Here is a 144,179-nt window from a genome sequence, read left to right as displayed (position 1 = left end):
CCTTGCATGTCTCATCCCGACCTTTACTTGTCTGTTTCCGAAATTTGGCTGTCTGTTGCTGGCGCTCAATCTTCTTTTCCTGACACTTACCTATCTGTTATCAACTCTTAAGTGCCTGTTTCTGACAATTTTGCGAGTGTTCACATCGCAGTGTTGCCGAAGCTCTTCGAGTCTGATAGGGACCAATTTTTTTCTATTCCTGTCGATCTGTTCCCGAACATTGCCTTTTCGTTCCTGACAATTTCTGTTCTGTTCACGATGTCTGTTCCCGACAATTTTCGGTGTATTCTCAACAATTAATTTTTCATTCCCAATTATGTGTTCCAAGTCCTTTTGCACCTGCTGCCAAACATCTTTTCACAAACCTTTCGCGTCTGTTCTGATTATCTTTTCCTCAAACTTTAGGGTCTGTTCTCGAATTCTGCTCTGTTTCCGCGCCTTTACCATGTGTTGCTGACCGTTCCCAGTGTGTTTGGTGGGTTTTGTGCCTGTTTGCGAGCAATATGTGTCTGATTCAGTCACTTCCGGGTCTGTTACCGACGCTAACTGGTCTGGTACTGACAGTTTTGCATGTTTCCAGTCTCACGTGTTTGTTTCTGACCCTTACGGGTCTGGCTACTCTCCCTTAACAGTCTGCTGGTGACCCTTGATGTTTTTATCCTGACATCTACCTGTCTGTTATCTATTCTTATGTGCCTGTACCGATATTTTCCTTGGTTCCCGACATTTGTACTTTATTAGCGACGCTCTTTTTCAGTCACCTACGGGTCTGTTAGCAAGAAACAGGTCTGATCAGTTCCTTACAGCCTGTTCCCAACTATTTACTTCCTTTTCCCGACACTCTCTCATATGTTTACAATAGTCTGTTCCTTAAACTTTCTTGTTAGTTCCCGACAATTTCAGGTCTGTTCCTGATGATGTGCTCCCAGCCATTTCAGGTCTGTTCCCTACGATCATTTGCCACACTTTCTGGTCTGTTCTCAACACTTTACATCTATTTCCGTTCCTTACATATGAATCTTCTTGGACAATGTTTGTCTGTTCCCGACCACTTTGCGTCTCATTATGACCATTGTGGATATGTTCTCGGCTCGTGTGTTGTGTTCTAGACCTTCCTAATTCAATTCCCCACACTTTCGGGTCTCTTCCCGACCTTTTATGACGTCTTCTTTTCATTTTCATGATAGTTTACGATCCTTTCTAACCTATTTGTGTCTGTTGCGGTCACTTGTGGATCTGTTTCTGAATCTTTCATTCTATTCCCGAATTATTCGTATGTGTAACCTTCAATTTCGAATCCTCTCCCGAAGCTTTCGAATCTTTCCTTAACAATCTGTCTCCCAACTTTTTCAGTCTGTTTTTGATCGTGTCTTCCCTCCATTTTATGGAAACTTCCAGAATTCTTTGGTCTATTCAGCACGATCTGTTCGTTATACTTTTGGGACTGTATTTGCTCTTCTCTTGACTACTCTTCCTAGCCTGTCCTCGACCCAGTTGTATCTATTCAGCACCTTCTGTTCCCCACGTTTTCCAGTCTCTCCCTTCTACGTTAGAACCTTTCTGATACTCTCCCAACACATTCGTATGTGTTGTCTACATTGGCGGTCCTATACCCAAACTTATTTCGTCTTTTCTCGATCTCTATACTCATCTGATCACGACCCTATGCTGTATTTTCGCATTTTTTACAACTCTGTCCCATCAGTCTGTTCCTTACCCTTTGGGGTCTGTTGTTGATGCTCTCATCCCGACACTTGCGGTCTTGTTTCCGATACCTTTGTGTCTTTCCCCGACACATTACAATGTGTTTCCGTCTGTTACTGATAAGTTGATGACCCATTCTGGTCTGTATCCCATCCTTTCGGAAACTTTTGGGTCTATTCCCAATTTCTGAATCCGTTTCCAACAGCTTTTTTCTATTCCGGATTGTTTAGTATATCCAACCATTTTCTGTCAATTCCCGACCATTTCAGGTCTGTTTCCAACAATTTGTTTCTGACCCTTTTGTATCCATCTAACTCCGACTGCTCCCACACTATTATGTCTATTCCTGACTATTTAGGTTATTTTTCATGATTTTCCTTCAAACTTAAATGTGTTCCCGACTATTTTTGGACTGTTCCGGCCCATTTCGTGTCTGATGTAATTCATTACAGGTATGATCACAACGTTATGGGGTATGTTCACAACCTTTACTGTATTTTCACAAATTTATCTGATGTGTTTACGACACTTTCTGAGGAGTTCTCTATCATTTCTGGTCTGTTCCCAAACTTTTCAGATATTTTCATGGCCCTTTTGTGTCTGTTACCGAGCTTCTCAGGTGTGTTCATGACGCTATCGTCCCTTTATCCGATCCTTTGTACTCTGTTTCCAACGATCTTTTTTCTGACCCTTCTGGTCGCTTCAAACCCATTTTATAGTCTTTCCAATATTTTATCAAGACTTTTCAAGTTATTTTCATCCGATTCTTGTCTGTGGCCGTCCATGACAGATCTGTTTCCGAACCTTCCATGTCTCATACTGACCCTTAAACGTCTGTTTCCGAAATTTGGCTGTCAGTTGCTGGCGCTCAATCTTCTTTTCCTGACACTAACCTATGTGCTATCTACTCTTAAGTGCCTGTTTCTGACAATTTTTCGAGTGTTCACATCGCAGTGTTGCCGAAGGTCTTCGTGTCTAATCGGGACCATTTTTTTATTCATGTCGATCTGTTCCCGAACATTGACTTTTCATTCCTGACAATTTCTGTTCTGTTCACGATGTCTGTTCCCGACAATTTTCGGTCTATTCTCAACAATTAATTTTTAATTCCCAATTATGTGTTCCACGTCCTTTCGGACCTGTTGCCAAACATCTGTTCCCAAACCTTTCGCATCTGTTCTGATTATCTATTCTTCAAACTTTAGGGTCTGTTCTCGAATTCTGCTCTGTTTCTGCACCTTTACCATGTGTTGCTGACCCTTTCCGGTGTGTTTGGTGGGTTTTGTGCCTGTTTGCGAGCATTATTTGTCTGATTCTGACACTTTCGAGTCTGTTACCGACCTAACTGGTCTGGTACTGACCCTTTTGCATGTTTCTAGACTCACGTGTGTGTTTCTGACCCTTACGGGTCTGCCTACTCTCCCTTACCTGTCTGCTGGTGACCCTCGATGTTTTTATCCTGACACCTACCTGTCTGTTATCGATTTTTACGTGCCTGTACCAATATTTTCCTTGGTTCCCGACATTTGTACTTTTTTAGCGACGCTCTTTTTCAGTCACCTACTGTTCTGTTAGCAAGAAACTGGTCTGATCTGTTCCTTACAGCCTGTTCCCAACTATTTACTTCCTTTTCCCGACACTCTCTCATATGTTTACAATAGTCTGTTCCTTAAACTTTCTTGCTAGTTCCCGACAATTTCAGGTCTGTTCCTGATGATGTGCTCCCAGCCATTTCAGGTCTGTTCCCTACGATCAGTTGCCGCACTTTCTGCTCTGTTCTCGACACTTTACATTTATTTCCGTTGCTTACATATGACTCTTCTTGGACAATGTTTGTCTGTTCCCGAACACTTTGCGTCTCATTATGACCCTTGTGGATATGTTCTCCGCTCGTCTGTTGTATTCTAGACCTTCCTAATTCAATTCCGCACGCTTTCGGGTCCCTTCCCGACCTTTTATGACGTGTTCTTGTCATTTTCATGACAGTTTACGATCCTTTCTGACCTATTTGCATCTGTTGCGATCACTTGTGGATCTGTTTCTGAATCTTTCATTCTATTCCCGAATTATTCGTATGTGTAACCTTCAATTTCGAATCCTCTCCCGAAACTTTCGAATCTTTCCTTAACAATCTGTCCCCCGATTGTTTCAGTCAGTTTTTGATCGTGTCTTCCCTCCATTTTATGGAACCTTCCAGAAATCTTTGGTCTATTCAGCACGATCTGTTCGTTATACTTTTGGGACTGTATTTGCTCTTCTCTTGACTTCTCTTTCTAGCCTGTCCTCGACCCAGTTGTATCTATTCAGCACCTTCTATTCCCCACGATTTCCAGTGTCTTCCTTCTACGTTAGAACTTTTCTGATACTCTCCCAACACATTCGGATGTGTTGTCTACATTTGCGGTTCTATACCCATCCTTATTTCGTCTTTTCTCCATCTCTATACTCATCTGATCACGACCCTATGCTGTATTTTCGCATTTTTTACAACTCTGTCCCATCAGTCTGTTCCTTACCCTTTGGGGTCTGTTGTTGATGCTCTCATCCCGACACTTGCGGTCCTGTTTCCGATACCTTTGTGTCTTTCCCCGACACATTACAATGTGTTTCCGTCTGTTACTGATAAGTTGATGACCCATTCTGGTCTGTATCCCATCCTTTCGGAAACTTTTGGGTCTATTCCCAATTTCTGAATCCGTTTCCAACAGCTTTTTTCTATTCCGGATTGTTTAGTATATCCAACCATTTTCTGTCAATTCCCGACCATTTCAGGTCTGTTTCCAACAATTTGTTTCTGACCCTTTTGTATCCATCTAACTCCGACTGCTCCCACACTATTATGTCTATTCCTGACTATTTAGGTTATTTTTCATGATTTTCCTTCAAACTTAAATGTGTTCCCGACTATTTTTGGACTGTTCCGGCCCATTTCGTGTCTGATGTAATTCATTACAGGTATGATCACAACGTTATGGGGTATGTTCACAACCTTTACTGTATTTTCCCAAATTTATCTGATGTGTTTACGACACTTTCTGAGGAGTTCTCTATCATTTCTGGTCTGTTCCCAAACTTTTCAGATATTTTCATGGCCCTTTTGTGTCTGTTACCGAGCTTCTCAGGTGTGTTCATGACGCTATCGTCCCTTTATCCGATCCTTTGTACTCTGTTTCCAACGATCTTTTTTCTGACCCTTCTGGTCGCTTCAAACCCATTTTATAGTCTTTCCAATATTTTATCAAGACCTTTCAAGTTATTTTCATCCGATTCTTGTCTGTGGCCGTCCATGACAGATCTGTTTCCGAACCTTCCATGTCTCATACTGACCCTTAAACGTCTGTTTCCGAAATTTGGCTGTCAGTTGCTGGCGCTCAATCTTCTTTTCCTGACACTAACCTATGTGCTATCTACTCTTAAGTGCCTGTTTCTGACAATTTTTCGAGTGTTCACATCGCAGTGTTGCCGATGCTCTTCGTGTCTAATCGGGACCATTTTTTTATTCATGTCGATCTGTTCCCGAACATTGCCTTTTCATTTCTGACAATTTCTGTTCTGTTCACGATGTCTGTTCCCGACAATTTTCGGTCTATTCTCAACAATTAATTTTTAATTCCCAATTATGTGTTCCACGTCCTTTCGGACCTGTTGCCAAACATCTGTTCCCAAACCTTTCGCATCTGTTCTGATTATCTATTCTTCAAACTTTAGGGTCTGTTCTCGAATTCTGCTCTGTTTCTGCACCTTTACCATGTGTTGCTGACCCTTTCCGGTGTGTTTGGTGGGTTTTGTGCCTGTTTGCGAGCATTATTTGTCTGATTCTGACACTTCCGAGTCTGTTACCGACCTAACTGGTCTGGTACTGACCCTTTTGCATGTTTCTAGACTCACGTGTGTGTTTCTGACCCTTACGGGTCTGCTTACTCTCCCTTACCTGTCTGCTGGTGACCCTCGATGTTTTTATCCTGACACCTACCTGTCTGTTATCGATTTTTACGTGCCTGTACCAATATTTTCCTTGGTTCCCGACATTTGTACTTTTTTAGCGACGCTCTTTTTCAGTCACCTACTGTTCTGTTAGCAAGAAACTGGTCTGATCTGTTCCTTACAGTCTGTTCCCAACTATTTACTTCCTTTTCCCGACACTCTCTCATATGTTTACAATAGTCTGTTCCTTAAACTTTCTTGCTAGTTCCCGACAATTTCATGTCTGTTCCTGATGATGTGCTCCCAGCCATTTCAGGTCTGTTCCCTACGATCAGTTGCCGCACTTTCTGCTCTGTTCTCGACACTTTACATTTATTTCCGTTGCTTACATATGACTCTTCTTGGACAATGTTTGTCTGTTCCCGAACACTTTGCGTCTCATTATGACCCTTGTGGATATGTTCTCCGCTCGTCTGTTGTGTTCTAGACCTTCCTAATTCAATTCCGCACGCTTTCGGGTCCCTTCCCGACCTTTTATGACGTGTTCTTGTCATTTTCATGACAGTTTACGATCCTTTCTGACCTATTTGCGTCTGTTGCGGTCACTTGTGGATCTGTTTCTGAATCTTTCATTCTATTCCCGAATTATTCGTATGTGTAACCTTCAATTTCGAATCCTCTCCCGAAACTTTCGAATCTTTCCTTAACAATCTGTCCCCCGATTGTTTCAGTCAGTTTTTGATCGTGTCTTCCCTCCATTTTATGGAACCTTCCAGAATTCTTTGGTCTATTCAGCACTGTCTGTTCCTTATCCTTTTGGGACTGTATTTGCTCTTCTCTTGACTACTCTTTCTAGCCTGTCCTCGACCCAGTTGTATCTATTCAGCACCTTCTATTCCCCACGTTTTCCAGTGTCTTCCTTCTACGTTAGAACTTTTCTGATACTCTCCCAACACATTCGGATGTGTTGTCTACATTTGCGGTTCTATACCCATCCTTATTTCGTCTTTTCTCCATCTCTATACTCATCTGATCACGACCCTATGCTGTATTTTCGCATTTTTTACAACTCTGTCCCATCAGTCTGTTCCTTATCCATTGTGGTCTGTTGTTGATGCTCTCATCCCGACTCTTGAGGTCCTGTTTCCGATACCTTTGTGTCTTTCCGACACATTACAATGTGTTTCCGTCTGTTACTGATAAGTTGTTGACCCATTCTGGTCTGTATCCCATCCATTCGGAAAATTTTGGGTCTATTCCCAATTTCTGAATCCGTTTCCAACACTTTTTTCTATTCCGGATTGTTTAGTATATCCAACCATTTTCTCTCAATTCCCGACCATCTCTGGTCTGTTTCCAACAATTTGTTTCTGACCCTTTTGTATCCATCTAACTCCGACTGCTCCCACACTATTATGTCAATTCCTGACTATTTAGGTTATTTTTCATGATTTTCCTTCAAACTTAAATGTGTTCCCGACTATTTTCGGACTGTTCCGGCCCATTTCGTGTCTGATGTAATTCATTACAGGTATGATCACAACGATATGGGGTATGTTCACAAACTTTACTGTATTTTCCCAAATTTATCTGATGTGTTTACGACACTTTCTGAGGAGTTCTCTATGTTTTCTGGTCTGTTCCCAGACTTTTCAGATATTTTCTTGGCCCTTTTATGTCTATTACCGTGCTTCTCAGGTGTGTTCATGACGCTATCGTCCCTGTATCCGATCCTTTGTACTCTGTTTCCAACGATCTTATTCTGACCCTCAGGTCGCTTCAAACCCATTTTGTAGTCTTTCCAATGTTTTATCAACACTTTTCATGTTGTTTTCATCCGATTCTTGTCTGTGGCCGTCCATGACAGATCTGTTTCCGAACCTTCCATGTCTCATACTGACCCTTAAGCGTCTGTTTCCGAAATTTGGCTGTCAGTTGCTGGCGCTCAATCTTCTTTTCCTGACACTTACCTATCTGCTATCTACTCTTAAGTGCCTGTTTCTGACAATTTTGCGAGTGTTCACATCGCAGTGTTGCCGAACCTCTTCGTGTCTGATCGGGACCATTTTTTTCTATTTATGTAGATCTGTTCCCGATCATTGCCGTTTCATTCCTGACAATTTCTGTTCTGTTCACGATGTCTGTTCCCGACACTTTTCGGTCTATTCTCAACAATTAATTTTTAATTCCCAATTATGTGTTCCAAGTCATTTTGGACCTGTTGCCAAACATCTGTTCCCAAACCTTTCGCGTCTGTTCTGATTATCTATTCCTCAAACTTTAGGGTCTGTTCTCGAATTCTGCTCTGTTTCTGCACCTTTACTATGTGTTGCTGACCCTTTCCGGTGTGTTTGGTGGGTTTTGTGCCTGTTTGCGAGCATTATGTGTCTGATTCTGACACTTCCGAGTCTGTTACCGACGCTAACTGGTCTGGTACTGACCCTTTTGCATGTTTCCAGACTCACGTGTTTGTTTCTGACCCTTATGGTCTGCCTACTCTCCCTTACCTGTATGCTGGTGACCCTCGATGTTTTTATCCTGACACCTACCTGTGTGTTATCGATTCATACGTGCCTGTACCGATATTTTCCTTGGTTCCCGACATTTGTACTTTTTTAGCAACGCTCTTTTTCAGTCACCTACGTTCTGTTAGCAAGAAACTGGTCTGATTTGTACCTTACAGCCTTTTCCCGACTATTTACTTCCTTTTCCCGACACTGTCTCATATGTTTACAAAAGTCTGTTCCTTAAACTTTCTTGTTAGTTCCCGACAATTTCAGGTCAGTTCCTGATGACGTGCTCCCAGCCATTTCAGGTCTGTTCCCCACGATCAGTTGCCACACTTTCTGCTCTGTTTTCGACACTTTACATCTATTTCCGTTCCTTACATATGACTCTTCTTGGACAATGTTTGTCTGTTCCCGACCACTTTGCGTCTCGTTATCACCATGTGGATATGTTCTCCGCTCGTGTGTTGTGTTCTAGACCTCCCTAATTCAATTCCCCGCGCTTTCGGGTCTCTTCCCGACCTTTTATGACGTGTTCTTGTCATTTTCATGACAGTTTACGATCCTTTCTGACCTATTTGCGTCTGTTGCGGTCACTTGTGGATCTGATTCTGAATCTTTCATTTTATTCCCGAATTATTCGTATGTGTAACCTTCAATTTCGAAGCCTCTCCCGAAACTTTCGAATCTTTCCTTAACAATCTGTCCCCCGACTTTTTCAGTCTGTTTTTGATCGTGTCTTCCCTCCATTTTATGGAACCTTCAGGACTTTATTGGTCTATTCAGCACGGTCTGTTCCTTATCCTTTTGGGACTGTATTTGCTCTTCTCTTGACTACTCTTTAGAGCCTGTCCTCAACCCAGTTGTATCTATTCAGCACGTTCTGTTCCCCATGTTTTCCAGTCTCTCCCTTCTACGTTAGAACCTTTCTGATGCTCTCCCAACACATTCGTATGTGTTGTCTACATTGGCGGTTCTACACCCAACCTTATTTCGTCTTTCCTTGATCTCTATACACGTCTGATCACGACCCTATGCTGTATTTTCGCATTTTTTACAACTCTGTCCCATCAGTCTGTTCCTTACCCATTGGGGTCTGTTGTTGATGGTCTCATGCCGACTCTTGCGGTCCTGATTCTGATACCTTTGTGTCTTTCCCCGACACTTTACAATGAGTTTCCATCTGTTACTGATAAGTTGATGCCCCATTCTGGTCTGTATCCCATCCTTTCGGAAACTTTTGGGTCTATTCCCAATTTCTGAATCTGTTTCCAACACTTTTTTTCTATTCCGGATTGTTTAGTATATCCAACCATTTTCTGTCAATTTCCGACCATTTCAGGTCTGTTTCAAACAATTTGTTTCTGACCCTTTAGTATCCATCTAACTCCGACTGCTCCCAAACTATTATGTCTATTACTGACTATTTAGGTTATTTTTCATGATTTTCCTTCAAACTTAAATGTGTTCCCGACTATTGTTGGACTGTTCCTGCCCATTTCGTGTCTGATGTAAATGATTACATTTATGATCACAATGTTATTGTGTATGTACAGAAACTTTACGGTATTTTCCCCAATTTATCTGATGTGTTTACGATGCTTTCTGAGGAGTTCTCTTTCATTCCTCGTCTGTTCCCTGACTTTTCAGTTATATTCATGGACCTTTTGTATGCATTCTCGACCATTTCGTGTCTATTGCCGAGATTTGCAGGTGTGTTCATGACCCTATCGTCCCTGTATCCGATCCTTTGTACTCTGTTTCCAACGATCTTTTTCTGACCCTCAGGTCGCTTCAAACCCATTTTGTAGTCTTTCCAATTTTTTATCAACACTTTTCGTGTTGTTTTCATCCCGTACTTGTCTGTTGCCGTCCATGACAGATCTGTTTCCGAACCTTTCATGTCTCATCCCGACCCTTACGCGTCTGATTCTGACATTTGGCTGTCTGTTGCTGGCGCACAATCTTCTTTTCCTGACACTTACCTATCTGTTATCAACTTTTAAGTGCCTGTTTCTGACAATTTTGCGAGTATTCACATCGCAGTGTTGCCGAAGCTCTTAGAGTCTGATAGGCATCAATTTTTTTCTATTCCTGACGATCTGTTCCCGAACATTGCCTTTTCGATCCTGACAGATTCTGTTCTGTTCATGATGTCTGTTCCCGACACTTTTTGGTCTATTCTCAACAATTATTTTTTCATTCCCAATTATGTTTTCCAAGTCCTTTTGGACCTGTTGCCAAACATCTGTTCCAAACATTTCGCCTCTGTTCTGATTATCTATTCCTCAAACTTTACGGTCTGTTCTCGAATTCTGCTCTGTTTCCGTATCTTTATCATGTGTTACTGACTTTTTCCGGTGTATTTGGTGAGTTTTGTGCCTGTTTGTGAGCATTTTGTGTCTGATTCTGACACTTCCGGGTCTGTTACCGACGCTACCTGGTCTGGTACTGACCCTTTTGCATGTTTCCACACTCACGTGTTGGTTTCTGACTCTTACGGGTCTGGCTACTCTCCCTTACCTGTCTGCTGGTGACCCTCGATTTTTTTATCCTGTCACTTACCTGTCTGTTATCTATTCTTACGTGCGTGTACCGATATTTTGCTTGTTTCCCGACATTTGTACTGTTTTCTCGACGCTCTTTTTCAGTGTCCTACGGGTCTGTTAGCAAGACACTGGTCTGATCTGTTCCTTACAGCCTGTTCCCAGCTATTTACTTCCTTTTCCCGACACTTTCGCATATGTTTACAATAGATTGTTCCATAAACTTTCTGGTCAGTTTCCGACAATTTCAGGTTTGTTCCTGATGTTGTGCTCCCAACCATTTCGGGTCTGTTCCTTACGATCTGTTGCCACAATTTTTGGTCTGTTCTCGACACTTTACATCTATTTCCTTCCTTACATATGACTCTTTCTGGTCCTCTTGGACAATGTTTGTCTGTTCCCGACCACTTTGCGTCTCATTATGACCCTTGTGGATATGTTGTCCGCTCGTGTGTTGTGTTCTAGACCTTTCTATTTCAATTCTCCACGCTTTCAGGTCTCTTCGCGACCTTCTCTGAGGTGTTCTTGTCATTTTCATGACAGTTTACGATCCTTTCTGACCTATTTGCGCCTGTTGCGGTCACTTGTGGATCTGTTTCTGAATCTTTCATTCTATTCCCGAATTATTCGTATGTGTAACCTTCAATTTCGTGTCCTCTCCCGAAACTTTCGACTCTTTCCTTAACAAACTGTCCTCCAACTGTTTCAGTCTGTTTTTGATCGTGTCTTCCCTCCATTTTATGGAACCTTCTGGAATTCTTTGCTCTATTCAGCATGGTCTGTTCCTTATCCTTTGGGACAGTATTTGCTCTTCTCTTGACCACTCTTTAAAGCCTGTCCTCGACCCAGTTGTATCTATACAGCACCTTCTGTTCCCCACGCTTTCCAGTCTCTCCCTTTTACGTTAGAGCCATTTTGATATTCTCCCAACACATTTGGATGTGTTGTCTTCATTGGAGTTTCTATACCCAACCTTATTTCATCTTTTCTCGAAATCTATACACGTCTGATGAAGACCCTATTGTGTATTTTCGCATTTATTAAAACTCTGTCCCATCAGTCTGTTCCTGACCCATTGGTGTCTGTTGTTGATGGTCTCACCTCGACTCTTGCGGTCCTGTTTCCGATACATTTGTGTCTATCCCCGACACTTTAGAATGTGTTTCCGTCTATTGCTGATAAGTTGATGACCCATTCTGGTCTCTATCCCATCCTTTCATAAACTTTTGGGTCTATTCCCAATTTCTGAATCCGTTTCCAACACTTTTTTCAATTTCCGAATGTTCAGTATATCCAACCACTTTCTGTCAATTCCCAACCATTTCAGGTCTGTTTCTAACAATCTGTTTCTGACACTTTAGTATCCATCTACCTCCGACTGCTCCCACACTATTATGTCTATTCCTTACTATTTAGGTTATTTTTCATGATTTTTCAACAAACTTTAATGTGTTGCCGACAATTTTTGGACTGTTCTGGCCCATTTCGTGTCTGATGTAAATCATTACATTTATGATCACAACAATATGGGGTATGTACACAAACTGTACGGTATTTTCCCAAATTTATCTAATGTGTTTACGATGCTTTCTGAGGAGTTCTCTTTCAATCCTCCTCTGTTCCCTGACTTTTCATTTATTTACATGGACCTTTTGTGTGCATTCTCGACCATGTCGTGTCTATTGCCGAGCTTTTCAGGTGTGTTCATGACCCTATCATCCCTGTATCCGATCCTGTGTACTCTGTTTCCAACTATCTTTTTCAGACCATTCAGGTCGCTTCAAACCCATTTTGTAGTCTTTCCTATGTTTTATCAACACATTCCAACTTGTTTTCATCCCATTCTTTTCTGTTGCCGTCGAACCTTTCATGTCTCGTCCCAACCCTCACGCGTCTGTAACCGAAATTTTGCTGTCTGTTGCTTGTGCTCAATCTTCTTTGCCTGACACTTACCTATCTGTTTTCTACTCTTAAGTGCCTTTTCTGACAATTTTGCGAGTGTTCATATCACAGTGTAGCCGAAGCTCTTCGGGTCTGATAGGGATCAATTTTTTTCTATTCATGTCGATCGTTCTTGAACATTGCATTTTCGTTTCTGAAAATTTCTGTTCTTTCACGATGTCTGTTCCCGAGACTTTTCGCTCTATTCACAACAATTATTTTTTCATTCCCAATTATGTGTTCCAAATCCTTTTGGACCTGTTGCCAAACATCTGTTCCCAAACCTTTCACATCTGTTCTGATTATCTATTCCTAAAACTTTAGGGTCTTTTCTCGAATTCTGCTCTGTTTCCGCACCTTTACCATGTGTTACTGACCCTTTCCGGAGTGTTTAGTGAGTTTTGTGCCTGTTTGCGAGCATTTTGCGTCTGATTCTGACACTTCCGAGTCTGTTACCGATGCTAAATGGTCTGGTACTGACCCTTTTGCATGTTTCCAGACTCACGTGTTTGTTTCTGAGCCTTACGGGCCTGGCTACTCTCCCTTACCTGTCTGCAGGTGACCCTTGATGTTTTTATCCTGACACTTACCTGCCTGTTATCTATTCTTACGTGCCTGTACCGATATTTTGCATTGTTCCCGACATTTGTACTGCGTTCCCCACGCTCTTTTTCAGTCACCTACGTTTCTGTTTGCAGGACACTGGTCTAATCTGTTCCTTACAACCTGTTCCGAACTATTTACTTCTTTTTCCCGACACTTTCGCATATGTTTACAATAGTCTGTTCCTTAAACTTTCTGATCAGTTCCCGACAAATTCAGATCTGCTCAGTACGATCAGTTGCCACATTTTCTGGTCTGTCCTCGACAGTTTACATCTATTTCCGTTCCTTACATATGACTCTTTCTAGTCCTCTTGGACAATGTTTGTCTGTTCCCGACCATTTTGCGTCTAATCATGACCCTTATGGATATGTTCTCCGCTCGTTTGTGGTGTTATAGACCTTTCAGTTTTAATTCCCCACCCTTTCGGGTCTCATCCCGACCTTTGCAGACGTGTTCTTGTCATTTACATGTCACTTTACGATCCTTTCTGTCCTATTTGCGCCTGTTGCGGTCACTTGTGGATCTGTTTCTGAATCTTTCATTCTATTCCCGAATTATTCGTATGTGTAACCTTCAATTTCGTGTCCTCTCCCGAAACTTTCGACTCTTTCCTTAACAAACTGTCCCCCTACTGTTTCAGTCTGTTTTTGATCGTGTGTTCCCTACATTTTATGGAACCTTCTGGACTTCTTTGGTCTATTCAGCATGGTCTGTTCCTTATCCTTTGGGACAGTATTTGCTCTTCTCTTGACTACTCTTTAGAGCCTGTCCTCGACCCAGTTGTATCTATTCAGCACCTTCTGTTCCCCACGCATTCCAGTCTCTCCCTTCTGCGTTAGAGCCATTTTGATATTCTCCCAACACATTTGGATGTGTTGTCTTCATTGGCGGTTCTATACCCAACCTTATTTCATCTTTTCTCGAACTCTATACACGTCTGATGACGACCCTATTGTATATTTTCGCATTTATTAAAACTCTGTCCCATCAGTCTGTTCCTGAACCATTGGTGTCTGTTGTTGATGGTCTCACCTCGACTCTTGCGGTCCTGTTTCCGATACATTTGTGTCTTTCCCCGACACTTTAGAATGTGTTTCCGTCTATTTCTGATAAGTTGATGACCTTTTCTGGTCTGTATACCATCCTTTCATAAACTTTTGGGTCTATTCCCAATTCCTGAATCTGTTTCCAACACTTTTTTTCAATTTCTGAATGTTCAGTATATCCAACCACTTTCTATCAATTCCCAACCATTTCAGGTCTGTTTCCAACAATCTGTTTCTGACGCTTTAGTATCCATCTACCTCCGACTGAAAAACCTCACAAAGATAAGCGTAGACAGAGCCGTTGTCATACCCACACTCCTGTTCGGCTCCGAATCATGGGTCATCTACCGGCACCATCTACAGCTCCTAGAACGCTTCCACCAGCATTGTCTCCGCTCCATCCTTAACATCCATTGGAGCGCTTACACCACTAACGTCGAAGTACTCGAGATGGCAGAGGTCGACAGCATCGAGTTCACGCTGCTGAAGATCCAGCTGCGCTGGATGGCTCACGTCTCCAGAATGGAGGACCATCGCCTTCCCAAGATCCTGTTATATGGCGAGCTCTCCACTGGCCACCGTGACAGAGGTGCACCAAAGAAAAGGTAGAAGGACTGCCTAAAGAAATCTCTTGGTGCCTGCCACATTGACCACCGCCAGTGGGCTGATAACGCCTCAAACCATGCATCTTGGCGCCTCACAGTTTGGCGGGCAGCAACCTCCTTTGAAGAAGACCGCAGAGCCCACCTGACTGACAAAAGTCAAAGGAGGAAAAACCCAACACCCAACCCCAACCAACCAATTTTCCCTTGCAACCGCTGCAATCGTGTCTGCCTGTCCCGCATCGAACTTGTCAGCCACAAACGAGCCTGCAGCTGACGTGGACTTTTTACCCCCTCCATAAATCTTCGTCCGCGAAGCCAAGCCAAAGATCTCCGACTGCTCCCACACTATTATGTCTATTCCTGACTATTTAGGTTATTTTTCATGATTTTCCAACAAACTTAAATGTGTTCCCAACAATTTTGGACTGTTCTGACCCATTTCGTGTCTGATGTAAATCATTACATTTATGATCACAACGTTATGGGGTATGTACACTATTTTCCCAAATTTATCTAATATGTTTACGATGCATTCTGAGGAGTTCTCTTCAATCCTCCTCTGTTCCCTGACTTTTCAGTTATTTACATGGACCTTTTGTGTGCATTCTCGACCATGTCGTGTCCATTGCCGAGCTTTTCAGGTGTGATCATGACCCTATCGTCCCTGTATCCGATCCTTTGTAATCTGTTTCCAACTATCTTTTTCTGACCATTCTGGTCGCTTCAAACCCATTTTGTAGTCTTTCCTATGTTTTATCAACACTTTCCAACTTGTTTGCATCCCATTCTTTTCTGTTGCCGTCGAACCTTTCATGTCTCGTCCCGACCCTCACGCGTCTGTAACTGAAATTTTGCTGTCTGTTGCTTGTGCTCAATGTTCTTTGCCTGACACTTACCTATCTGTTTTCTACTCTTAAGTGCCTTTTCTGACAATTTTTCGAGTGTTCATATCACAGTGTAGCCGAAGCTCTTCGGGTCTGATAGGGATCAATTTTTTTCTCTTCATGTCGATCGTTCTTGAACATTGCATTTTCGTTTCTGAAAATTTCTGTTCTTTCACGATGTCTGTTCCCGAGACGTTTCGCTCTATTCACAACAATTATTTTATCATTCCCAATTATGTGTTCCAAATCCTTTTGGACCTGTTGCCAAACATCTGTTCCCAAACCTTTCACATCTGTTCTGATTATCTGTTCCTAAATCTTTAGGGTCTTTTCTCGAATTCTGCTCTGTTTCCGCACCTTTACCATGTGTTACTGAGCCTTTCCGGAGTGTTTAGTGAGTTTTGTGCCTTTTGCGAGCATTTTGCGTCTGATTCTGACACTTCCGAGTCTGTTACCGATGCTAAATTGTTTGGTACTGACCCTTTTGCGTGTTTCCAGACTCACGTGTTTGTTTCTGAGCCTTACGTGTCTGGCTACTCACCCTTACCTGTCTGCAGGTGACCCTCGATGTTTTTATCCTGACACTTACCTGCCTGTTATCTATTCTTACGGTCGTGTACCGATATTTTGCTTGTTTCCCGACGTTTGTACTGGTTTCCCCACGCTCTTTTTCAGTCACCTACGTTGCTGTTTGCAAGACACTGGTCTAATCTGTTCCTTACAGCCTGTTCCCAACTATTTACTTCTTTTTCCCGACACTTTCGCATATGTTTACAATAGTCCGTTCCTTAAAGTTTCTGGTCAGTTCCCGACAAATTCAGATCTGTTCAGTACGATCAGTTGCCACATTTTCTGGTCTGTTCTCGACACTTTAAATCTATTTCCGTTCCGTACATATGACTCTTTCTAGTCCTCTTGGACGATGTTTGTCTGTTCCCGACCATTTTGCGTCTAATCATGACCCTTATGGATATGTTCTCCGCTCGTGTGTGGTGTTCTAGACCTTTCAGTTTTAATTCCCCACCCTTTCGGGTCTCATCCCGACCTTTTCTGACGTGTTCTTGTCATTTACATGTCAGTTTGTGATCCTTTCTGACCCATTTGCGCCTGTTGCGGTCACTTGTGGATCTGTTTCTGAATCTTTCATTCTATTCCCGAATTATTCGTATGTGTAACCTTCAATTTCGTGTCCTCTCCCGAAACTTTCGACTCTTTCCTTAACAAACTGTCCCCCAACCGTTTCAGTCTGTTTTTGATCGTGTGTTCCCTACATTTTATGGAACCTTCTGGACTTCTTTGGTCTATTCAACATGGTCTGTTTCCTATCCTTTTGGACAGTATTTGCTCTTCTCTTGACTACTCTTTAGAGCCTGTCCTCGACCCAGTTGTATCTATTCAGCACCTTCTGTTCCCCACTCTTTCCAGTCTCTCCCTTCTACGTTAGAGCCATTTTGATATTCTCCCAACACATTTGGATGTGTTGTCTTCATTGGCGGTTCTATACCCAACCTTATTTCATCTTTTCTCGAACTCTATACACGTCTGATGACGACCCTATTGTGTATTTTCGCATTATTAAAACTCTGTCCCATCAGACTGTTCCTGACCTATTGGTGTCTGTTGTTGATTGTCTCACCTCGACTCTCGCGGTCCTGATTCCGATGACTTTGTGTCTTACCCCGACACTTTAGAATGTTTTTCCGTCTATTGCTTAGAAGTTGACGACCCTTTCTGGTCTGTATCCCATCCTTTCAGAAACTTTTGGGTCTATTCCCAATTCCCGAATCCGTTTCCAAAACTTTTTTTCTATTCCCGAATGTTCAGTATATCCAACCACTTTCTGTCAATTCCCGAAAATTTCCGGACTGTTTTCAACAATCTGTTTCTGACGCTTTAGTATCCATCTACCTCCGACTGCTCCCACAATATTATGTCTATCCTGACTATTTAGGTTATTTTTCATGATTTTGCAACAAAGTTAAATTGGTTCTCGACTAATTTTGGACTGTACCGGCCCATTTCATGTCTGATGTAATTCATTACAGGTATGATCACAACGTTTTGGGGTATGTACACATAGTTTACTGTATTTTCCCAAATTTATCTGATGTGTTTACGACACTTTCTGAGGAGTTCTATATCATTTCTGGTCTGTTCCAAGTCTTTTCAGATATATTCATGGCCCTTTTGTGTCTATTACCGAGCTTCTCAGTTGTGTTCATGACGCTATCGTCCCTGTATCCGAACCTATGTTCTCTGTTTCCAACGATCTTTGTCTGACCCTTCTGGTCGCTTCAAATCCATTTTATAGTCTTTCCAATGTTTTATCAACACTTTTCAAGTTGTTTTCATCCCATTCTTGTCTGTTGCCGTCCATGACATATCTGTTTCCAAACCTTGCATGTCTCATCCCAACCTTTACTTGTCTGTTTCCGAAATTTGGCTGTCTGTTGCTGGCGCTCAATCTTCATTTCCTGACACTTACCTATCTGTTATCAACTCTTAAGTGCCTGTTTCTGACAATTTTGCGAGTGTTCACATCGCAGTGTTGCCGAAGCTCTTCGAGTCTGATAGGGACCAATTTTTTTCTATTCCTGTCGATCTGTTCCCGAACATTGCCTTTTCGTTCGTGAAAATTTCTGTTCTGTTCACGATGTCTGTTCCCGACAATTTTCGGTGTATTCTCAACAATTAATTTTTCATTCCCAATTATGTGTTCCAAGTCCTTTTGCACCTGCTGCCAAACATCTTTTCCCAAACCTTTCGCGTCTGTTCTGATTATCTATTCCTCAAACTTTAGGGTCTGTTCTCGAATTCTGCTCTGTTTCCGCACATTTACCATGTTTGCTGACCCTTCCCGGTGTGTTTGGTGGGTTTTGTGCCTGTTTGCGAGTAATATGTGAATGATTCTGTCACTTCCGGGTCAGTTACCGACGCTAACTGGTCTGGTACTGACTCTTTTGCATGTTTCCAGACTCACGTGTTTGTTTCTGACCCTTACGGGTCTGGCTACTCTCCCTTACCTGTCTGCTGGTGACCCTCGATGTTTTTATCCTGACATCTACCTGTCTGTTATCTATTCTTATGTGCCTGTACCGATATTTTCCTTGGTTCCCGACATTTGTACTTTATTAGCGACGCTCTTTTTCAGTCACCTACAGGTCTGTTAGCAAGAAACTGGTCTGATCAGTTCCTTACAGCCTGTTCCCAACTATTTATTTCCTTTTCCCGACACTCTCTCATATGTTTACAATAGTCTGTTGCTTAAACTTTCTTGTTAGTTCCCGACAATTTCAGGTTTGTTCCTGATGATGTACTCCCAGCCATTTCAGGTCTGTTCCCTACGATCAGTTGCCACACTTTCTGGTCTGTTCTCAACACTTTACATCTATTTCCGTTCCTTACATATGAATCTTCTTGGACAATTTTTGTCTGTTTCCGAGCACTTTGCGTCTCATTATGACCCTTGTGGATATGTTCTCCGCTCGTGTGTTGTGTTCTAGACCTTCCTAATTCAATTCCCCACGCTTTCGTGTCTCTTCCCGACCTTTTATGACGTCTTCTTTTCATTTTCATGATAGTTTACGATCCTTTCTGACCTATTTGTGTCTGTTGCTGTCACTTGTGGATCTGTTTCTCAATCTTTCATTCTATTCCCGAAATATTCGTATGTGTAACCTTCAATTTCGAATCCTCTCCCGAAACTTTCGAATCTTTCCTTAACAATCTGTCCCCCAACTTTTTCAGTCTGTTTTTGATCGTGTCTTCCATTTTAAGGAACCTTCCAGGATTCTTTGGTCTATTCAGCACGATCTGTTCGTTAACCTTTTGGGACTGTATTTGCTCTTCTCTTGACTACTCTTTCTAGCCTGTCCTCGACCCAGTTGTATCTATTCAGACCTTCTGTTCCCCACGTTTTCCAGTCTCTCCCTTCTACGTCAGAACCTTTCTGATACTCTCCCAACACATTCGTATTTGTTGTCTACATTGGCGGTTCTATACCCAACCTTATTTCGTCTTTTCTCGATCTCTATACTCATCTGATCATGACCCTATGCTGTATTTTCGCATTTTTTAAAAACTCTGTCCCATCAGTCTGTTCCTTACCCATTGGGGTCTGTTGTTGATGGTATCATCCCGACTCTTGGGGTCCTGTTTCCGATACCTTTGTGTCTTTCCCCGACAATTTACAATGTGTTTCCGTCTGTTACTGATAAGTTGATGACCCATTCTGGTCTGTATCCCATCCTTTCATAAACTTTTGGGTCTATTCCCAATTCCTGAATCTGTTTCCAACACTTTTTTTCTATTTCCGAATGTTCAGTATATCCAACCACTTTCTGTCAATTCCCGACCATTTCAGGTCTGTTTCCAACAATCTGTTTCTTTAGTATCCATCTACCTCCGACTGCTCCCACACTATTATGTCTATTCCTGACTATTTAGGTTATTTTTCATGATTTTCCAACAAACTTAAATGTGTTCCCGACAATTTTTGGACTGTTCTGGCCCATTTCGTGTCTGATGTAAATCATTACATTTATGATCACAACGTTATGGGTTATGTACACAAACTTTATGGTATTTTCCCAAATTTATCTAATGTGTTTACGATGCTTTCTCAGGAGTTCTCCTTCAATCCTCCTCTGTTCCCTGACTTTTCAGTTATTTACATGGACCTTTTGTGTGCATTCTCGACCATGTCGTGTCAATTGCCGAGCTTTTCAGGTGTGTTCATGACCCTATCGTCCCTGTATCCGATCCTTTGTACTCTGTTTCCAACTATCTTTTTCTGACCATTCAGGTAGCTTCAAACCCATTTTGTAGTCTTTCCTATGTTTTATCAACACTTTCCAACTTGTTTTCATCCCATTCTTTTCTGTTGCCGTCGAACCTTTCATGTCTCGTCCCGACCCTCACGCGTCTGTAACCGAAATTTTGCTGTCTGTTGCTTGTGCTCAATCTTCTTTTCCTGACACTTACCTATCTGTTATCTACTCTTAAGGGCCTTTTCTGACAATTTTGCGAGTGTTCATATCACAGTGTAGCCGAAGCTCTTCGAGTCTGATAGGCATCAATTTTTTTCTATTCATGTCGATCGTTCTTGAACATTGCATTTTCGTTCCTGAAAATTTCTGTTCTTTCACGATGTCTGTTCCCGAGACTTTTCGCTCTATTCACAACAATTATGTTTTCATTCCCAATTATGTGTTCCAAATCCCTTTGGACCTGTTGCCAAACATCTGTTCCCTAACCTTTCACATCTGTTCTGATTATCTATTCCTAAAACTTTAGGGTCTGTTCTCGAATTCTGCTCTGTTTCCGCACCTTTACCATGTGTTACTGACCCTTTCCGGAGTGTTTAGTGAGTTTTGTGCCTGTTTGCGAGCATTTTGCGTCTGATTCTGACACTTCCGAGTCTGTTACCATTGCTAAATGGTCTGGTACTGACCCTTTTGCATGTTTCCAGACTCACGTGTTTGTTTCTGACACTTACGGATCTGGTTACTCTCCCTTACCTGTCTGCAGGTGACCCTCGATGTTTTTATCCTGACACTTACCTGCCTGTTATCTATTCTTACGTGCCTGTACCGATATTTTGCTTGGTTCCCGACATTTGTACTGTTTTCCCCACGCTCTTTTTCAGTCACCTACGTTTCTGTTTGCAAGACACTGGTCTAATCTGTTCCTTAAAGCCTGTTCCCAACTATTTACTTCTTTTTCCCGACACTTTCGCATATGTTTACAATAGTCTGTTCCTTCAAGTTTCTGGTCAGTTCCCGACAAATTCAGGTCTGTTCAGTACGATCAGTTGCCACATTTTCTGGTCTGTTCTCGACACTTACATCTATTTCCGTTCCTTACATACGACTCTTTCTAGTCCTCTTGGTCAATGTTTGTTTGTTCACGACCATTTTGCGTCTAATCATGACCCTTATGGAAATGTTCTCCGCTCGTGTGTGGTGTTCCAGACCTTTCTGTTTTAATTCCCCACCCTTTCGGGTCTCATCCCGACCTTTTCTGACGTGTTCTTGACATTTACATGTCAGTTTACGATCCTTTCTGACCTATTTGCGCCAGTTGCGGTCACTTGTGGATCTGTTTCTGAATCTTTCATTCAATTCCCGAATTATTCGTATGTGTAACCTTCAATATCGTGTCCTCTCCCGAAACTTTCGACTCTTTCCTTAACAAACTGTCCCTCAACCGTTTCAGTCTGTTTTTGATCGTGTCTTTCCTCCATTTTATGGAACCTTCTGGACTCTTTGGTCTATTCAGCATGGTCTGTTCCTTATCCTTTTGGACAGTATTTGCTCTTCTCTTGACTACTCTTTAGAGCCTGTCCTCGACCCAGTTGTATCTATTCAGCACCTTCTGTTCCCCACGCTTTCCAGTCTCTCCCTTCTACGTTAGAGCCATTTTGATATTCTCCCAACACATTTGGATGTGTTGTCTTCATTGGCGGTTCTATACCCAACCTTATTTCATCTTTTCTCGAACTCTATACACGTCTGATGACGACCCTATTGTGTATTTTCGCATTTATTAAAACTCTGTCCCATCAGTCTGTTCCTGACCCATTGGTGTCTGTTGTTGATTGTCTCACCTCGACTCTTGCGGTCCTGTTTCCGATACCTTTGTGTCTTTCCCCGACACTTTAGAATGTGTTTCCGTCTATTGCTGTTAGGTTGATGACCCATTCTGGTCTGTATCCCATCCTTTCATAAACTTTTGGGTCTATTCCCAATTCCTGAATCTGTTTCCAACACTTTTTTTCAATTTCTGAATGTTCAGTATATCCAAATACTTTCTGTCAATTCCCGACCATTTCAGGTCTGTTTCCAACAATCTGTTTCTGACGCTTTAGTATCCATCTATCTCCGACTGAAAAACCTCACAAAGATAAGCGTATACAGAGCCATTGTCGTACCCACACTCCTGTTCGGCTCCGAATCATGGGTCATCTACCGGCACCATCTACGGCTCCTAGAACGCTTCCACCAGCGTTGTCTCCGCTCCATCCTCAACATCCATTTGAGCGCTTACACCCCTAACATCGAAGTACTCGAGATGGCAGAGGTCGACAGCATCGAGGCCACGCTGCTGAAGATCCAGCTGCGCTGGATGGCTCACGTCTCCAGAATGGAGGACCATCGCCTTCCCAAGATCCTGTTATATGGCGAGCTATCCACTGGGCACCGTGACAGAGGTGCACCAAAGAAAAGGTAGAAGGACTGCCTAAAGAAATCTCTTGGTGCCTGCCACATTGACCACCGCCAGTGGGCTGATAACACCTCAAACCATGCATCTTGGCGCCTCACAGTTTGGCGGGCAGCAACCTCCTTTGAAGAAGACCACAGAGACCACCTCACTGACAAAAGGCAAAGGAGGAAAAACCCAACACCCAACCCCAACCAACCAATTTTCCCTTGCAACCGCTGCAATCGTGTCTGCCTGTCCCGCATCGAACTTGTCAGCCACAAACGAGCCTGCAGCTGACGTGGACTTTTTACCCCCTCCATAAATCTTCGTCCGCGAAGCCAAGCCAAAGACCCCCTACTGCTCCCACACTATTATGTCTATTCCTGTCTATTTAGGTTATTTTTCATGATTTTCCAACAAACTTAAATGTGTTCCCAACAATTTTGGACTGTTCTGACCCATTTCGTGTCTGATGTAAATCATCACATTTATGATCACAACGTTATGGGGTATGTACACAAACTTTACACTATTTTCCCAAATTTATCTAATGTGTTTACGATGCATTCTGAGGAGTTCTCTTCAATCCTCCTCTGTTCCCTGACTTTTCAGTTATTTACATGGAACTTTTGTGTGCATTCTCGACCATGTCCTGTCTATTGCCGAGCTTTTCAGGTGTGTTCATGACCCTATCGTCCCTGTATCCGATCCTTTGTACTCTGTTTCCAACTATCTTTTTCTGACCATTCAGGTCGCTTCAAACCCATTTTGTAGTCTTTCCTATGTTTTATCAACACTTTCCAACTTGTTTTCATCCCATTCTTTTCTGTTGCCGTCGAACCTTTCATGTCTCGTCCCGACCCTCACGCGACTGTAACTGAAATTTTGCTGTCTGTTTCTTGTGCTCAATCTTCTTTGCCTGACACTTACCTATCTGTTATCTACTCTTAAGTGCCTTTTCTGACAATTTTGCGAGTGTTCATATCACAGTGTAGCCGAAGCTCTTCGGGTCTGATAGGGATCAATTTTTTTCTATTCATGTCGATCGTTCTTGAACATTGCATTTTCGTTTCTGAAAATGTCTGTTCTTTCACGATGTCTGTTCCCGAGACGTTTCGCTCTATTCACAACAATTATTTTTTCATTCCCAATTATGTGTTCCAAATCCTTTTGGACCTGTTGCCAAACATCTGTTCCCAAACCTTTCACATCTGTTCTGATTATCTATTCCTAAAACTTTAGGGTCTTTTCTCGATTTCTGCTCTGTTTCCGCACCTTTACCATGTGTTACTGACCCTTTCCGGAGCGTTTAGTGAGTTTTGTGCCTGTTTGCGAGCATTTTGCGTCTGATTCTGACACTTCCGAGTCTGTTACCGATGCTAAATGGTCTGGTACTGACCCTTTTGCATGTTTCCAGACTCACGTGTTTGTTTCTGACCCTTACGGGTCTGGTTACTCTCCCTTACCTGTCTGCAGGTGACCCTCGATGTTTTTATCCTGACACTTACCTGCCTGTTATCTATTCTTACGGTCGTGTACCGATATTTTGCTTGGTTCCCGACGTTTGTACTGGTTTCCCCACGCTCTTTTTCAGTCACCTATGTTGCTGTTTGAAAGACACTGGTCTAATCTGTTCCTTACAGCCTGTTCCCAACTATTTACTTCTTTTTCCCGACACTTTCGCATATGTTTACAATAGTCTGTTCCTTAAAGTTTCTGGTCAGTTCCAGACAAATTCAGATCTGTTCAGTACGATCAGTTGCCACATTTTCTGGTCTGTTCTCGACACTTTACATCTATTTCCGTTCCTTACATATGACTCTTTCTAGTCCTCTTGGACGATGTTTGTCTGTTCCCGACCATTTTGCGTCTAATCATGACCCTTATGGATATGTTCTCCGCTCGTGTGTGGTGTTCTAGACCTTTCTGTTTTAATTCACCACCCTTTCGGGTCTCATCCCGACCTTTTCTGACGTGTTCTTGTCATTTACATGTCAGTTTGTGATCCTTTCTGACGTATTTGCGCCTGTTGCGGTCACTTGTGGATCTGTTTCTGAATCTTTCATTCTATTCTCGAATTATTCGTATGTGTAACCTTCAATTTCGTGACCTCTCCCGAAACTTTCGACTCTTTCCTTAACAAACTGTCCCCCAACTGTTTCAGTCTGTTTTTGATCGTGTCTTCTCTCCATTTTATGGAACCTTCTGGACTTCTTTGATCTATTCAGCATGGTCTGTTCCTTATCCTTTTGGACTGTATTTGCTCTTCTCTTGACTACTCTTTAGAGCCTGTCCTCGACCCAGTTGTATCTATTCAGCACCTTCTGTTCCCCACGCTTTCCAGTCTCTCCCTTCTACGTTAGAGGCATTTTGATATTCTCCCAACACATTTGGATGTGTTGTCTTCATTGGCGGTTCTATACCCAACCTTATTTCATCTTTTCTCGAACTCTATACACGTCTGATGACGACCCTATTGTGTATTTTCGCATTTATTAAAACTCTGTCCCATCAGACTGTTCCTGACCTATTGGTGTCTGTTGTTGATGGTCTCACCTCGACTCTCGCGGTCCTGATTCCGATGACTTTGTGGCTTACCCCGACACTTTAGAATGTGTTTCCGTCTATTGCTGATATGTTGACGACCCATTCTGGTCTGTATGCCATCCTTTCAGAAACGTTTGGGTCTATTCCCAATTCCTGAATCCGTTTCCAAAACTTTTTTTCTATTCCCGAATGTTGAGTATATCCAACCACTTTCTATCAATTCCCGACCATTTCCGGACAGTTTTCATCAATCTGTTTCTGACGCTTTAGTATCCATCTACCTCCGACTGCTCCCACACTATTATGTCTATCCTGACTATTTAGGTTATTTTTCATGATTTTGCAACAAAGTTAAATTGGTTCTCGACTAATTTTGGACTGTTCCGGCCCATTTCATGTCTGATGTAATTCATTACAGGTATGATCACAACGTTTTGGGGTATGTACACATAGTTTACTGTATTTTCCCAAATTTATCTGATGTGTTTACGACACTTTCTGAGGAGTTCTATATCATTTCTGGTCTGTTGCAAGTCTTTTCAGATATATTCATGGCCCTTTTGTGTCTATTACCGAGCTTCTCAGTTGTGTTCATGACGCTATCGTCCCTGTATCCGATCCTATGTTCTCAGTTTCCAACGATCTTTTTCTGACTCTACTGGTCGCTTCAAATCCATTTTATAGTCTTTCCAATGTTTTATCAACACTTTTCAAGTTGTTTTCATCCCATTCTTGTCTCTTGCCATCCATGACATTTCTGTTTCCGAACCTTGCATGTCTCATCCCGACCTTTACTTGTCTGTTCCCGAAATTTGGCTGTCTGTTGCTGGCGCTCAATCTTCTTTTCCTGACACTAACCTATCTGTTATCAACTCTTAAGTGCCTGTTTCTGACAATTTTGCGAGTGTTCAAATCGCAGTGTTGCCGAAGCTCTTCGAGCTTGATAGGGACCAATTTTTTTCTATTCCTGTCTGTCTGTTCCCGAACATTGCCTTTTCGTTCGTGAAAATTTCTGTTCTGTTCACGATGTCTGTTCCCGAAAATTTTCGGTGTATTCTCAACAATTAATTTTTCATTCCCAATTATGTGTTCCAAGTCCTTTTGCACCTGCTGCCAAACATCTTTTCCCAAACCTTTCGCGTCTGTTCTGATTATCTATTCCTCAAACTTTAGGGTCTGTTCTCGAATTCTGCTCTGTTTACGCACCTTTACCATGTTTGCTGACCCTTCCCGGTGTGTTTGGTGGGGTTTGTGCCTGTTTGCGACTAATATGTGAATGACTCTGTCACTTCCGGGTCAGTTACCGACGCTAACAGGTCTGGTACTGACACTTTTGCATGTTTCCAGACTCACGTGTTTGTTTCTGACCCCTACGGGTCTGGCTACTCTGCCTTACCTGTCTGCTGGTGACCCTCGATGTTTTTATCCTGACATCTACCTGTCTGTTATCTATTCTTATGTGCCTGTACCGATATTTTCCTTGGTTCCCGACATTTGTACTTTATTAGCGACGCTCTTTTTCAGTCACCTACGGGTCTGTTAGCAAGAAACTGGTCTGATCAGTTCCTTACAGCCTGTTCCCAACTATTTACTTCCTTTTCCCGACACTCTCTCATATGTTTACAATAGTCTGTTGCTTAAACTTTCTTGTTAGTTCCCGACAATTCCAGGTTTGTTCCTGATGATGTGCTCCCAGCCATTTCATGTCTGTTCCCTACGATCAGTTGCCACATTTTCTGGTCTGTTCTCAACACTTTACATCTATTTCCGTTCCTTACATATGAATCTTCTTGGACAATTTTTGTCTGTTCCCGACCACTTTGCGTCTCATTATGACCCTTGTGGATATGTTCTCCGCTCGTGTGTTGTGTTCTAGACCTTCCTACTTCAATTCCCCACGCTTTCGGGTCTCTTCCCGACCTTTTATGACGTCTTCTTTTCATTTTCATGATAGTTTACGATCCTTTCTGACATATTTGTGTCTGTTGCGGTCACTTGTGGATCTGTTTCTCAATCTTTCTTTCTATTCCCGAAATATTCGTATGTGTAACCTTCAATTTCGAATCCTCTCCCGAAACTTTCGAATCTTTCCTTAACAATCTGTCCCCCAACTTTTTCAGTCTGTTTTTGATCGTGTCTTCCCTCCATTTTAAGGAACCTTCCAGAATTCTTTGGTCTATTCAGCACGATCTGTTCGTTATCCTTTTGGGACTGTATTTGCTCTTCTCTTGACTACTCTTTCTAGCCTGTCCTCGACCCAGTTGTATCTATTCAGCACCTTCTGTTCCCCACGTTTTCCAGTCTCTCCCTTCTACGTCAGAACCTTTCTGATACTCTCCCAACACATTCGTATTTGTTGCCTACATTGGCGGTTCTATACCCAACCTTATTTCATCTTTTCTCGATCTCTATACTCATCTGATCATGACCCTATGCTGTATTTTCGCATTTTTTAAAAACTCTGTCCCATCAGTCTGTTCCTTACCCATTGGGGTCTGTTGTTGATGGTATTATCCCGACTCTTGGGGTCCTGTTTCCGATACCTTTGTGTCTTTCCCCGACACTTTACAATGTGTTTCCGTCTGTTACTGATAAGTTGATGACCCATTCTGGTCTGTATCCCATCCTTTCATAAACTTTTGGGTCTATTCCCAATTCCTGAATCTGTTTCCAACACTTTTATTCTATTTCCGAATGTTCAGTATATCCAACCACTTTCTGTCAATTCCCGACCATTTCAGGTCTGTTTCCAACAATCTGTTTCTTTAGTATCCATCTACCACCGACTGCTCCCACACTATTATGTCTATTCCTGACTATTTAGGTTATTTTTCATGATTTTCCAACAAACTTAAATGTGTTCCCGACAATTTTTGGACTGTTTTGGCCCATTTCGTGTCTGATGTAAATCATTACATTTATGATCACAACGTTATGGGGTATGTACACAAACTTTACACTATTTTCCCAAATTTATCTAATTTGTTTACGATGCATTCTGAGGAGTTCTCTTCAATCCTCCTCTGTTCCCTGACTTTTCAGTTATTTACATGTACCTTTTGTGTGCATTCTCGACCATGTCCTGTCTATTGCCGAGCTTTTCAGGTGTGTTCATGACCCTATCGTCCCTGTATCCGATCCTTTGTACTCTGTTTCCAACTATCTTTTTCTGACCATTCAGGTCGCTTCGAACCCATTTTGTAGTCTTTCCTATGTTTTATCAATACTTTCCAACTTGTTTTCATCCCATTCTTTTCTGTTGCCGTCGAACCTTTCATGTCTCGTCCCGACCCTCACGCGTCTGTAACCGAAATTTTGCTGTCTGTTGCTTGTGCTCAATCTTCTTTGCCTGACACTTACCTATCTGTTTTCTACTCTTAAGTGCCTTTTCTGACAATTTTGCGAGTGTTCATATCACAGTGTGGCCGAAGCTCTTCGGGTCTGATAGGGATCAATTTTTTTCTATTCATGTCGATCGTTCTTGAACATTGCATTTTCGTTTCTGAAAATTTCTGTTCTTTCACGATGTCTGTTCCCGAGACGTTTCGCTCTATTCACAACAATTATTTTTTCATTCCCAATTATGTGTTCCAAATCCTTTTGGACCTGTTGCCAAACATCTGTTCCCAAACCTTTCACATCTGTTCTGATTATCTATTCCTAAAACTTTAGGGTCTTTTCTCGAATTCTGCTCTGTTTCCGCACCTTTACCATGTGTTACTGACCCTTTCCGGAGTGTTTAGTGAGTTTTGTGCCTGTTTGCGAGCATTTTGCGTCTGATTCTGACACTTCCGAGTCTGTTACCGATGCTAAATGGTCTGGTACTGACCCTTTTGCATGTTTCCAGACTCACGTGTTTGTTTCTGAGCCTTACGGGCCTGGCTACTCTCCCTTACCTGTCTGCAGGTGACCCTTGATGTTTTTATCCTGACACTTACCTGCCTGTTATCTATTCTTACGTGCCTGTACCGATATTTTGCTTTGTTCCCGACATTTGTACTGCGTTCCCCACGCTCTTTTTCAGTCACCTACGTTTCTGTTTGCAGGACACTGGTCTAATCTGTTCCTTACAACCTGTTCCGAACTATTTACTTCTTTTTCCCGACACTTTCGCATATGTTTACAATAGTCTGTTCCTTAAACTTTCTGATCAGTTCCCGACAAATTCAGATCTGCTCAGTACGATCAGTTGCCACATTTTCTGGTCTGTCCTCGACAGTTTACATCTATTTCCGTTCCTTACATATGACTCTTTCTAGTCCTCTTGGACAATGTTTGTCTGTTCCCGACCATTTTGCGTCTAATCATGACCCTTATGGATATGTTCTCCGCTCGTTTGTGGTGTTATAGACCTTTCAGTTTTAATTCCCCACCCTTTCGGGTCTCATCCCGACCTTTTCCGACGTGTTCTTGTCATTTACATGTCACTTTACGATCCTTTCTGTCCTATTTGCGCCTGTTGCGGTCACTTGTGGATCTGTTTCTGAATCTTTCATTCTATTCCCGAATTATTCGTATGTGTAACCTTCAATTTCGTGTCCTCTCCCGAAACTTTCGACTCTTTCCTTAACAAACTGTCCCCCAACTGTTTCAGTCTGTTTTTGATCGTGTGTTCCCTACATTTTATGGAACCTTCTGGACTTCTTTGGTCTATTCAGCATGGTCTGTTCCTTATCCTTTGGGACAGTATTTGCTCTTCTCTTGACTACTCTTTAGAGCCTGTCCTCGACCCAGTTGTATCTATTCAGCACCTTCTGTTCCCCACGCATTCCAGTCTCTCCCTTCTGCGTTAGAGCCATTTTGATATTCTCCCAACACATTTGGATGTGTTGTCTTCATTGGCGGTTCTATACCCAACCTTATTTCATCTTTTCTCGAACTCTATACACGTCTGATGACGACCCTATTGTATATTTTCGCATTTATTAAAACTCTGTCCCATCAGTCTGTTCCTGAACCATTGGTGTCTGTTGTTGATGGTCTCACCTCGACTCTTGCGGTCCTGTTTCCGATACATTTGTGTCTTTCCCCGACACTTTAGAATGTGTTTCCGTCAATTTCTGATAAGTTGATGACCTTTTCTGGTCTGTATACCATCCTTTCATAAACTTTTGGGTCTATTCCCAATTCCTGAATCTGTTTCCAACACTTTTTTTCAATTTCTGAATGTTCAGTATATCCAACCACTTTCTATCAATTCCCAACCATTTCAGGTCTGTTTCCAACAATCTGTTTCTGACGCTTTAGTATCCATCTACCTCCGACTGAAAAACCTCACAAAGATAAGCGTAGACAGAGCCGTTGTCATACCCACACTCCTGTTCGGCTCCGAATCATGGGTCATCTACCGGCACCATCTACAGCTCCTAGAACGCTTCCACCAGCATTGTCTCCGCTCCATCCTCAACATCCATTGGAGCGCTTACACCCCTAACGTCGAAGTACTCGAGATGGCAGAGGTCGACAGCATCGAGTTCACGCTGCTGAATATCCAGCTGCGCTGGATGGCTCACGTCTCCAGAATGGAGGACCATCGCCTTCCCAAGATCCTGTTATATGGCGAGCTCTCCACTGGCCACCGTGACAGAGGTGCACCAAAGAAAAGGTAGAAGGACTGCCTAAAGAAATCTCTTGGTGCCTGCCACATTGACCACCGCCAGTGGGCTGATAACGCCTCAAACCATGCATCTTGGCGCCTCACAGTTTGGCGGGCAGCAACCTCCTTTGAAGAAGACCGCAGAGCCCACCTGACTGACAAAAGGCAAAGGAGGAAAAACCCAACACCCAACCCCAACCAACCAATTTTCCCTTGCAACCGCTGCAATCGTGTCTGCCTGTCCCGCATCGAACTTGTCAGCCACAAACGAGCCTGCAGCTGACGTGGACTTTTTACCCCCTCCATAAATCTTCGTCCGCGAAGCCAAGCCAAAGATCTCCGACTGCTCCCACACTATTATGTCTATTCCTGACTATTTAGGTTATTTTTCATGATTTTCCAACAAACTTAAATGTGTTCCCAACAATTTTGGACTGTTCTGACCCATTTCGTGTCTGATGTAAATCATTACATTTATGATCACAACGTTATGGGGTATGTACACTATTTTCCCAAATTTATCTAATATGTTTACGATGCATTCTGAGGAGTTCTCTTCAATCCTCCTCTGTTCCCTGACTTTTCAGTTATTTACATGGACCTTTTGTGTGCATTCTCGACCATGTCGTGTCCATTGCCGAGCTTTTCAGGTGTGATCATGACCCTATCGTCCCTGTATCCGATCCTTTGTAATCTGTTTCCAACTATCTTTTTCTGACCATTCTGGTCGCTTCAAACCCATTTTGTAGTCTTTCCTATGTTTTATCAACACTTTCCAACTTGTTTTCATCCCATTCTTTTCTGTTGCCGTCTAACCTTTCATGTCTCGTCCCGACCCTCACGCGTCTGTAACTGAAATTTTGCTGTCTGTTGCTTGTGCTCAATGTTCTTTGCCTGACACTTACCTATCTGTTTTCTACTCTTAAGTGCCTTTTCTGACAATTTTGCGAGTGTTCATATCACAGTGTAGCCGAAGCTCTTCGGGTATGATAGGGATCAATTTTTTTCTCTTCATGTCGATCGTTCTTGAACATTGCATTTTCGTTTCTGAAAATTTCTGTTCTTTCACGATGTCTGTTCCCGAGACGTTTCGCTCTATTCACAACAATTATTTTATCATTCCCAATTATGTGTTCCAAATCCTTTTGGACCTGTTGCCAAACATCTGTTCCCAAACCTTTCACATCTGTTCTGATTATCTGTTCCTAAAACTTTAGGGTCTTTTCTCGAATTCTGCTCTGTTTCCGCACCTTTACCATGTGTTACTGAGCCTTTCCGGAGTGTTTAGTGAGTTTTGTGCCTGTTTGCGAGCATTTTGCGTCTGATTCTGACACTTCCGAGTCTGTTACCGATGCTAAATTGTTTGGTACTGACCCTTTTGCGTGTTTCCAGACTCACGTGTTTGTTTCTGAGCCTTACGTGTCTGGCTACTCACCCTTACCTGTCTGCAGGTGACCCTCGATGTTTTTATCCTGACACTTACCTGCCTGTTATCTATTCTTACGGTCGTGTACCGATATTTTGCTTGTTTCCCGACGTTTGTACTGGTTTCCCCACGCTCTTTTTCAGTCACCTACGTTGCTGTTTGCAAGACACTGGTCTAATCTGTTCCTTACAGCCTGTTCCCAACTATTTACTTCTTTTTCCCGACACTTTCGCATATGTTTACAATAGTCTGTTCCTTAAAGTTTCTGGTCAGTTCCCGACAAATTCAGATCTGTTCAGTACGATCAGTTGCCACATTTTCTGGTCTGTTCTCGACACTTTAAATCTATTTCCGTTCCTTACATATGACTCTTTCTAGTCCTCTTGGACGATGTTTGTCTGTTCCCGACCATTTTGCGTCTAATCATGACCCTTATGGATATGTTCTCCGCTCGTGTGTGGTGTTCTAGACCTTTCAGTTTTAATTCCCCACCCTTTCGGGTCTCATCCCGACCTTTTCTGACGTGTTCTTGTCATTTACATGTCAGTTTGTGATCCTTTCTGACCCATTTGCGCCTGTTGCGGTCACTTGTGGATCTGTTTCTGAATCTTTCATTCTATTCCCGAATTATTCGTATGTGTAACCTTCAATTTCGTGTCCTCTCCCGAAACTTTCGACTCTTTCCTTAACAAACTGTCCCCCAACCGTTTCATTCTGTTTTTGATCGTGTGTTCCCTACATTTTATGGAACCTTCTGGACTTCTTTGGTCTATTCAACATGGTCTGTTTCCTATCCTTTTGGACAGTATTTGCTCTTCTCTTGACTACTCTTTAGAGCCTGTCCTCGACCCAGTTGTATCTATTCAGCACCTTCTGTTCCCCACGCTTTCCAGTCTCTCCCTTCTACCTTAGAGCCATTTTGATATTCTCCCAACACATTTGGATGTGTTGTCTTCATTGGCGGTTCTATACCCAACCTTATTTCATCTTTTCTCGAACTCTATACACGTCTGATGACGACCCTATTGTGTATTTTCGCATTATTAAAACTCTGTCCCATCAGACTGTTCCTGACCTATTGGTGTCTGTTGTTGATTGTCTCACCTCGACTCTCGCGGTCCTGATTCCGATGACTTTGTGTCTTACCCCGACACTTTAGAATGTTTTTCCGTCTATTGCTTAGAAGTTGACGACCCTTTCTGGTCTGTATCCCATCCTTTCAGAAACTTTTGGGTCTATTCCCAATTCCCGAATCCGTTTCCAAAACTTTTTTTCTATTCCCGAATGTTCAGTATATCCAACCACTTTCTTTCAATTCCCGAAAATTTCCGGACTGTTTTCAACAATCTGTTTCTGACGCTTTAGTATCCATCTACCTCCGACTGCTCCCACAATATTATGTCTATCCTGACTATTTAGGTTATTTTTCATGATTTTGCAACAAAGTTAAATTGGTTCTCGACTAATTTTGGACTGTACCGGCCCATTTCATGTCTGATGTAATTCATTACAGGTATGATCACAACGTTTTGGGGTATGTACACATAGTTTACTGTATTTTCCCAAATTTATCTGATGTGTTTACGACACTTTCTGAGGAGTTCTATATCATTTCTGGTCTGTTGCAAGTCTTTTCAGATATATTCATGGCCCTTTTGTGTCTATTACCGAGCTTCTCAGTTGTGTTCATGACGCTATCGTCCCTGTATCAGAACCTATGTTCTCTGTTTCCAACGATCTTTGTCTGACCCTTCTGGTCGCTTCAAATCCATTTTATAGTCTTTCCAATGTTTTATCAACACTTTTCAAGTTGTTTTCATCCCATTCTTGTCTGTTGCCGTCCATGACATATCTGTTTCGAAACCTTGCATGTCTCATCCCAACCTTTACTTGTCTGTTTCCGAAATTTGGCTGTCTGTTGCTGGCGCTAAATCTTCATTTCCTGACACTTACCTATCTGTTATCAACTCTTAAGTGCCTGTTTCTGACAATTTTGCGAGTGTTCACATCGCAGTGTTGCCGAAGCTCTTCGAGTCTGATAGGGACCAATTTTTTTCTATTCCTGTCGATCTGTTCCCGAACATTGCCTTTTCGTTCGTGAAAATTTCTGTTCTGTTCACGATGTCTGTTCCCGACAATTTTCGGTGTATTCTCAACAATTAATTTTTCATTCCCAATTATGTGTTCCAAGTCCTTTTGCACCTGCTGCCAAACATCTTTTCCCAAACCTTTCGCGTCTGTTCTGATTATCTATTCCTCAAACTTTAGGGTCTGTTCTCGAATTCTGCTCTGTTTCCGCACATTTACCATGTTTGCTGACCCTTCCCGGTGTGTTTGGTGGGTTTTGTGCCTGTTTGCGAGTAATATGTGAATGATTCTGTCACTTCCGGGTCAGTTACCGACGCTAACTGGTCTGGTACTGACTCTTTTGCATGTTTCCAGACTCACGTGTTTGTTTCTGACCCTTACGGGTCTGGCTACTCTCCCTTACCTGTCTGCTGGTGACCCTCGATGTTTTTATCCTGACATCTACCTGTCTGTTATCTATTCTTATGTGCCTGTACCGATATTTTCCTTGGTTCCCGACATTTGTACTTTATTAGCGACGCGCTTTTTCAGTCACCTACAGGTCTGTTAGCAAGAAACTGGTCTGATCAGTTCCTTACAGCCTGTTCCCAACTATTTATTTCCTTTTCCCGACACTCTCTCATATGTTTACAATAGTCTGTTGCTTAAACTTTCTTGTTAGTTCCCGACAATTTCAGGTTTGTTCCTGATGATGTACTCCCAGCCATTTCAGGTCTGTTCCCTACGATCAGTTGCCACACTTTCTGGTCTGTTCTCAACACTTTACATCTATTTCCGTTCCTTACATATGAATCTTCTTGGACAATTTTTGTCTGTTTCCGAGCACTTTGCGTCTCATTATGACCCTTGTGGATATGTTCTCCGCTCGTGTGTTGTGTTCTAGACCTTCCTAATTCAATTCCCCACGCTTTCGTGTCTCTTCCCGACCTTTTATGACGTCTTCTTTTCATTTTCATGATAGTTTACGATCCTTTCTGACCTATTTGTGTCTGTTGCTGTCACTTGTGGATCTGTTTCTCAATCTTTCATTCTATTCCCGAAATATTCGTATGTGTAACCTTCAATTTCGAATCCTCTCCCGAAACTTTCGAATCTTTCCTTAACAATCTGTCCCCCAACTTTTTCAGTCTGTTTTTGATCGTGTCTTCCATTTTAAGGAACCTTCCAGGATTCTTTGGTCTATTCAGCACGATATGTTCGTTAACCTTTTGGGACTGTATTTGCTCTTCTCTTGACTACTCTTTCTAGCCTGTACTCGACCCAGTTGTATCTATTCAGACCTTCTGTTCCCCACGTTTTCCAGTCTCTCCCTTCTACGTCAGAACCTTTCTGATACTCTCCCAACACATTCGTATTTGTTGTCTACATTGGCGGTTCTATACCCAACCTTATTTCGTCTTTTCTCGATCTCTATACTCATCTGATCATGACCCTATGCTGTATTTTCGCATTTTTTAAAAACTCTGTCCCATCAGTCTGTTCCTTGCCCATTGGGGTCTGTTGTTGATGGTATCATCCCGACTCTTGGGGTCCTGTTTCCGATACCTTTGTGTCTTTCCCCGACAATTTACAATGTGTTTCCGTCTGTTACTGATAAGTTGATGACCCATTCTGGTCTGTATCCCATCCTTTCATAAACTTTTGGGTCTATTCCCAATTCCTGAATCTGTTTCCAACACTTTTTTTCTATTTCCGAATGTTCAGTATATCCAACCACTTTCTGTCAATTCCCGACCATTTCAGGTCTGTTTCCAACAATCTGTTTCTTTAGTATCCATCTACCTCCGACTGCTCCCACACTATTATGTCTATTCCTGACTATTTAGGTTATTTTTCATGATTTTCCAACAAACTTAAATGTGTTCCCGACAATTTTTGGACTGTTCTGGCCCATTTCGTGTCTGATGTAAATCATTACATTTATGATCACAACGTTATGGGTTATGCACACAAACTTTATGGTATTTTCCCAAATTTATCTAATGTGTTTACGATTCTTTCTCAGGAGTTCTCCTTCAATCCTCCTCTGTTCCCTGACTTTTCAGTTATTTACATGGACCTTTTGTGTGCATTCTCGACCATGTCGTGTCAATTGCCGAGCTTTTCAGGTGTGTTCATGACCCTATCGTCCCTGTATCCGATCCTTTGTACTCTGTTTCCAACTATCTTTTTCTGACCATTCAGGTCGCTTCAAACCCATTTTGTAGTCTTTCCTATGTTTTATCAACACTTTCCAACTTGTTTTCATCCCATTCTTTTCTGTTGCCGTCGAACCTTTCATGTCTCGTCCCGACCCTCACGCGTCTGTAACCGAAATTTTGCTGTCTGTTGCTTGTGCTCAATCTTCTTTTCCTGACACTTACCTATCTGTTATCTACTCTTAAGGGCCTTTTCTGACAATTTTGCGAGTGTTCATATCACAGTGTAGCCGAAGCTCTTCGAGTCTGATAGGCATCAATTTTTTTCTATTCATGTCGATCGTTCTTGAACATTGCATTTTCGTTCCTGAAAATTTCTGTTCTTTCACGATGTCTGTTCCCGAGACTTTTCGCTCTATTCACAACAATTATGTTTTCATTCCCAATTATGTGTTCCAAATCCCTTTGGACCTGTTGCCAAACATCTGTTCCCTAACCTTTCACATCTGTTCTGATTATCTATTCCTAAAACTTTAGGGTCTGTTCTCGAATTCTGCTCTGTTTCCGCACCTTTACCATGTGTTACTGACCCTTTCCGGAGTGTTTAGTGAGTTTTGTGCCTGTTTGCGAGCATTTTGCGTCTGATTCTGACACTTCCGAGTCTGTTACCGTTGCTAAATGGTCTGGTACTGACCCTTTTGCATGTTTCCAGACTCACGTGTTTGTTTCTGACACTTACGGATCTGGTTACTCTCCCTTACCTGTCTGCAGGTGACCCTCGATGTTTTTATCCTGACACTTACCTGCCTGTTATCTATTCTTACGTGCCTGTACCGATATTTTGCTTGGTTCCCGACATTTGTACTGTTTTCCCCACGCTCTTTTTCAGTCACCTACGTTTCTGTTTGCAAGACACTGGTCTAATCTGTTCCTTAAAGCCTGTTCCCAACTATTTACTTCTTTTTCCCGACACTTTCGCATATGTTTACAATAGTCTGTTCCTTAAAGTTTCTGGTCAGTTCCCGACAAATTCAGGTCTGTTCAGTACGATCAGTTGCCACATTTTCTGGTCTGTTCTCGACACTTACATCTATTTCCGTTCCTTACATACGACTCTTTCTAGTCCTCTTGGTCAATGTTTGTTTGTTCACGACCATTTTGCGTCTAATCATGACCCTTATGGAAATGTTCTCCGCTCGTGTGTGGTGTTCCAGACCTTTCTGTTTTAATTCCCCACCCTTTCGGGTCTCATCCCGACCTTTTCTGACGTGTTCTTGACATTTACATGTCAGTTTACGATCCTTTCTGACCTATTTGCGCCTGTTGCGGTCACTTGTGGATCTGTTTCTGAATCTTTCATTCAATTCCCGAATTATTCGTATGTGTAACCTTCAATATCGTGTCCTCTCCCGAAACTTTCGACTCTTTCCTTAACAAACTGTCCCTCAACCGTTTCAGTCTGTTTTTGATCGTGTCTTTCCTCCATTTTATGGAACCTTCTGGACTCTTTGGTCTATTCAGCATGGTCTGTTCCTTATCCTTTTGGACAGTATTTGCTCTTCTCTTGACTACTCTTTAGAGCCTGTCCTCGACCCAGTTGTATCTATTCATCACCTTCTGTTCCCCACGCTTTCCAGTCTCTCCCTTCTACGTTAGAGCCATTTTGATATTCTCCCAACACATTTGGATGTGTTGTCTTCATTGGCGGTTCTATACCCAACCTTATTTCATCTTTTCTCGAACTCTATACACGTCTGATGACGACCCTATTGTGTATTTTCGCATTTATTAAAACTCTGTCCCATCAGTCTGTTCCTGACCCATTGGTGTCTGTTGTTGATGGTCTCACCTCGACTCTTGCGGTCCTGTTTCCGATACCTTTGTGTCTTTCCCCGACACTTTAGAATGTGTTTCCGTCTATTGCTGTTAGGTTGATGACCCATTCTGGTCTGTATCCCATCCTTTCATAAACTTTTGTGTCTATTCCCAATTCCTGAATCTGTTTCCAACACTTTTTTTCAATTTCTGAATGTTCAGTATATCCAACCACTTTCTGTCAATTCCCGACCATTTCAGGTCTGTTTCCAACAATCTGTTTCTGACGCTTTAGTATCCATCTATCTCCGACTGAAAAACCTCACAAAGATAAGCGTATACAGAGCCGTTGTCATACCCACACTCCTGTTCGGCTCCGAATCATGGGTCATCTACCGGCACCATCTACGGCTCCTAGAACGCTTCCACCAGCGTTGTCTCCGCTCCATCCTCAACATCCATTTGAGCGCTTACACCCCTAACATCGAAGTACTCGAGATGGCAGAGGTCGACAGCATCGAGGCCACGCTGCTGAAGATCCAGCTGCGCTGGATGGCTCACGTCTCCAGAATGGAGGACCATCGCCTTCCCAAGATCCTGTTATATGGCGAGCTATCCACTGGGCACCGTGACAGAGGTGCACCAAAGAAAAGGTAGAAGGACTGCCTAAAGAAATCTCTTGGTGCCTGCCACATTGACCACCGCCAGTGGGCTGATAACACCTCAAACCATGCATCTTGGCGCCTCACAGTTTGGCGGGCAGCAACCTCCTTTGAAGAAGACCACAGAGACCACCTCACTGACAAAAGGCAAAGGAGGAAAACCCAACACCCAACCCCAACCAACCAATTTTCCCTTGCAACCGCTGCAATCGTGTCTGCCTGTCCCGCATCGAACTTGTCAGCCACAAACGAGCCTGCAGCTGACGTGGACTTTTTACCCCCTCCATAAATCTTCGTCCGCGAAGCCAAGCCAAAGACCCCCGACTGCTCCCACACTATTATGTCTATTCCTGTCTATTTAGGTTATTTTTCATGATTTTCCAACAAACTTAAATGTGTTCCCAACAATTTTGGACTGTTCTGACCCATTTCGTGTCTGATGTAAATCATCACATTTATGATCACAACGTTATGGGGTATGTACACAAACTTTACACTATTTTCCCAAATTTATCTAATGTGTTTACGATGCATTCTGAGGAGTTCTCTTCAATCCTCCTCTGTTCCCTGACTTTTCAGTTATTTACATGGAACTTTTGTGTGCATTCTCGACCATGTCCTGTCTATTGCCGAGCTTTTCAGGTGTGTTCATGACCCTATCGTCCCTGTATCCGATCCTTTGTACTCTGTTTCCAACTATCTTTTTCTGACCATTCAGGTCGCTTCAAACCCATTTTGTAGTCTTTCCTATGTTTTATCAACACTTTCCAACTTGTTTTCATCCCATTCTTTTCTGTTGCCGTCGAACTTTTCATGTCTCGTCCCGACCCTCACGCGTCTGTAACTGAAATTTTGCTGTCTGTTTCTTGTGCTCAATCTTCTTTGCCTGACACTTACCTATCTGTTTTCTACTCTTAAGTGCCTTTTCTGACAATTTTGCGAGTGTTCATATCACAGTGTAGCCGAAGCTCTTCGGGTCTGATAGGGATCAATTTTTTTCTATTCATGTCGATCGTTCTTGAACATTGCATTTTCGTTTCTGAAAATTTCTGTTCTTTCACGATGTCTGTTCCCGAGACGTTTCGCTCTATTCACAACAATTATTTTTTCATTCCCAATTATGTGTTCCAAATCCTTTTGGACCTGTTGCCAAACATCTGTTCCCAAACCTTTCACATCTGTTCTGATTATCTATTCCTAAAACTTTAGGGTCTTTTCTCGATTTCTGCTCTGTTTCCGCACCTTTACCATGTGTTACTGACCCTTTCCGGAGTGTTTAGTGAGTTTTGTGCCTGTTTGCGAGCATTTTGCGTCTGATTCTGACACTTCCGAGTCTGTTACCGATGCTAAATGGTCTGGTACTGACCCTTTTGCATGTTTCCAGACTCACGTGTTTGTTTCTGACCCTTACGGGTCTGGTTACTCTCCCTTACCTGTCTGCAGGTGACCCTCGATGTTTTTATCCTGACACTTACCTGCCTGTTATCTATTCTTACGGTCGTGTACCGATATTTTGCTTGGTTCCCGACGTTTGTACTGGTTTCCCCACGCTCTTTTTCAGTCACCTATGTTGCTGTTTGCAAGACACTGGTCTAATCTGTTCCTTACAGCCTGTTCCCAACTATTTACTTCTTTTTCCCGACACTTTCGCATATGTTTACAATAGTCTGTTCCTTAAAGTTTCTGGTCAGTTCCCGACAAATTCAGATCTGTTCAGTACGATCAGTTGCCACATTTTCTGGTCTGTTCTCGACACTTTACATCTATTTCCGTTGCTTACATATGACTCTTTCTAGTCCTCTTGGACGATGTTTGTCTGTTCCCGACCATTTTGCGTCTAATCATGACCCTTATGGATATGTTCTCCGCTCGTGTGTGGTGTTCTAGACCTTTCTGTTTTAATTCACCACCCTTTCGGGTCTCATCCCGACCTTTTCTGACGTGTTCTTGTCATTTACATGTCAGTTTGTGATCCTTTCTGACCTATTTGCGCCTGTTGCGGTCACTTGTGGATCTGTTTCTGAATCTTTCATTCTATTCTCGAATTATTCGTATGTGTAACCTTCAATTTCGTGTCCTCTCCCGAAACTTTCGACTCTTTCCTTAACAAACTGTCCCCCAACTGTTTCAGTCTGTTTTTGATCGTGTCTTCTCTCCATTTTATGGAACCTTCTGGACTTCTTTGATCTATTCAGCATGGTCTGTTCCTTATCCTTTGGGACTGTATTTGCTCTTCTCTTGACTACTCTTTAGAGCCTGTCCTCGACCCAGTTGTATCTATTCAGCACCTTCTGTTCCCCACGCTTTCCAGTCTCTCCCTTCTACGTTAGAGGCATTTTGATATTCTCCCAACACATTTGGATGTGTTGTCTTCATTGGCGGTTCTATACCCAACCTTATTTCATCTTTTCTCGAACTCTATACACGTCTGATGACGACCCTATTGTGTATTTTCGCATTTATTAAAACTCTGTCCCATCAGACTGTTCCTGACCTATTGGTGTCTGTTGTTGATGGTCTCACCTCGACTCTCGCGGTCCTGATTCCGATGACTTTGTGGCTTACCCCGACACTTGCTGATATGTTGACGACCCATTCTGGTCTGTATCCAATCCTTTCAGAAACTTTTGGGTCTATTCCCAATTCCTGAATCCGTTTCCAAAACTTTTTTTCTATTCCCGAATGTTCAGTATATCCAACCACTTTCTATCAATTCCCGACCATTTCCGGACAGTTTTCAACAATCTGTTTCTGACGCTTTAGTATCCATCTACCTCCGACTGCTCCCACACTATTATGTCTATCCTAAGATTTAGGTTATTATTCATGATTTTGCAACAAAGTTAAATTGGTTCTCGACTAATTTTGGACTGTTCCGGCCCATTTCATGTCTGATGTAATTCATTACAGGTATGATCACAACGTTTTGGGGTATGTACACATAGTTTACTGTATTTTCCCAAATTTATCTGATGTGTTTACGACACTTTCTGAGGAGTTCTATATCATTTCTGGTCTGTTGCAAGTCTTTTCAGATATATTCATGGCCCTTTTGTGTCTATTACCGAGCTTCTCAGTTGTGTTCATGACGCTATCGTCCCTGTATCCGATCCTATGTTCTCTGTTTGCAACGATCTTTTTCTGACTCTTCTGGTCGCTTCAAATCCATTTTATAGTCTTTCCAATGTTTTATCAACACTTTTCAAGTTGTTTTCATCCCATTCTTGTCTGTTGCCGTCCATGACATATCTGTTTCCGAACCTTGCATGTCTCATCCCGACCTTTACTTGTCTGTTCCCGAAATTTGGCTGTCTGTTGCTGGCGCTCAATCTTCTTTTCCTGACACTAACCTATCTGTTATCAACTCTTAAGTGCCTGTTTCTGACAATTTTGCGAGTGTTCACATCGCAGTGTTGCCGAAGCTCTTCGAGTTTGATAGGGACCAATTTTTTTCTATTCCTGTCGATCTGTTCCCGAACATTGCCTTTTCGTTCGTGAAAATTTCTGTTCTGTTCACGATGTCTGTTCCCGAAAATTTTCGGTGTATTCTCAACAATTAATTTTTCATTCCCAATTATGTGTTCCAAGTCCTTTTGCACCTGCTGCCAAACATCTTTTCCCAAACCTTTCGCGTCTGTTCTGATTATCTATTCCTCAAACTTTAGGGTCTGTTCTCGAATTCTGCTCTGTTTCCGCACCTTTACCATGTTTGCTCACCCTTCCCGGTGTGTTTGGTGGGGTTTGTGCCTGTTTGCGACTAATATGTGAATGACTCTGTCACTTCCGGGTCAGTTACCGACGCTAACTGGTCTGGTACTGACTCTTTTGCATGTTTCCAGACTCACGTGTTTGTTTCTGACCCTTACGGGTCTGGCTACTCTCCCTTACCTGTCTGCTGGTGACCCTCGATGTTTTTATCCTGACATCTACCTGTCTGTTATCTATTCTTATGTGCCTGTACCGATATTTTCCTTGGTTCCCGACATTTGTACTTTATTAGCGACGCTCTTTTTCAGTCACCTACGGGTCTGTTAGCAAGAAACTGGTCTGATCAGTTCCTAACAGCCTGTTCCCAACTATTTACTTCCTTTTCCCGACACTCTCTCATATGTTTACAATAGTCTGTTGCTTAAACTTTCTTGTTAGTTCCCGACAATTTCAGGTTTGTTCCTGATGATGTGCTCCCAGCCATTTCATGTCTGTTCCCTACGATCAGTTGCCACACTTTCTGGTCTGTTCTCAACACTTTACATCTATTTCCGTTCCTTACATATGAATCTTCTTGGACAATTTTTGTCTGTTCCCGACCACTTTGCGTCTCATTATGACCCTTGTGGATATGTTCTCCGCTCGTGTGTTGTGTTCTAGACCTTCCTACTTCAATTCCCCACGCTTTCGGGTCTCTTCCCGACCTTTTATGACGTCTTCTTTTCATTTTCATGATAGTTTACGATCCTTTCTGACCTATTTGTGTCTGTTGCGGTCACTTGTGGATCTGTTTCTCAATCTTTCATTCTATTCCCGAAATATTCGTATGTGTAACCTTCAATTTCGAATCCTCTCCCGAAACTTTCGAATCTTTCCTTAACAATCTGTCCCCCAACTTTTTCAGTCTGTTTTTGATCGTGTCTTCCCTCCATTTTAAGGAACCTTCCAGAATTCTTTGGTCTATTCAGCACGATCTGTTCGTTATCCTTTTGGGACTGTATTTGATCTTCTCTTGACTACTGTTTCTAGCCTGTCCTCGACCCAGTTGTATCTATTCAGCACCTTCTGTTCCCCACGTTTTCCAGTCTCTCCCTTCTACATCAGAACCTTTCTGATACTCTCCCAACACATTCGTATTTGTTGTCTACATTGGCGGTTCTATACCCAACCTTATTTCCTCTTTTCTCGATCTCTATACTCATCTGATGATGACCCTATGCTGTATTTTCGCATTTTTTAAAAACTCTGTCCCATCAGTCTGTTCCTTACCCATTGGGGTCTGTTGTTGATGGTATCATCCCGACTCTTGGGGTCCTGTTTCCGATACCTTTGTGTCTTTCCCCGTCACTTTACAATGTGTTTCCGTCTGTTACTGAAAAGTTGATGACCCATTCTGGTCTGTATCCCATCCTTTCATAAACTTTTGGGTCTATTCCCAATTCCTGAATCTGTTTCCAACACTTTTTTTCTATTTCCGAATGTTCAGTATATCCAACCACTTTCTGTCAATTCCCGACCATTTCAGGTCTGTTTCCAACAATCTGTTTCTTTAGTATCCATCTACCTCCGATTGCTCCCACACTATTATGTCTATTCCTGACTATTTAGGTTATTTTTCATGATTTTCCAACAAACTTAAATGTGTTCCCGACAATTTTTGGACTGTTTTGGCCCATTTCGTGTCTGATGTAAATCATTACATTTATGATCACAACGTTATGGGGTATGTACACAAACTTTATGGTATTTTCCCAAATTTATCTAATGTGTTTACGATGCTTTCTGAGGAGTTCTCTTTCAATCCTCCTCTGTTCCCTGACTTTTCAGTTATTTACATGGACCTTTTGTGTGCATTCTCGACCATGTCGTGTCTATTGCCGAGCTTTTCAGGTGTGTTCATGACCCTATCGTCCCTGTATCCGATCCTTTGTACTCTGTTTCCAACTATCATTTTCTGACCATTCAGGTCGCTTCAAACCCATTTTGTAGTCTTTCGTATGTTTTATTAACACTTTCCAACTTGTTTTCATCCCATTCTTTTCTGTTGCCATCGAACCTTTCATGTCTCGTCCCGACCCTCACGCGTCTGTAACCAAAATTTTGCTGTCTGTTGCTTGTGCTCAATCTTCTTTTCCTGACACTTACCTATCTGTTATCTACTCTTAAGGGCCTTTTCTGACAATTTTGCGAGTGTTCATATCACAGTGTAGCCGAAGCTGTTCGAGTCTGATAGGCATCAATTTTTTTCTATTCATGTCGATCGTTCTTGAACATTGCATTTTAGTTCCTGAAAATTTCTGTTCTTTCACGATGTCTGTTCCCGAGACGTTTCGCTCTATTCACAACAATTATTTTTTCATTCCCAATTATGTGTTCCAAATCCTTTTGGACCTGTTGCCAAACATCTGTTCCCCAACCTTTCACATCTGTTCTGATTATCTATTCCTAAAACTTTAGGGTCTGTTCTCGAATTCTGCTCTGTTTCCGCACCTTTACCATGTGTTACTGACCCTTTCTGGAGTGTTTAGTGAGTTTTGTGCCTGTTTGCGAGCATTTTGCATCTGATTCTGGCACTTCCGAGTCTGTTACCGATGCTAAATGGTCTGGTACTGACCCTTTTTCATGTTTCCAGACTCACGTGTTTGTTTCTGACCCTTACGGGTCTGGCTACTCTCCCTTACCTGTCTGCAGGTGACCCTCGATGTTTTTATCCTGACACTTACCTGCCTGTTATCTATTCTTACGTGCCTGTACCGATATTTTGTTTGGTTCCCGACATTTGTACTGTTTTCCCCACGCTCTTTTTCAGTCACCTACGTTTCTGTTTGCAAGACACTGGTCTAATCTGTTCCTTAAAGCCTGTTCCCAACTATTTACTTCTTTTTCCCGACACTTTCGCATATGTTTACAATAGTCTGTTCCTTAAAGTTTCTGGTCAGTTCCCGACAAATTCAGATCTGTTCAGTACGATCAGTTGCCACATTTTCTGGTCTGTTCTCGACACTTTACATCTATTTCCGTTCCTTACATAGGACTCTTTCTAGTCCTCTTGGTCAATGTTTGTCTGTTCACGACCATTTTGCGTCTAATCATGACCCTTATGGATATGTTCTCCGCTCGTGTGTGGTGTTCCAGACCTTTCTGTTTTAATTCTCCACCCTTTCGGGTCTCATCCCGACCTTTTCCGACGTGTTCTTGTCATTTACATGTCAGTTTACGATCCTTTCTGACCTATTTGCGCCTGTTGCGGTCACTTGTGGATCTGTTTCTGAATCTTTCATTCTATTCCCGAATTATTCGTATGTGTAACCTTCAATTTCGTGTCCTGTCCCGAAACTTTCGACTCTTTCCTTAACAAACTGTCCCCCAACATTTTCAGTCTGTTTTTGATCGTGTCTTTCCTCCATTTTATGGAACCTTCTGGACTTCTTTGGTCTATTCAGCATGGTCTGTTCCTTATCCTTTTGGACAGTATTTGCTCTTCTCTTGACTACTCTTTAGAGCCTGTCCTCGACCCAGTTGTATCTATTCAGCACCTTCTGTTCCCCACGCTTTCCAGTCTCTCCCTTCTACGTTAGAGCCATTTTGATATTCTCCCAACACATTTGGATGTGTTGTCTTCATTGGCGGTTCTATACCCAACCTTATTTCATCTTTTCTCGAACTATACACGTCTGATGACGACCCTATTGTGTATTTTCGAATTTATTAAAACTCTGTCCCATCAGTCTGTTCCTGACCCATTGGTGTCTGTTGTTGATGGTCTCACCTCGACTCTTGCGGACCTGTTTCCGATACCTTTGTGTCTTTCCCCGACACTTTAGAATGTGTTTCCGTCTATTGCTGTTAAGTTGATGACCCATTCTGGTCTGTATACCATCCTTTCCTAAACTTTTGGGTCTATTCCCAATTCCTGAATCTGTTTCCAACACTTTTTTTCAATTTCTGAATGTTCAGTATATCCAACCACTTTCTGTCAATTCCCGACCATTTCAGGTCTGTTTCCAACAATCTGTTTCTGACGCTTTAGTATCCATCTACCTCCGACTGAAAAACCTCACAAAGATAAGTGTATACAGAGCCGTTGTCATACCCACACTCCTGTTCGGCTCCGAATCATGGGTCATCTACCGGCAGCATCTACGGCTCCTAGAACGCTTCCACCAGCGTTGTCTCCGCCCCATCCTCAACATCCATTGGAGCGCTTACACCCCTAACGTCGAAGTACTCGAGATGGCAGAGGTCTACAGCATCGAGGCCACGCTGCTGAAGATCCAGTTGCGCTGGATGGCTCACGTCTCCAGAATGGAGGACCATCGCCTTCCCAAGATCCTGTTATATGGCGAGCTCTCCACTGGCCACCGTGAAAGAGGTGCACCAAAGAAAAGGTAGAAGGACGGCCTAAAGAAATCTCTTGGTGCATGCCACATTGACCACCGCCAGTGGGCTGATAACGCCTCAAACCGTGCATCTTGGCGCCTCACAGTTTGGCGGGCAGCAACCTCCTTTGAAGAAGACCACAGAGCCCACCTCACTGACAAAAGGCAAAGGAGGAAAAACGCAACACCCAACCCCAACCAACCAATTTTCCCTTGCAACCGCTGCAATCGTGTCTGCCTGTCCCGCATCGAACTTGTCAGCCACAAACGAGCCTGCAGCTGACGTGGACTTTTTACCCCCTCCATAAATCTTCGTCCGCGAAGCCAAGCCGAAGACCTCCGACTGCTCCCACACTATTATGTCTATTCCTGACTATTTAGGTTATTTTTCATGATTTTCCAACAAACTTAAATGTGTTCCCAACAATTTTGGACTGTTCTGACCCATTTCGTGTCTGATGTAAATCATTACATTTATGATCACAACGTTATGGGGTATGTACACAAACTTTACACTATTTACCCAAATTTATCCAATGTGTTTACGATGCATTCTGAGGAGTTCTCTTCAATCCTCCTCTGTTCCCTGACTTTTCAGTTATTTACATGGACCTTTTGTGTGCATTCTCGACCATGTTGTGTCTATTGCCGAGCTTTTCAGGTGTGTTCATGACCCTATCGTCCCTGTATCCGATCCTTTGTACTCTGTTTCCAACTATCATTTTCTGACCATTCAGGTCGCTTAAAACCCATTTTGTAGTCCTTCCTATGTTTTATCAACACTTTCCAACTTGTTTTCATCCCATTCTTTCCTGTTGCCGTCGAACCTTTCATGTCTCATCCCGACCCTCACGCGTCTGTAACCGAAATTTTGCTGTCTGTTGCTTGTGCTCAATCTTCTTTGCCTGACACTTACCTATCTGTTTTCTACTCTTAAGTGCCTTTTCTGACAATTTTGCGAGTGTTCATATCACAGTGTAGCCGAAGCTCTTCGGGTCTGATAGGGATCAATTTTTTTCTATTCATGTCGATCGTTCTTGAACATTGCATTTTCGTTCCTGAAAATTTCTGTTCTTTCACGATGTCTGTTCCCGAGACGTTTCGCTCTATTCACAACAATTATTTTTTCATTCCCAATTATGTGTTACAAATCCTTTTGGACCTGTTGCCAAACATCTGTTCCCAAACCTTTCACATCTGTTCTGATTATCTATTCCTAAAACTTTAGGGTCCTTTCTCGAATTCTGCTCTGTTTCCGCACCTTTACCATGTGTTACTGACCCTTTCCGGAGTGTTTAGTGAGTTTTATGCCTGTTTGCGAGCATTTTGCGTCTGATTCTACACTTCCGAGTCTGCTACCGATGCTAAATCGTCTGGTACTGACTCTTTTGCATGTTTCCAGACTCACGTGTTTGTTTCTGACCCTTACGGGTCTGGCTACTCTCCCTTACCTGTCTGCAGGTGACCCTCGATGTTTTTATCCTGACACTTACCTGCCTGTTATCTATTCTTACGGTCGTGTACCGATATTTTGATTGGTTCCCGACGTTTGTACTGGTTTCCCCACGCTCTTTTTCAGTCACCTACGTTGCTGTTTGCAAGACACTGGTCTAATCTGTTCCTTACAGCCTGTTCCCAACTATTTACTTCTTTTTCCCGACACTTTCGCATATGTTTACAATAGTCTGTTCCTTAAAGTTTCTGGTCAGTTCCCGACAAATTCAGATCTGTTCAGTACGATCAGTTGCCACATTTTCTGGTCTGTTCTCGACACTTTACATCTATTTCCGTTCCTTACATATGACTCTTTCTAGTCCTCTTGGACGATGTTTGTCTGTTCCCGACCATTTTGCGTCTAATCATGACCCTTATGGATATGTTCTCCGCTCGTGTGTGGTGTTCTAGACCTTTCTGTTTTAATTCCCCACCCTTTCGGGTCTCATCCCGACCTTTTCTGACGTGTTCTTTTCATTTACATGTCAGTTTGTGATCCTTTCTGACCTATTTGTGCCTTTTGCGGTCACTTGTGGATCTGTTTCTGAATCTTTCATTCTATTCTCGAATTATTCGTATGTGTAACCTTCAATTTCGTGTCCTCTCCCGAAACTTTCGACTCTTTCCTTAACAAACTGTCCCCCAACTGTTTCAGTCTGTTTTTGATCGTGTTTTCTCTCCATTTTATGGAACCTTCTGGACTTCTTTGGTCCATTCAGCATGGTCTGTTCCTTATCCTTTGGGACTGTATTTGCTCTTCTCTTGACTACTCTTTAGAGCCTGTCCTCGACCCAGTTGTATCTATTCAGCACCTTCTGTTCCCCACGCTTTCCAGTCTCTCCCTTCTACGTTAGAGCCATTTTGATATTCTCCCAACACATTTGGATGTGTTGTGTTCATTGGCGGTTCTATACCCAACCTTATTTCATCTTTTCTCGAACTCTATACACGTCTGATGACGACCCTATTGTGTATTTTCGCATTTATTAAAACTCTGTCCCATCAGACTGTTCCTGACCTATTGGTGTCTGTTGTTGATGGTCTCACCTCGACTCTCGCGGTCCTGATTCCGTTGACTTTATGTCTTACCCCGACACTTTAGAATGTGTTTCCGTCTATTGCTGATAAGTTGACGACCCATTCTGGTCAGTATCCCATCCTTTCAGAAACATTTGGGTCTATTCCCAAATCCGTTTCCAAAACTTTTTTTCTATTCCCGAATGTTCAGTATATCCAACCACTTTCTGTCAATTGCCGACCATTTCCGGACTGTTTTCAACAATCTGTTTCTGACGCTTTAGTATCCATCTACCTCCGACTGCTCCCACACTATTATGTCTATCCTGACTATTTAGGTTATATTTCATGATTTTGCAACAAAGTTAAATGGGTTCTCGACAAATTTAGGACTGTACCGGCCCATTTCATGTCTGATGTAATTCATTACAGGTATGATCACAACGTTTTGGGGTATGTATACATAGTTTACTGTATTTTCCCAAATTTATCTGATGTGTTTACCACACTTTCTGAGGAGTTTTATATCATTTCCGGTCTGTTCCAAGTCTTTTCAGATATATTCATGGCCCTTTTGTGTCTATTACAGAGCTTCTCAGTTGTGTTCATGACGCTATCGTCCCTGTATCCGATCATATGTTCTCTGTTTCCAACGATCTTTTTCTGACTTTTCTGGTCGCTTCAAATCCATTTTATAGTCTTTCCAATGTTTTATCAACACTTTTCAAGTTGTTTTCATCCCATTCTTGTCTGTTGCCGTCCATGACATATCTGTTTCCGAACCTTGCATGTCTCATCCCGACCTTTACTTGTCTGTTTCCGAAATTTGTCTGTCTGTTGCTGGCGCTCAATCTTCTTTTCCTGACACTTACCTATCTGTTATCAACTCTTAAGTGCCTGTTTCTGACAATTTTGCGAGTGTTCACATCGCAGTGTTGCCGAAGCTCTTCGAGTCTGATAGGGACCAATTTTTTTCTATTCCTGTCGATCTGTTCCCGAACATTGCCTTTTCGTTCGTGAAAATTTCTGTTCTGTTCACGTTGTCTGTTCCCGACAATTTTCGGTGTATTCTCAACAATTAACTTTTCATTCCCAATTATGTGTTCCAAGTCCTTTTGCACCTGCTGCCAAACATCTTTTCCCAAACCTTTCGCGTCTGTTCTGATTATCTATTCCTCAAACTTTAGGGTTTGTTCTCGAATTCTGCTCTGTTTCCGCACCTTTACCATGTTTGCTGATCCTTCTCGGTGTGTTTGGTGGGTTTTGTGCCTGTTTGCGAGCAATATGTGAATGATTCTGTCACTTCCGGGTCAGTTACCGACGCTAACTTGTCTGGTACTGACTCATTTGCATGCTTCCAGACTCACGTGTTTGTTTCTGACCCTTACGGGTCTGGCTACTCTCCCTTACCTGTCTGCTGGTGACCCTCGATGTTTTTATCCTGACATCTACCTGTCTGTTATCTATTCTTATGTGCCTGTTTCGATATTTTCCTTGGTTCCCGACATTTGTACTTTATTAGCGACGCTCTTTTTCAGTCACCTACGGGTCTGTTAGCAAGAAACTGGTCTGATCAGTTCCTTACAGCCTGTTCCCAACTATTTACTTCCTTTTCCCGACACTCTCTCATATGTTTACAATAGTCTGTTGCTTAAACTTTTTTGTTAGTTCCCGACAATTTCAGGTTTGTTCCTGATGATGTGCTCCCAGCCATTTCAGGTCTGTTCCCTACGATCAGTTGCCACACTTTCTGGTCTGTTCTCAACACTTTACATCTATTTCCGTTCCTTACATATGAATCTTCTTGGACAATTTTTGTCTGTTCCCGACCACTTTGCGTCTTATTATGACCCTTGTGGATATGTTCTCCGCTCGTGTGTTGTGTTCTAGACATTCCTAATTCAATTCCCCACGCTTTCGGGTCTCTTCCCGACCTTTTATGACGTCTTCTTTTCATTTTCATGATAGTTTACGATCCTTTCTGACCTATTTGTGTCTGTTGTGGTCACTTGTGGATCTGTTTCTCAATCTTTCATTCTATTCCCGAAATATTCGTATGTGTAACCTTCAATTTCGAATCCTCTCCCGAAACTTTCGAATCTTTCCTTAACAATCTGTCCCCCAACTTTTTCAGTCTGTTTTTGATCGTGTCTTCCCTCCATTTTAAGGAACCTTCCAGAATTCTTTGGTCTATTCAGCACGATCTGTTCGTTATCCTTTTGGGACTGTATTTGCTCTTCTCTTGACTACGCTTTCTAGCCTGTCCTCGACCCAGTTGTATCTATTCAGCACCTTCTGTTCCCCACGTTTTCCAGTCTCTCCCTTCTACGTCAGAACCTTTCTGATACTCTCCCAACACATTCGTATTTGTTGTCTACATTGGCGGTTCTATACCCAACCTTATTTCGTCTTTTCTCGATCTCTACACTCATCTGATGATGACCCTATGCTGTATTTTCGCATTTTTTAAAAACTCTGTCCCGTCAGTCTGTTCCTTACCCATTGGGGTCTGTTGTTGATGGTATCATCCCGACTCTTGGGGTCCTGTTTCCGATACCTTTGTGTCTTTCCCCGACACTTTACAATGTGTTTCCGTCTGTTACTGATAAGTTGATGACCCATTCTGGTCTGTATCCCATCCTTTCATAAACTTTTGGGTCTATTCCCAATTCCTGAATCTGTTTCCAACACTTTTTTTCTATTTCCGAATGTTCAGTATATCCAACCACTTTCTGACAATTCCCGACCATTTCAGGTCTGTTTCCAACAATCTGTTTCTGACGCTTTAGTATCCATCTACCTCCGACTGCTCCCACACTATTATGTCTATTCCTGACTATTTAGGTTATATTTCATGATTTTCCAACAAACTTAAATGTGTTCCCGACAATTTTTGGACTGTTCTGGCCCGTTTCGTGTCTAATGTAAATCATTACATTTATGATCACAACGTTATGGGGTATGTACACAAACTTTATGGTATTTTCCCAAATTTATCTAATGTGTTTACGATGCTTTCTGAGGAGGTATCTTTCAATCCTCCTCTGTTCCCTGACTTTTCAGTTATTTACATGGACCTTTTGTGTGCATTCTCGACCATGTCGTGTCTATTGCCAAGCTTTTCAGGTGTGTTCATGACCCTATCGTCCCTGTATCCGATCCTTTGTACTCTGTTTCCAACTATCATTTTCTGACCATTCAGGTCGCTTCAAACCCATTTTGTAGTCTTTCCTATGTTTTATCAACACTTTCCAACTTGTTTTCATCCCATTCTTTTCTGTTGCTGTCGAACCTTTCATGTCTCGTCCCGACCCTCACGCGTCTGTAACCGAAATTTTGCTGTCTGTTGCTTGTGCTCAATCTTCTTTTCCTGACACTTACCTATCTGTTATCTACTCTTAAGGGACTTTTCTGACAATTTTTCGAGTGTTCATATCACAGTGTAGCCGAAGCTCTTCGAGTCTGATAGGCATCAATTTTTTTCTATTCATGTCGATCGTTCTTGAACATTGCATTTTCGTTCCTGAAAATTTCTGTTCTTTCACGATGTCTGTCCCCGAGACTTTTCGCTCTATTCACAACAATTATTTTTTCATTCCCAATTATGTGTTCCAAATCCTTTTGGACCTGTTGCCAAACATCTGTTCCCAAACCTTTCACATCTGTTCTGATTATCTATTCCTAAAACTTTAGGGTCTGTTCTCGAATTCTGCTGTGTTTCCGCACATTTACCAAGTGTTACTGACCCTTTCTGGAGTGTTTAGTGAGTTTTGTGCCTGTTTGCGAGCATTTTGCGTCTGATTCTGACACTTCCGAGTCTGTTACCGATGCTAAATGTTCTGGTACTGACCCTTTTGCATGTTTCCAGACTCACGTGTTTGTTTCTGACCCTTACGGGTCTGGCTACTCTCCCTTACCTGTCTGCACGTGACCCTCGATGTTTTTATCCTGACACTTACCTGCCTGTTATCTATTCTTACGTTCCTGTACCGATATTTTGTTTGGTTCCCGACATTTGTACTGTTTTCCCCACGCTCTTTTTCAGTCAGCTACGTTTCTGTTTGCAAGACACTGGTCTAATCTGTTCCTTAAAGCCTGTTCCCAACTATTTACTTCTTTTTCCCGACACTTTCGCATATGTTTACAATAGTCTGTTCCTTAAAGTTTCTGGTCAGTTCCCGACAAATTCAGATCTGTTCAGTACGATCAGTTGCCACATTTTCTGGTCTGTTCTCGACACTTTACATCTATTTCCGTTCCTTACATAGGACTCTTTCTAGTCCTCTTGGTCAATGTTTGTCTGTTCACGACCATTTTGCGTCTAATCATGACCCTTATGGATATGTTCTCCGCTCGTGTGTGGTGTTCCAGACCTTTCTGTTTTAATTCCCCACCCTTTCGGGTCTCATCCCGACCTTTTCTGACGTGTTCTTGTCATTTACATGTCAGTTTACGATCATTTCTGACCTATTTGCGCCTGTTGCGGTCACTTGTGGATCTGTTTCTGAATCTTTCATTCTATTCCCGAATTATTCGTATGTGTAACCTTCAATTTCGTGTCCTCTCCCGAAACTTTCGACTCTTTCCTTAACAAACTGTCCCCCAACCGTTTCAGTCTGTTTTTAAACGTGTCTTCCCTCCATTTTATGGAACCTTCTGGACTTCTTTGGTCTATTCAGCATGGTCTGTTCCTTATCCTTTTGGACAGTATTTGCTCTTCTCTTGACTACTCTTTAGAGCCTGTCCTCGACCCAGTTGTATCTATTCAGCACCTTCTGTTCCCCACGCTTTCCAGTCTCTCCCTTCTACGTTAGATCCATTTTGATATTCTCCCAACACATTTGGATGTGTTGTCTTCATTGGCGGTTCTATACCCAACCTTATTTCATCTTTTCTCGATCTCTATACACGTCTGATGACGACCCTATTGTGTATTTTCGCATTTATTAAAGCTCTGTACCATCAGACTGTTGCTGACCTATTGGTGTCTGTTGTTGATGGTCTCACCTCGACTCTCGCGGTCCTGTTTCCGATGACTTTGTGTCTTACCCCGACACTTTAGAATGTGTTTCCGTTTATTGCTGAAAAGTTGACGACCCATTCTGGTCTTTATCCCATCATTTCAGAAACTTTTGGGTCTATTCCCAATTCTTGAATCCGTTTCCAAAACTTTTTTTCTATTCCCGAATGTTCAGTATATCAAACCACTTTCTGTCAATTCCCGACCATTTCCGGACTGTTTTCAACAATCTGTTTCTGACGCTTTATTATCCATATACCTCAGACTGCTCCGACACTATTATGTCTATCCTGACTATTTAGGTTATTTTTCATGATTTTCCAAGAAAGGTAAATTGGTTCTGACTAATTTTGGACTGTTCCAGCCCATTTCATGTCTGATGTAATTCATTACAGGTATGATCACAACGTTTTGGGGTATGTACACATAGTTTACTGTATTTTCCCAAATTTATCTGAAGTGTTTACGACACTTTCTGAGGAGTTCTATATCATTTCTGGTTTGTTCCAAGTCTTTTCAGATATATTCATGGCCCTTTTGTGTCTATTACCGAGCTTCTCAGTTGTGTTCATGACGCTCTCGTCCCTGTATCCGATCCTATGTTCTCTGTTTCCAACGATCTTTTTCTGACCCTTCAGGTCGCTTCAAATCCATTTTATAGTCTTTCCAATATTTTATCAACACTTTTCAAGTTGTTTTCATCCCATTCTTGTCTGTTGCCGTCCATGACAGATCTGTTTCCGAACCTTGCATGTCTCATCCCGACCTTTACTTGTCTGTTTCCGAAATTTGTCTGTCTGTTGCTGGCGCTCAATCTTCTTTTCCTGACACTTATCTATCTGTTATCAACTCTTAAGTGCCTGTTTCTGACAATTTTGCGAGTGTTCAAATCGCAGTGTTGCCGAAGCTCTTCGAGTCTGATAGGGACCAATTTTTTTCTATACCTGTCGATCTGTTCCCGAACATTGCCTTTTCGTTCGTGAAAATTTCTGTTCTGTTCACGATGTCTGTTCCCGACAATTTTCGGTGTATTCTCAACAATTAATTTTTCATTCCCAATTATGTGTTCCAAGTCCTTTTGCACCTGCTGCCAAACATCTTTTCCCAAACCTTTCGCGTCTGTTCTGATTATCTATTCCTCAAACTTTAGGGTCTGTTCTCGAATTCTGCTCTGTTTCCGCACCTTTACCATGTTTGCTGACCCTTTCCGGTGTGTTTGGTGGGTTTTGTGCCTGTTTGCGAGCATATGTGACTGATTCTGTCACTTCCGGGTCAGTTACCGACGCTAACTGGTCTGGTACTGACTCTTTTGCATGTTTCCAGACTCACGTGTTTGTTTCTGACCCTTACGGGTCTGGCTACTCTCCCTTACCTGTCTGCTGGTGACCCTCGATGTTTTTATCCTGACATCTACCTGTCTGTTATCTATTCTTATGTGCCTGTACCAATATTTTCCTTGGTTCCCGACATTTGTACTTTATTAGCGACTCTCTTTTTCAGTCACCTACGGGTCTGTTACCAAGAAACTGGTCTGATCAGTTCCTTACAGCCTGTTCCCAACTATTTACTTCCTTTTCCCGACACTCTCCATATGTTTACAATAGTCTGTTCCTTAAACTTTCTTGTTAGTTCCCGACAATTTCAGGTCTGTTCCTGATGATGTGCTCCCAGCCATTTCAGGTCTGTTCCCTACGATCAGTTGCCACACTTTCTAGTCTGTTCTCAACACTTTACATCTATTTCCGTTCCTTACATATGAATCTTCTTGGACAATTTTTGTCTGTTCCCGACCACTTTGCGTCTCATTATGACCCTTGTGGATATGTTCTCCGCTCGTGTGTTGTGTGCTAGACCTTCCTAATTCAATTCCCCACGCTTTCGGGTCTCTTCCCGACATTTTATGACGTATTCTTTTCATTTTCATGATAGTTTACGATCCTTTCTGACCTATTTGTGTCTGTTGCGGTCACTTGTGGATCTGTTTCTCAATCGTTCATTCTATTCCCGAATTATTCGTATGTGTAACCTTCAATTTCGAATCCTCTCCCGAAACTTTAGAATCTTTCCTTAACAATCTGTCCCCCAACTTTTTCAGTCTGTTTTTGATCGTGTCTTCCCTCCATTTTAAGGAACCTTCCAGAATTCTTTGGTCTATTCAGTACGATCTGTTCGTTATCCTTGTGGGACTGTATTTGCTCTTCTCTTGACTACTCTTTCTAGCCGGTCCTCGACCCAGTTGTATCTATTCAGCACCGTCTGTTCCCCACGTTTTCCAGTCTCTCCTTTCTACGTTAGAACCTTTCTGATACTCTCCCAACACATTCGTACTTGTTGTCTACATTGGCGGTTCTATACCCAACCTTATTTCGTCTTTTCTCGATCTCTATACTCATCTGATCATGACACTATGCTGTATTTTCGCATTTGTTAAGAACTCTGTCCCATCAGTCTGTTCCTTACCCATTGGGGTCTGTTGTTGATGGTATCATCCCGACTCTTGGGGTCCTGTTTCCGATACCTTTGTGTCTTTCCCCGACACTTTACAATGAGTTTCCGTCTGTAACTGATAAGTTGATGACCCATTCTGGTCTGTATCCCAACCTTTCATAAACTTTTGGGTCTATTCCCAATTCCTGAATCTGTTTCCAACACTTTTTTTCTATTTCTGAATGTTCAGTATATCCAACCACTTTCTGTCAATTCCCGACAATTTCAGGTCTGTTTCCAACAATCTGTTTCTGAAGCTTTAGTATCCATCTACCTCCGACTGCTCCCACACTATTATGTCTATTCCTAACTATTTAGGTTATTTTTCATGATTTTCCAACAAACTTAAATGATTTCCCGACAATTTTTGGACTGTTCTGGCCCATTTCGTGTCTGATGTAAATCATTACATTTATGATCACAACGTTATGGGGTATGTACACAAACTTTATGGTATTTTCCCAAATTTATCTAATGTGTTTACGATGCTTTCTGAGGAGTTCTCTTTCAATCCTCCTCTGTTCCCTGACTTTTCAGTTATTTACATGGACCTTTTGTGTGCATTCTCGACCATGTCGTGTCTATTGCCGAGCTTTTCAGGTGTGTTCATGACCCTATCGTCCCTGTATCCGATCCTTTGTACTCTTTTTCCAACTATCTTTTTCTGACCATTCAGGTCGCTTCAAACCCATTTTGTAGTTTTTCCTATGTTTTATCATCACTTTCCAACTTGTTTTCATCCCATTCTTTTCCGTTGCCATCGAACCTTTCATGTCTCGTCCCGACCCTCACGCGTCTGTAACCGAAATTTTGCTGTCTGTTGCTTGTGCTCAATCTTCTTTTCCTGACACTTACCTATCTGTTATCTACTCTTAAGGGCCTTTTCTGACAATTTTGCGAGTGTTCATATCACAGCGTAGCCGAAGCTCTTCGAGTCTGATAGGCATCAATTTTTTTCTATTCATGTCGATCGTTCTTCAACATTGCATTTTCGTTCCTGAAAATTTCTGTTCTTCCGCGATGTCTGTTCCCGAGACTTTTCGCTCTATTCACAACAATTATTTTTTCATTTCCAATTATGTGTTCCAAATCCTTTCAGACCTGTTGCCAAACATCTGTTCCCAAACCTTTCACATCAGTTCTGATTATATATTCCTAAAACTTTGGGGTCTGTTCTCGAATTCTGCTGTGTTTCCGCACCTTTACCTTGTGTTACTGACCCTTTCTGGAGTGTTTAGTGAGTTTTGTGCCTGTTTGCGAGCATTTTGTTTCTGATTCTGACACTTCCGAATCTGTTACCGATGCTAAATGGTCTGGTACTGACCCTTTTGCATGTTTCTAGACTCACGTGTTTGTTTCTGAGCCTTACAGGTCTGGCTACTCTCCCTTACCTGTCTGCAGGTGATAATCGATGTTTTTATCCTAACACTTACCTACCTGTTATCTATTCTTACGTGCCTGTACCGATATTTTGCTTGGTTCCCGACATTTGCACTGTTTTCCACACGCTCTTTTTCAGTCACCTACGTTTCTGTTTGCAAGACACTGGTCTAATCTATTCCTTAAAGCCTGTTCCCAACTATTTACTTCTTTTTCCTGACACTTTCGCATATGTTTACAATGTCTGTTCCTTAAAGTTTCTGGTCAGTTCCCGACAAATTCAGATCTGTTCAGTACGATCAGTTCCCACATTTTCTGGTCTGTTCTCGACACTTTACATCTATTTGCGTTCCTTACATACGACTCTTGCTAGTCCTCTTGGTCAATGTTTGTCTGTTCACGACCATTTTGCGTCTAATCATGACCCTTATGAATATGTTCTCTACTCGTGTGTGGTGTTCTAGACCTTTCTGTTTTAATTCCCCACCCTTTCGGGTCTCATCCCGACCTTTTCTGACGTGTTCTTGTCATTTACATGTCAGTTTATGATCCTCTCTGACCTAATTACGCCTGTTGCGGTCACTTGTGGATCTGTTTCTGAATCTTTCATTCTATTCCCGAATTATTCGTATGTGTAACCTTCAATTTCGTGTCCTCTCCCGAAACGTTCGAATCTTTCCTTAACAATCTGTCCCCCAACTTTTTCAGTCTGTTTTTGATCGTGTCTTCCCTCCATTTTATGGAACCTTCCAGAATTCTTTGGTCTACTCAGCACGATCTGTTCGTTATCCTTTTGGGACTGTATTTGCTCTTCTCTTGACTACTCTTTCTAGCCTGTCCTCGACCCAGTTGTATCTATTCAGCAACTTCTGTTCCCCACGCTTTCCAGTCTCTCCCTTCTACGTTAGAGCCATTTTGATATTCTCCCAACACATTCGGATGTGTTGTCTACATTGGCGGTTCTATGCACAACCTTATTTCATCTTTTCTCGAACTCTATACACGTCTGATGATGACCCTATTGTGTATGTTCGCATTTATTAAAACTCTGTCCCATCAGTCTGTTCCTGACGCATTGGTGTCTGTTGTTGATGGTCTCACCTCGACTCTTGCGGTCCTGTTTCCAATAACTATGTGTCTTTCCCCGACACCTTACAATGTGTTTCCGTCTGTTACTGATAAGTTGACGACCCATTCTGGTCTGTATCCCATCCTTTCAGAAACTTTTGGGTCTATTCCCAATTCCTGAATCCGTTTCCAAAACTTTTTTTCTATTCCCGAATGTTCAGTATATCCAACCACATTCTGTCAATTCCCGACCATTTCAGGTCTGTTTCCAACAATCTGTTTCTGACGCTTTAGTATCCATCTACCTCCGACTGCTCCCGCACTATTATGTCCATCCTGACTATTTAGGTTATTTTTCATGATTTTCCTTCAAACTTAAATGTGTTCCCGACTATTTTTGGACTGTTCCGGCCCATTTCATGTCTGATGTAATTTATTACAGGTATGATCACGTTTTGGGGTATGTACACATACATTACTGTATTTTCCCAAATTTATCTGATGTGTTTACGACGCTTTCTGAGGAGTTCTATATCAATTCTGGTCTGTTGCATGTCTTTTCAGATATATTCATGGCCCTTTTGTGTCTATTACCGAGCTTCTGATTTGTGATGATGACGCTATCGTCCATATATCCAATCCTTTGTTCTCTGTTTCCAACGATCTTTTTCTGACCCTTCAGGTCGCTTCAAACCCATTTTATAGTCTTTCCAATGTTTTAACAACACTTTTCAAGTTGTTTTCATCCCATTCTTGTCTGTTGACGTCCATGACAGATCTGTTTCCGAAACTTGCATGTCTCATCCCGACCTTTACTTGTCTGTTTCCGAAATTTGTCTGTCTGTTGCTGGCGCTCAATCTTCTTTTCCTGACACTTACCTATCTGTTATCAACTCTTAAGTGCCTGTTTCTGACAATTTTGCGAGTGTTCACATCGCAGTGTTGCCAAAGCTCTTCGAGTCTGATAGGGACCAATTTTTTTCTATTCCTGTCGATCTGTTCCCGAACATTGCCTTTTCGTTCTTGACAATTTCTGTTCTGTTCACGCTGTCTGTTCCCGACAATTTTCGGTGTATTCTCAACAATTAATTTTTCATTCCCAATTATGTGTTCCAAGTCCTTTTGCACCTGCTGCCAAACATCTTTTCCCAAACCTTTTGCGGCTGTTCTGATTATCTATTCCTCAAATTTTAGGGTGTGTTCTCGAATTCTGCTCTGTTTCCGCACCTTTACCATGTGTTGCTGACCCTTCCCGGTGTGTTTGGTGGGGTTTGTGCCTGTTAACGAGCAATATGTGTCTAATTCTTTCACTTCCGGGTCTGTTACCGACGCTAACTGGTCTGGTACTGTCTCTTTTGCATGTTTCCAACCTCATGTGTTTGTTTCTGACCCTTACGGGTCTGGCTACTCTCCCTTACCTGTCTGCTGGTGACCCTCGATGTTTTTATCCTGACATCTACCTGTCTGTTATCTATTCTTATGTGCCTGTTTCGATATTTTCCTTGGTTCCCGACATTTGTACTTTATTAGCGACGCTCTTTTTCAGTAACCTACGGGTCTGTTAGCAAGAAACTGGTCTGATCAGTTCCTTACAGCCTGTTCCCATCTATTTACTTCCTTTTCCCGACACTCTCTCACATATTTACAGTAGTTTGTTCCTTAATATTTCTTTTAGTTCTCGACAATTTCAGGTCTGTTGCTGATGATGTATTCCCAGCCATTTCAGGTCTGTTCCCTACGATCAGTTGCCACACTTTCTGGTCTGTTCTCAACACTTTACATCTATTTCCGTTCCTTACATATGAATCTTCTTGGACAATATTTGTCTGTTCCCGACCACTTTGCGTCTCATTATGACCCTTGTGGATATGTTCTCCGCTCGTGTTTTGTTTTCTAGACCTTCCTAATTCAATTCCCCACGCTTTCGGGTCCCTTCCCGACCTTTTATGACGTGTTCTTGTCATTTACATGTCATTTTACGATCCTTTCTGACCTATTTGCGCCTGTTGCGGTCACTTGTGGATCTGTTTCTGAATCTTTCATTCTATTCCCGAATTATTCGTATGTGTAACCTTCAATTTCGTGTCCTCTCCCGAAACTTTCGAAACTTTCCTTAACAATCTGTCCCCCAACTTTTTCAGTCTGTTTTTGATCGTGTCTTCCCTCCATTTTATGGAACATTCCAGAATTCTTTGGTCTATTCAGCACGATCTGTTCCTTATCCTTTTGGGACTGTATTTGCTCTTCTCTTGACTACTCTTTCCAGCCTGTCCTCGACCCAGTTGTATCTATTCAGCACCTTCTGTTCCCCACGCTTTCCAGTCTCTCCCTTCTACGTTAGATCCATTTTGATATTCTCCCAACACATTCGGATGTGTTGTCTACATTGGCGGGTCTATACCCAACCTTATTTCGTCTTTCCTCGAACTCTATACAAGTCTGATGACGACCCTATTGTGTATTTTCGCATTTATTAAAACTCTGTCCCATCAGTCTGTTCCTGACGCATTGGTGTCTGTTGTTGATGGTCTCACCTCGACTCTTGAGGTCCTGTTTCCAATAACTATTTGTCTTTCCCCGACACTTTACAATGTGTTTCCGTCTGTTACTGATAAGTTGACGACCCATTCTGGTCGGTAACCCATCCTTTCAGAAACATTTGGGTCTATTCCCAATTCCTGAATCCGTTTCCAAAACTTTTTTTCTATTCCTGAATGTTCAGTATATCCAACCACTTTCTGTCAATTCCCGACCATTTCAGGTCTGTTTCCAACAATCTGTTTCTGACGCTTTAGTATCCATCTAACTCCGACTGCTCCCACACTATTATGTCTATCCCTGACTATTTAGGATATTTTTCATGATTTTCCTTCAAACTTAAATGTGTTCCCGACTAATTGTGGACTGTTCCGGCCCATTTCGTGTCTGATGTAATTCATTACAGGTATGATCACGTTTTGGGGTATGTACACAAACTTTACTGTATTTTCCCAAATTTATCTGATTTTATAGTCTTTCCAATGTTTTAACAACACTTTTCAAGTTGTTTTCATCCCATTCTTGTCTGTTGCCGTCCATGACAGATCTGTTTCCGAACCTTGAATGTCTCATCCCGACATTTACTTGTCTGTTTCCGAAATTTGTCTGTCTGTTGCTGGCGCTCAATCTTCTTTTCCTGACACTTACCTATCTGTTATCAACTCTTAAGTGCCTGTTTCTGACAATTTTGCGAGTGTTCACATCGCAGTGTTGCCGAAGCTCTTCGAGTCTGATAGGGACCAATTTTTTTCTATTCCTGTCGATCTGTTCCCGAACATTGCCTTTTCGTTCTTGACAATTTCTGTTCTGTTCACGATGTCTGTTCCCGACAATTTTCGGTGCATTCTCAACAATTAATTTTTCATTCCCAATTATGTGTTCCAAGTCCTTTTGCACCTGCTGCCAAACATCTTTTCCCAAACCTTTCGCGGCTGTTCTGATTATCTATTCCTCAAATTTTAGGGTCTGTTCTCGAATTCTGTTCTGTTTCCGCACCTTTACCAAGTGTTGCTGACCCTTCCCGGTGTGTTTGGTGGGTTTTGTGCCTGTTTACGAGCAATATGTGTCTAATTCTGTCACTTCCGTGTGTGTTACCGATGCTAACTGGTCTGGTACTGACTCTTTTGCATGTTTCCAACCTCACGTGTTTGTTTCTGACCCTTACGGGTCTGGCTACTCTCCCTTACCTGTCTGCTGGTGACCCTCGATGTTTTTATCCTGACATCTACCTGTCTGTTATCTATTCTTATGTGCCTGTTCCGATATTTTCCTTGGTTCCCGACATTTGTACTTTATTAGCGACGCTCTTTTTCAGTCACCTACGGGTCTGTTAGCAAGAAACTGGTCTGATCAGTTCCTTACAGCCTGTTCCCATCTATTTACTTCCTTTTCCCGACACTCTCTCACATATTTACAGTAGTTTGTTCCTTAATATTTCTTTTAGTTCTCGACAATTTCAGGTCTGTTGCTGATGATGTATTCCCAGCCATTTCAGGTCTGTTCCCTACGATCAGTTGCCACACTTTCTGTTCTGTTCTCAACACTTTATATCTATTTCAGTTCCTTACATATGAATCTTCTTGGACAATATTTGTCTGTTCCCGACCACTTTGCGTCTCATTATGACCCTTGTGGATATGTTCTCCGCTCGTGTGTGGTGTTCCAGACCTTTCTGTTTTAATTCCCCACCCTTTCGGGTCTCATCCCGACCTTTTCTGACGTGTTCTTGTCATTTACATGTCAGTTTACGATCCTTTCTGACCTATTTGCGCCTGTTGCGGTCACTTGTGGATCTGTTTCTGAATCTTTCATTCTATTCCCGAATTATTCGTATGTGTAACCTTCAATTTCGTGTCCTCTCCCGAAACTTTCGAATCTTTCCTTAACAATCTGTCCCCCAACTTTTTCAGTCTGTTTTTGATCGTGTCTTCCCTCCATTTTATGGAACATTCCAGAATTCTTTGGTCTATTCAGCACGATCTGTTCCTTATCCTTTTGGGACTGTATTTGCTCTTCTCTTGACTACTCTTTCCAGCCTGTCCTCGACCCAGTTGTATCTATTCAGCACCTTCTGTTCCCCACGCTTTCCAGTCTCTCCCTTCTACGTTAGATCCATTTTGATATTCTCCCAACACATTCGGATGTGTTGTCTACATTGGCGGTTCTATACCCAACCTTATTTCGTCTTTCCTCGAACTCTATACGCGTCTGATGACGACCCTATTGTGTATTTTCGCATTTATTAAAACTCTGTCCCATCAGTCTGTTCCTGACGCATTGGTGACTGTTGTTGATGGTCTCACCTCGACTCTTGCGGTCCTGTTTCCAATAACTATTTGTCTTTCCCCGACACTTTACAATGTGTTTCCGTCTGTTACTGATAAGTTGACGACCCATTCTGGTCGGTAACCCATCCTTTCAGAAACTTTTGGGTCTATTCCCAATACCTGAATCCGTTTCTAAAACTTTTTTTCTATTCCTGAATGTTCAGTATATCCAACCACTTTCTGTCAATTCCCGACCATTTCAGGTCTGTTTCCAACAATCTGTTTCTGACGCTTTAGTATCCATCTAACTCCGACTGCTCCCACACTATTATGTCTATCCCTGACTATTTAGGTTATTTTTCATGATTTTCCTTCAAACTTAAATGTGTTCCCGACTAATTTTGGACTGTTCCGGCCCATTTCGTGTCTGATGTAATTCATTACAGGTATGATCACGTTTTGGGGTATGTACACAAACTTTACTGTATTTTCCCAAATTTATCTGATTTTATAGTCTTTCCAATGTTTTAACAACACTTTTCAAGTTGTTTTCATCCCATTCTTGTCTGTTGCCGTCCATGACAGATCTGTTTCCGAACCTTGAATGTCTCATCCCGACCTTTACTTGTCTGTTTCCGAAATTTGTCTGTCTGTTGCTGGCGCTCAATCTTCTTTTCCTGACACTTACCTATCTGTTATCAACTCTTAAGTGCCTGTTTCTGACAATTTTGCGAGTGTTCACAACGCAGTGTTGCCGAAGCTCTTCGAGTCTGATAGGGACCAATTTTTTTCTATTCCTGTCGATCTGTTCCCGAACATTGCCTTTTCGTTCTTGACAATTTCTGTTCTGTTCACGATGTCTGTTCCCGACAATTTTCGGTGTATTCTCAACAATTAGTTTTTCATTCCCAATTATGTTTTCCAAGTCCTTTTGCACCTGCTGCCAAACATCTTTTCCCAAACCTTTCGCGTCTGTTCTGATTATCTATTCCTCAAACTTTAGGGTCTGTTCTCGAATTCTGCTCTGTTTCCGCACCTTTACCATGTGTTGCTGACCCTTCCCGGTGTGTTTGGTGGGTTTTGTGCCTGTTTGCGAGCAATATTTGTCTGATTCTGTCACTTCCGTGTCTGTTACCGACGCTAACTGGTCTGGTACTGACTCCTTTGCATGTTTCCAGACTCACGTGTTTGTTTCTGACCCTTACGGGTCTGGCTACTCTCCCTTACCTGTCTGCTGGTGACCCTCGATGTTTTTTCCCTGACATCTACCTGTCTGTTATTTATTCTTATGTGCCTGTACCGATATTTTCCTTGGGTCCCGACATTTGTACTTTATTAGCGACGCTCTTTTTCAGTCACCTACGGGTCTTTTGCTAGAAACTGGTCTGATCAGTTCCTTGCAGCCTGTTCCCAACTATTTACTTCCTTTTCCCGACACTCTCTCATATATTTACATTAGTTTGTTCCTTAAATTTTCTTGTTAGTTCCTGACAATTTCAGGTCTGTTCCAGATGATGTGCTCCCAGCCATTTCAGGTCTGATCCCTACGATCTGTTGCCACACTTTCTGGTCTGTTCTCAACACTTTACATCCATTTCCGTTCCTTACATATGAATCTTCTTGGACAATGTTTGTCTGTTCCCGACCACTTTGCGTCTCATTATGACCCTTGTGGATATGTTCTCAGCTCGTGTGTTGTGTTCTAGACCTTCCTAATTCAATTCCCCACGCTGTCGGGTCTCTTCCCGACCTTTTATGACGTGTTCTTGTCATTTTCATGATAGTTTACGATCCTTTCTGACCCATTTGTGTCTGTTGTGATGACTTGTGGATCTGTTTCTGAATCTTTCATTCTATTCCCGAATTATTCGTATGTGTAACCTTCAATTTCGAATCCTCTCCCGAAACTTTCGAATGTTTCCTTAACAATCTGTCCCCCAACTTTTTCAGTCTGTTTTTGATCGTGTCTTCCCTCCATTTTATGGAACCTTCCAGAATTCTTTGGTCTATTCAGCACGATCTGTTCCTTATCCTTTTGGGACTGTATTTGCTCTTCTCTTGACTACTCTTTCTAGCCTGTCCTCGACCCAGTTGTATCTATTCAGCACCTTCTGTTCCCCACGTTTTCCAGTCTCTCCCTTCTATGTTAGCACCTTTCTGATACTCTCCCAACACATTCGGATGTGTTGTCTACATTGGCGGTTCTATACCCAACCTTATTTCGTCTTTTCTCGATCTCTATACTCGTGTGATCACGACCCTATGCTGTATTTTCGCATTTTTTACAACTCTGTCCCATCAGTCTGTTCCGTACCCATTGGTGTCTGTTGTTGATGGTCTCTTCCCGACTCTTGCGGTCCTGTTTCCAATCCCTTTGTGTCTTTCCCCGACACTTTACAATGTGTTTCCGTCTGTTACTGATAAGTTGATGACACATTCTGGTCTGTATCCCATCCTTTCGGGAACTTTTGGGTCTATTCCCAATTTCTGAATCCGTTTTCAACATTTTTTTTCTATTCCGGATTGTTTAGTATATCCAACCATTTTCTGTCAATTCCCGACCATTTCAGTTCTGTTTCCAACAATTTGTTTCTGACCCTTTAGCATCCATCTAACTCCGACTGCTCCCACACTATTATGTCTATTCCTGACTATTTAGGTCATTTTTCATGATTTTCCCTCAAACTTAAATGTGTTCCCGACTATTATTGGACCGTTCCGGCCCATTTTGTGCCTGATGTAAATGATTACATTTATGATCACAACGTTATGGGGTATGTACACAAACATTACGGTATTTTCCCAAATTTATCTGATGTGTTTACGATGCTTTCTGAGGAGTTCACTTTCATTCCTCGTCTGTTCCCTGACTTTTCAGTTATTTTCATGGACCTTTTGTGTGCATTATTGACCATTTCGTGTCTATTGCCGAGATTTTCAGGTGTGTTCATGACCCTATCGTCCCTGCATCCGATCCTTTGTACTCTGTTTCCAACTATCTTTTTCTGACCCTTCAGGTCGCTTCAAAACTATTTTGTAGTCTTTCCTATGTTTTATCAACAGTTTCCAAGTTGTTTTCATCCCATACTTTTCTGTTGCCGTTGAACCTTTCATGTCTCATCCTGACCCTCATGCGTCTGTTTCCGAAATTTCGCAGTCTGTTGCTGGTGCTCAATCTTCTTTTCCTGACACTTACCTATCTGTTATGTACTCTTAAGTGCCTGTTTCTGACAATTTTGCGAATGTTCACATCGCAGTGTTCCCGAAGCTCTTCAAGTCTGATAGGGTCCATTTTTTAGCTATTCATGTCAATCTGTTCTCGAACATTGCATTTTCATTCCTGAAAATATCTGTTTTGTTCACGATGTCTATTCCCGAGACTTTTCTGGCTATTCTCAACAATTATTTTTTCATTCCCAATTATGCGTTCCAAGTCCTTTCGGAGCTGTTTCCAAACATCTGTTCCCAAACCTTTCACATCTGTTCTGATTATCTATTCCTAAAACTTTAGGGTGTGTTCTCAAATTCTGCTCTATTTTCACACCTTTACCATGTGTTGCTGACCCTTTCCGGTGTGTTTGGTGAGTTTTGTGCCTGTTTGCGAGCATTTTGTGTCGGATTCTGACACTTCCGTGTCTCTTACCGATGCTAAATGGTCTGGTACTGACCCTTTTGCATGTTTCCAGACTCACGTGTTTGTTTCTGACCCTTACGGGTCTGGTTACTCTCCCTTACCTGTCTGCAGGTGACCCTCGATGTTTTTATCCTGACACTTACCTGCCTGTTATCTATTCTTACGGTCGTGTACCGATATTTTGCTTGGTTCCCGACGTTTGTACTGGTTTCCCCACGCTCTTTTTCAGTCACCTATGTTGCTGTTTGCAAGACACTGGTCTAATCTGTTCCTTACAGCCTGTTCCCAACTATTTACTTCTTTTTCCCGACACTTTAGCATATGTTTACAATAGTCTCTTCCTTAAAGTTTCTGGTCAGTTCCCGACAAATTCAGATCTGTTCAGTACGATCAGTTGCCACATTTTCTGGTCTGTTCTCGACACTTTACATCTATTTCCGTTCCTTACATATGACTCTTATTAGTCCTCTTGGACGATGTTTGTCTGTTCCCGACCATTTTGCGTCTAATCATGACCCTTATGGATATGTTCTCCGCTCGTGTGTGGTGTTCTAGACCTTTCTGTTTTAATTCACCACCCTTTCTGGTCTCATCCCGACCTTTTCTGACGTGTTCTTGTCATTTACATGTCAGTTTGTGATCCTTTCTGACCTATTTGCGCCTGTTGCGGTCACTTGTGGATCTGTTTCTGAATCTTTCATTCTATTCTCGAATTATTCGTATGTGTAACCTTCAATTTCGTGTCCTCTCCCGAAACTTTCGACTCTTTCCTTAACAAACTGTCCCCCAACTGTTTCAGTCTGTTTTTGATCTTGTCTTCTCTCCATTTTATGGAACCTTCTGGACTTCTTTGGTCTATTCAGCATGGTCTGTTCCTTATCCTTTGGGACTGTATTTGCTATTCTCTTGACTACTCTTTAGAGCCTGTCCTCGACCCAGTTGTATCTATTCAGCACCTTCTGTTCCCCACGCTTTCCAGTCTCTCCCTTCTACGTTAGAGGCATTTTGATATTCTCCCAACACATTTGGATGTGTTGTGTTCATTGGCGGTTCTATACCCAACCTTATTTCATCTTTTCTCGAACTCTATACACGTCTGATGACGACCCTATTGTGTATTTTCGCATTTATTAAAACTCTGTCCCATCAGACTGTTCCTGACCTATTGGTGTCTGTTGTTGATGGTCTCACCTCGACTCTCGCGGTCCTGATTCCGATGACTTTGTGGCTTACCCCAACACTTTAGAATGTGTTTCCGTCTATTGCTGATATGTTGACGACCCATTCTGGTCTGTATCCAATCCTTTCAGAAACTTTTGGGTCTATTCCCAATTCCTGAATCCGTTTCCAAAACTTTTTTTCTATTCCCGAATGTTCAGTATATCCAACCACTTTCTGTCAATTCCCGACCATTTCCGGACAGTTTTCAACAATCTGTTTCTGACGCTTTAGTATCCATCTACCTCCGACTGCTCCCACACTATTATGTCTATCCTGACTATTTAGGTTATTTTTCATGATTTTGCAACAAAGTTAAATTGGTTCTCGACTAATTTTGGACTGTTCCGGCCCATTTCATGTCTGATGTAATTCATTACAGGTATGATCACAACGTTTTGGGGTATGTATACATAGTTTACTGTATTTTCCCAAATTTATCTGATGTGTTTACCACACTTTCTGAGGAGTTTTATATCATTTCTGGTCTGTTCCAAGTCTTTTCAGATATATTCATGGCCCTTTTGTGTCTCTTACAGAGCTTCTCAATTGTGTTCATGACGCTATCGTCCCTGTATCCGATCCTATGTTCTCTGTTTCCAACGATCTTTTTCTGACCCTTGTGGTCGCTTCAAATCCATTTTATAGTCTTTCCAATGTTTTATCAACACTTTTCAAGTTGTTTTCATCCCATTCTTGTCTGTTGCCGTCAATGACATATCTGTTTCCGAACCTTGCATGTCTCATCCCGACCTTTACTTGTCTGTTCCCGAAATTTGGCTGTCTGTTGCTGGCGCTCAATCTTCTTTTCCTGACACTTACCTATCTGTTATCAACTCTTAAGTGCCTGTTTCTGACAATTTTGCGAGTGTTCACATCGCAGTGTTGCCGAAGCTCTTCGAGTCTGATAGGGACCAATTTTTTTCTATTCCTGTCGATCTGTTCCCGAACATTGCCTTTTCGTTCGTGAAAATTTCTGTTCTGTTCACGATGTCTGTTCCCGAAAATTTTCGGTGTATTCTCAACAATTAATTTTTCATTCCCAATTATGTGTTCCAAGTCCTTTTGCACCTGCTGCCAAACATCTTTTCCCAAACCTTTCGCGTCTGTTCTGATTATCTATTCCTCAAACTTTAGGGTCTGTTCTCGAATTCTGCTCTGTTTCCGCACCTTTACCATGTTTGCTCACCCTTCCCGGTGTGTTTGGTGGGGTTTGTGCCTATTTGCGACTAACATGTGAATGACTCTGTCACTTCCGGGTCAGTTACCGACGCTAACTGGTCTGGTACTGACTCTTTTGCATGTTTCCAGACTCACGTGTTTGTTTCTGACCCTTACGGGTCTGGCTACTCTCCCTTACCTGTCTGCTGGTGACCCTCGATGTTTTTATCCTGACATCTACCTGTCTGTTATCTATTCTTATGTGCCTGTACCGATATTTTCCTTGGTTCCCGACATTTGTACTTTATTAGCGACGCTCTTTTTCAGTCACCTACGGGTCTGTTAGCAAGAAACTGGTCTGATCAGTTCCTTACAGCCTGTTCCGAACTATTTACTTCCTTTTCCCGACACTCTCTCATATGTTTACAATAGTCTGTTGCTTAAACTTTCTTGTTAGTTCCCGACAATTTCAGGTTTGTTCCTGATGATGTGCTCCCAGCCATTTCATATCTGTTCCCTACGATCAGTTGCCACACTTTCTGGTCTGTTCTCAACACTTTACATCTATTTCCGTTCCTTACATATGAATCTTCTTGGACAATGTTTGTCTGTTCCCGACCACTTTGCGTCTCATTATGACCCTTGTGGATATGTTCTCCGCTCGTGTGTTGTGTTCTAGACCTTCCTACTTCAATTCCCCACGCTTTCGGGTCTCTTCCCGACCTTTTATGACGTCTTCTTTTCATTTTCATGATAGTTTACGATCCTTTCTGACCTATTTGTGTCTGTTGCGGTCACTTGTGGATCTGTTTCTCAATCTTTCATTCTATTCCCGAAATATTCGTATGTGTAACCTTCAATTTCGAATCCTCTCCCGAAACTTTCGAATCTTTCCTTAACAATCTGTCCCCCAACATTTTCAGTCTGTTTTTGATCGTGTCTTCCCTCCATTTTAAGGAACCTTCCAGAATTCTTTGGTCTATTCAGCACGATCTGTTCGTTATCCTTTTGGGACTGTATTTGTTCTTCTCTTGACTACTCTTTCTAGCCTGTCCTCGACCCAGTTGTATCTATTCAGCACCTTCTGTTCCCCACGTTTTCCAGTCTCTCCCTTCTACGTCAGAACCTTTCTGATACTCTCCCAACACATTCGTATTTGTTGTCTACATTGGCGGTTCTATACCCAACCTTATTTCGTCTTTTCTCGATCTCTATACTCATCTGATCATGACCCTATGCTGTATTTTCGCATTTTTTAAAAACTCTGTCCCATCAGTCTGTTCCTTACCCATTGGGGTCTGTTGTTGATGGTATCATCCCGACTCTTGGGGTCCTGTTTCCGATACCTTTGTGTCTTTCCCCGTCACTTTACAATGTGTTTCCGTCTGTTACTGAAAAGTTGATGACCCATTCTGGTCTGTATCCCATCCTTTCATAAACTTTTGGGTCTATTCCCAATTCCTGAATCTGTTTCCAACACTTTTTTTCTATTTCCGAATGTTCAGTATATCCAACCACTTTCTGTCAATTCCCGACCATTTCAGGTCTGTTTCCAACAATCTGTTTCTTTAGTATCCATCTACCTCCGACTGCTCCCACACTATTATGTCTATTCCTGACTATTTAGGTTATTTTTCATGATTTTCCAACTAACTTAAATGTGTTCCCGACAATTTTTGGACTGTTTTGGCCCATTTCGTGTCTGATGTAAATCATTACATTTATGATCACAACGTTATGGGGTATGTACACAAACTTTATGGTATTTTCCCAAATTTATCTAATGTGTTTACGATGCTTTCTGAGGAGTTCTCTTTCAATCCTCCTCTGTTCCCTGACTTTTCAGTTATTTACATGGACCTTTTGTGTGCATTCTCGACCATGTCGTGTCTATTGCCGAGCTTTTCAGGTGTGTTCATGACCCTATCGTCCCTGTATCCGATCCTTTGTACTCTGTTTCCAACTATCTTTTTGTGACCATTCAGGACGCTTCAAACCCATTTTGTAGTCTTTCCTATGTTTTATCAACACTTTCCAACTTGTTTTCATCCCATTCTTTTCTGTTGCCGTCGAACCTTTCATGTCTCGTCCCGACCCTCACGCGTCTGTAACCGAAATTTTGCTGTCTGTTGCTTGTGCTCAATCTTCTTTTCCTGACACTTACCTATCTGTTATCTACTCTTAAGGGCCTTTTCTGACAATTTTGCGAGTGTTCATATCACAGTGTAGCCGAAGCTCTTCGAGCCTGATAGGCATCAATTTTTTTCTATTCATGTCGAACGTTCTTGAACATTGCATTTTCGTTCCTGAAAATTTCTGTTCTTTCACGACGTCTGTTCCCGAGACTTTTCGCTCTATTCACAACAATTATTTTTTCATTCCCAATTATGTGTTCCAAATCCTTTTGGACCTGTTGCCAAACATCTGTTCCCAAACCTTTCACATCTGTTCTGATTATCTATTCCTAAAACTTTAGGGTCTGTTCTCGAATTCTGCTCTGTTTCCGCACCTTTACCATGTGTTACTGACCCTTTCTGGAGTGTTTAGTGAGTTTTGTGCCTGTTTGCGAGCATTTTGCGTCTGATTCTGACACTTTCGAGTCTGTTACCGATGCTAAATGGTCTGGTACTGACCCTTTTGCATGTTTCCAGACTCACGTGTTTGTTTCTGACCCTTACGGGTCTGGCTACTCTCCCTTACCTGTCTGCAGGTGACCCTCGATGTTTTTATCCTGACACTTACCTGCCTGTTATCTATTCTTACGTGCCTGTACCGATATTTTGTTTGGTTCCCGACATTTGTACTGTTTTCCCCACGCCCTTTTTCAGTCACCTACGTTTCTGTTTGCAAGACACTGGTCTAATCTGTTCCTTAAAGCCTGTTCCCAACTATTTACTTCTTTTTCCCGACACTTTCGCATATGTTTACAATAGTCTGTTCCTTAAAGTTTCTGGTCAGTTCCCGACAAATTCAGATCTGTTCAGTACGATCAGTTGCGACATTTTCTGGTCTGTTCTCGACACTTTACATCTATTTCCGTTCCTTACATACGACTCTTTCTAGTCCTCTTGGTCAATGTTTGTCTGTTCACGACCATTTTGCGTCTAATCATGACCCTTATGAATATGTTCTCTACTCGTGTGTGGTGTTCTAGACCTTTCTGTTTTAATTCCCCACCCTTTCGGGTCTCATCCCGACCTTTTCTGACGTGTTCTTGTCATTTACATGTCAGTTTATGATCCTCTCTGACCTAATTACGCCTGTTGCGGTCACTTGTGGATCTGTTTCTGAATCTTTCATTCTATTCCCGAATTATTCGTATGTGTAACCTTCAATTTCGTGTCCTCTCCCGAAACTTTCGAATCTTTCCTTAACAATCTGTCCCCCAACTTTTTCAGTCTGTTTTTGATCGTGTCTTCCCTCCATTTTATGGAACCTTCCAGAATTCTTTGGTCTACTCAGCACGATCTGTTCGTTATCCTTTTGGGACTGTATTTGCTCTTCTCTTGACTACTCTTTCTAGCCTGTCCTCGACCCAGTTGTATCTATTCAGCAACTTCTGTTCCCCACGCTTTCCAGTCTCTCCCTTCTACGTTAGAGCCATTTTGATATTCTCCCAACACATTCGGATGTGTTGTCTACATTGGCGGTTCTATACACAACCTTATTTCATCTTTTCTCGAACTCTATACACGTCTGATGATGACCCTATTGTGTATTTTCGCATTTATTAAAACTCTGTCCCATCAGTCTGTTCCTGACGCATTGGTGTCTGTTGTTGATGGTCTCACCTCGACTCTTGCGGTCCTGTTTCCAATAACTATGTGTCTTTCCCCGACACCTTACAATGTGTTTCCGTCTGTTACTGATAAGTTGACGACCCATTCTGGTCTGTATCCCATCCTTTCAGAAAGTTTTGGGTCTATTCCCAATTCCTGAATCCGTTTCCAAAACTTTTTTTCTATTCCCGAATGTTCAGTATATCCAACCACATTCTGTCAATTCCCGACCATTTCAGGTCTGTTTCCAACAATCTGTTTCTGACGCTTTAGTATCCATCTACCTCCGACTGCTCCCGCACTATTATGTCCATCCTGACTATTTAGGTTATTTTTCATGATTTTCCTTCAAACTTAAATGTGTTCCCGACTATTTTTGGACTGTTCCGGCCCATTTCATGTCTGATGTAATTTATTACAGGTATGATCACGTTTTGGGGTATGTACACATACATTACTGTATTTTCCCAAATTTATCTGATGTGTTTACGACGCTTTCTGAGGAGTTCTATATCAATTCTTGTCTGTTGCATGTCTTTTCAGATATATTCATGGCCCTTTTGTGTCTATTACCGAGCTTCTGATTTGTGATCATGACGCTATCGTCCATATATCCAATCCTTTGTTCTCTGTTTCCAACGATCTTTTTCTGACCCTTCAGGTCGCTTCAAACCCATTTTATAGTCTTTCCAATGTTTTAACAACACTTTTCAAGTTGTTTTCATCCCATTCTTGTCTGTTGCCGTCCATGACAGATCTGTTTCCGAAACTTGCATGTCTCATCCCGACCTTTACTTGTCTGTTTCCGAAATTTGTCTGTCTGTTGCTGGCGCTCAATCTTCTTTTCCTGACACTTACCTATCTGTTATCAACTCTTAAGTGCCTGTTTCTGACAATTTTGCGAGTGTTCAAATCGCAGTGTTGCCGAAGCTCTTCGAGTCTGATAGGGACCAATTTTTTTCTATTCCTGTCGATCTGTTCCCGAACATTGCCTTTTCGTTCTTGACAATTTCTGTTCTGTTCACGATGTCTGTTCCCGACAATTTTCGGTGTATTCTCAACAATTAATTTTTCATTCCCAATTATGTGTTCCAAGTCCTTTTGCACCTGCTGCCAAACATCTTTTCCCAAACCTTTTGCGGCTGTTCTGATTATCTATTCCTCAAATTTTAGGGTCTGTTCTCGAATTCTGCTCTGTTTCCGCACCTTTACCATGTGTTGCTGACCCTTCCCGGTGTGTTTGGTGGGGTTTGTGCCTGTTTACGAGCAATATGTGTCTAATTCTTTCACTTCCGGGTCTGTTACCGACGCTAACTGGTCTGGTACTGTCTCTTTTGCATGTTTCCAACCTGACGTGTTTGTTTCTGACCCTTACGGGTCTGGCTACTCTCCCTTACCTGTCTGCTGGTGACCCTCGATGTTTTTATCCTGACATCTACCTGTCTGTTATCTATTCTTATGTGCCTGTTTCGATATTTTCCTTGGTTCCCGACATTTGTACTTTATTAGCGACGCTCTTTTTCAGTCACCTACGGGTCTGTTAGCAAGAAACTGGTCTGATCAGTTCCTTACAGCCTGTTCCCATCTATTTACTTCCTTTTCCCGACACTCTCTCACATATTTACAGTAGTTTGTTCCTTAATATTTCTTTTAGTTCTCGACAATTTCAGGTCTGTTGCTGATGATGTATTCCCAGCCATTTCAGGTCTGTTCCCTACGATCAGTTGCCACACTTTCTGTTCTGTTCTCAACACTTTATATCTATTTCCGTTCCTTACATATGAATCTTCTTGGACAATATTTGTCTGTTCCCGACCACTTTGCGTCTCATTATGACCCTTGTGGATATGTTCTCCGCTCGTGTTTTGTTTTCTAGACCTTCCTAATTCAATTCCCCACGCTTTCGGGTCCCTTCCCGACCTTTTATGACGTGTTCTTGTCATTTACATGTCATTTTACGATCCTTTCTGACCTATTTGCGCCTGTTGCGGTCACTTGTGGATCTGTTTCTGAATCTTTCATTCTATTCCCGAATTATTCGTATGTGTAACCTTCAATTTCGTGTCCTCTCCCGAAACTTTCGAATCTTTCCTTAACAATCTGTCCCCCAACTTTTTCAGTCTGTTTTTGATCGTGTCTTCCCTCCATTTTATGGAACATTCCAGAATTCTTTGGTCTATTCAGCACGATCTGTTCCTTATCCTTTTGGGACTGTATTTGCTCTTCTCTTGACTACTCTTTCCAGCCTGTCCTCGACCCAGTTGTATCTATTCAGCACCTTCTGTTCCCCACGCTTTCCAGTCTCTCCCTTCTACGTTAGATCCATTTTGATATTCTCCCAACACATTCGGATGTGTTGTCTAAATTGGCGGTTCTATACCCAACCTTATTTCGTCTTTCCTCGAACTCTATACACGTCTGATGACGACCCTATTGTGTATTTTCGCATTTATTAAAACTCTGTCCCATCAGTCTGTTCCTGACGCATTGGTGTCTGTTGTTGATGGTCTCACCTCGACTCTTGAGGTCCTGTTTCCAATAACTATTTGTCTTTCCCCGACACTTTACAATGTGTTTCCGTCTGTTACTGATAAGTTGACGACCCATTCTGGTCGGTAACCCATCCTTTCAGAAACTTTTGGGTCTATTCCCAATTCCTGAATCCGTTTCCAAAACTTTTTTTCTATTCCTGAATGTTCAGTATATCCAACCACATTCTGTCAATTCCCGACCATTTCAGGTCTGTTTCCAACAATCTGTTTCTGACGCTTTAGTATCCATCTAACTCCGACTGCTCCCACACTATTATGTCTATCCCTGACTATTTAGGATATTTTTCATGATTTTCCTTCAAACTTAAATGTGTTCCCGACTAATTTTGGACTGTTCCGGCCCATTTCGTGTCTGATGTAATTCATTACAGGTATGATCACGTTTTGGGGTATGTACACAAACTTTACTGTATTTTCCCAAATTTATCTGATTTTATAGTCTTTCCAATGTTTTAACAACACTTTTCAAGTTGTTTTCATCCCATTCTTGTCTGTTGCCGTCCATGACAGATCTGTTTCCGAACCTTGAATGTCTCATCCCGACATTTAATTGTCTGTTTCCGAAATTTGTCTGTCTGTTGCTGGCGCTCAATCTTCTTTTCCTGACACTTACCTATCTGTTATCAACTCTTAAGTGCCTGTTTCTGACAATTTTGCGAGTGTTCACATCGCAGTGTTGCCGAAGCTCTTCGAGTCTGATAGGGACCAATTTTTTTCTATTCCTGTCGATCTGTTCCCGAACATTGCCTTTTCGTTCTTGACAATTTCTGTTCTGTTCACGATGTCTGTTCCCGACAATTTTCGGTGTATTCTCAACAATTAATTTTTCATTCCCAATTATGTGTTCCAAGTCCTTTTGCACCTGCTGCCAAACATCTTTTCCCAAACCTTTCGCGGCTGTTCTGATTATCTATTCCTCAAATTTTAGGGTCTGTTCTCGAATTCTGTTCTGTTTCCGCACCTTTACCAAGTGTTGCTGACCCTTCCCGGTGTGTTTGGTGGGTTTTGTGCCTGTTTACGAGCAATATGTGTCTAATTCTGTCACTTCCGTGTCTGTTACCGATGCTAACTGGTCTGGTACTGACTCTTTTGCATGTTTCCAACCTCACGTGTTTGTTTCTGACACTTACGGGTCTGGCTACTCTCCCTTACCTGTCTGCTGGTGACCCTCGATGTTTTTATCCTGACATCTACCTGTCTGTTATCTATTCTTATGTGCCTGTTCCGATATTTTCCTTGGTTCCCGACATTTGTACTTTATTAGCGACGCTCTTTTTCAGTCACCTACGGGTCTGTTAGCAAGAAACTGGTCTGATCAGTTCCTTACAGCCTGTTCCCATCTATTTACTTCCTTTTCCCGACACTCTCTCACATATTTACAGTAGTTTGTTCCTTAATATTTCTTTTAGTTCTCGACAATTTCAGGTCTGTTGCTGATGATGTATTCCCAGCCATTTCAGGTCTGTTCCCTACGATCAGTTGCCACACTTTCTGTTCTGTTCTCAACACTTTATATCTATTTCAGTTCCTTACATATGAATCTTCTTGGACAATATTTGTCTGTTCCCGACCACTTTGCGTCTCATTATGACCGTTGTGGATATGTTCTCCGCTCGTGTGTGGTGTTCCAGACCTTTCTGTTTTAATTCCCCACCCTTTCGGGTCTCATCCCGACCTTTTCTGACGTGTTCTTGTCATTTACATGTCAGTTTATGATCCTTTCTGACCTATTTGCGCCTGTTGCGGTCACTTGTGGATCTGTTTCTGAATCTTTCATTCTATTCCCGAATTATTCGTATGTGTAACCTTCAATTTCGTGTCCTCTCCCGAAACTTTCGAATCTTTCCTTAACAATCTGTCCCCCAACTTTTTCAGTCTGTTTTTGATCGTGTCTTCCCTCCATTTTATGGAACATTCCAGAATTCTTTGGTCTATTCAGCACGATCTGTTCCTTATCCTTTTGGGACTGTATTTGCTCTTCTCTTGACTACTCTTTCCAGCCTGTCCTCGACCCAGTTGTATCTATTCAGCACCTTCTGTTCCCCACGCTTTCCAGTCTCTCCCTTCTACGTTAGATCCATTTTGATATTCTCCCAACACATTCGGATGTGTTGTCTACATTGGCGGTTCTATACCCAACCTTATTTCGTCTTTCCTCGAACTCTATACGCGTCTGATGACGACCCTATTGTGTATTTTCGCATTTATTAAAACTCTGTCCCATCAGTCTGTTCCTGACGCATTGGTGTCTGTTGTTGATGGTCTCACCTCGACTCTTGCGGTCCTGTTTCCAATAACTATTTGTCTTTCCCCGACACTTTACAATGTGTTTCCGTCTGTTACTGATAAGTTGACGACCCATTCTGGTCGGTAACCCATCCTTTCAGAAACTTTTGGGTCTATTCCCAATACCTGAATCCGTTTCTAAAACTTTTTTTCTATTCCTGAATGTTCAGTATATCCAACCACTTTCTGTCAATTCCCGACCATTTCAGGTCTGTTTCCAACAATCTGTTTCTGACGCTTTAGTATCCATCTAACTCCGACTGCTCCCACACTATTATGTCTATCCCTGACTATTTAGGTTATTTTTCATGATTTTCCTTCAAACTTAAATGTGTTCTCGACTAATTTTGGACTGTTCCGGCCCATTTCGTGTCTGATGTAATTCATTACAGGTATGATCACGTTTTGGGGTATGTACACAAACTTTACTGTATTTTCCCAAATTTATCTGATTTTATAGTCTTTCCAATGTTTTAACAACACTTTTCAAGTTGTTTTCATCCCATTCTTGTCTGTTGCCGTCCATGACAGATCTGTTTCCGAACCTTGAATGTCTCATCCCGACCTTTACTTGTCTGTTTCCGAAATTTGTCTGTCTGTTGCTGGCGCTCAATCTTCTTTTCCTGACACTTACCTATCTGTTATCAACTCTTAAGTGCCTGTTTCTGACAATTTTGCGAGTGTTCACAACGCAGTGTTGCCGAAGCTCTTCGAGTCTGATAGGGACCAATTTTTTTCTATTCCTGTCGATCTGTTCCCGAACATTGCCTTTTCGTTCTTGACAATTTCTGTTCTGTTCACGATGTCTGTTCCCGACAATTTTCGGTGTATTCTCAACAATTAGTTTTTCATTCCCAATTATGTTTTCCAAGTCCTTTTGCACCTGCTGCCAAACATCTTTTCCCAAACCTTTCGCGTCTGTTCTGATTATCTATTCCTCAAACTTTAGGGTCTGTTCTCGAATTCTGCTCTGTTTCCGCACCTTTACCATGTGTTGCTGACCCTTCCCGGTGTGTTTGGTGGGTTTTGTGCCTGTTTGCGAGCAATATTTGTCTGATTCTGTCACTTCCGTGTCTGTTACCGACGCTAACTGGTCTGGTACTGACTCCTTTGCATGTTTCCAGACTCACGTGTTTGTTTCTGACCCTTACGGGTCTGGCTACTCTCCCTTACCTGTCTGCTGGTGACCCTCGATGTTTTTTCCCTGACATCTACCTGTCTGTTATTTATTCTTATGTGCCTGTACCGATATTTTCCTTGGGTCCCGACATTTGTACTTTATTAGCGACGCTCTTTTTCAGTCACCTACGGGTCTTTTGCTAGAAACTGGTCTGATCAGTTCCTTGCAGCCTGTTCCCAACTATTTACTTCCTTTTCCCGACACTCTCTCATATATTTACATTAGTTTGTTCCTTAAATTTTCTTGTTAGTTCCTGACAATTTCAGGTCTGTTCCAGATGATGTGCTCCCAGCCATTTCAGGTCTGATCCCTACGATCTGTTGCCACACTTTCTGGTCTGTTCTCAACACTTTACATCCATTTCCGTTCCTTACATATGAATCTTCTTGGACAATGTTTGTCTGTTCCCGACCACTTTGCGTCTCATTATGACCCTTGTGGATATGTTCTCAGCTCGTGTGTTGTGTTCTAGACCTTCCTAATTCAATTCCCCACGCTTTCGGGTCTCTTCCCGACCTTTTATGACGTGTTCTTGTCATTTTCATGATAGTTTACGATCCTTTCTGACCCATTTGTGTCTGTTGTGATGACTTGTGGATCTGTTTCTGAATCTTTCATTCTATTCCCGAATTATTCGTATGTGTAACCTTCAATTTCGAATCCTCTCCCGAAACTTTCGAATGTTTCCTTAACAATCTGTCCCCCAACTTTTTCAGTCTGTTTTTGATCGTGTCTTCCCTCCATTTTATGGAACCTTCCAGAATTCTTTGGTCTATTCAGCACGATCTGTTCCTTATCCTTTTGGGACTGTATTTGCTCTTCTCTTGACTACTCTTTCTAGCCTGTCCTCGACCCAGTTGTATCTATTCAGCACCTTCTGTTCCCCACGTTTTCCAGTCTCTCCCTTCTATGTTAGCACCTTTCTGATACTCTCCCAACACATTCGGATGTGTTGTCTACATTGGCGGTTCTATACCCAACCTTATTTCGTCTTTTCTCGATCTCTATACTCGTGTGATCACGACCCTATGCTGTATTTTCGCATTTTTTACAACTCTGTCCCATCAGTCTGTTCCGTACCCATTGGTGTCTGTTGTTGATGGTCTCTTCCCGACTCTTGCGGTCCTGTTTCCAATCCCTTTGTGTCTTTCCCCGACACTTTACAATGTGTTTCCGTCTGTTACTGATAAGTTGATGACACATTCTGGTCTGTATCCCATCCTTTCGGGAACTTTTGGGTCTATTCCCAATTTCTGAATCCGTTTTCAACATTTTTTTTCTATTCCGGATTGTTTAGTATATCCAACCATTTTCTGTCAATTCCCGACCATTTCTGTTCTGTTTCCAACAATTTGTTTCTGACTCTTTAGCATCCATCTAACTCCGACTGCTCCCACACTATTATGTCTATTCCTGACTATTTAGGTCATTTTTCATGATTTTCCCTCAAACTTAAATGTGTTCCCGACTATTATTGGACCGTTCCGGCCCATTTTGTGCCTGATGTAAATGATTACATTTATGATCACAACGTTATGGGGTATGTACACAAACTTTACGGTATTTTCCCAAATTTATCTGATGTGTTTACGATGCTTTCTGAGGAGTTCACTTTCATTCCTCGTCTGTTCCCTGACTTTTCAGTTATTTTCATGGACCTTTTGTGTGCATTATTGACCATTTCGTGTCTATTGCCGAGATTTTCAGGTGTGTTCATGACCCTATCGTCCCTGCATCCGATCCTTTGTACTCTGTTTCCAACTATCTTTTTCTGACCCTTCAGGTCGCTTCAAAACTATTTTGTAGTCTTTCCTATGTTTTATCAACAGTTTCCAAGTTGTTTTCATCCCATACTTTTCTGTTGCCGTTGAACCTTTCATGTCTCATCCTGACCCTCATGCGTCTGTTTCCGAAATTTCGCAGTCTGTTGCTGGTGCTCAATCTTCTTTTCCTGACACTTACCTATCTGTTATGTACTCTTAAGTGCCTGTTTCTGACAATTTTGCGAGTGTTCACATCGCAGTGTTCCCGAAGCACTTCAAGTCTGATAGGGTCCATTTTTTAGCTATTCATGTCGATCTGTTCTCGAACATTGCATTTTCATTCCTGAAAATATCTGTTTTGTTCACGATGTCTATTCCCGAGACTTTTCTGGCTATTCTCAACAATTATTTTTTCATTCCCAATTATGCGTTCCAAGTCCTTTCGGAGCTGTTTCCAAACATCTGTTCCCAAACCTTTCACATCTGTTCTGATTATCTATTCCTAAAACTTTAGGGTGTGTTCTCAAATTCTGCTCTATTTTCACACCTTTACCATGTGTTGCTGACCCTTTCCGGTGTGTTTGGTGAGTTTTGTGCCTGTTTGCGAGCATTTTGTGTCGGATTCTGACACTTCCGTGTCTCTTACCGATGCTAAATGGTCTGGTACTGACCCTTTTGCATGTTTCCAGACTCACGTGTTTGTTTCTGACCCTTACGGGTCTGGTTACTCTCCCTTACCTGTCTGCAGGTGACCCTCGATGTTTTTATCCTGACACTTACCTGCCTGTTATCTATTCTTACGGTCGTGTACCGATATTTTGCTTGGTTCCCGACGTTTGTACTGGTTTCCCCACGCTCTTTTTCAGTCACCTATGTTGCTGTTTGCAAGACACTGGTCTAATCTGTTCCTTACAGCCTGTTCCCAACTATTTACTTCTTTTTCCCGACACTTTAGCATATGTTTACAATAGTCTCTTCCTTAAAGTTTCTGGTCAGTTCCCGACAAATTCAGATCTGTTCAGTACGATCAGTTGCCACATTTTCTGGTCTGTTCTCGACACTTTACATCTATTTCCGTTCCTTACATATGACTCTTATTAGTCCTCTTGGACGATGTTTGTCTGTTCCCGACCATTTTGCGTCTAATCATGACCCTTATGGATATGTTCTCCGCTCGTGTGTAGTGTTCTAGACCTTTCTGTTTTAATTCACCACCCTTTCTGGTCTCATCCCGACCTTTTCTGACGTGTTCTTGTCATTTACATGTCAGTTTGTGATCCTTTCTGACCTATTTGCGCCTGTTGCGGTCACTTGTGGATCTGTTTCTGAATCTTTCATTCTATTCTCGAATTATTCGTATGTGTAACCTTCAATTTCGTGTCCTCTCCCGAAACTTTCGACTCTTTCCTTAACAAACTGTCCCCCAACTGTTTCAGTCTGTTTTTGATCTTGTCTTCTCTCCATTTTATGGAACCTTCTGGACTTCTTTGGTCTATTCAGCATGGTCTGTTCCTTTTCCTTTGGGACTGTATTTGCTATTCTCTTGACTACTCTTTAGAGCCTGTCCTCGACCCAGTTGTATCTATTCAGCACCTTCTGTTCCCCACGCTTTCCAGTCTCTCCCTTCTACGTTAGAGGCATTTTGATATTCTCCCAACACATTTGGATGTGTTGTGTTCATTGGCGGTTCTACACCCAACCTTATTTCATCTTTTCTCGAACTCTATACACGTCTGATGACGACCCTATTGTGTATTTTCGCATTTATTAAAACTCTGTCCCATCAGACTGTTCCTGACCTATTGGTGTCTGTTGTTGATGGTCTCACCTCGACTCTCGCGGTCCTGATTCCGATGACTTTGTGGCTTACCCCAACACTTTAGAATGTGTTTCCGTCTATTGCTGATATGTTGACGACCCATTCTGGTCTGTATCCAATCCTTTCAGAAACTTTTGGGTCTATTCCCAATTCCTGAATCCGTTTCCAAAACTTTTTTTCTATTCCCGAATGTTCAGTATATCCAACCACTTTCTGTCAATTCCCGACCATTTCCGGACAGTTTTCAACAATCTGTTTCTGACGCTTTAGTATCCATCTACCTCCGACTGCTCCCACACTATTATGTCTATCCTGACTATTTAGGTTATTTTTCATGATTTTCCAACAAAGTTAAATTGGTTCTCGACTAATTTTGGACTGTTCCGGCCCATTTCATGTCTGATGTAATTCATTACAGGTATGATCACAACGTTTTGGGGTATGTACACATAGTTTACTGTATTTTCCCAAATTTATCTGATGTGTTTACGACACTTTCTGAGGAGTTCTATATCATTTCTGGTCTGTTGCAAGTCTTTTCAGATATATTCATGGCCCTTTTGTGTCTATTACCGAGCTTCTCAGTTGTGTTCATGACGCTATCGTCCCTGTGTCCGATCCTATGTTCTCTGTTTCCAACGATCTTTTTCTGACCCTTCTGGTCGCTTCAAATCCATTTTATAGTCTTTCCAATGTTTTATCAACACTTTTCAAGTTGTTTTCATCCCATTCTTGTCTGTTGCCGTCAATGACATATCTGTTTCCGAACCTTGCATGTCTCATCCCGACCTTTACTTGTCTGTTCCCGAAATTTGGCTGTCTGTTGCTGGCGCTCAATCTTCTTTTCCTGACACTTACCTATCTGTTATCAACTCTTAAGTGCCTGTTTCTGACAATTTTGCGAGTGTTCACATCGCAGTGTTGCCGAAGCTCTTCGAGTCTGATAGGGACCAATTTTTTTCTATTCCTGTCGATCTGTTCCCGAACATTGCCTTTTCGTTCGTGAAAATTTCTGTTCTGTTCACGATGTCTGTTCCCGAAAATTTTCGGTGTATTCTCAACAATTAATTTTTCATTCCCAATTATGTGTTCCAAGTCCTTTTGCACCTGCTGCCAAACATCTTTTCCCAAACCTTTCGCGTCTGTTCTGATTATCTATTCCTCAAACTTTAGGGTCTGTTCTCGAATTCTGCTCTGTTTCCGCACCTTTACCATGTTTGCTCACCCTTCCCGGTGTGTTTGGTGGGGTTTGTGCCTATTTGCGACTAACATGTGAATGACTCTGTCACTTCCGGGTCAGTTACCGACGCTAACTGGTCTGGTACTGACTCTTTTGCATGTTTCCAGACTCACGTGTTTGTTTCTGACCCTTACGGGTCTGGCTACTCTCCCTTACCTGTCTGCTGGTGACCCTCGATGTTTTTATCCTGACATCTACCTGTCTTTTATCTATTCTTATGTGCCTGTACCGATATTTTCCTTGGTTCCCGACATTTGTACTTTATTAGCGACGCTCTTTTTCAGTCACCTACGGGTCTGTTAGCAAGAAACTGGTCTGATCAGTTCCTTACAGCCTGTTCCCAACTATTTACTTCCTTTTCCCGACACTCTCTCATATGTTTACAATAGTCTGTTGCTTAAACTTTCTTGTTAGTTCCCGACAATTTCAGGTTTGTTCCTGATGATGTGCTCCCAGCCATTTCATATCTGTTCCCTACGATCAGTTGCCACACTTTCTGGTCTGTTCTCAACACTTTACATCTATTTCCGTTCCTTACATATGAATCTTCTTGGACAATTTTTGTCTGTTCCCGACCACTTTGCGTCTCATTATGACCCTTGTGGATATGTTCTCCGCTCGTGTGTTGTGTTCTAGACCTTCCTACTTCAATTCCCCACGCTTTCGGGTCTCTTCCCGACCTTTTATGACGTCTTCTTTTCATTTTCATGATAGTTTACGATCCTTTCTGACCTATTTGTGTCTGTTGCGGTCACTTGTGGATCTGTTTCTCAATCTTTCATTCTATTCCCGAAATATTCGTATGTGTAACCTTCAATTTCGAATCCTCTCCCGAAACTTTCGAATCTTTCCTTAACAATCTGTCCCCCAACATTTTCAGTCTGTTTTTGATCGTGTCTTCCCTCCATTTTAAGGAACCTTCCAGAATTCTTTGGTCTATTCAGCACGATCTGTTCGTTATCCTTTTGGGACTGTATTTGCTCTTCTCTTGACTACTCTTTCTAGCCTGTCCTCGACCCAGTTGTATCTATTCAGCACCTTCTGTTCCCCACGTTTTCCAGTCTCTCCCTTCTACGTCAGAACCTTTCTGATACTCTCCCAACACATTCGTATTTGTTGTCTACATTGGCGGTTCTATACCCAACCTTATTTCGTCTTTTCTCGATCTCTATACTCATCTGATCATGACCCTATGCTGTATTTTCGCATTTTTTAAAAACTCTGTCCCATCAGTCTGTTCCTTACCCATTGGGGTCTGTTGTTGATGGTATCATCCCGACTCTTGGGGTCCTGTTTCCGATACCTTTGTGTCTTTCCCCGTCACTTTACAATGTGTTTCCGTCTGTTACTGAAAAGTTGATGACCCATTCTGGTCTGTATCCCATCCTTTCATAAACTTTTGGGTCTATTCCCAATTCCTGAATCTGTTTCCAACACTTTTTTTCTATTTCCGAATGTTCAGTATATCCAACCACTTTCTGTCAATTCCCGACCATTTCAGGTCTGTTTCCAACAATCTGTTTCTTTAGTATCCATCTACCTCCGACTGCTCCCACACTGTTATGTCTATTCCTGACTATTTAGGTTATTTTTCATGATTTTCCAACTAACTTAAATGTGTTCCCGACAATTTTTGGACTGTTTTGGCCCATTTCGTGTCTGATGTAAATCATTACATTTATGATCACAACGTTATGGGGTATGTACACAAACTTTATGGTATTTTCCCAAATTTATCTAATGTGTTTACGATGCTTTCTGAGGAGTTCTCTTTCAATCCTCCTCTGTTCCCTGACTTTTCAGTTATTTACATGGACCTTTTGTGTGCATTCTCGACCATGTCGTGTCTATTGCCGAGCTTTTCAGGTGTGTTCATGACCCTATCGTCCCTGTATCCGATCCTTTGTACTCTGTTTCCAACTATCTTTTTGTGACCATTCAGGTCGCTTCAAACCCATTTTGTAGTCTTTCCTATGTTTTATCAACACTTTCCAACTTGTTTTCATCCCATTCTTTTCTGTTGCCGTCGAACCTTTCATGTCTCGTCCCGACACTCACGCGTCTGTAACCGAAATTTTGCTGTCTGTTGCTTGTGCTCAATCTTCTTTTCCTGACACTTACCTATCTGTTATCTACTCTTAAGGGCCTTTTCTGACAATTTTGCGAGTGTTCATATCACAGTGTAGCCGAAGCTCTTCGAGCCTGATAGGCATCAATTTTTTTCTATTCATGTCGATCGTTCTTGAACATTGCATTTTCGTTCCTGAAAATTTCTGTTCTTTCACGATGTCTGTTCCCGAGACGTTTCGCTCTATTCACAACAATTATTTTTTCATTCCCAATTATGTGTTCCAAATCCTTTTGGACCTGTTGCCAAACATCTGTTCCCAAACCTTTCACATCTGTTCTGATTATCTATTCCTAAAACTTTAGGGTCTGTTCTCGAATTCTGCTCTGTTTCCGCACCTTTACCATGTGTTACTGACCCTTTCTGGAGTGTTTAGTGAGTTTTGTGCCTGTTTGCGAGCATTTTGCGTCTGATTCTGACACTTCCGAGTCTGTTACCGATGCTAAATGGTCTGGTACTGACCCTTTTGCATGTTTCCAGACTCACGTGTTTGTTTCTGACCCTTACGGGTCTGGCTACTCTCCCTTACCTGTCTGCAGGTGACCCTCGATGTTTTTATCCTGACACTTACCTGCCTGTTATCTATTCTTACGTGCCTGTACCGATATTTTGTTTGGTTCCCGACATTTGTACTGTTTTCCCCACGCTCTTTTTCAGTCACCTACGTTTCTGTTTGCAAGACACTGGTCTAATCTGTTCCTTAAAGCCTGTTCCCAACTATTTACTTCTTTTTCCCGACACTTTCGCATATGTTTACAATAGTCTGTTCCTTAAAGTTTCTGGTCAGTTCCCGACAAATTCAGATCTGTTCAGTACGATCAGTTGCCACATTTTCTGGTCTGTTCTCGACACTTTACATCTATTTCCGTTCCTTACATACGACTCTTTCTAGTCCTCTTGGTCAATGTTTGTCTGTTCACGACCATTTTGCGTCTAATCATGACCCTTATGGATATGTTCTCCGCTCGTGTGTGGTGTTCCAGACCTTTCTGTTTTAATTCCCCACCCTTTCGGGTCTCATCCCGACCTTTTCTGACGTGTTCTTGTCATTTACATGTCAGTTTACGATCCTTTCTGACCTATTTGCGCCTGTTGCGGTCACTTGTGGATCTGTTTCTGAATCTTTCATTCTATTCCCGAATTATTCGTATGTGTAACCTTCAATTTCGTGTCCTGTCCCGAAACTTTCGACTCTTTCCTTAACAAACTGTCCCCCAACCGTTTCAGTCTGTTTTTGATCGTGTCTTTCCTCCATTTTATTGATCCTTCTGGAATTCTTTGGTCTATTCAGCATGGTCTGTTCCTTATCATTTTGGACAGTATTTGCTCTTCTCTTGACTACTCTTTAGAGCCTGTCCTCGACCCAGTTGTATCTATTCAGCACCTTCTGTTCCCCACGCTTTCCAGTCTCTCCCTTCTACGTTAGAGCCATTTTGATATTCTCCCAACACATTTGGATGTGTTGTCTTCATTGGCGGTTCTATACCAAACCTTATTTCATCTTTTCTCGAACTCTATACACGTCTGATGACGACCCTATTGTGTATTTTCGCATTTATTAAAACTCTGTCCCATCAGTCTGTTCCTGACCCATTGGTGTCTGTTGTTGATGGTCTCACCTCGACTCTTGTGGTCCTGTTTCCGATAACTTTGTTTCTTTCCCAGACACTTTAGAATGTGTTTCCGTCTATTGCTGTTAAGTTGATGACACATTCTGGTCTGTATACCATCCTTTAATAAACTTTTGGGTCTATTCCCAATTCCTGAATCTGCTTCCAACACTTTTTTTCAATTTCTGAATGTTCAGTATATCCAACCACTTTCTGTCAATTCCCGACCATTTCAGGTCTGTTTCCATCAATCTGTTTCTGACGCTTTAGTATCCATCTACCTCCGACTGAAAAACCTCACAAAGATAAGTGTATACAGAGCCGTTGTCATACCCACACTCCTGTTCGGCTCCGAATCATGGGTCATCTACCGGCAGCATCTACGGCTCCTAGAACGCTTCCACCAGCGTTGTCTCCGCCCCATCCTCAACATCCATTGGAGCGCTTACACCCCTAACGTCGAAGTACTCGAGATGGCAGAGGTCTACAGCATCGAGGCCACGCTGCTGAAGATCCAGTTGCGCTGGATGGCTCACGTCTCCAGAATGGAGGACCATCGCCTTCCCAAGATCCTGTTATATGGCGAGCTCTCCACTGGCCACCGTGAAAGAGGTGCACCAAAGAAAAGGTAGAAGGACTGCCTAAAGAAATCTCTTGGTGCCTGCCACATTGACCACCGCCAGTGGGCTGATAACGCCTCAAACCGTGCATCTTGGCGCCTCACAGTTTGGCGGGCAGCAACCTCCTTTGAAGAAGACCACAGAGCCCACCTCACTGACAAAAGGCAAAGGGGGAAAAACGCAACACCCAACCCCAACCAACCAATTTTCCCTTGCAACCGCTGCAATCGTGTCTGCCTGTCCCGCATCGAACTTGTCAGCCACAAACGAGCCTGCAGCTGACGTGGACTTTTTACCCCCTCCATAAATCTTCGTCCGTGAAGCCAAGCCAAAGACCCCCGACTGCTCTCACACTATTATGTCTATTCCTGACTATTTAGGTTATTTTTCATGATTTTCCAACAAACTTAAATGTGTTCCCGACAATTTTTGGACTGTTTTGGCCCATTTCGTGTCTGATGTAAATCATTACATTTATGATCACAACGTTATGGGGTATGTACACAAACTTTATGGTATTTTCCCAAATTTATCTAATGTGTTTACGATGCATTCTGAGGAGTTCTCTTCAATCCTCCTCTGTTCCCTGACTTTTCAGTTATTTACATGGACCTTTTGTGTGCATTCTCGACCATGTCGTGTCTATTGCCGAGCTTTTCAGGTGTGTCCATGACCCTATCGTCCCTGTATCCGATCCTTTGTACTCTGTTTCCAACTATCTTTTTCTGACCATTCAGGTCGCTTCAAACCCATTTTGTAGTCTTTCCTATGTTTTATCAACACTTTCCAACTTGTTTTCATCCCATTCTTTTCTGTTGCCGTCGAACCTTTCATGTCTCATCCCGACCCTCACGCGTCTGTAACCGAAATTTTGCTGTCTGTTGCTTGTGCTCAATCTTCTTTTCCTGACACTTCTTTCTTTGGCTTTGCTTTGCGGACGAAGATTTATGGAGGGGGTAAAAAGTCCACGTCAGCTGCAGGCTCGTTTGTGGCTGACCAGTCCGATGCGGGACAGGCAGGAACGATTGCAGCGGTTGCAAGGGAAAATTGGCTGGTTGGGGTTGGGTGTTGGGTTTTTCCTCCTTTGCCTTTTGTCAGTGAGGTGGGCTCTGCGGTCTTCTTCAAAGGAGGCTGCTGCCCGCCAAACTGTGAGGCGCCAAGATGCACGGTTTGAGGCGTTATCAGCCCACTGGCGGTGGTCAATGCGGCAGGCACCAAGAGATTTCTTTAGGCAGTCCTTGTACCTTTTCTTTGGTGCACCTCTGTCACGGTGGCCAGTGGAGAGCTCGACACTTACCTATCTGTTATCTACTCTTAAGGGCCTTTTCTGACAATTTTGCGAGTGTTCATATCACAGTGTAGCCGAAGCTCTTCGGGTCTGATAGGGATCAATTTTTTTCTATTCATGTCGATCGTTCTTGAACATTGCATTTTCGTTCCTGAAAATTTCTGTTCTTTCACGATGTCTGTTCCCGAGACGTTTCGCTCTATTCACAACAATTATTTTTTCATTCCCAATTATGTGTTCCAAATCCTTTTGGACCTGTGGCCAAACATCTGTTCCCAAACCTTTCACATCTGTTCTGATTATCTATTCCTAAAACTTTAGGGTCTTTTCTCGAATTCTGTTCTGTTCCCGCACCATTACCATGTGTTACTGATCCTTTCCGGAGTGTTTAGTGAGTTTTGTGCCTGTTTGCGAGCATTTTGCGTCTGAATCTGACACTTCCGAGTCTGTTACCGATGCTAAATGGTCTGGTACTGACCCTTTTGCATGTTTCCAGACTCACGTGTTTGTTTCTGACCCTTACGGGTCTGGCTACTCTCCCTTACCTGTCTGCAGGTGACCCTCGATGTTTTTATCCTGACACTTACCTGCCTGTTATCTATTCTTACGGTCGTGTACCGATATTTTGCTTGGTTCCCGACGTTTGTACTGGTTTCCCCACGCTCTTTTTCAGTCACCTACGTTGCTGTTTGCAAGACACTGGTCTAATCTGTTCCTTACAGCCTGTTCCCAACTATTTACTTCTTTTTCCCGACACTTTCGCATATGTTTACAATAGTCTGTTCCTTAAAGTTTCTGGTCAGTTCCCGACAAATTCGGATCTGTTCAGTACGATCAGTTGCCACATTTTCTGGTCTGTTCTCGAAAGTTTACATCTATTTCCGTTCCTTACATATGACTATTTCTAGTCCTCTTGGACGATGTTTGTCTGTTCCCGACCATTTTGCGTCTAATCATGACCCTTATGGATATGTTCTCCGCTCGTGTGTGGTGTTCTAGACCTTTCTGTTTTAATTCCCCACCCTTTCGGGTCTCATCCCGACCTTTTTTGACGTGTTCTTGTCATTTACATGTCAGTTTGTGATCCTTTCTGACCTATTTGCGCCTGTTGCGGTCACTTGTGGATCTGTTTCTGAATCTTTCATTCTATTCTCGAATTATTCGTATGTGTAACTTTCAATTTCGTGTCCTCTCCCGAAACTTTCGACTCTTTCCTTAACAAACTGTCCCCCAACTGTTTCAGTCTGTTTTTGATCGTGTCTTCTCTCCATTTTATGGAACCTTCTGGACTTCTTTGGTCCATTCAGCATGGTCTGTTCCTTATCCTTTGGGACTGTATTAGCTCTTCTCTTGACTACTCTTTAGAGCCTGTCCTCGACCCAGTTGTATCTATTCAGCACATTCTGTTCCCCACGCTTTCCAGTCTCTCCCTTCTACGTTAGAGCCATTTTGATATTCTCCCAACACATTTGGATGTGTTGTCTTCATTGGCGGTTCTATACCCAACCTTATTTCATCTTTTCTCGAACTCTATACACGTCTGATGACGACCCTATTGTGTATTTTCGCATTTATTAAAACTCTGTCCCATCAGACTGTTCCTGACCTATTGGTGTCTGTTGTTGATGGTCTCACCTCGACTCGCGCGGTCCTGATTCCGTTGACTTTGTGTATTACCCCGACACTTTAGAATGTGTTTCCGTCTATTGCTGATAAGTTGACGACCCATTTTGGTCAGTATCCCATCATTTCAGAAACATTTGGGTCTATTCTCAATTCCTGAATCCGTTTCCAAAACTTTTTTTCTATTCCCGAATGTTCAGTATATCCAACCACTTTCTGTCAATTCCCGACCATTTCCGGACTGTTTTCAACAATCTGTTTCTGACGCTTTAGTATCCATCTACCTCCGACTGCTCCCACACTATTATGTCTATCCTGACTATTTAGGTTATTTTTCATGATTTTGCAACAAAGTTAAATGGGTTCTCGACTAATTTTGGACTGTACCGGCCCATTTCATGTCTGATGTAATTCATTACAGGTATGATCACAACGTTTTGGGGTATGTACACATAGTTTACTGTATTTTCCCAAATTTATCCGATGTGTTTACGACACTTTCTGAGGAGTTCTATATCATTTCTGGTCTGTTCCAAGTCTTTTCAGATATATTCATGGCCCTTTTGTGTCTATTACCGAGCTTCTCAGTTGTGTTCATGACGCTATCGTCCCTGTATCCGATCCTATGTTCTCTGTTTCCAACGATCTTTTTCTGACCCTTCTGGTCGCTTCAAATCCATTTTATAGTCTTTCCAATGTTTTATCAACACTTTTCAAGTTGTTTTCATCCCATTCTTGTCTGTTGCCGTCCATGACATATCTGTTTCCGAACCTTGCATGTCTCATCCCGACCTTTACTTGTCTGTTTCCGAAATTTGTCTGTCTGTTGCTGGCGCTCAATCTTCTTTTCCTGACACTTACCTATCTGTTATCAACTCTTAAGTGCCTGTTTCTGACAATTTTGCGAGTGTTCACATCGCAGTGTTGCCGAAGCTCTTGGAGTCTGATAGGGACCAATTTTTTTCTATTCCTGTCGATCTGTTCCCGAACATTGCCTTTTCGTTCGTGAAAATTTCTGTTCTGTTCACGTTGTCTGTTCCCGACAATTTTCGGTGTATTCTCAACAATTAATTTTTCATTCCCAATTATGTGTTCCAAGTCCTTTTGCACCTGCTGCCAAACATCTTTTCCCAAACCTTTCGCGTCTGTTCTGATTATCTATTCCTCAAACTTTAGGGTCTGTTCTCGAATTCTGCTCTGTTTCCGCACCTTTAACATGTTTGATGACCCTTCTCGGTGTGTTTGGTGGGTTTTGTGCCTGTTTGCGAGCAATATGTGAATGATTCTGTCACTTCCGGGTCAGTTACCTATGCTAAGTGGTCTGGTACTGACTCTTTTGCATGTTTCCAGACTCACGTGTTTGTTTCTGACCCTTACGGGTCTGGCTACTCTCCCTTACCTGTCTGCTGGTGACCCTCGATGTTTTTATCCTGACATCTACCTGTCTGTTATCTATTCTTATGTGCCTGTACCGATATTTTCCTTGGTTCCCGACATTTGTACTTCATTAGCGACGCTCTTTTTCAGTCACCTACGGATCTGTTAGCAAGAAACTGGTCTGATCAGTTCCTTACAGCCTGTTCCCAACTATTTACTTCCTTTTCCCGACACTCTCTCATATGTTTACAATAGTCTGTTGCTTAAACTTTTTTGTTAGTTCCCGACAATTTCAGGTTTGTTCCTAATGATGTGCTCCCAGCCATTTCAGGTCTGTTCCCTACGATCAGTTGCCATACTTTCTATTCTGTTCTCAACACTTTACATCTACTTCCGTTCCTTACATATGAATCTTCTTGGACAATTTTTGTCTGTTCCCGACCACTTTGCGTCTCATTATGACCCTTGTGGATATGTTCTCCGCTCGTGTGTTGTGTTCTAGACCTTCCTACTTCAATTCCCCACGCTTTCGGGTCTCTTCCCGACCTTTTATGACGTCTTCTTTTCATTTTCATGATAGTTTACGATCCCTTCTGACCTATTTGTGTCTGTTGCGGTCACTTGTGGATCTGTTTCTCAATCTTTCATTCTATTCCCGAAATATTCGTATGTGTAACCTTCAATTGCGAATCCTCTCCCGAAACTTTCGAATCTTTCCTTAACAATCTGTCCCCCAACATTTTCAGTCTGTTTTTGATCGTGTCTTCCCTCCATTTTAAGGAACCTTCCAGAATTCTTTGGTCTATTCAGCACGATCTGTTCGTTATCCTTTTGGGACTGTATTTGCTCTTCTCTTGACTACTCTTTCTAGCATGTCCTCGACCCAGTTGTATCTATTCAGCACCTTCTGTTCCCCACGTTTTCCAGTCTCTCCCTTCTACGTCAGAACCTTTCTGATACTCTCCCAACACATTCGTATTTGTTGTCTACATTGGCGGTTCTATACCCAACCTTATTTCGTCTTTTCTCGATCTCTATACTCATCTGATCATGACCCTATGCTGTATTTTCGCATTTTTTAAAAACTCTGTCCCATCAGTCTGTTCCTTACCCATTGGGGTCTGTTGTTGATGGTATCATCCCGACTCTTGGGGTCCTGTTTCCGATACCTTTGTGTCTTTCCCCGTCACTTTACAATGTGTTTCCGTCTGTTACTGAAAAGTTGATGACCCATTCTGGTCTGTATCCCATCCTTTCATAAACTTTTGGGTCTATTCCCAATTCCTGAATCTGTTTCCAACACTTTTTTTCTATTTCCGAATGTTCAGTATATCCAACCACTTTCTGTCAATTCCCGACCATTTCAGGTCTGTTTCCAACAATCTGTTTCTTTAGTATCCATCTACCTCCGACTGCTCCCACACTATTATGTCTATTCCTGACTATTTAGGTTATTTTTCATGATTTTCCAACTAACTTAAATGTGTTCCCGACAATTTTTGGACTGTTTTGGCCCATTTCGTGTCTGATGTAAATCATTACATTTATGATCACAACGTTATGGGGTATGTACACAAACTTTATGGTATTTTCCCAAATTTATCTAATGTGTTTACGATGCTTTCTGAGGAGTTCTCTTTCAATCCTCCTCTGTTCCCTGACTTTTCAGTTATTTACATGGACCTTTTGTGTGCATTCTCGACCATGTCGTGTCTATTGCCGAGCTTTTCAGGTGTGTTCATGACCCTATCGTCCCTGTATCCGATCCTTTGTACTCTGTTTCCAACTATCTTTTTCTGACCATTCAGATCGCTTCAAACCCATTTTGTAGTCTTTCCTATGTTTTATCAACACTTTCCAACTTGTTTTCATCCCATTCTTTTCTGTTGCCGTCGAACCTTTCATGTCTCGTCCCGACACTCACGCGTCTGTAACCGAAATTTTGCTGTCTGTTGCTTGTGCTCAATCTTCTTTTCCTGACACTTACCTATCTGTTATCTACTCTTAAGGGCCTTTTCTGACAATTTTGCGAGTGTTCATATCACAGTGTAGCCGAAGCTCTTCGAGCCTGATAGGCATCAATTTTTTTCTATTCATGTCGATCGTTCTTGAACATTGCATTTTCGTTCCTGAAAATTTCTGTTCTTTCACGAGGTCTGTTCCCGAGACGTTTCGCTCTATTCACAACAATTATTTTTTCATTCCCAATTATGTGTTCCAAATCCTTTTGGACCTGTTGCCAAACATCTGTTCCCAAACCTTTCACATCTGTTCTGATTATCTATTCCTAAAACTTTAGGGTCTGTTCTCGAATTCTGCTCTGTTTCCGCACCTTTACCATGTGTTACTGACCCTTTCTGGAGTGTTTAGTGAGTTTTGTGCCTGTTTGCGAGCATTTTGCGTCTGATTCTGACACTTCCGAGTCTGTTACCGATGCTAAATGGTCTGGTACTGACCCTTTTGCATGTTTCCAGACTCACGTGTTTGTTTCTGACCCTTACGGGTCTGGCTACTCTCCGTTACCTGTCTGCAGGTGACCTTCGATGTTTTTATCCTGACACTTACCTGCCTGTTATCTATTCTTACGTGCCTGTACCGATATTTTGTTTGGTTCCCGACATTTGTACTGTTTTCCCCACGCTCTTTTTCAGTCACCTACGTTTCTGTTTGCAAGACACTGGTCTAATCTGTTCCTTAAAGCCTGTTCCCAACTATTTACTTCTTTTTCCCGACACTTTCGCATATGTTTACAATAGTCTGTTCCTTAAAGTTTCTGGTCAGTTCCCGACAAATTCAGATCTGTTCAGTACGATCAGTTGCCACATTTTCTGGTCTGTTCTCGACACTTTACATCTATTTCCGTTCCTTACATACGACTCTTTCTAGTCCTCTTGGTCAATGTTTGTCTGTTCACGACCATTTTGCGTCTAATCATGACCCTTATGAATATGTTCTCTACTCGTGTGTGGTGTTCTAGACCTTTCTGTTTTAATTCCCCACCCTTTCGGGTCTCATCCCGACCTTTTCTGACGTGTTCTTGTCATTTACATGTCAGTTTATGATCCTCTCTGACCTAATTACGCCTGTTGCGGTCACTTGTGGATCTGTTTCTGAATCTTTCATTCTATTCCCGAATTATTCGTATGTGTAACCTTCAATTTCGTGTCCTCTCCCGAAACTTTCGAATCTTTCCTTAACAATCTGTCCCCCAACTTTTTCAGTCTGTTTTTGATCGTGTCTTCCCTCCATTTTATGGAACATTCCAGAATTCTTTGGTCTATTCAGCACGATCTGTTCCTTATCCTTTTGGGACTGTATTTGCTCTTCTCTTGACTACTCTTTCCAGCCTGTCCTCGACCCAGTTGTATCTATTCAGCACCTTCTGTTCCCCACGCTTTCCAGTCTCTCCCTTCTACGTTAGATCCATTTTGATATTCTCCCAACACATTCGGATGTGTTGTCTACATTGGCGGTTCTATACCCAACCTTATTTCGTCTTTCCTCGAACTCTATACGCGTCTGATGACGACCCTATTGTGTATTTTCGCATTTATTAAAACTCTGTCCCATCAGTCTGTTCCTGACGCATTGGTGTCTGTTGTTGATGGTCTCACCTCGACTCTTGCGGTCCTGTTTCCAATAACTATTTGTCTTTCCCCGACTCTTTACAATGTGTTTCCGTCTGTTACTGATAAGTTGACGACCCATTCTGGTCGGTAACCCATCCTTTCAGAAACTTTTGGGTCTATTCCCAATTCCTGAATCCGTTTCCAAAACATTTTTTCTATTCCTGAATGTTCAGTATATCCAACCACTTTCTGTCAATTCCCGACCATTTCAGGTCTGTTTCCAACAATCTGTTTCTGACGCTTTAGTATCAATCTAACTCCGACTGCTCCCACACTATTATGTCTATCCCTGACTATTTAGGTTATTTTTCATGATTTTCCTTCAAACTTAAATGTGTTCCCGACTAATTGTGGACTGTTCCGGCCCATTTCGTGTCTGATGTAATTCATTACAGGTATGATCACGTTTTGGGGTATGTACACAAACTTTACTGTATTTTCCCAAATTTATCTGATTTTATAGTCTTTCCAATGTTTTAACAACACTTTTCAAGTTGTTTTCATCCCATTCTTGTCTGTTGCCGTCCATGACAGATCTGTTTCCGAACCTTGAATGTCTCATCCCGACCTTTACTTGTCTGTTTCCGAAATTTGTCTGTCTGTTGCTGGCGCTCAATCTTCTTTTCCTGACACTTACCTATCTGTTATCAACTCTTAAGTGCCTGTTTCTGACAATTTTGCGAGTGTTCACAACGCAGTGTTGCCGAAGCTCTTCGAGTCTGATAGGGACCAATTTTTTTCTATTCCTGTCGATCTGTTCCCGAACATTGCCTTTTCGTTCTTGACAATTTCTGTTCTGTTCACGATGTCTGTTCCCGACAATTTTCGGTGTATTCTCAACAATTAGTTTTTCATTCCCAATTATGTTTTCCAAGTCCTTTTGCACCTGCTGCCAAACATCTTTTCCCAAACCTTTCGCGTCTGTTCTGATTATCTATTCCTCAAACTTTAGGGTCTGTTCTCGAATTCTGCTCTGTTTCCGCACCTTTACCATGTGTTGCTGACCCTTCCCGGTGTGTTTGGTGGGTTTTGTGCCTGTTTGCGAGCAATATTTGTCTGATTCTGTCACTTCCATGTCTGTTACCGACGCTAACTGGTCTGGTACTGACTCCTTTGCATGTTTCCAGACTCACGTGTTTGTTTCTGACCCTTACGGGTCTGGCTACTCTCCCTTACCTGTCTGCTGGTGACCCTCGATGTTTTTTCCCTGAGATCTACCTGTCTGTTATTTATTCTTATGTGCCTGTACCGATATTTTCCTTGGGTCCCGACGTTTGTACTGGTTTCCCCACGCTCTTTTTCAGTCACCTATGTTGCTGTTTGCAAGACACTGGTCTAATCTGTTCCTTACAGCCTGTTCCCAACTATTTACTTCTTTTTCCCGACACTTTAGCATATGTTTACAATAGTCTCTTCCTTAAAGTTTCTGGTCAGTTCCCGACAAATTCAGATCTGTTCAGTACGATCAGTTGCCACATTTTCTGGTCTGTTCTCGACACTTTACATCTATTTCCGTTCCTTACATATGACTCTTATTAGTCCTCTTGGACGATGTTTGTCTGTTCCCGACCATTTTGCGTCTAATCATGACCCTTATGGATATGTTCTCCGCTCGTGTGTGGTGTTCTAGACCTTTCTGTTTTAATTCACCACCCTTTCTGGTCTCATCCCGACCTTTTCTGACGTGTTCTTGTCATTTACATGTCAGTTTGTGATCCTTTCTGACCTATTTCCGCCTGTTGCGGTCACTTGTGGATCTGTTTCTGAATCTTTCATTCTATTCTCGAATTATTCGTATGTGTAACCTTCAATTTCGTGTCCTCTCCCGAAACTTTCGACTCTTTCCTTAACAAACTGTCCCCCAACTGTTTCAGTCTGTTTTTGATCTTGTCTTCTCTCTATTTTATGGAACCTTCTGGACTTCTTTGGTCTATTCAGCATGGTCTGTTCCTTATCCTTTGGGACTGTATTTGCTATTCTCTTGACTACTCTTTAGAGCCTGTCCTCGACCCAGTTGTATCTATTCAGCACCTTCTGTTCCCCACGCTTTCCAGTCTCTCCCTTCTACGTTAGAGGCATTTTGATATTCTCCCAACACATTTGGATGTGTTGTGTTCATTGGCGGTTCTACACCCAACCTTATTTCATCTTTTCTCGAACTCTATACACGTCTGATGACGACCCTATTGTGTATTTTCGCATTTATTAAAACTCTGTCCCATCAGACTGTTCCTGACCTATTGGTGTCTGTTGTTGATGGTCTCACCTCGACTCTCGCGGTCCTGATTCCGATGACTTTGTGGCTTACCCCAACACTTTAGAATGTGTTTCCGTCTATTGCTGATATGTTGACGACCCATTCTGGTCTGTATCCAATCCTTTCAGAAACTTTTGGGTCTATTCCCAATTCCTGAATCCGTTTCCAAAACTTTTTTTCTATTCCCGAATGTTCAGTATATCCAACCACTTTCTGTCAATTCCCGACCATTTCCGGACAGTTTTCAACAATCTGTTTCTGACGCTTTAGTATCCATCTACCTCCGACTGCTCCCACACTATTATGTCTATCCTGACTATTTAGGTTATTTTTCATGATTTTGCAACAAAGTTAAATTGGTTCTCGACTAATTTTGGACTGTTCCGGCCCATTTCATGTCTGATGTAATTCATTACAGGTATGATCACAACGTTTTGGGGTATGTACACATAGTTTACTGTATTTTCCCAAATTTATCTGATGTGTTTACGACACTTTCTGAGGAGTTCTATATCATTTCTGGTCTGTTGCAAGTCTTTTCAGATATATTCATGGCCCTTTTGTGTCTATTACCGAGCTTCTCAGTTGTGTTCATGACGCTATCGTCCCTGTATCCGATCCTATGTTCTCTGTTTCCAACGATCTTTTTCTGACTCTTCTGGTCGCTTCAAATCCATTTTATAGTCTTTCCAATGTTTTATCAACACTTTTCAAGTTGTTTTCATCCCATTCTTGTCTGTTGCCGTCAATGACATATCTGTTTCCGAACCTTGCATGTCTCATCCCGACCTTTACTTGTCTGTTCCCGAAATTTGGCTGTCTGTTGCTGGCGCTCAATCTTCTTTTCCTGACACTTACCTATCTGTTATCAACTCTTAAGTGCCTGTTTCTGACAATTTTGCGAGTGTTCACATCGCAGTGTTGCCGAAGCTCTTCGAGTCTGATAGGGACCAATTTTTTTCTATTCCTGTCGATCTGTTCCCGAAGATTGCCTTTTCGTTCGTGAAAATTTCTGTTCTGTTCACGATGTCTGTTCCCGAAAATTTTCGGTGTATTCTCAACAATTAATTTTTCATTCCCAATTATGTGTTCCAAGTCCTTTTGCACCTGCTGCCAAACATCTTTTCCCAAACCTTTCGTGTCTGTTCTGATTATCTATTCCTCAAACTTTAGGGTCTGTTCTCGAATTCTGCTCTGTTTCCGCACCTTTACCATGTTTGCCCACCCTTCCCGGTGTGTTTGGTGGGGTTTGTGCCTATTTGCGACTAACATGTGAATGACTCTGTCACTTCCGGGTCAGTTACCGACGCTAACTGGTCTGGTACTGACTCTTTTGCATGTTTCCAGACTCACGTGTTTGTTTCTGACCCTTACGGGTCTGGCTACTCTCCCTTACCTGTCTGCTGGTGACCCTCGATGTTTTTATCCTGACATCTACCTGTCTGTTATCTATTCTTATGTGCCTGTACCGATATTTTCCTTGGTTCCCGACATTTGTACTTTATTAGCGACGCTCTTTTTCAGTCACCTACGGGTCTGTTAGCAAGAAACTGGTCTGATCAGTTCCTTACAGCCTGTTCCCAACTATTTACTTCCTTTTCCCGACACTCTCTCATATGTTTACAATAGTCTGTTGCTTAAACTTTCTTGTTAGTTCCCGACAATTTCAGGTTTGTTCCTGATGATGTGCTCCCAGCCATTTCATATCTGTTCCCTACGATCAGTTGCCACACTTTCTGGTCTGTTCTCAACACTTTACATCTATTTCCGTTCCTTACATATGAATCTTCTTGGACAATTTTTGTCTGTTCCCGACCACTTTGCGTCTCATTATGACCCTTGTGGATATGTTCTCCGCTCGTGTGTTGTGTTCTAGACCTTCCTACTTCAATTCCCCACGCTTTCGGGTCTCTTCCCGACCTTTTATGACGTCTTCTTTTCATTTTCATGATAGTTTACGATCCTTTCTGACCTATTTGTGTCTGTTGCGGTCACTTGTGGATCTGTTTCTCAATCTTTCATTCTATTCCCGAAATATTCGTATGTGTAACCTTCAATTTCGAATCCTCTCCCGAAACTTTCGAATCTTTCCTTAACAATCTGTCCCCCAACATTTTCAGTCTGTTTTTGATCGTGTCTTCCCTCCATTTTAAGGAACCTTCCAGAATTCTTTGGTCTATTCAGCACGATCTGTTCGTTATCCTTTTGGGACTGTATTTGCTCTTCTCTTGACTACTCTTTCTAGCCTGTCCTCGACCCAGTTGTATCTATTCAGCACCTTCTGTTCCCCACGTTTTCCAGTCTCTCCCTTCTACGTCAGAACCTTTCTGATACTCTCCCAACACATTCGTATTTGTTGTCTACATTGGCGGTTCTATACCCAACCTTATTTCGTCTTTTCTCGATCTCTATACTCATCTGATGATGACCCTATGCTGTATTTTCGCATTTTTTAAAAACTCTGTCCCATCAGTCTGTTCCTTACCCATTGGGGTCTGTTGTTGATGGTATCATCCCGACTCTTGGGGTCCTGTTTCCGATACCTTTGTGTCTTTCCCCGTCACTTTACAATGTGTTTCCGTCTGTTACTGAAAAGTTGATGACCCATTCTGGTCTGTATCCCATCCTTTCATAAACTTTTGGGTCTATTCCCAATTCCTGAATCTGTTTCCAACACTTTTTTTCTATTTCCGAATGTTCAGTAAATCCAACCACTTTCTGTCAATTCCCGACCATTTCAGGTCTGTTTCCAACAATCTGTTTCTTTAGTATCCATCTACCTCCGACTGCTCCCACACTATTATGTCTATTCCTGACTATTTAGGTTATTTTTCATGATTTTCCAACTAACTTAAATGTGTTCCCGACAATTTTTGGACTGTTTTGGCCCATTTCGTGTCTGATGTAAATCATTACATTTATAATCACAACGTTATGGGGTATGTACACAAACTTTATGGTATTTTCCCAAATTTATCTAATGTGTTTACGATGCTTTCTGAGGAGTTCTCTTTCAATCCTCCTCTGTTCCCTGACTTTTCAGTTATTTACATGGACCTTTTGTGTGCATTCTCGACCATGTCGTGTCTATTGCCGAGCTTTTCAGGTGTGTTCATGACCCTATCGTCCCTGTATCCGATCCTTTGTACTCTGTTTCCAACTATCTTTTTGTGACCATTCAGGTCGCTTCAAACCCATTTTGTAGTCTTTCCTATGTTTTATCAACACTTTCCAACTTGTTTTCATCCCATTCTTTTCTGTTGCCGTCGAACCTTTCATGTCTCGTCCCGACACTCACGCGTCTGTAACCGAAATTTTGCTGTCTGTTGCTTGTGCTCAATCTTCTTTTCCTGACACTTACCTATCTGTTATCTACTCTTAAGGGCCTTTTCTGACAATTTTGCGAGTGTTCATATCACAGTGTAGCCGAAGCTCTTCGAGCCTGATAGGCATCAATTTTTTTCTATTCATGTCGATCGTTCTTGAACATTGCATTTTCGTTCCTGAAAATTTCTGTTCTTTCACGATGTCTGTTCCCGAGACGTTTCGCTCTATTCACAACAATTATTTTTTCATTCCCAATTATGTGTTCCAAATCCTTTTGGACCTGTTGCCAAACATCTGTTCCCAAACCTTTCACATCTGTTCTGATTATCTATTCCTAAAACTTTAGGGTCTGTTCTCGAATTCTGCTCTGTTTCCGCACCTTTACCATGTGTTACTGACCCTTTCTGGAGTGTTTAGTGAGTTTTGTGCCTGTTTGCGAGCATTTTGCGTCTGATTCTGACACTTCCGAGTCTGTTACCGATGCTAAATGGTCTGGTACTGACCCTTTTGCATGTTTCCAGACTCACGTGTTTGTTTCTGACCCTTACGGGTCTGGCTACTCTCCCTTACCTGTCTGCAGGTGACCCTCGATGTTTTTATCCTGACACTTACCTGCCTGTTATCTATTCTTACGTGCCTGTACCGATATTTTGTTTGGTTCCCGACATTTGTACTGTTTTCCCCACGCTCTTTTTCAGTCACCTACGTTTCTGTTTGCAAGACACTGGTCTAATCTGTTCCTTAAAGCCTGTTCCCAACTATTTACTTCTTTTTCCCGACACTTTCGCATATGTTTACAATAGTCTGTTCCTTAAAGTTTCTGGTCAGTTCCCGACAAATTCAGATCTGTTCAGTACGATCAGTTGCCACATTTTCTGGTCTGTTCTCGACACTTTACATCTATTTCCATTCCTTACATACGACTCTTTCTAGACCTCTTGGTCAATGTTTGTCTGTTCACGACCATTTTGCGTCTAATCATGACCCTTATGGATATGTTCTCCGCTCGTGTGTGGTGTTCCAGACCTTTCTGTTTTAATTCCCCACCCTTTCGGGTCTCATCCCGACCTTTTCTGACGTGTTCTTGTCATTTACATGTCAGTTTACGATCCTTTCTGACCTATTTGCGCCTGTTGCGGTCACTTGTGGATCTGTTTCTGAATCTTTCATTCTATTCCCGAATTATTCGTATTTGTAACCTTCAATTTCGTGTCCTGTCCCGAAACTTTCGACTCTTTCCTTAACAAACTGTCCCCCAACCGTTTCAGTCTGTTTTTGATCGTGTCTTTCCTCCATTTTATTGATCCTTCTGGACTTCTTTGGTCTATTCAGCATGGTCTGTTCCTTATCCTTTTGGACAGTATTTGCTCTTCTCTTGACTACTCTTTAGAGCCTGTCCTCGACCCAGTTGTATCTATTCAGCACCTTCTGTTCCCCACGCTTTCCAGTCTCTCCCTTCTACGTTAGAGCCATTTTGATATTCTCCCAACACATTTGGATGTGTTGTCTTCATTGGCGGTTCTATACCAAACCTTATTTCATCTTTTCTCGAACTCTATACACGTCTGATGACGACCCTATTGTGTATTTTCGCATTTATTAAAACTCTGTCCCATCAGTCTGTTCCTGACCCATTGGTGTCTGTTGTTGATGGTCTCACCTCGACTCTTGTGGTCCTGTTTCCGATAACTTTGTTTCTTTCCCAGACACTTTAGAATGTGTTTCCGTCTATTGCTGTTAAGTTGATGACACATTCTGGTCTGTATACCATCCTTTCATAAACTTTTGGGTCTATTCCCAATTCCTGAATCTGCTTCCAACACTTTTTTTCAATTTCTGAATGTTCAGTATATCCAACCACTTTCTGTCAATTCCCGACCATTTCAGGTCTGTTTCCAACAATCTGCTTCTGACGCTTTAGTATCCATCTACCTCCGACTGAAAAACCTCACAAAGATAAGTGTATACAGAGCCGTTGTCATACCCACACTCCTGTTCGGCTCCGAATCATGGGTCATCTACCGGCAGCATCTACGGCTCCTAGAACGCTTCCACCAGCGTTGTCTCCGCCCCATCCTCAACATCCATTGGAGCGCTTACACCCCTAACGTCGAAGTACTCGAGATGGCAGAGGTCTACAGCATCGAGGCCACGCTGCTGAAGATCCAGTTGCGCTGGATGGCTCACGTCTCCAGAATGGAGGACCATCGCCTTCCCAAGATCCTGTTATATGGCGAGCTCTCCACTGGCCACCGTGAAAGAGGTGCACCAAAGAAAAGGTAGAAGGACTGCCTAAAGAAATCTCTTGGTGCCTGCCACATTGACCACCGCCAGTGGGCTGATAACGCCTCAAACCGTGCATCTTGGCGCCTCACAGTTTGGCGGGCAGCAACCTCCTTTGAAGAAGACCACAGAGCCCACCTCACTGACAAAAGGCAAAGGGGGAAAAACGCAACACCCAACCCCAACCAACCAATTTTCCCTTGCAACCGCTGCAATCGTGTCTGCCTGTCCCGCATCGAACTTGTCAGCCACAAACGAGCCTGCAGCTGACGTGGACTTTTTACCCCCTCCATAAATCTTCGTCCGCGAAGCCAAGCCAAAGACCCCCGACTGCTCTCACACTATTATGTCTATTCCTGACTATTTAGGTTATTTTTCATGATTTTCCAACAAACTTAAATGTGTTCCCGACAATTTTTGGACTGTTTTGGCCCATTTCGTGTCTGATGTAAATCATTACATTTATGATCACAACGTTATGGGGTATGTACACAAACTTTATGGTATTTTCCCAAATTTATCTAATGTGTTTACGATGCATTCTGAGGAGTTCTCTTCAATCCTCCTCTGTTCCCTGACTTTTCAGTTATTTACATGGACCTTTTGTGTGCATTCTCGACCATGTCGTGTCTATTGCCGAGCTTTTCAGGTGTGTCCATGACCCTATCGTCCCTGTATCCGATCCTTTGTACTCTGTTTCCAACTATCTTTTTCTGACCATTCAGGTCGCTTCAAACCCATTTTGTAGTCTTTCCTATGTTTTATCAACACTTTCCAACTTGTTTTCATCCCATTCTTTTCTGTTGCCGTCGAACCTTTCATGTCTCATCCCGACCCTCACGCGTCTGTAACCGAAATTTTGCTGTCTGTTGCTTGTGCTCAATCTTCTTTTCCTGACACTTCTTTCTTTGGCTTTGCTTCGCGGACGAAGATTTATGGAGGGGGTAAAAAGTCCACGTCAGCTGCAGGCTCGTTTGTGGCTGACCAGTCCGATGCGGGACAGGCAGGAACGATTGCAGCGGTTGCAAGGGAAAATTGGCTGGTTGGGGTTGGGTGTTGGGTTTTTCCTCCTTTGCCTTTTGTCAGTGAGGTGGGCTCTGCGGTCTTCTTCAAAGGAGGCTGCTGCCCGCCAAACTGTGAGGCGCCAAGATGCACGGTTTGAGGCGTTATCAGCCCACTGGCGGTGGTCAATGTGGCAGGCACCAAGAGATTTCTTTAGGCAGTCCTTGTACCTTTTCTTTGGTGCACCTCTGTCACGGTGGTCAGTGGAGAGCTCGACACTTACCTATCTGTTATCTACTCTTAAGGGCCTTTTCTGACAATTTTGCGAGTGTTCATATCACAGTGTAGCCGAAGCTCTTCGGGTCTGATAGGGATCAATTTTTTTCTATTCATGTCGATCGTTCTTGAACATTGCATTTTCGTTCCTGAAAATTTCTGTTCTTTCACGATGTCTGTTCCCGAGACGTTTCGCTCTATTCACAACAATTATTTTTTCATTCCCAATTATGTGTTCCAAATCCTTTTGGACCTGTGGCCAAACATCTGTTCCCAAACCTTTCACATCTGTTCTGATTATCTATTCCTAAAACTTTAGGGTCTTTTCTCGAATTCTGCTCTGTTCACGCACCATTACCATGTGTTACTGACCCTTTCCGGAGTGTTTAGTGAGTTTTGTGCCTGTTTGCGAGCATTTTGCGTCTGAATCTGACACTTCCGAGTCTGTTACCGATGCTAAATGGTCTGGTACTGACCCTTTTGCATGTTTCCAGACTCACGTGTTTGTTTCTGACCCTTACGGGTCTGGCTACTCTCCCTTACCTGTCTGCAGGTGACCCTCGATGTTTTTATCCTGACACTTACCTGCCTGTTATCTATTCTTACGGTCGTGTACCGATATTTTGCTTGGTTCCCGACGTTTGTACTGGTTTCCCCACGCTCTTTTTCAGTCACCTACGTTGCTGTTTGCAAGACACTGGTCTAATCTGTTCCTTACAGCCTGTTCCCAACTATTTACTTCTTTTTCCCGACACTTTCGCATATGTTTACAATAGTCTGTTCCTTAAAGTTTCTGGTCAGTTCCCGACAAATTCAGATCTGTTCAGTACGATCAGTTGCCACATTTTCTGGTCTGTTCTCGACACTTTACATCTATTTCCGTTCCTTACATATGACTATTTCTAGTCCTCTTGGACGATGTTTGTCTGTTCCCGACCATTTTGCGTCTAATCATGACCCTTATGGATATGTTCTCCGCTCGTGTGTGATGTTCTAGACCTTTCTGTTTTAATTCCCCACCCTTTCGGGTCTCATCCCGACCTTTTTTGACGTGTTCTTGTCATTTACATGTCAGTTTGTGATCCTTTCTGACCTATTTGCGCCTGTTGCGGTCACTTGTGGATCTGTTTCTGAATCTTTCATTCTATTCTCGAATTATTCGTATGTGTAACCTTCAATTTCGTGTCCTCTCCCGAAACTTTCGACTCTTTCCTTAACAAACTGTCCCCCAACTGTTTCATTCTGTTTTTGATCGTGTCTTCTCTCCATTTTATGGAACCTTCTGGACTTCTTTGGTCCATTCAGCATGGTCTGTTCCTTATCCTTTGGGACTGTATTTGCTCTTCTCTTGACTACTCTTTAGAGCCTGTCCTCGACCCAGTTGTATCTATTCAGCACATTCTGTTCCCCACGCTTTCCAGTCTCTCCCTTCTACGTTAGAGCCATTTTGATATTCTCCCAACACATTTGGATGTGTTGTCTTCATTGGCGGTTCTATACCCAACCTTATTTCATCTTTTCTCGAACTCTATACACGTCTGATGACGACCCTATTGTGTATTTTCGCATTTATTAAAACTCTGTCCCATCAGACTGTTCCTGACCTATTGGTGTCTGTTGTTGATGGTCTCACCTCGACTCGCGCGGTCCTGATTCCGTTGACTTTGTGTCTTACCCCGACACTTTAGAATGTGTTTCCGTCTATTGCTGATAAGTTGACGACCCATTCTGGTCAGTATCCCATCATATCAGAAACATTTGGGTCTATTCTCAATTCCTGAATCCGTTTCCAAAACTTTTTTTCTATTCCCGAATGTTCAGTATATCCAACCACTTTCTGTCAATTCCCGACCATTTCCGGACTGTTTTCAACAATCTGTTTCTGACGCTTTAGTATCCATCTACCTCCGACTGCTCCCACACTATTATGTCTATCCTGACTATTTAGGTTATTTTTCATGATTTTGCAACAAAGTTAAATGGGTTCTCGACTAATTTTGGACTGTACCGGCCCATTTCATGTCTGATGTAATTCATTACAGGTATGATCACAACGTTTTGGGGTATGTACACATAGTTTACTGTATTTTCCCAAATTTATCCGATGTGTTTACGACACTTTCTGAGGAGTTCTATATCATTTCTGGTCTGTTCCAAGTCTTTTCAGATATATTCATGGCCCTTTTGTGTCTATTACAGAGCTTCTCAGTTGTGTTCATGACGCTATCGTCCCTGTATCCGATCCTATGTTCTCTGTTTCCAACGATCTTTTTCTGACTCTTCTGGTCGCTTCAAATCCATTTTATAGTCTTTCCAATGTTTTATCAACACTTTTCAAGTTGTTTTCATCCCATTCTTGTCTGTTGCCGTCCATGACATATCTGTTTCCGAACCTTGCATGTCTCATCCCGACCTTTACTTGTCTGTTTCCGAAATTTGTCTGTCTGTTGCTGGCGCTCAATCTTCTTTTCCTGACACTTACCTATCTGTTATCAACTCTTAAGTGCCTGTTTCTGACAATTTTGCGAGTGTTCACATCGCAGTGTTGCCGAAGCTCTTCGAGTCTGATAGGGACCAATTTTTTTCTATTCCTGTCGATCTGTTCCCGAACATTGCCTTTTCGTTCGTGAAAATTTCTGTTCTGTTCACGTTGTCTGTTCCCGACAATTTTCGGTGTATTCTCAACAATTAATTTTTCATTCCCAATTATGTGTTCCAAGTCCTTTTGCACCTGCTGCCAAACATCTTTTCCCAAACCTTTCGCGTCTGTTCTGATTATCTATTCCTCAAACTTTAGGGTCTGTTCTCGAATTCTGCTCTGTTTCCGCACCTTTAACATGTTTGATGACCCTTCTCGGTGTGTTTGGTGGGTTTTGTGCCTGTTTGCGAGCAATATGTGAATGATTCTGTCACTTCCGGGTCAGTTACCGATGCTAACTGGTCTGGTACTGACTCTTTTGCATGTTTCCAGACTCACGTGTTTGTTTCTGACCCTTACGGGTCTGGCTACTCTCCCTTACCTGTCTGCTGGTGACCCTCGATGTTTTTATCCTGACATCTACCTGTCTGTTATCTATTCTTATGTGCCTGTACCGATATTTTCCTTGGTTCCCGACATTTGTACTTCATTAGCGACGCTCTTTTTCAGTCACCTACGGATCTGTTAGCAAGAAACTGGTCTGATCAGTTCCTTACAGCCTGTTCCCAACTATTTACTTCCTTTTCCCGACACTCTCTCATATGTTTACAATAGTCTGTTGCTTAAACTTTTTTGTTAGTTCCCGACAATTTCAGGTTTGTTCCTAATGATGTGCTCCCAGCCATTTCAGGTCTGTTCCCTACGATCAGTTGCCACACTTTCTGGTCTGTTCTCAACACTTTACATCTACTTCCGTTCCTTACATATGAATCTTCTTGGACAATTTTTGTCTGTTCCCGACCACTTTGCGTCTCATTATGACCCTTGTGGATATGTTCTCCGCTCGTGTGTTGTGTTCTAGACCTTCCTAATTCAATTCCCCACGCTTTCGGGTCTCTTCCCGACCTTTTATGACGTCTTCTTTTCATTTTCATGATAGTTTACGATCCTTTCTGACGTATTTGTGTCTGTTGTGGTCACTTGTGGATCTGTTTCTCAATCTTTCATTCTATTCCCGAAATATTCGTATGTGTAACCTTCAATTTCGAATCCTCTCCCGAAACTTTCGAATGTTTCCTTAACAATCTGTCCCCCAACTTTTTCAGTCTGTTTTTGATCGTGTCTTCCCTCCATTTTAAGGAACCTTCCAGAATTCTTTGGTCTATTCAGCACGATCTGTTCGTTATCCTTTTGGGACTGTATTTGCTCTTCTCTTGACTACGCTTTCTAGCCTGTCCTCGACCCAGTTGTATCTATTCAGCACCTTCTGTTCCCCACGTTTTCCAGTCTCTCCATTCTACGTCAGAACCTTTCTGATACTCTCCCAACACATTCGTATTTGTTGTCTACATTGGCGGTTCTATACCCAACCTTATTTCGTCTTTTCTCGATCTCTATACTCATCTGATGATGACCCTATGCTGTATTTTCGCATTTTTTAAAAACTCTGTCCCGTCAGTCTGTTCCTTACCCATTGGGGTCTGTTGTTGATGGTATCATCCCGACTCTTGGGGTCCTGTTTCCGATACCTTTGTGTCTTTCCCCGACACTTTACAATGTGTTTCCGTCTGTTACTGATAGGTTGATGACCCATTCTGGTCTGTATCCCATCCTTTCATAAACTTTTGGGTCTATTCCCAATTCCTGAATCTGTTTCCAACACTTTTTTTCTATTTCCGAATGTTCAGTATATCCAACCACTTTCTGACAATTCCCGACCATTTCAGGTCTGTTTCCAACAATCTGTTTCTGACGCTTTAGTATCCATCTACCTCCGACTGCTCCCACACTATTATGTCTATTCCTGACTATTTAGGTTATTTTTCATGATTTTCCAACAAACTTAAATGTGTTCCCGTCAATTTTTGGACTGTTCTGGCCCATTTCGTGTCTGATGTAAATCATTACATTTATGATCACAACGTTATGGGGTATGTACACAAACTTTATGGTATTTTCCCAAATTTATCTAATGTGTTTACGATGCTTTCTGAGGAGTTATCTTTCAATCCTCCTCTGTTCCCTGACTTTTCAGTTATTTACATGGACCTTTTGTGTGCATTCTCGACCATGTCGTGTCTATTGCCGAGCTTTTCAGGTGTGTTCATGACCCTATCGTCCCTGTATCCGATCCTTTGTACTCTGTTTCCAACTATCTTTTTCTGACCATTCAGGTCGCTTCAAACCCATTTTGTAGTCTTTCCTATGTTTTATCAACACTTTCCAACTTGTTTTCATCCCATTCTTTTCTGTTGCCGTCGAACCTTTCATGTCGCGTCCCGACCCTCACGCGTCTGTAACCGAAATTTTGCTGTCTGTTGCTTGTGCTCAATCTTCTTTTCCTGACACTTCTTTCTTTGGCTTTGCTTCGCGGACGAAGATTTATGGAGGGGGTAAAAAGTCCACGTCAGCTGCAGGCTCGTTTGTGGCTGACCAGTCCGATGCGGGACAGGCAGGAACGATTGCAGCGGTTGCAAGGGAAAATTGGCTGGTTGGGGTTGGGTGTTGGGTTTTTCCTCCTTTGCCTTTTGTCAGTGAGGTGGGCTCTGCGGTCTTCTTCAAAGGAGGCTGCTGCCCGCCAAACTGTGAGGCGCCAAGATGCACGGTTTGAGGCGTTATCAGCCCACTGGCGGTGGTCAATGTGGCAGGCACCAAGAGATTTCTTTAGGCAGTCCTTGTACCTCTTCTTTGGTGCACCTCTGTCACGGTGGCCAGTGGAGAGCTCGACACTTACCTATCTGTTATCTACTCTTAAGGGCCTTTTCTGACAATTTTGCGAGTGTTCATATCACAGTGTAGCCGAAGCTCTTCGGGTCTGATAGGGATCAATTTTTTTCTATTCATGTCGATCGTTCTTGAACATTGCATTTTCGTTCCTGAAAATTTCTGTTCTTTCATGATGTCTGTTCCCGAGACGTTTCGCTCTATTCACAACAATTATTTTTTCATTCCCAATTATGTGTTCCAAATCCTTTTGGACCTGTGGCCAAACATCTGTTCCCAAACCTTTCACATCTGTTCTGATTATCTATTCCTAAAACTTTAGGGTCTTTTCTCGAATTCTGCTCTTATCCCGCACCATTACCATGTGTTACTGACCCTTTCCGGAGTGTTTAGTGAGTTTTGTGCCTGTTTGCGAGCATTTTGCGTCTGAATCTGACACTTCCGAGTCTGTTACCGATGCTAAATGGTCTGGTACTGACCCTTTTGCATGTTTCCAGACTCACGTGTTTGTTTCTGACCCTTACGGGTCTGGCTACTCTCCCTTACCTGTCTGCAGGTGACCCTCGATGTTTTTATCCTGACACTTACCTGCCTGTTATCTAATCTTACGGTCGTGTACCGATATTTTGCTTGGTTCCCGACGTTTGTACTGGTTTCCCCACGCTCTTTTTCAGTCACCTACGTTTCTGTTTGCAAGACACTGGTCTAATCTGTTCCTTACAGCCTGTTCCCAACTATTTACTTCTTTTTCCCGACACTTTCGCATATGTTTACAATAGTCTGTTCCTTAAAGTTTCTGGTCAGTTCCCGACAAATTCAGATCTGTTCAGTACGATCAGTTGCCACATTTTCTGGTCTGTTCTCGACACTTTACATCTATTTCCGTTCCTTACATATGACTATTTCTAGTCCTCTTGGACGATGTTTGTCTGTTCCCGACCATTTTGCGTCTAATCATGACCCTTATGAATATGTTCTCCGCTCGTGTGTGGTGTTCTAGACCTTTCTGTTTTAATTCCCCACCCTTTCGGGTCTCATCCCGACCTTTTTTGACGTGTTCTTGTCATTTACATGTCAGTTTGTGATCCTTTCTGACCTATTTGCGCCTGTTGCGGTCACTTGTGGATCTGTTTCTGAATCTTTCATTCTATTCTCGAATTATTCGTATGTGTAACCTTCAATTTCGTGTCCTCTCCCGAAACTTTCGACTCTTTCCTTAACAAACTGTCCCCCAACTGTTTCAGTCTGTTTTTGATCGTGTCTTCTCTCCATTTTATGGAACCTTCTGGACTTCTTTGGTCCATTCAGCATGGTCTGTTCCTTATCCTTTGGGACTGTATTTGCTCTTCTCTTGACTACTCTTTAGAGCCTGTCCTCGACCCAGTTGTATCTATTCAGCACATTCTGTTCCCCACGCTTTCCACTCTCTCCCTTCTACGTTAGAGCCATTTTGATATTCTCCCAACACATTTGGATGTGTTGTCTTCATTGGCGGTTCTATACCCAACCTTATTTCATCTTTTCTCGAACTCTATACACGTCTGATGACGACCCTATTGTGTATTTTCGCATTTATTAAAACTCTGTCCCATCAGACTGTTCCTGACCTATTGGTGTCTGTTGTTGATGGTCTCACCTCGACTCGCGCGGTCCTGATTCCGTTGACTTTGTGTCTTACCCCGACACTTTAGAATGTGTTTCCGTCTATTGCTGATAAGTTGACGACCCATTCTGGTCAGTATCCCATCATTTCAGAAACATTTGGGTCTATTCTCAATTCCTGAATCCGTTTCCAAAACTTTTTTTCTATTCCCGAATGTTCAGTATATCCAACCACTTTCTGTCAATTCCCGACCATTTCCGGACTGTTTTCAACAATCTGTTTCTGACGCTTTAGTATCCATCTACCTCCGACTGCTCCCACACTATTATGTCTATCCTGACTATTTAGGTTATTTTTCATGATTTTGCAACAAAGTTAAATGGGTTCTCGACTAATTTTGGACTGTACCGGCCCATTTCATGTCTGATGTAATTCATTACAGGTATGATCACAACGTTTTGGGGTATGTACACATAGTTTACTGTATTTTCCCAAATTTATCCGATGTGTTTACGACACTTTCTGAGGAGTTCTATATCATTTCTGGTCTGTTCCAAGTCTTTTCAGATATATTCATGGCCCTTTTGTGTCTATTACCGAGCTTCTCAGTTGTGTTCATGACGCTATCGTCCCTGTATCCGATCCTATGTTCTCTGTTTCCAACGATCTTTTTCTGACCCTTCTGGTCGCTTCAAATCCATTTTATAGTCTTTCCAATGTTTTATCAACACTTTTCAAGTTGTTTTCATCCCATTCTTGTCTGTTGCCGTCCATGACATATCTGTTTCCGAACCTTGCATGTCTCATCCCGACCTTTACTTGTCTGTTTCCGAAATTTGTCTGTCTGTTGCTGGCGCTCAATCTTCTTTTCCTGACACTTACCTATCTGTTATCAACTCTTAAGTGCCTGTTTCTGACAATTTTGCGAGTGTTCACATCGCAGTGTTGCCGAAGCTCTTCGAGTCTGATAGGGACCAATTTTTTTCTATTCCTGTCGATCTGTTCCCGAACATTGCCTTTTCGTTCGTGAAAATTTCTGTTCTGTTCACGTTGTCTGTTCCCGACAATTTTCGGTGTATTCTCAACAATTAATTTTTCATTCCCAATTATGTGTTCCAAGTCCTTTTGCACCTGCTGCCAAACATCTTTTCCCAAACCTTTCGCGTCTGTTCTGATTATCTATTCCTCAAACTTTAGGGTCTGTTCTCGAATTCTGCTCTGTTTCCGCACCTTTAACATGTTTGATGACCCTTCTCGGTGTGTTTGGTGGGTTTTGTGCCTGTTTGCGAGCAATATGTGAATGATTCTGTCACTTCCGGGTCAGTTACCGATGCTAACTGGTCTGGTACTGACTCTTTTGCATGTTTCCAGACTCACGTGTTTGTTTCTGACCCTTACGGGTCTGGCTACTCTCCCTTACCTGTCTGCTGGTGACCTTCGATGTTTTGATCCTGACATCTACCTGTCTGTTATCTATTCTTCTGTGCCTGTACCGATATTTTCCTTGGTTCCCGACATTTGTACTTCATTAGCGACGCTCTTTTTCAGTCACCTACGGATCTGTTAGCAAGAAACTGGTCTGATCAGTTCCTTACAGCCTGTTCCCAACTATTTACTTCCTTTTCCCGACACTCTCTCATATGTTTACAATAGTCTGTTGCTTAAACTTTTTTGTTAGTTCCCGACAATTTCAGGTTTGTTCCTGATGATGTGCTCCCAGCCATTTCAGGTCTGTTCCCTACGATCAGTTGCCACACTTTCTGGTCTGTTCTCAACACTTTACATCTACTTCCGTTCCTTACATATGAATCTTCTTGGACAATTTTTGTCTGTTCCCGACCACTTTGCGTCTCATTATGACCCTTGTGGATATGTTCTCCGCTCGTGTGTTGTGTTCTAGACCTTCCTAATTCAATTCCCCACGCTTTCGGGTCTCTTCCCGACCTTTTATGACGTCTTCTTTTCATTTTCATGATAGTTTACGATCCTTTCTGACGTATTTGTGTCTGTTGTGGTCACTTGTGGATCTGTTTCTCAATCTTTCATTCTATTCCCGAAATATTCGTATGTGTAACCTTCAATTTCGAATCCTCTCCCGAAACTTTCGAATGTTTCCTTAACAATCTGTCCCCTAACTTTTTCAGTCTGTTTTTGATCGTGTCTTCCCTCCATTTTAAGGAACCTTCCAGAATTCTTTGGTCTATTCAGCACGATCTGTTCGTTATCCTTTTGGGACTGTATTTGCTCTTCTCTTGACTACGCTTTCTAGCCTGTCCTCGACCCAGTTGTATCTATTCAGCACCTTCTGTTCCCCACGTTTTCCAGTCTCTCCCTTCTACGTCAGAACCTTTCTGATACTCTCCCAACACATTCGTATTTGTTGTCTACATTGGCGGTTCTATACCCAACCTTATTTCGTCTTTTCTCGATCTCTATACTCATCTGATGATGACCCTATGCTGTATTTTCGCATTTTTTAAAAACTCTGTCCCGTCAGTCTGTTCCTTACCCATTGGGGTCTGTTGTTGATGGTATCATCCCGACTCTTGGGGTCCTGTTTCCGATACCTTTGTGTCTTTCCCCGACACTTTACAATGTGTTTCCGTCTGTTACTGATAAGTTGATGACCCATTCTGGTCTGTATCCCATCCTTTCATAAACTTTTGGGTCTATTCCCAATTCCTGAATCTGTTTCCAACACTTTTTTTCTATTTCCGAATGTTCAGTATATCCAACCACTTTCTGACAATTCCCGACCATTTCAGGTCTGTTTCCAACAATCTGTTTCTGACGCTTTAGTATCCATCTACCTCCGACTGCTCCCACACTATTATGTCTATTCCTGACTATTTAGGTTATTTTTCATGATTTTCCAACAAACTTAAATGTGTTCCCGTCAATTTTTGGACTGTTCTGGCCCATTTCGTGTCTGATGTAAATCATTACATTTATGATCACAACGTTATGGGGTATGTACACAAACTTTATGGTATTTTCCCAAATTTATCTAATGTGTTTACGATGCTTTCTGAGGAGTTATCTTTCAATCCTCCTCTGTTCCCTGACTTTTCAGTTATTTACATGGACCTTTTGTGTGCATTCTCGACCATGTCGTGTCTATTGCCGAGCTTTTCAGGTGTGTTCATGACCCTATCGTCCCTGTATCCGATCCTTTGTACTCTGTTTCCAACTATCTTTTTCTGACCATTCAGGTCGCTTCAAACCCATTTTGTAGTCTTTCCTATGTTTTATCAACACTTTCCAACTTGTTTTCATCCCATTCTTTTCTGTTGCCGTCGAACCTTTCATGTCGCGTCCCGACCCTCACGCGTCTGTAACCGAAATTTTGCTGTCTGTTGCTTGTGCTCAATCTTCTTTTCCTGACACTTCTTTCTTTGGCTTTGCTTCGCGGACGAAGATTTATGGAGGGGGTAAAAAGTCCACGTCAGCTGCAGGCTCGTTTGTGGCTGACCAGTCCGATGCGGGACAGGCAGGAACGATTGCAGCGGTTGCAAGGGAAAATTGGCTGGTTGGGGTTGGGTGTTGGGTTTTTCCTCCTTTGCCTTTTGTCAGTGAGGTGGGCTCTGCGGTCTTCTTCAAAGGAGGCTGCTGCCCGCCAAACTGTGAGGCGCCAAGATGCACGGTTTGAGGCGTTATCAGCCCACTGGCGGTGGTCAATGTGGCAGGCACCAAGAGATTTCTTTAGGCAGTCCTTGTACCTCTTCTTTGGTGCACCTCTGTCACGGTGGCCAGTGGAGAGCTCGACACTTACCTATCTGTTATCTACTCTTAAGGGCCTTTTCTGACAATTTTGCGAGTGTTCATATCACAGTGTAGCCGAAGCTCTTCGGGTCTGATAGGGATCAATTTTTTTCTATTCATGTCGATCGTTCTTGAACATTGCATTTTCGTTCCTGAAAATTTCTGTTCTTTCACGATGTCTGTTCCCGAGACGTTTCGCTCTATTCACAACAATTATTTTTTCATTCCCAATTATGTGTTCCAAATCCTTTTGGACCTGTGGCCAAACATCTGTTCCCAAACCTTTCACATCTGTTCTGATTATCTATTCCTAAAACTTTAGGGTCTTTTCTCGAATTCTGCTCTTATCCCGCACCATTACCATGTGTTACTGACCCTTTCCGGAGTGTTTAGTGAGTTTTGTGCCTGTTTGCGAGCATTTTGCGTCTGAATCTGACACTTCCGAGTCTGTTACCGATGCTAAATGGTCTGGTACTGACCCTTTTGCATGTTTCCAGACTCACGTGTTTGTTTCTGACCCTTACGGGTCTGGCTACTCTCCCTTACCTGTCTGCAGGTGACCCTCGATGTTTTTATCCTGACACTTACCTGCCTGTTATCTATTCTTACGGTCGTGTACCGATATTTTGCTTGGTTCCCGACGTTTGTACTGGTTTCCCCACGCTCTTTTTCAGTCACCTACGTTGCTGTTTGCAAGACACTGGTCTAATCTGTTCCTTACAGCCTGTTCCCAACTATTTACTTCTTTTTCCCGACACTTTCGCATATGTTTACAATAGTCTGTTCCTTAAAGTTTCTGGTCAGTTCCCGACAAATTCAGATCTGTTCAGTACGATCAGTTGCCACATTTTCTGGTCTGTTCTCGACACTTTACATCTATTTCCGTTCCTTACATATGACTATTTCTAGTCCTCTTGGACGATGTTTGTCTGTTCCCGACCATTTTGCGTCTAATCATGACCCTTATGGATATGTTCTCCGCTCGTGTGTGGTGTTCTAGACCTTTCAGTTTTAATTCCCCACCCTTTCGGGTCTCATCCCGACCTTTTTTGACGTGTTCTTGTCATTTACATGTCAGTTTGTGATCCTTTCTGACCTATTTGCGCCTGTTGCGGTCACTTGTGGATCTGTTTCTGAATCTTTCATTCTATTCTCGAATTATTCGTATGTGTAACCTTCAATTTCGTGTCCTCTCCCGAAACTTTCGACTCTTTCCTTAACAAACTGTCCCCCAACTGTTTCAGTCTGTTTTTGATCGTGTCTTCTCTCCATTTTATGGAACCTTCTGGACTTCTTTGGTCCATTCAGCATGGTCTGTTCCTTATCCTTTGGGACTGTATTTGCTCTTCTCTTGACTACTCTTTAGAGCCTGTCCTCGACCCAGTTGTATCTATTCAGCACATTCTGTTCCCCACGCTTTCCACTCTCTCCCTTCTACGTTAGAGCCATTTTGATAGTCTCCCAACACATTTGGATGTGTTGTCTTCATTGGCGGTTCTATACCCAACCTTATTTCATCTTTTCTCGAACTCTATACACGTCTGATGACGACCCTATTGTGTATTTTCGCATTTATTAAAACTCTGTCCCATCAGACTGTTCCTGACCTATTGGTGTCTGTTGTTGATGGTCTCACCTCGACTCGCGCGGTCCTGATTCCGTTGACTTTGTGTCTTACCCCGACACTTTAGAATGTGTTTCCGTCTATTGCTGATAAGTTGACGACCCATTCTGGTCAGTATCCCATCATTTCAGAAACATTTGGGTCTATTCTCAATTCCTGAATCCGTTTCCAAAACTTTTTTTCTATTCCCGAATGTTCAGTATATCCAACCACTTTCTGTCAATTCCCGACCATTTCCGGACTGTTTTCAACAATCTGTTTCTGACGCTTTAGTATCCATCTACCTCCGACTGCTCCCACACTATTATGTCTATCCTGATTATTTAGGTTATTTTTCATTATTTTGCAACAAAGTTAAATGGGTTCTCGACTAATTTTGGACTGTACCGGCCCATTTCATGTCTGATGTAATTCATTACAGGTATGATCACAACGTTTTGGGGTATGTACACATAGTTTACTGTATTTTCCCAAATTTATCCGATGTGTTTACGACACATTCTGAGGAGTTCTATATCATTTCTGGTCTGTTCCAAGTCTTTTCAGATATATTCATGGCCCTTTTGTGTCTATTACCGAGCTTCTCAGTTGTGTTCATGACGCTATCGTCCCTGTATCCGATCCTATGTTCTCTGTTTCCAACGATCTTTTTCTGACCCTTCTGGTCGCTTCAAATCCATTTTATAGTCTTTCCAATGTTTTATCAACACTTTTCAAGTTGTTTTCATCCCATTCTTGTCTGTTGCCGTCCATGACATATCTGTTTCCGAACCTTGCATGTCTCATCCCGACCTTTACTTGTCTGTTTCCGAAATTTGTCTGTCTGTTGCTGGCGCTCAATCTTCTTTTCCTGACACTTACCTATCTGTTATCAACTCTTAAGTGCCTGTTTCTGACAATTTTGCGAGTGTTCACATCGCAGTGTTGCCGAAGCTCTTCGAGTCTGATAGGGACCAATTTTTTTCTATTCCTGTCGATCTGTTCCCGAACATTGCCTTTTCGTTCGTGAAAATTTCTGTTCTGTTCACGTTGTCTGTTCCCGACAATTTTCGGTGTATTCTCAACAATTAATTTTTCATTCCCAATTATGTGTTCCAAGTCCTTTTGCACCTGCTGCCAAACATCTTTTCCCAAACCTTTCGCGTCTGTTCTGATTATCTATTCCTCAAACTTTAGGGTCTGTTCTCGAATTCTGCTCTGTTTCCGCACCTTTAACATGTTTGATGACCCTTCTCGGTGTGTTTGGTGGGTTTTGTGCCTGTTTGCGAGCAATATGTGAATGATTCTGTCACTTCCGGGTCAGTTACCGATGCTAACTGGTCTGGTACTGACTCTTTTGCATGTTTCCAGACTCACGTGTTTGTTTCTGACCCTTACGGGTCTGGCTACTCTCCCTTACCTGTCTGCTGGTGACCCTCGATGATTTTATCCTGACATCTACCTGTCTGTTATCTATTCTTATGTGCCTGTACCGATATTTCCCTTGGTTCCCGACATTTGTACTTCATTAGCGACGCTCTTTTTCAGTCACCTACGGATCTGTTAGCAAGAAACTGGTCTGATCAGTTCCTTACAGCCTGTTCCCAACTATTTACTTCCTTTTCCCGACACTCTCTCATATGTTTACAATAGTCTGTTGCTTAAACTTTTTTGTTAGTTCCCGACAATTTCAGGTTTGTTCCTAATGATGTGCTCCCAGCCATTTCAGGTCTGTTCCCTACGATCAGTTGCCACACTTTCTGGTCTGTTCTCAACACTTTACATCTACTTCCATTCCTTACATATGAATCTTCTTGGACAATTTTTGTCTGTTCCCGACCACTTTGTGTCTCATTATGACCCTTGTGGATATGTTCTCCGCTCGTGTGTTGTGTTCTAGACCTTCCTAATTCAATTCCCCACGCTTTCGGGTCTCTTCCCGACCTTTTATGACGTCTTCTTTTCATTTTCATGATAGTTTACGATCCTTTCTGACGTATTTGTGTCTGTTGTGGTCACTTGTGGATCTGTTTCTCAATCTTTCATTCTATTCCCGAAATATTCGTATGTGTAACCTTCAATTTCGAATCCTCTCCCGAAACTTTCGAATGTTTCCTTAACAATCTGTCCCCCAACTTTTTCAGTCTGTTTTTGATCGTGTCTTCCCTCCATTTTAAGGAACCTTCCAGAATTCTTTGGTCTATTCAGCACGATCTGTTCGTTATCCTTTTGGGACTGTATTTGCTCTTCTCTTGACTACGCTTTCTAGCCTGTCCTCGACCCAGTTGTATCTATTCAGCACCTTCTGTTCCCCACGTTTTCCAGTCTCTCCCTTCTACGTCAGAACCTTTCTGATACTCTCCCAACACATTCGTATTTGTTGTCTACATTGGCGGTTCTATACCCAACCTTATTTCGTCTTTTCTCGATCTCTATACTCATCTGATGATGACCCTATGCTGTATTTTCGCATTTTTTAAAAACTCTGTCCCGTCAGTCTGTTCCTTACCCATTGGGGTCTGTTGTTGATGGTATCATCCCGACTCTTGGGGTCCTGTTTCCGATACCTTTGTGTCTTTCCCCGACACTTTACAATGTGTTTCCGTCTGTTACTGATAAGTTGATGACCCATTCTGGTCTGTATCCCATCCTTTCATAAACTTTTGGGTCTATTCCCAATTCCTGAATCTGTTTCCAACACTTTTTTTCTATTTCCGAATGTTCAGTATATCCAACCACTTTCTGACAATTCCCGACCATTTCAGGTCTGTTTCCAACAATCTGTTTCTGACGCTTTAGTATCCATCTACCTCCGACTTCTCCCACACTATTATGTCTATTCCTGACTATTTAGGTTATTTTTCATGATTTTCCAACAAACTTAAATGTGTTCCCGACAATTTTTGGACTGTTCTGGCCCATTTCGTGTCTGATGGAAATCATTACATTTATGATCACAACGTTATGGGGTATGTACACAAACTTTATGGTATTTTCCCAAATTTATCTAATGTGTTTACGATGCTTTCTGAGGAGTTATCTTTCAATCCTCCTCTGTTCCCTGACTTTTCAGTTATTTACATGGACCTTTTGTGTGCATTCTCGACCATGTCGTGTCTATTGCCGAGCGTTTCAGGTGTGTTCATGACCCTATCGTCCCTGTATCCGATCCTTTGTACTCTGTTTCCAACTATCTTTTTCTGACCATTCAGGTCGCTTCAAACCCATTTTGTAGTCTTTCCTATGTTTTATCAACACTTTCCAACTTGTTTTCATCCCATTCTTTTCTGTTGCCGTCGAACCTTTCATGTCTCGTCCCGACCCCCACGCGTCTGTAACCGAAATTTTGCTGTCTGTTGCTTGTGCTCAATCTTCTTTTCCTGACACTTACCTATCTGTTATCTACTCTTAAGAGCCTTTTCTGACAATTTTGCGAGTGTTCATATCACAGTGTAGCCGAAGCTCTTCGGGTCTGATAGGGATCAATTTTTTTCTATTCATGTCGATCGTTCTTGAACATTGCATTTTCGTTCCTGAAAATTTCTGTTCTTTCACGATGTCTGTTCCCGAGACGTTTCGCTCTATTCACAACAATTATTTTTTCATTCCCAATTATGTGTTCTAAATCCTTTTGGACCTGTGGCCAAACATCTGTTCCCAAACCTTTCACATCTGTTCTGATTATCTATTCCTAAAACTTTAGGGTATTTTCTCGAATTCTGCTCTTTTCCCGCACCATTACCATGTGTTACTGACCCTTTCCGGAGTGTTTAGTGAGTTTTGTGCCTGTTTGCGAGCATTTTGCGTCTGAATCTGACACTTCCGAGTCTGTTACCGATGCTAAATGGTCTGGTACTGACCCTTTTGCATGTTTCCAGACTCACGTGTTTGTTTCTGACCCTTACGGGTCTGGCTACTCTCCCTTACCTGTCTGCAGGTGACCCTCGATGTTTTTATCCTGACACTTACCTGCCTGTTATCTATTCTTACGGTCGTGTACCGATATTTTGCTTGGTTCCCGACGTTTGTACTGGTTTCCCCACGCTCTTTTTCAGTCACCTACGTTGCTGTTTGCAAGACACTGGTCTAATCTGTTCCTTACAGCCTGTTCCCAACTATTTACTTCTTTTTCCCGACACTTTCGCATATGTTTACAATAGTCTGTTCCTTAAAGTTTCTGGTCAGTTCCCGACAAATTCAGATCTGTTCAGTACGATCAGTTGCCACATTTTCTGGTCTGTTCTCGACACTTTACATCTATTTCCGTTCCTTACATATGACTATTTCTAGTCCTCTTGGACGATGTTTGTCTGTTCCCGACCATTTTGCGTCTAATCATGACCCTTATGGATATGTTCTCCGCTCGTGTGTGGTGTTCTAGACCTTTCTGTTTTAATTCCCCACCCTTTCGGGTCTCATCCCGACCTTTTTTGACGTGTTCTTGTCATTTACATGTCAGTTTGTGATCCTTTCTGACCTATTTGCGCCTGTTGCGGTCACTTGTGGATCTGTTTCTGAATCTTTCATTCTATTCTCGAATTATTCGTATGTGTAACCTTCAATTTCGTGTCCTCTCCCGAAACTTTCGACTCTTTCCTTAACAAACTGTCCCCCAACTGTTTCAGTCTGTTTTTGATCGTGTCTTCTCTCCATTTTATGGAACCTTCTGGACTTCTTTGGTCCATTCAGCATGGTCTGTTCCTTATCCTTTGGGACTGTATTTGCTCTTCTCTTGACTACTCTTTAGAGCCTGTCCTCGACCCAGTTGTATCTATTCAGCACATTCTGTTCCCCACGCTTTCCACTCTCTCCCTTCTACGTTAGAGCCATTTTGATATTCTCCCAACACATTTGGATGTGTTGTCTTCATTGGCGGTTCTATACCCAACCTTATTTCATCTTTTCTCGAACTCTATACACGTCTGATGACGACCCTATTGTGTATTTTCGCATTTATTAAAACTCTGTCCCATCAGACTGTTCCTGACCTATTGGTGTCTGTTGTTGATGGTCTCACCCTGACTCGCGCGGTCCTGATTCCGTTGACTTTGTGTCTTACCCCGACACTTTAGAATGTGTTTCCGTCTATTGCTGATAAGTTGACGACCCATTCTGGTCAGTATCCCATCATTTCAGAAACATTTGGGTCTATTCTCAATTCCTGAATCCGTTTCCAAAACTTTTTTTCTATTCCCGAATGTTCAGTATATCCAACCACTTTCTGTCAATTCCCGACCATTTCCGGACTGTTTTCAACAATCTGTTTCTGACGCTTTAGTATCCATCTACCTCCGACTGCTCCCACACTATTATGTCTATCCTGACTATTTAGGTTATTTTTCATGATTTTGCAACAAAGTTAAATGGGTTCTCGACTAATTTTGGACTGTACCGGCCCATTTCATGTCTGATGTAATTCATTACAGGTATGATCACAACGTTTTGGGGTATGTACACATAGTTTACTGTATTTTCCCAAATTTATCCGATGTGTTTACGACACTTTCTGAGGAGTTCTATATCATTTCTGGTCTGTTCCAAGTCTTTTCAGATATATTCATGGCCCTTTTGTGTCTATTACCGAGCTTCTCAGTTGTGTTCATGACGCTATCGTCCCTGTATCCGATCCTATGTTCTCTGTTTCCAACGATCTTTTTCTGACCCTTCTGGTCGCTTCAAATCCATTTTATAGTCTTTCCAATGTTTTATCAACACTTTTCAAGTTGTTTTCATCCCATTCTTGTCTGTTGCCGTCCATGACATATCTGTTTCCGAACCTTGCATGTCTCATCCCGACCTTTACTTGTCTGTTTCCGAAATTTGTCTGTCTGTTGCTGGCGCTCAATCTTCTTTTCCTGACACTTACCTATCTGTTATCAACTCTTAAGTGCCTGTTTCTGACAATTTTGCGAGTGTTCACATCGCAGTGTTGCCGAAGCTCTTCGAGTCTGATAGGGACCAATTTTTTTCTATTCCTGTCGATCTGTTCCCGAACATTGCCTTTTCGTTCGTGAAAATTTCTGTTCTGTTCACGTTGTCTGTTCCCGACAATTTTCGGTGTATTCTCAACAATTAATTTTTCATTCCCAATTATGTGTTCCAAGTCCTTTTGCACCTGCTGCCAAACATCTTTTCCCAAACCTTTCGCGTCTGTTCTGATTATCTATTCCTCAAACTTTAGGGTCTGTTCTCGAATTCTGCTCTGTTTCCGCACCTTTAACATGTTTGATGACCCTTCTCGGTGTGTTTGGTGGGTTTTGTGCCTGTTTGCGAGCAATATGTGAATGATTCTGTCACTTCCGGGTCAGTTACCGATGCTAACTGGTCTGGTACTGACTCTTTTGCATGTTTCCAGACTCACGTGTTTGTTTCTGACCCTTACGGGTCTGGCTACTCTCCCTTACCTGTCTGCTGGTGAACTTCGATGTTTTTATCCTGACATCTACCTGTCTGTTATCTATTCTTATGTGCCTGTACCGATATTTTCCTTGGTTCCCGACATTTGTACTTCATTAGCGACGCTCTTTTTCAGTCACCTACGGATCTGTTAGCAAGAAACTGGTCTGATCAGTTCCTTACAGCCTGTTCCCAACTATTTACTTCCTTTTCCCGACACTCTCTCATATGTTTACAATAGTCTGTTGCTTAAACTTTTTTGTTAGTTCCCGACAATTTCAGGTTTGTTCCTAATGATGTGCTCCCAGCCATTTCAGGTCTGTTCCCTACGATCAGTTGCCACACTTTCTGGTCTGTTCTCAACACTTTACATCTACTTCCGTTCCTTACATATGAATCTTCTTGGACAATTTTTGTCTGTTCCCGACCACTTTGCGTCTCATTATGACCCTTGTGGATATGTTCTCCGCTCGTGTGTTGTGTTCTAGACCTTCCTAATTCAATTCCCCACGCTTTCGGGTCTCTTCCCGACCTTTTATGACGTCTTCTTTTCATTTTCATGATAGTTTACGATCCTTTCTGACGTATTTGTGTCTGTTGTGGTCACTTGTGGATCTGTTTCTCAATCTTTCATTCTATTCCCGAAATATTCGTATGTGTAACCTTCAATTTCGAATCCTCTCCCGAAACTTTCGAATGTTTCCTTAACAATCTGTCCCCCAACTTTTTCAGTCTGTTTTTGATCGTGTCTTCCCTCCATTTTAAGGAACCTTCCAGAATTCTTTGGTCTATTCAGCACGATCTGTTCGTTATCCTTTTGGGACTGTATTTGCTCTTCTCTTGACTACGCTTTCTAGCCTGTCCTCGACCCAGTTGTATCTATTCAGCACCTTCTGTTCCCCACGTTTTCCAGTCTCTCCCTTCTACGTCAGAACCTTTCTGATACTCTCCCAACACATTCGTATTTGTTGTCTACATTGGCGGTTCTATACCCAACCTTATTTCGTCTTTTCTCGATCTCTATACTCATCTGATGATGACCCTATGCTGTATTTTCGCATTTTTTAAAAACTCTGTCCCGTCAGTCTGTTCCTTACCCATTGGGGTCTGTTGTTGATGGTATCATCCCGACTCTTGGGGTCCTGTTTCCGATACCTTTGTGTCTTTCCCCGACACTTTACAATGTGTTTCCGTCTGTTACTGATAAGTTGATGACCCATTCTGGTCTGTATCCCACCCTTTCATAAACTTTTGCGTCTATTCCCAATTCCTGAATCTGTTTCCAACACTTTTTTTCTATTTCCGAATGTTCAGTATATCCAACCACTTTCTGACAATTCCCGACCATTTCAGGTCTGTTTCCAACAATCTGTTTCTGACGCTTTAGTATCCATCTACCTCCGACTGCTCCCACACTATTATGTCTATTCCTGACTATTTAGGTTATTTTTCATGATTTTCCAACAAACTTAAATGTGTTCCCGACAATTTTTGGACTGTTCTGGCCCATTTCGTGTCTGATGTAAGTCATTACATTTATGATCACAACGTTATGGGGTATGTACACAAACTTTATGGTATTTTCCCAAATTTATCTAATGTGTTTACGATGCTTTCTGAGGAGTTATCTTTCAATCCTCCTCTGTTCCCTGACTTTTCAGTTATTTACATGGACCTTTTGTGTGCATTCTCGACCATGTCGTGTCTATTGCCGAGCTTTTCAGGTGTGTTCATGACCCTATCGTCCCTGTATCCGATCCTTTGTACTCTGTTTCCAACTATCTTTTTCTGACCATTCAGGTCGCTTCAAACCCATTTTGTAGTCTTTCCTATGTTTTATCAACACTTTCCAACTTGTTTTCATCCCATTCTTTTCTGTTGCCGTCGAACCTTTCATGTCGCGTCCCGACCCTCACGCGTCTGTAACCGAAATTTTGCTGTCTGTTGCTTGTGCTCAATCTTCTTTTCCTGACACTTCTTTCTTTGGCTTTGCTTCGCGGACGAAGATTTATGGAGGGGGTAAAAAGTCCACGTCAGCTGCAGGCTCGTTTGTGGCTGACCAGTCCGATGCGGGACAGGCAGGAACGATTGCAGCGGTTGCAAGGGAAAATTGGCTGGTTGGGGTTGGGTGTTGGGTTTTCCCTCCTTTGCCTTTTGTCAGTGAGGTGGGCTCTGCGGTCTTCTTCAAAGGAGGCTGCTGCCCGCCAAACTGTGAGGCGCCAAGATGCACGGTTTGAGGCGTTATCAGCCCACTGGCGGTGGTCAATGTGGCAGGCACCAAGAGATTTCTTTAGGCAGTCCTTGTACCTTTTCTTTGGTGCACCTCTGTCACGGTGGCCAGTGGAGAGCTCGACACTTACCTATCTGTTATCTACTCTTAAGGGCCTTTTCTGACAATTTTGCGAGTGTTCATATCACAGTGTAGCCGAAGCTCTTCGGGTCTGATAGGGATCAATTTTTTTCTATTCATGTCGATCGTTCTTGAACATTGCATTTTCGTTCCTGAAAATTTCTGTTCTTTCCTGATGTCTGTTCCCGAGACGTTTCGCTCTATTCACAACAATTATTTTTTCATTCCCAATTATGTGTTCCAAATCCTTTTGGACCTGTGGCCAAACATCTGTTCCCAAACCTTTCACATCTGTTCTGATTATCTATTCCTAAAACGTTAGGGTCTTTTCTCGAATTCTGCTCTTATCCCGCACCATTACCATGTGTTACTGACCCTTTCCGGAGTGTTTAGTGAGTTTTGTGCCTGTTTGCGAGCATTTTGCGTCTGAATCTGACACTTCCGAGTCTGTTACCGATGCTAAATGGTCTGGTACTGACCCTTTTGCATGTTTCCAGACTCACGTGTTTGTTTCTGACCCTTACGGGTCTGGCTACTCTCCCTTACCTGTCTGCAGGTGACCCTCGATGTTTTTATCCTGACACTTACCTGCCTGTTATCTAATCTTACGGTCGTGTACCGATATTTTGCTTGGTTCCCGACGTTTGTACTGGTTTCCCCACGCTCTTTTTCAGTCACCTACGTTTCTGTTTGCAAGACACTGGTCTAATCTGTTCCTTACAGCCTGTTCCCAACTATTTACTTCTTTTTCCCGACACTTTCGCATATGTTTACAATAGTCTGTTCCTTAAAGTTTCTGGTCAGTTCCCGACAAATTCAGATCTGTTCAGTACGATCAGTTGCCACATTTTCTGGTCTCTTCTCGACACTTTACATCTATTTCCGTTCCTTACATATGACTATTTCTAGTCCTCTTGGACGATGTTTGTCTGTTCCCGACCATTTTGCGTCTAATCATGACCCTTATGAATATGTTCTCCGCTCGTGTGTGGTGTTCTAGACCTTTCTGTTTTAATTCCCCACCCTTTCGGGTCTCATCCCGACCTTTTTTGACGTGTTCTTGTCATTTACATGTCAGTTTGTGATCCTTTCTGACCTATTTGCGCCTGTTGCGGTCACTCGTGGATCTGTTTCTGAATCTTTCATTCTATTCTCGAATTATTCGTATGTGTAACCTTCAATTTCGTGTCCTCTCCCGAAACTTTCGACTCTTTCCTTAACAAACTGTCCCCCAACTGTTTCAGTCTGTTTTTGATCGTGTCTTCTCTCCATTTTATGGAACCTTCTGGACTTCTTTGGTCCATTCAGCATGGTCTGTTCCTTATCCTTTGGGACTGTATTTGCTCTTCTCTTGACTACTCTTTAGAGCCTGTCCTCGACCCAGTTGTATCTATTCAGCACATTCTGTTCCCCACGCTTTCCACTCTCTCCCTTCTACGTTAGAGCCATTTTGATATTCTCCCAACACATTTGGATGTGTTGTCTTCATTGGCGGTTCTATACCCAACCTTATTTCATCTTTTCTCGAACTCTATACACGTCTGATGACGACCCTATTGTGTATTTTCGCATTTATTAAAACTCTGTCCCATCAGACTGTTCCTGACCTATTGGTGTCTGTTGTTGATGGTCTCACCTCGACTCGCGCGGTCCTGATTCCGTTGACTTTGTGTCTTACCCCGACACTTTAGAATGTGTTTCCGTCTATTGCTGATAAGTTGACGACCCATTCTGGTCAGTATCCCATCATTTCAGAAACATTTGGGTCTATTCTCAATTCCTGAATCCGTTTCCAAAACTTTTTTTCTATTCCCGAATGTTCAGTATATCCAACCACTTTCTGTCAATTCCCGACCATTTCCGGACTGTTTTCAACAATCTGTTTCTGACACTTTAGTATCCATCTACCTCCGACTGCTCCCACACTATTATGTCTATCCTGACTATTTAGGTTATTTTTCATGATTTTGCAACAAAGTTAAATGGGTTCTCGACTAATTTTGGACTGTACCGGCCCATTTCATGTCTGATGTAATTCATTACAGGTATGATCACAACGTTTTGGGGTATGTACACATAGTTTACTGTATTTTCCCAAATTTATCCGATGTGTTTACGACACTTTCTGAGGAGTTCTATATCATTTCTGGTCTGTTCCAAGTCTTTTCAGATATATTCATGGCCCTTTTGTGTCTATTACCGAGCTTCTCAGTTGTGTTCATGACGCTATCGTCCCTGTATCCGATCCTATGTTCTCTGTTTCCAACGATCTTTTTCTGACCCTTCTGGTCGCTTCAAATCCATTTTATAGTCTTTCCAATGTTTTATCAACACTTTTCAAGTTGTTTTCATCCCATTCTTGTCTGTTGCCGTCCATGACATATCTGTTTCCGAACCTTGCATGTCTCATCCCGACCTTTACTTGTCTGTTTCCGAAATTTGTCTGTCTGTTGCTGGCGCTCAATCTTCTTTTCCTGACACTTACCTATCTGTTATCAACTCTTAAGTGCCTGTTTCTGACAATTTTGCGAGTGTTCACATCGCAGTGTTGCCGAAGCTCTTCGAGTCTGATAGGGACCAATTTTTTTCTATTCCTGTCGATCTGTTCCCGAACATTGCCTTTTCGTTCGTGAAAATTTCTGTTCTGTTCACGTTGTCTGTTCCCGACAATTTTCGGTGTATTCTCAACAATTAATTTTTCATTCCCAATTATGTGTTCCAAGTCCTTTTGCACCTGCTGCCAAACATCTTTTCCCAAACCTTTCGCGTCTGTTCTGATTATCTATTCCTCAAACTTTAGGGTCTGTTCTCGAATTCTGCTCTGTTTCCGCACCTTTAACATGTTTGATGACCCTTCTCGGTGTGTTTGGTGGGTTTTGTGCCTGTTTGCGAGCAATATGTGAATGATTCTGTCACTTCCGGGTCAGTTACCGATGCTAACTGGTCTGGTACTGACTCTTTTGCATGTTTCCAGACTCACGTGTTTGTTTCTGACCCTTACGGGTCTGGCTACTCTCCCTTACCTGTCTGCTGGTGACCTTCGATGTTTTGATCCTGACATCTACCTGTCTGTTATCTATTCTTCTGTGCCTGTACCGATATTTTCCTTGGTTCCCGACATTTGTACTTCATTAGCGACGCTCTTTTTCAGTCACCTACGGATCTGTTAGCAAGAAACTGGTCTGATCAGTTCCTTACAGCCTGTTCCCAACTATTTACTTCCTTTTCCCGACACTCTCTCATATGTTTACAATAGTCTGTTGCTTAAACTTTTTTGTTAGTTCCCGACAATTTCAGGTTTGTTCCTGATGATGTGCTCCCAGCCATTTCAGGTCTGTTCCCTACGATCAGTTGCCACACTTTCTGGTCTGTTCTCAACACTTTACATCTACTTCCGTTCCTTACATATGAATCTTCTTGGACAATTTTTGTCTGTTCCCGACCACTTTGCGTCTCATTATGACCCTTGTGGATATGTTCTCCGCTCGTGTGTTGTGTTCTAGACCTTCCTAATTCAATTCCCCACGCTTTCGGGTCTCTTCCCGACCTTTTATGACGTCTTCTTTTCATTTTCATGATAGTTTACGATCCTTTCTGACGTATTTGTGTCTGTTGTGGTCGCTTGTGGATCTGTTTCTCAATCTTTCATTCTATTCCCGAAATATTCGTATGTGTAACCTTCAATTTCGAATCCTCTCCCGAAACTTTCGAATGTTTCCTTAACAATCTGTCCCCCAACTTTTTCAGTCTGTTTTTGATCGTGTCTTCCCTCCATTTTAAGGAACCTTCCAGAATTCTTTGGTCTATTCAGCACGATCTGTTCGTTATCCTTTTGGGACTGTATTTGCTCTTCTCTTGACTACGCTTTCTAGCCTGTCCTCGACCCAGTTGTATCTATTCAGCACCTTCTGTTCCCCACGTTTTCCAGTCTCTCCCTTCTACGTCAGAACCTTTCTGATACTCTCCCAACACATTCGTATTTGTTGTCTACATTGGCGGTTCTATACCCAACCTTATTTCGTCTTTTCTCGATCTCTATACTCATCTGATGATGACCCTATGCTGTATTTTCGCATTTTTTAAAAACTCTGTCCCGTCAGTCTGTTCCTTACCCATTGGGGTCTGTTGTTGATGGTATCATCCCGACTCTTGGGGTCCTGTTTCCGATACCTTTGTGTCTTTCCCCGACACTTTACAATGTGTTTCCGTCTGTTACTGATAGGTTGATGACCCATTCTGGTCTGTATCCCATCCTTTCATAAACTTTTGGGTCTATTCCCAATTCCTGAATCTGTTTCCAACACTTTTTTTCTATTTCCGAATGTTCAGTATATCCAACCACTTTCTGACAATTCCCGACCATTTCAGGTCTGTTTCCAACAATCTGTTTCTGACGCTTTAGTATCCATCTACCTCCGACTGCTCCCACACTATTATGTCTATTCCTGACTATTTAGGTTATTTTTCATGATTTTCCAACAAACTTAAATGTGTTCCCGACAATTTTTGGACTGTTCTGGCCCATTTCGTGTCTGATGTAAATCATTACATTTATGATCACAACGTTATGGGGTATGTACACAAACTTTATGGTATTTTCCCAAATTTATCTAATGTGTTTACGATGCTTTCTGAGGAGTTATCTTTCAATCCTCCTCTGTTCCCTGACTTTTCAGTTATTTACATGGACCTTTTGTGTGCATTCTCGACCATGTCGTGTCTATTGCCGAGCTTTTCAGGTGTGTTCATGACCCTATCGTCCCTGTATCCGATCCTTTGTACTCTGTTTCCAACTATCTTTTTCTGACCATTCAGGTCGCTTCAAACCCATTTTGTAGTCTTTCCTATGTTTTATCAACACTTTCCAACTTGTTTTCATCCCATTCTTTTCTGTTGCCGTCGAACCTTTCATGTCGCATCCCGACCCTCACGCGTCTGTAACCGAAATTTTGCTGTCTGTTGCTTGTGCTCAATCTTCTTTTCCTGACACTTCTTTCTTTGGCTTTGCTTCGCGGACGAAGATTTATGGAGGGGGTAAAAAGTCCACGTCAGCTGCAGGCTCGTTTGTGGCTGACCAGTCCGATGCGGGACAGGCAGGAACGATTGCAGCGGTTGCAAGGGAAAATTGGCTGGTTGGGGTTGGGTGTTGGGTTTTTCCTCCTTTGCCTTTTGTCAGTGAGGTGGGCTCTGCGGTCTTCTTCAAAGGAGGCTGCTGCCCGCCAAACTGTGAGGCGCCAAGATGCACGGTTTGAGGCTTTATCAGCCCACTGGCGGTGGTCAATGTGGCAGGCACCAAGAGATTTCTTTAGGCAGTCCTTGTACCTCTTCTTTGGTGCACCTCTGTCACGGTGGCCAGTGGAGAGCTCGACACTTACCTATCTGTTATCTACTCTTAAGGGCCTTTTCTGACAATTTTGCGAGTGTTCATATCACAGTGTAGCCGAAGCTCTTCGGGTCTGATAGGGATCAATTTTTTTCTATTCATGTCGATCGTTCTTGAACATTGCATTTTCGTTCCTGAAAATTTCTGTTCTTTCACGATGTCTGTTCCCGAGACGTTTCGCTCTATTCACAACAATTATTTTTTCATTCCCAATTATGTGTTCCAAATCCTTTTGGACCTGTGGCCAAACATCTGTTCCCAAACCTTTCACATCTGTTCTGATTATCTATTCCTAAAACTTTAGGGTCTTTTCTCGAATTCTGCTCTTATCCCGCACCATTACCATGTGTTACTGACCCTTTCCGGAGTGTTTAGTGAGTTTTGTGCCTGTTTGCGAGCATTTTGCGTCTGAATCTGACACTTCCGAGTCTGTTACCGATGCTAAATGGTCTGGTACTGACCCTTTTGCATGTTTCCAGACTCACGTGTTTGTTTCTGACCCTTACGGGTCTGGCTACTCTCCCTTACCTGTCTGCAGGTGACCCTCGATGTTTTTATCCTGACACTTACCTGCCTGTTATCTATTCTTACGGTCGTGTACCGATATTTTGCTTGGTTCCCGACGTTTGTACTGGTTTCTCCACGCTCTTTTTCAGTCACCTACGTTGCTGTTTGCAAGACACTGGTCTAATCTGTTCCTTACAGCCTGTTCCCAACTATTTACTTCTTTTTCCCGACACTTTCGCATATGTTTACAATAGTCTGTTCCTTAAAGTTTCTGGTCAGTTCCCGACAAATTCAGATCTGTTCAGTACGATCAGTTGCCACATTTTCTGGTCTGTTCTCGACACTTTACATCTATTTCCGTTCCTTACATATGACTATTTCTAGTCCTCTTGGACGATGTTTGTCTGTTCCCGACCATTTTGCGTCTAATCATGACCCTTATGGATATGTTCTCCGCTCGTGTGTGGTGTTCTAGACCTTTCTGTTTTAATTCCCCACCCTTTCGGGTCTCATCCCGACCTTTTTTGACGTGTTCTTGTCATTTACATGTCAGTTTGTGATCCTTTCTGACCTATTTGCGCCTGTTGCGGTCACTTGTGGATCTGTTTCTGAATCTTTCATTCTATTCTCGAATTATTCGTATGTGTAACCTTCAATTTCGTGTCCTCTCCCGAAACTTTCGACTCTTTCCTTAACAAACTGTCCCCCAACTGTTTCAGTCTGTTTTTGATCGTGTCTTCTCTCCATTTTATGGAACCTTCTGGACTTCTTTGGTCCATTCAGCATGGTCTGTTCCTTATCCTTTGGGACTGTATTTGCTCTTCTCTTGACTACTCTTTAGAGCCTGTCCTCGACCCAGTTGTATCTATTCAGCACATTCTGTTCCCCACGCTTTCCACTCTCTCCCTTCTACGTTAGAGCCATTTTGATATTCTCCCAACACATTTGGATGTGTTGTCTTCATTGGCGGTTCTATACCCAACCTTATTTCATCTTTTCTCGAACTCTATACACGTCTGATGACGACCCTATTGTGTATTTTCGCATTTATTAAAACTCTGTCCCATCAGACTGTTCCTGACCTATTGGTGTCTGTTGTTGATGGTCTCACCTCGACTCGCGCGGTCCTGATTCCGTTGACTTTGTGTCTTACCCCGACACTTTAGAATGTGTTTCCGTCTATTGCTGATAAGTTGACGACCCATTCTGGTCAGTATCCCATCATTTCAGAAACATTTGGGTCTATTCTCAATTCCTGAATCCGTTTCCAAAACTTTTTTTCTATTCCCGAATGTTCAGTATATCCAACCACTTTCTGTCAATTCCCGACCATTTCCGGACTGTTTTCAACAATCTGTTTCTGACGCTTTAGTATCCATCTACCTCCGACTGCTCCCACACTATTATGTCTATCCTGATTATTTAGGTTATTTTTCATGATTTTGCAACAAAGTTAAATGGGTTCTCGACTAATTTTGGACTGTACCGGCCCATTTCATGTCTGATGTAATTCATTACAGGTATGATCACAACGTTTTGGGGTATGTACACATAGTTTACTGTATTTTCCCAAATTTATCCGATGTGTTTACGACACTTTCTGAGGAGTTCTATATCATTTCTGGTCTGTTCCAAGTCTTTTCAGATATATTCATGGCCCTTTTGTGTCTATTACCGAGCTTCTCAGTTGTGTTCATGACGCTATCGTCCCTGTATCCGATCCTATGTTCTCTGTTTCCAACGATCTTTTTCTGACCCTTCTGGTCGCTTCAAATCCATTTTATAGTCTTTCCAATGTTTTATCAACACTTTTCAAGTTGTTTTCATCCCATTCTTGTCTGTTGCCGTCCATGACATATCTGTTTCCGAACCTTGCATGTCTCATCCCGACCTTTACTTGTCTGTTTCCGAAATTTGTCTGTCTGTTGCTGGCGCTCAATCTTCTTTTCCTGACACTTACCTATCTGTTATCAACTCTTAAGTGCCTGTTTCTGACAATTTTGCGAGTGTTCACATCGCAGTGTTGCCGAAGCTCTTCGAGTCTGATAGGGACCAATTTTTTTCTATTCCTGTCGATCTGTTCCCGAACATTGCCTTTTCGTTCGTGAAAATTTCTGTTCTGTTCACGTTGTCTGTTCCCGACAATTTTCGGTGTATTCTCAACAATTAATTTTTCATTCCCAATTATGTGTTCCAAGTCCTTTTGCACCTGCTGCCAAACATCTTTTCCCAAACCTTTCGCGTCTGTTCTGATTATCTATTCCTCAAACTTTAGGGTCTGTTCTCGAATTCTGCTCTGTTTCCGCACCTTTAACATGTTTGATGACCCTTCTCGGTGTGTTTGGTGGGTTTTGTGCCTGTTTGCGAGCAATATGTGAATGATTCTGTCACTTCCGGGTCAGTTACCGATGCTAACTGGTCTGGTACTGACTCTTTTGCATGTTTCCAGACTCACGTGTTTGTTTCTGACCCTTACGGGTCTGGCTACTCTCCCTTACCTGTCTGCTGGTGACCCTCGATGATTTTATCCTGACATCTACCTGTCTGTTATCTATTCTTATGTGCCTGTACCGATATTTTCCTTGGTTCCCGACATTTGTACTTCATTAGCGACGCTCTTTTTCAGTCACCTACGGATCTGTTAGCAAGAAACTGGTCTGATCAGTTCCTTACAGCCTGTTCCCAACTATTTACTTCCTTTTCCCGACACTCTCTCATATGTTTACAATAGTCTGTTGCTTAAACTTTTTTGTTAGTTCCCGACAATTTCAGGTTTGTTCCTAATGATGTGCTCCCAGCCATTTCAGGTCTGTTCCCTACGATCAGTTGCCACACTTTCTGGTCTGTTCTCAACACTTTACATCTACTTCCGTTCCTTACATATGAATCTTCTTGGACAATTTTTGTCTGTTCCCGACCACTTTGTGTCTCATTATGACCCTTGTGGATATGTTCTCCGCTCGTGTGTTGTGTTCTAGACCTTCCTAATTCAATTCCCCACGCTTTCGGGTCTCTTCCCGACCTTTTATGACGTCTTCTTTTCATTTTCATGATAGTTTACGATCCTTTCTGACGTATTTGTGTCTGTTGTGGTCACTTGTGGATCTGTTTCTCAATCTTTCATTCTATTCCCGAAATATTCGTATGTGTAACCTTCAATTTCGAATCCTCTCCCGAAACTTTCGAATGTTTCCTTAACAATCTGTCCCCCAACTTTTTCAGTCTGTTTTTGATCGTGTCTTCCCTCCATTTTAAGGAACCTTCCAGAATTCTTTGGTCTATTCAGCACGATCTGTTCGTTATCCTTTTGGGACTGTATTTGCTCTTCTCTTGACTACGCTTTCTAGCCTGTCCTCGACCCAGTTGTATCTATTCAGCACCTTCTGTTCCCCACGTTTTCCAGTCTCTCCCTTCTACGTCAGAACCTTTCTGATACTCTCCCAACACATTCGTATTTGTTGTCTACATTGGCGGTTCTATACCCAACCTTATTTCGTCTTTTCTCGATCTCTATACTCATCTGATGATGACCCTATGCTGTATTTTCGCATTTTTTAAAAACTCTGTCCCGTCAGTCTGTTCCTTACCCATTGGGGTCTGTTGTTGATGGTATCATCCCGACTCTTGGTGTCCTGTTTCCGATACCTTTGTGTCTTTCCCCGACACTTTACAATGTGTTTCCGTCTGTTACTGATAAGTTGATGACCCATTCTGGTCTGTATCCCATCCTTTCATAAACTTTTGGGTCTATTCCCAATTCCTGAATCTGTTTCCAACACTTTTTTTCTATTTCCGAATGTTCAGTATATCCAACCACTTTCTGACAATTCCCGACCATTTCAGGTCTGTTTCCAACAATCTGTTTCTGACGCTTTAGTATCCATCTACCTCCGACTGCTCCCACACTATTATGTCTATTCCTGACTATTTAGGTTATTTTTCATGATTTTCCAACAAACTTAAATGTGTTCCCGACAATTTTTGGACTGTTCTGGCCCATTTCGTGTCTGATGTAAGTCATTACATTTATGATCACAACGTTATGGGGTATGTACACAAACTTTATGGTATTTTCCCAAATTTATCTAATGTGTTTACGATGCTTTCTGAGGAGTTATCTTTCAATCCTCCTCTGTTCCCTGACTTTTCAGTTATTTACATGGACCTTTTGTGTGCATTCTCGACCATGTCGTGTCTATTGCCGAGCTTTTCAGGTGTGTTCATGACCCTATCGTCCCTGTATCCGATCCTTTGTACTCTGTTTCCAACTATCTTTTTCTGACCATTCAGGTCGCTTCAAACCCATTTTGTAGTCTTTCCTATGTTTTATCAACACTTTCCAACTTGTTTTCATCCCATTCTTTTCTGTTGCCGTCGAACCTTTCATGTCTCGTCCCGACCCTCACGCGTCTGTAACCGAAATTTTGCTGTCTGTTGCTTGTGCTCAATCTTCTTTTCCTGACACTTCTTTCTTTGGCTTTGCTTCGCGGACGAAGATTTATGGAGGGGGTAAAAAGTCCACGTCAGCTGCAGGCTCGTTTGTGGCTGACCAGTCCGATGCGGGACAGGCAGGAACGATTGCAGCGGTTGCAAGGGAAAATTGGCTGGTTGGGGTTGGGTGTTGGGTTTTTCCTCCTTTGCCTTTTGTCAGTGAGGTGGGCTCTGCGGTCTTCTTCAAAGGAGGCTGCTGCCCGCCAAACTGTGAGGCGCCAAGATGCACGGTTTGAGGCGTTATCAGCCCACTGGCGGTGGTCAATGTGGCAGGCACCAAGAGATTTCTTTAGGCAGTCCTTGTACCTTTTCTTTGGTGCACCTCTGTCACGGTGGCCAGTGGAGAGCTCGACACTTACCTATCTGTTATCTACTCTTAAGGGCCTTTTCTGACAATTTTGCGAGTGTTCATATCACAGTGTAGCCGAAGCTCTTCGGGTCTGATAGGGATCAATTTTTTTCTATTCATGTCGATCGTTCTTGAACATTGCATTTTCGTTCCTGAAAATTTCTGTTCTTTCACGATGTCTGTTCCCGAGACGTTTCGCTCTATTCACAACAATTATTTTTTCATTCCCAATTATGTGTTCCAAATCCTTTTGGACCTGTGGCCAAACATCTGTTCCCAAACCTTTCACATCTGTTCTGATTATCTATTCCTAAAACTTTAGGGTCTTTTCTCGAATTCTGCTCTTTTCCCGCACCATTACCATGTGTTACTGACCCTTTCCGGAGTGTTTAGTGAGTTTTGTGCCTGTTTGCGAGCATTTTGCGTCTGAATCTGACACTTCCGAGTCTGTTACCGATGCTAAATGGTCTGGTACTGACCCTTTTGCATGTTTCCAGACTCACGTGTTTGTTTCTGACCCTTACGGGTCTGGCTACTCTCCCTTACCTGTCTGCAGGTGACCCTCGATGTTTTTATCCTGACACTTACCTGCCTGTTATCTATTCTTACGGTCGTGTACCGATATTTTGCTTGGTTCCCGACGTTTGTACTGGTTTCCCCACGCTCTTTTTCAGTCACCTACGTTGCTGTTTGCAAGACACTGGTCTAATCTGTTCCTTACAGCCTGTTCCCAACTATTTACTTCTTTTTCCCGACACTTTCGCATATGTTTACAATAGTCTGTTCCTTAAAGTTTCTGGTCAGTTCCCGACAAATTCAGATCTGTTCAGTACGATCAGTTGCCACATTTTCTGGTCTGTTCTCGACACTTTACATCTATTTCCGTTCCTTACATATGACTATTTCTAGTCCTCTTGGACGATGTTTGTCTGTTCCCGACCATTTTGCGTCTAATCATGACCCTTATGGATATGTTCTCCGCTCGTGTGTGGTGTTCTAGACCTTTCTGTTTTAATTCCCCACCCTTTCGGGTCTCATCCCGACCTTTTTTGACGTGTTCTTGTCATTTACATGTCAGTTTGTGATCCTTTCTGACCTATTTGCGCCTGTTGCGGTCACTTGTGGATCTGTTTCTGAATCTTTCATTCTATTCTCGAATTATTCGTATGTGTAACCTTCAATTTCGTGTCCTCTCCCGAAACTTTCGACTCTTTCCTTAACAAACTGTCCCCCAACTGTTTCAGTCTGTTTTTGATCGTGTCTTCTCTCCATTTTATGGAACCTTCTGGACTTCTTTGGTCCATTCAGCATGGTCTGTTCCTTATCCTTTGGGACTGTATTTGCTCTTCTCTTGACTACTCTTTAGAGCCTGTCCTCGACCCAGTTGTATCTATTCAGCACATTCTGTTCCCCACGCTTTCCACTCTCTCCCTTCTACGTTAGAGCCATTTTGATATTCTCCCAACACATTTGGATGTGTTGTCTTCATTGGCGGTTCTATACCCAACCTTATTTCATCTTTTCTCGAACTCTATACACGTCTGATGACGACCCTATTGTGTATTTTCGCATTTATTAAAACTCTGTCCCATCAGACTGTTCCTGACCTATTGGTGTCTGTTGTTGATGGTCTCACCTCGACTCGCGCGGTCCTGATTCCGTTGACTTTGTGTCTTACCCCGACACTTTAGAATGTGTTTCCGTCTATTGCTGATAAGTTGACGACCCATTCTGGTCAGTATCCCATCATTTCAGAAACATTTGGGTCTATTCTCAATTCCTGAATCCGTTTCCAAAACTTTTTTTCTATTCCCGAATGTTCAGTATATCCAACCACTTTCTGTCAATTCCCGACCATTTCCGGACTGTTTTCAACAATCTGTTTCTGACGCTTTAGTATCCATCTACCTCCGACTGCTCCCACACTATTATGTCTATCCTGACTATTTAGATTATTTTTCATGATTTTGCAACAAAGTTAAATGGGTTCTCGACTAATTTTGGACTGTACCGGCCCATTTCATGTCTGATGTAATTCATTACAGGTATGATCACAACGTTTTGGGGTATGTACACATAGTTTACTGTATTTTCCCAAATTTATCCGATGTGTTTACGACACTTTCTGAGGAGTTCTATATCATTTCTGGTCTGTTCCAAGTCTTTTCAGATATATTCATGGCCCTTTTGTGTCTATTACCGAGCTTCTCAGTTGTGTTCATGACGCTATCGTCCCTGTATCCGATCCTATGTTCTCTGTTTCCAACGATCTTTTTCTGACCCTTCTGGTCGCTTCAAATCCATTTTATAGTCTTTCCAATGTTTTATCAACACTTTTCAAGTTGTTTTCATCCCATTCTTGTCTGTTGCCGTCCATGACATATCTGTTTCCGAACCTTGCATGTCTCATCCCGACCTTTACTTGTCTGTTTCCGAAATTTGTCTGTCTGTTGCTGGCGCTCAATCTTCTTTTCCTGACACTTACCTATCTGTTATCAACTCTTAAGTGCCTGTGTCTGACAATTTTGCGAGTGTTCACATCGCAGTGTTGCCGAAGCTCTTCGAGTCTGATAGGGTCCAATTTTTTTCTATTCCTGTCGATCTGTTCCCGAACATTGCCTTTTCGTTCGTGAAAATTTCTGTTCTGTTCACGTTGTCTGTTCCCGACAATTTTCGGTGTATTCTCAACAATTAATTTTTCATTCCCAATTATGTGTTCCAAGTCCTTTTGCACCTGCTGCCAAACATCTTTTCCCAAACCTTTCGCGTCTGTTCTGATTATCTATTCCTCAAACTTTAGGGTCTATTCTCGAATTCTGCTCTGTTTCCGCACCTTTAACATGTTTGATGACCCTTCTCGGTGTGTTTGGTGGGTTTTGTGCCTGTTTGCGAGCAATATGTGAATGATTCTGTCACTTCCGGGTCAGTTACCGATGCTAACTGGTCTGGTACTGACTCTTTTGCATGTTTCCAGACTCACGTGTTTGTTTCTGACCCTTACGGGTCTGGCTACTCTCCCTTACCTGTCTGCTGGTGACCCTCGATGTTTTTATCCTGACATCTACCTGTCTGTTATCTATTCTTATGTGCCTGTACCGATATTTTCCTTGGTTCCCGACATTTTTACTTCATTAGCGACGCTCTTTTTCAGTCACCTACGGATCTGTTAGCAAGAAACTGGTCTGATCAGTTCCTTACAGCCTGTTCCCAACTATTTACTTCCTTTTCCCGACACTCTCTCATATGTTTACAATAGTCTGTTGCTTAAATTTTTTTGTTAGTTCCCGACAATTTCAGGTTTGTTCCTGATGATGTGCTCCCAGCCATTTCAGGTCTGTTCCCTACGATCAGTTGCCACACTTTCTGGTCTGTTCTCAACACTTTACATCTATTTCCGTTCCTTACATATGAATCTTCTTGGACAATTTTTGTCTGTTCCCGACCACTTTGCGTCTCATTATGACCCTTGTGGATATGTTCTCCGCTCGTGTGTTGTGTTCTAGATTTTCCTAATTCAATTCCCCACGCTTTCGGGTCTCTTCCCGAACTTTTATGACGTCTTCTTTTCATTTTCATGATAGTTTACGATCCTTTCTGACGTATTTGTGTCTGTTGTGGTCACTTGTGGATCTGTTTCTCAATCTTTCATTCTATTCCCGAAATATTCGTATGTGTAACCTTCAATTTCGAATCCTCTCCCGAAACTTTCGAATGTTTCCTTAACAATCTGTCCCCCAACTTTTTCAGTCTGTTTTTGATCGTGTCTTCCCTCCATTTTAAGGAACCTTCCAGAAATCTTTGGTCTATTCAGCACGATCTGTTCGTTATCCTTTTGGGACTGTATTTGCTCTTCTCTTGACTACGCTTTCTAGCCTGTCCTCGACCCAGTTGTATCTATTCAGCACCTTCTGTTCCCCACGTTTTCCAGTCTCTCCCTTCTACGTCAGAACCTTTCTGATACTCTCCCAACACATTCGTATTTGTTGTCTACATTGGCGGTTCTATACCCAACCTTATTTCGTCTTTTCTCGATCTCTATACTCATCTGATGATGACCCTATGCTGTATTTTCGCATTTTTTAAAAACTCTGTCCCGTCAGTCTGTTCCTTACCCATTGGGGTCTGTTGTTGATGGTATCATCCCGACGCTTGGGGTCCTGTTTCCGATACCTTTGTGTCTTTCCCCGACACTTTACAATCTGTTTCCGTCTGTTACTGATAAGTTGATGACCCATTCTGGTCTGTATCCCATCCTTTCATAAACTTTTGGGTCTATTCCCAATTCCTGAATCTGTTTCCAACACTTTTTTTCTATTTCCGAATGTTCAGTATATCCAACCACTTTCTGACAATTCCCGACCATTTCAGGTCTGTTTCCAACAATCTGTTTCTGACGCTTTAGTATCCATCTACCTCCGACTGCTCCCACACTATTATGTCTATTCCTGACTATTTAGGTTATTTTTCATGATTTTCCAACAAACTTAAATGTGTTCCCGACAATTTTTGGACTGTTCTGGCCCATTTCGTGTCTGATGTAAATCATTACATTTATGATCACAACGTTATGGGGTATGTACACAAACTTTATGGTATTTTCCCAAATTTATCTAATGTGTTTACGATGCTTTCTGAGGAGTTATCTTTCAATCCTCCTCTGTTCCCTGACTTTTCAGTTATTTACATGGACCTTTTGTGTGCATTCTCGACCATGTCGTGTCTATTGCCGAGCTTTTCAGGTGTGTTCATGACCCTATCGTCCCTGTATCCGATCCTTTGTACTCTGTTTCCAACTATCTTTTTCTGACCATTCAGGTCGCTTCAAACCCATTTTGTAGTCTTTCCTATGTTTTATCAACACTTTCCAACTTGTTTTCATCCCATTCTTTTCTGTTGCCGTCGAACCTTCCATGTCTCGTCCCGACCCTCACGCGTCTGTAACCGAAATTTTGCTGTCTGTTGCTTGTGCTCAATCTTCTTTTCCTGACACTTCTTTCTTTGGCTTTGCTTCGCGGACGAAGATTTATGGAGGGGGTAAAAAGTCCACGTCAGCTGCAGGCTCGTTTGTGGCTGACCAGTCCGATGCGGGACAGGCAGGAACGATTGCAGCGGTTGCAAGGGAAAATTGGCTGGTTGGGGTTGGGTGTTGGGTTTTTCCTCCTTTGCCTTTTGTCAGTGAGGTGGGCTCTGCGGTCTTCTTCAAAGGAGGCTGCTGCCCGCCAAACTGTGAGGCGCCAAGATGCACGGTTTGAGGCGTTATCAGCCCACTGGCGGTGGTCAATGTGGCAGGCACCAAGAGATTTCTTTAGGCAGTCCTTGTACCTTTTCTTTGGTGCACCTCTGTCACGGTGGCCAGTGGAGAGCTCGACACTTACCTATCTGTTATCTACTCTTAAGGGCCTTTTCTGACAATTTTGCGAGTGTTCATATCACAGTGTAGCCGAAGCTCTTCGGGTCTGATAGGGATCAATTTTTTTCTATTCATGTCGATCGTTCTTGAACATTGCATTTTCGTTCCTGAAAATTTCTGTTCTTTCACGATGTCTGTTCCCGAGACGTTTCGCTCTATTCACAACAATTATTTTTTCATTCCCAATTATGTGTTCCAAATCCTTTTGGACCTGTGGCCAAACATCTGTTCCCAAACCTTTCACATCTGTTCTGATTATCTATTCCTAAAACTTTAGGGTCTTTTCTCGAATTCTGCTCTTTTCCCGCACCATTA

The sequence above is a fragment of the Narcine bancroftii genome (assembly GCF_036971445.1).
Source record: "Narcine bancroftii isolate sNarBan1 chromosome 12 unlocalized genomic scaffold, sNarBan1.hap1 SUPER_12_unloc_2, whole genome shotgun sequence".
NCBI classification, from domain to species: Eukaryota; Metazoa; Chordata; class Chondrichthyes; order Torpediniformes; family Narcinidae; genus Narcine; species Narcine bancroftii.
This window is presented reverse-complemented; position numbering follows the sequence as displayed.